The sequence below is a fragment of the Megascapheus bottae genome, chromosome 3 (assembly GCF_031878675.1).
Source record: "Megascapheus bottae isolate mThoBot1 chromosome 3, mThoBot2.hap1, whole genome shotgun sequence".
Classification (NCBI taxonomy): Eukaryota; Metazoa; Chordata; class Mammalia; order Rodentia; family Geomyidae; genus Megascapheus; species Megascapheus bottae.
Genome location: NC_143511.1, coordinates 45,226,303 through 45,370,481, shown reverse-complemented (window position 1 = coordinate 45,370,481; position 144,179 = coordinate 45,226,303). Strand labels below are relative to the sequence as shown.

Below are 144,179 nucleotides of genomic sequence, written 5' to 3'. Positions count from 1 at the left end.
TGGCTCATGCCTATAACTCTAGCTACTCAGGAAGCTGACCACCTAAGATAGTCAAAGCAAGCCTAGGCACGAAAGTCTGTGAGATTCTTTTATTATTTTTGCCAGTCCTGGGGCTTGAACTCAGGGTCTGAGCACTGTCCTTGGGCTTACACAAGGCACCACTTGAGCTATACCACCACTTCCAGCTATTTCTATGTATGTGGTACCAAGGAACCAAACCCAGGTTTTCGTGCATGCTAGGAAAGCACTCTACCACTAGGCCAAACTCCCAGCCCCTTAAGGTAAGTCTTTTCTTTTCCTCTTTCTTTGTTTCTTTGTTTCTTTTTTTTTTTTTGCCAGTCCTGGGCCTAGAACTCAGAGCCTGAATACTGTCCTTGGGCTTTCTCAAGGCTAGAGCTCTACCACTTAAGCTACAGCATCACTTCTGGCTTTTTTTCTATGTATATGGTACCAAGGAATCAAACCCGGGTATTTGTGCATGCTAGGCACGCACTCTACCACTAGGCCAAACTCCTGGCCCTATTTATTTATTTTTTATTGTAATGTATTGAGGGGTTACAGTTACATTCACCAGATAGCAGGTGCATTACTTCTCACACATTGATACTCCTCATGTTTTTGTCCCCATTTCCCTCTCCTCACCCCCTCCCAATCATCTTGTTTTCCCACTTTCCCTTTCCCATTTCAAATAAACAAATAAATATATATCTATAATATACCAGGTAACAAAGTCAGATACAGTAACAATATGAGATTAACCAAAGGGCAATAAAAGAGAAGAGAAATAACATAAGCCTGTAAGATTCTTATCTTCAAAAAACTACCACAAAAAAATGGAGCTGAGGCTTCAAGTGGTAGAATACTAACCTTGAGCATAAAAGGCTTAGGGACAACATCCAGACCTGGAGTTAAACCCTAAGACTCTTGGGTGGGGCGAGGGGGAAGAGGCACTGGCCAAGGAATAGCTTTTTTTATTTTTTATTTTACCAGTCCTGGGCTTGAACGCAGGGCCTGTCCTGGACTGTCCTGGGACTTTCTCAAGGCTACAGCTCTACCACTTGGGCCTCAGCACCACTTCCAGCTTTTTTCTATGTATGTGGTACCAAGGAATTGAACCTGGGTCTTCGTGCATGTTAGGCAAGCACTCTACCACTAGGCCAAACTCCCGACCCTATAGCTTTCTTTTTTTTTTTTTTTTTTTGCCAGTTGTGGGGCTTGAACTCAGTGCCTGGGCACTGTCCTTGGACTTTTGTCAAGGCTAGAGCTCTACCACTTGAGCCACAACACCACTTCCAGCTTTTTTCTATGTATGTCGTACTGAGGAATGGAACCCGGGTCTTTGTGCATGCTAGGCAAGCACTCTAGCACTAGGCCAAACTTCCAGCCCAGCTTTAGGGTTTTTTTTTTTTAATCTTTTTCTTTTAAATAGTAGGTAGCAAGCTTGGATTTTCTGCCCTGGCCTGGAAAAAAAAAATGCTGAAATCTGTGTCAGGGCAGTGATATGTATTCTGTATTTGAGTAGTTATCTCCAGCTGTTTGTCTCTTTATGTTAAATTACTCAAATCTCAACTGGCCTGTGGCCAGGGAGTCTAATTACCTCAGCATGAAATCATTAATAATTGAATCAGTAATAAATTTTCTATTCATTGCTAATCTACATGTTCAGACTTTCCTGTAATGTGGAATATTGTTTGAGTAGGAAGAAAATTTTGAAAAAACAAACCAGTAAGAAAGAACAGCACCACTGAATTCACTTGACTCTGACATTTAAAGGTGTTAAACCAGAGAATGGCTTCAACGAAAGGAGCTACCATGGAGTCCTCATTCCTGAGCTCAAGACAGTAGTGACATTTGTACCAGGAAGTGCTGTTCCCATAATAGCAGTGTGGACGGACTGATAGCAGGTGGGTTTGCTTTTCTTTCTTATAAATAAAGTTCAAGGGTCCAGGAATTTGACCTAGTGGTAGCGTGCTTTCCTAGCATGCACGAAAACTGGGTTTGATACCTTGGTACCACATACATAGAAATAGCCGGAAGTGGTGCTGTGGCTCAAGTGGTAGAGCTCCAGCCTTGAAAAAGCCCAAGGACAGTGCTCATGCCCTGAGCTCAAGGCCCAGGACTGGCAAAATAAATAAATAAATAAATAAATAAATAAATAAAAGGGCAAGCCCCATTTAGCCAATGAGATCAATAACAGAAAATTTAGATCAAAGTGGACAGTGTCCCAAGAACATTTATCCAATCAAAAGAAACTTTTAGAAGTTAAAAATTCCTTCTGCAGGCTTTAGGTATTGCTCAGCGTTAGAGTATAGGCCTTGGGTTCTACCTCCAGCACCACAAAAGTAAAGACAAAAAACAAAACAAAACAAAACAAAATTTAAAAATCCCACTACCCCAAGGGTGGCTTTCAAATCCAGAAGTTGTCACCTTTTTTTTTTTTTTGCCAGTCCTGGGCTTGAGCTCAGAGCCTGAGCACTGTTCTTGGACTTTCTCAAGGCTAGAGCTCTACCACTTGAGCCTCAGCACCACTTCCAGTTGTTTTTTCTGTGTATGTGGTACTGAGGAATTGAACCCAGGTCTTTGTGCATGCTAGGCAAGCACTCTACCACTAAGCCAAACTCCTGGCCCCAGAATTTGTCACCTTCTTGCTGTTACCACACCGCTTTGATTTCCAAAAATTAAATGATTATATAATAAGCTCTCAAATTTGTACAAGTAAGCAATGAAATGTGTTTTTGTAGATGGCATTTCAGCAGTTCTCCAAAGGGACAGTACTATTCCATCTTGCTCTTTATTAGTGCATGTAAATGAGAGTGTAATCCACTAAAACCTTGGTGCTTTACTGTTAAAATATAAATGACTCTTTAAGGATTAAAAAAAGTTCTTAACATGAGTCATTTCATGCTTGTAATCTTAACTAATTAGAATTGAATTTCAAAGCTAGCCTGGGCCAGAAAGTCCTTGAGCTCTTATCTCCAATTTACCAGGGAAAGGCTGAAAGAGGAGGTTTGACTTCGTGGTAGAGCTGCCAGCCTTGAGTGGAACAAACACATGAGAATGTGAGTGAGGCCTTGAATGCAAGCCTCGGTACTGGCACGCATATACAAAAAAAGTTCATCAAACACTGATTCATTCTCGGCCTTTAGAGGTGATAATGAGAGATGTAGGCATGTGGAGTGGATTAAAAGTCTAATTTGAAAATATTTTTTTTCCTGCCATTAGTGTATATATCCCCAAGACAAGTTGAAAGTACTTTTAAAAAATTCATTGAACAATGATTAACCAGGGCCTCCTTTATTATTTTTATTTTTTGACTTTAGATTCTTTTTTTTAAAGATTTTATTAACATTGATTTTTTTGCATCATATTTCAACTGTCAAGTTTAACAAATAAGTATTCAAGAATGGGATTTCTATATGCAATCGCTGGCACAAAAATTAGGAATAAAATTAAAATTAAGCTGAGATTTTGAATGTCACAGATACATATCAATCTATATTTCATTATGTTTACAGAGTATATTTCTCATCATAGATTTGTATCTCTATATAGTTATATCTCCAAGATCATGTCAATAACCTTGAGTACCCCAGCATTGAATCATCCCTCTTGTACTGTTTGGATTTAATATCCACATATCAAGGAGACCGTGTGCCTTTTGTTCCTTTGGTCTTGACTAATCTTACTCAGCATGATTTGCTCTAGTTTCATTCACGTCTAGATTCTTTTCTTAAGTAGAATTTCTTATAATTACTATACCATATGTCCTATTCATCCATTATCTCAAAAATGTATTCAGAAATTGACTTTTACTCTATTTTTTAGCATTTAAAAATTTTTATTTTTATCAAAAAGTTGATGAGCAGTTACATAGTTAAGGAAAGGAGTACATCTGCTTTTGTTCGATGTTACCCCATCCCTTATTTTCTCCCGCTTACCCCTGCTGTTCCCCTCTCCCCCAAGTTGTATGGTTCATATTCAATATAGTGACTCTAGATTCTTTAAATTCAGGGCCAGGAGTCTGGCGTCGGGGTAGAGTGCTTGCCTAGCATGCACAAAGACCCAGGTTCAATTCCTTGGTACCAAAAACATAGAAAAATCCGGAAGTGGTGTTGAGGCTCAAGTGGTTGAGCTCTAGCCTTGAGAAAGCCCAAGGACAGTGCTCAGGCCCTGAGTCCAAGCCAAGACTGTCAAAAAAATAAATAAATAAAAAATTCAGTTTTCCTTCTTTCTTTCTTTCCTTCTTTTTTTTTTTTTTTTTTTTTGTGGGTCATGGGGCTTGAACTCAGTCTGGGCTCTTTTTCAGCTCAAGGCTACCGCCCTACCAAAAATTCAGTTTTCTAAATGTTGGGATTATAGGTGTGACCCTCCTCCTCCTCCTCCTCCTCCTCCTCCTCCTCCTCCTCCTCCTCCTCCTCCTCCTCCTCTTCTTCTTCTTCTTCTTCTTCTTCTTCTTCTTCTTCTTCTTCTTCTTCTTCTTCTTCTTTCTTCCATGCCCAACATAGAAACCAAAGCCTCATGTACGCTGGGCAAGCTACCACTGAGCTATGCTCTTTGCTGCTGAGTTTAAATGGGAGATTAAATATCAATTCATCTTTAGTAATATTTTGAGCTCTGTACTTCCAGCTCATTCTTTTTTTTTTTTTTTTTTGCCAGTCCTGGGCTTGAGCTCAGGGCCTGAGCACTGTCCTTGGGCTTTCCTCAAGGTTAGTGTTCTACCCTGAGCCACCACACCATTTCTGGCTTTTTCTATGTATGTGGTACTGAGGAATCGAACCTGGGTTTTCGTGCATGCTAGGCAGCACTCTACCACTAGGCCAAACTCCCAGCCCCTCATTCTTTTTTTTTTTTTTTCTTTTCTGTTTTTGCCAGTCCTGGACCTTGAATTCAGGACCTGAGCACTGTCCTTGAACTTTTCTCAAGGCTAGTGCTCTACCACTTGAGCAACAGAAGCATTTCCAGCTTTTTTCTATGTATGTGGTACTGAGGAATTGAACCCAGGTGTTGGTGCATGCTAGACAAGCACTCTACCACTGGGCCAAACTCTTGGCCCCATGTACTTGTGTTCTTATAAACCTGAAACAGGTCAGAAGGATTTGACTCAGCATTATAAATGAATCTTACCACCTGCAGACTTTTCCTAGTGAAGTGAATGAATCAAAAGCTTTTAGCCTCATAGAAGAGAGAGTGGAAAATGATACCAGTTTTCTTAGAACAACTTCAAAATCCATCTTTCCAGAGTATGGGTGGTATGTAACTCAAAAGATAATGTTAACCTCTAGTATCACCAAAATTACCTTCCATGGAAAAGTGTCCTTTCATTTCTTGTTCAAACTGTGTCTCTTACAGAAACCAATTATATTAGTTTTCTCAAGAAATAAAATACATATAAATAGAATATATGTATATATACACACATATGTATGTATATAGCCTATGGAGTCACATGTAATATATAATAATTTCTGTATAGGTTTATATTAAGATAATATAATTTGGGGACTAGGAGTTTGGCCTAGTGGTAGAGTGCTTGCCAGGCATGCACAAAGACCCAAGTTCAATTCCTTGGTACCATATACATAGAAAGAGCCAAAAGTGGTGCTGTGGCTCAGGTGGTAGAGCTCTAACCTTGAGAAAACCCAAGGACAGTGCTCAGGCACTGAGTTCAAGCTCCAAGACTGGCAAAAAAAGATAGTATGATTTTAAAATTAATAATACATTAAATTATATAATAAAAGTATAAATTATAATACACAATGACGTGTAATAATTTATAATATTATATTATGATATTTTATTTAGATCTAAAATACATAATTTTTTGCTGTTGCATTGTGGTGGTGGTGGTGGTGGTAGTGGTAGTGGTAATGGTTGTCGTGGGGCTTGAACTCTGGGCCTGGGCTCTGTCCCTGAGCATTTCGGCTCAAGGCTACGGCTCTACCCCTTAAGCTACAGCACTACTTTTAAATTTTAAATTAATAAATTAAACAATATAATTTATATGTTAAATATTAAGCACTTAAGAATATGCTCCATTATATGTATGTGTACATATGAGTATATGATCTGTACACATACATATCTGTATACATCTTCTTTATCTCTCTGCCTTCTGTCCATATGCTTATCTTTTCTTATTGTTTGCCTGATTTTTGTGCAAGTCCTGAGTCTTGAACTCAAGGCATGTGAGCTGTCCTTAAGCTTTTGTATTTAAGACTTATGCTCTATCAGTTGAGCTTTACTTCTGGCATTTTGCTGATTAATTAGAGATAAGAGTCTCATGTATTTTCCTGCCCAGGCTTGCTTTGAAGTGCAATCCTCAGATTTCAGCTTCTTGAGTAACTAGGGTTATAGGTTAGGTGTGTGCCATCAGTACCTGGCTCATTTTTTTTTTTTTTTTGTCAGTTGTGAGGCTTTGGCCAGGAGTTTGGCCTAGTGGTAGAGTGCTTGCTTAGCATGCACAAAGACTTGGGTTCAATTCCTTGGTACCACATATGTAGAAAAATCCAGAAGTGGTGCTGTGGCTCAAGTGGTAGAACTCTAGCCTTGAAAAGGCCCAAGGACAGCACTGGGAAAAAAACGTTGTGGGGCTCGAAATCTGGGCCTGGGTGCTGTCCCTGAGCTCTTCAGCTCAAGATTAGTGCTCTACCACATTGAACCACAGCACCATTTCCAGTTTTCTGGTGGTTAATTGTAAATAAGAATCTCTCGGATGGGCGGGGAGTTTGGCCTAGTGATAAGAGTGCTTGCTTAGCATGCATGAAAACCCAGGTTCGATTCCTTGGTACCACATACATAGAAAAAGCTAGAAGTGGTGCTGTGGCTCAAGTGGTAGAGCTCTAGCCTTGAGAAAGCCCAAGGACAGTGCTCAGGCCCTGAGTTCAAGCCCCAGGACTGGAAAAAAAAAAAAAAAGAAGAAGAATCTCTCAGACTTTGGTGCCTGGGCTGGCTTGGAATCTGAATCCTCAGATCTCAGTCTGATGAGTAGCTAGGATTACAGGTGTGAGCCACCTGTGCCCAGCCTGGCTCTTTTTGTTTGTTTTCTTTCTTCCATTCTTCCTTCATTCCTTTCTTTTTGCCAGTCATGGGGCTTGAACTCAGGGTCTGAGCACTGTCCTTGGGCCTTCTCAAGGGTAGAACTCTACCACAGCTCTACTTCCAGCTTTTTCTATGTTATGTTGCACCAAGGAATCGAACCTGGGTCTTTGTGCATGCAAGTCAAGCACTCTATTGCTAGGCCAAACTCCTGGACCTTGGCTTATTCTTCATAGGAATTGGCTCCTAAATTACAAGGCTGAGAAATCACATCAGTTGCTGTATACAAACTGGGCACAGTTGTATGTGCCTGGAGTTTCCCCCCCCAGCCCCCCACTTGGGTAGGCTCATATAATGACAGGAATTTCAGGCCAACCTGGGCCACATACCAAATCCTTGCATTGCATCCAAGGAAAGATAAATGCCATCTACAAATTATAAAAGCCGAAAAGCTCCAGTCTATGTATGAAGGCCTAAGTATTTGTGATGCTCTGAGGCAGGGGAAAGTGGATGGGGAAGCTATAGAGGAAAGCAACTTCACTCTTCCTTTTCCTTTTTGTTTTATCCAGTCCTTGCATTTGTTGCTTTCCACATTGGTGGGGACTCATCTTTCTTAGTGCACTGACTCATGTGCTAATCTCTTCTGGAAATGTCTTTATAGACACACCCAGAAATAATGTTTTCATATGAATCATCACTCCCACTCTGTGGATTTTTATTTATTTCTTCAGCGAGCTTACCGTCATGTATGCTTGTGTGTTCCCCATTGGCTGGCAGTGGGATGCGGAGGAGTGATCTCAGTCTCAGCCTGGAGTTGCTCACACAGTCTGATCAGTGCAACAATACAGGAAAATGGAAACGAGTGGGTGGCTCCACTGCATAGTACAACAGTATTTTAAAATAAATACATTGAAAACCAAGTTTGTTGTCCTCCTTTTCTGGGGAGCTGGCATCTTTGGCATCTTTTGTCACCTAATCATCTAAGGAAAAAACTGAAGCACCAGTGCAGACTCCCCCGCAACCTCTCTCTTTCTCTTTCTCTGCTTCTTAAGAATTTGGGGCCAGTGTGGGCACTCCACAGGTGAGTATGGCTCTGGGATAGGTGGATCTCAGGCCCATTCAAAGCAGGAAGGGTGTTTGTCCATGATTCCACAACCAGACAAAGAAGTAGGATGTCAAGTGATGAGACCTAGGTATCTAGAAAAACAGGACTGAGCACTGACATGCAAATGCTTAGGCAATGACCAATACTGGAAACAAGGAGCAAGGCTGGAAGCTGGGAATCTGTAGCCAAGAGTCTAAAATGGGAATACGTGGTTGAGGAGATGATTCAGAAGCAAGTTATTGGTATGGTAGAGTGCCTAGCATGTGTGAGGCTTTGGGCTCAACCCCTAGCATTGAAAATACATACACGTAAATTATTAGTAATGAGTTATAATCTCCTCTGAGCAGTGGTAAATTGTATCATTGGGTATGGTATGATGGCATAAAGCACACTTTACATATTTATTTGTGGCACTGAAAAGAAGTTCCGGATTGTTTGTGATTGATTGATAGATGCTGAAAAAATTAGAGTTGAGATTTTATTTTTGCCAGTGCTGGGGCTTGAACTGAGGGCCTGGGCAACAGTCCTTGGGCTTTTCTCAAGACTAGTGCTCTACCACTTGAGCCATAGTACCACTTCCCGCTTTTTTCTGTGTATGTGGTACCGAGGAATTAAACCTAGGATTTTGTGCTTGCTAGGCAAGTACTCTACCATTAGGCCACACTCCCAGCCCCAAGAATGTTGTTTTTGAAAAATTATGTATACATAGAAATATCACAGACCCATAAATATATATATATGTATATATATACATATATATATATATATATGGGGGGAGGGTCATGGGGTTTGAACTCTGGGCCTGGGGGTTATCCCTGAGCTCTTCAGCTCAAGGATACCACCCTACCCATTGAGCCACAGCACCACTTCTGGTTTTCTGGTAGTTAATTGGAGATAATAGTCTCATGGACTTTAGTGCCCAGGCTGGCTTTGAACCACGATCCTCAGATCTCAGCCTCCTGAATAGCTAGGATTACAGGCCTAAGCTACTGTGCCCGGTTCATACATTTTTTTTGTATGTATTCATTATACTTAACATTTTTCATATTATATATATTCTCCTTTACTGAGATTAGGTAATTACATGAATAATCATTTTTATATTCACACTGATAAGGATGATCATTCTGATTTACAAAGCTTATGAATAAAATAAAATACATAAAACTCAAGTTTTACATAGGAAAAAGTTTAACTTCAAACATTATTGATAAAATTATTTCTTCTTGATCAGGTGATATACACATTTTCCTCCTGTTGCTTAGCATCAGCTATTCCCTCCCTCCCTCCCAAGCCCTTCCTCCCTCACATTCCCTTCCTTCCCTTCACCACCCCTGAGTCTATGAAGGGGTGCTTGGGCATTACAATCTGGTGCCTTTCTCCCAAGACTCTCCTGCTTTGGTCTCGCTGTGAATAGGTGTCTGGAGTCCTGTTTGTCAGCTCTTGCTACTTTTTTTTTTTTTTTTTTTTTTTTTTGCCAGTCTTGGCCTTGAGCTCAGGGCCTGAGCACTGTCCTTGGACTTTCTCAAGGCTAGAGCTCTACCACTTGAACCTCAGCACCACTTCCGGCTTTTTTCTATGTATGTGGTACCGAGGAATTGAACCCGGGTCTTCATGCATGCTAGGCAAGCACTCTACCCACTAGACCAAACCCCCGGCCCCTCTTGTTACCTTTTAAATTTAACATCCGCATATCAGGGAGACCATGTATCATTTGTCTCTCTGCTCTAAACTTTTATTTTAAACCTATAAATGAAATTTTGTATTTTATCGAATTAAAAAATTAAGTATAGATTGATGTTGCAAACTTTTTTGTTTTTGGTTGTGGTGATACTAGGGTTTGAACTCAGGGCCTTGTGCTTGTTAGGCAAGTGTTGTACTGGTATACTTTGCCTTCTTTGCTTAGTGCACAATAGTCCTGCACTTTGGGCTTAGACTGAGATTCCACTATTCGACTCTTGTATAACCAGGACAACAGGCGTGAGTCATTCAACTGGCCTTTCACACTTTTTGGTGCAGCTACAAAACCTTCCCTGTTGAGCTAAGGTCTACTTTCCCATCTTCATTGTGTGGGCTACCCCCTTCATTTCCACTGTCACACAAAGTTCCACTGAACGGTGTTCACTATCATCTAAACATCATGTCAGGCAGAGGCCCAGTGTTTAACTTTCCAGTTCTGTATTTTTCAGTTCCTCATGTTTGCTCACAGCTGCAGTCATACTAATCCTAACCCTAACAGCCTCACATAGACTTAAATACAATGGCCGTTTCAAATGTCAATGCATTTTACACACACACACACACACACACACACACACACGTGCGTGCACAGAAATTATTTATAGCTATGGCTACACATTAGATCTTATGAAGTCATGTATGTTTTTTGTATGTGTGCCACAACTGGTGCTTGAACCCAAGGCCTTGAACTCTTATCTAGCTTTTGCTCATCTTTGGCACCTTACCATTTTGAGCCACACTTCCAGTTTTTTGATGATTGATTGGAGATAAGAACGTCCTGTGTTTGTCTACCTGGGCTGCCTTTCAACCTTGATCTTCAGATCTCAAATCTCTTGAGTAGCTAAGATTATAGGCTTGAGCTACCAGTGTCAGGTGAATTTAGGCATTTCTAATACCTTCTTCTCACTTCAGACCAAATTAATTAGAATACCCGACAGAAAATGAATCATCAGTATTTTCAAGAAGCTCTCCAGAGAATTCTCCTCTGTACCAGAGGAGAACTAGGAATGGTGGCACATGTCTGTGAGCCCAGTGCTAATGCTACTAGATTTTGATCATACCTCTGAGAACGGCTGGCACTGGCTGGGAATGTGTCTTAGTGATAGAGTGCTTGCCCAGCATGCATAAAGTCCTGGGTTTGATTCCTTAGTACCACACAAATGGAAAAAGCTGAAAGTGGTGCTATGGCTCAAATGGTAGGGTGCTAGTCTTTTTTTTTTTTTTGCCAGTCCTGGGCTTGAGCTCAGGGCCTGAGCACTGTCCTTGGACTTTCTCAAGGCTAGAGCTCTACCACTTGAGCCTCAGCATCACTTCCGGCTTTTTTCTATGTATGTGGTACTGAGGAATCGAACCCGGGTCTTCATGCATGCTAGGCAAGCACTTTAACCACTAGGCCAAACTCCCGGCCCAGGGTGCTAGTCTTGAGCAAAAGAATCTTAGGGACAGTGCGCAGGCCCTGTCAAGCCCCAGGATTGGAAAAAAAAGAATTATTTAGCATGTTTGATAGATAATAACAATGAATTATAGGATAATTAAGAATTATTGTAGGTTGACTATTTTCTTTGGTTACCTTATAAATATATAAGAGGGGATGAGGGAAAGGATTCTGTGATTAGGGAGGTTAAAGTCAAGGCTATGCTGACGGAGTACTAGAATCCTGTTGTAAGCTATTAACTGGGAGAATTCCTCCCCCCTCCCCCTCCTCCCCCTCTCCTTCACCTTTTCCTTTTTCTTTCCTAGTTCTGGAGCTTGAACTCAGGTCCTGGGTGCTGTCTCTGACTTTTTTGTTCAAGGCTGGTATTCTGCCCCTTGAGTCACAGCTCCCACTTCAGATTTTTTGGTGGTTAATTGGAGAAAACTGTTCCAAAGACATTTATGCCCTGGTTGGCTTCAACAATCCTCAACCTTTTGAGTGGCTAGGCTTACAGGCTTGAGCCACCAATGAGCTGCTTCATCACAAGTTCACTTGTGACCATGTTGACCTGTTTCTTCTCCTTGTCTTTAAATCCTTTGTGTTACCATTAGCATAGCTCTAACACTAGCTATTTTCAAATGATTATATTCTCTGTCTCTAGTCCTAGAAGAAGACCAGCTAGATCTTTCCCTTCCCCTTTGGCTTCTTTGGTTTTCATTAGGGCTAGAAAAGTCTTGAGAGCAGGAATGAAGCTTTTACTCTTTCCTTTGTCACACATTTGGTCCTGGAACCTGGTCCTTTCTGGACTTTGAAAGTTTCTTTGAAGGTGATTGTAATGGGGAGGGAAAGGGCTTCTGTCTACTTAATTCAAATAGAGTGCTTTGCAATTTGTGATGAGCATAGAGTCTCTGTTCACTGAGGTGACTAAGTCTGAGTCAGCAGCCAAACTCCTACTCTCACTTTGTAACGATTGCATTTTTCTTTATTCTACCTCCTGTCCCCCAAGCTGCATGGAAACCTTAAAACAACACAAGAGGTAAGTAAATAGCAAGTATGTGTGATTTGGATACATGTATAACATTCTAGATTTTTAAAAAATTTCTTTCTTTAAATTTTTAAAAAAATTTTATGTGTGTCAGTCATGTGACTTGAACTCAGGGCTTGGCTATGGTCCTTGAGCTTTTTTATTCAATGGGCCCCAGCTCCATTTCTGGCTCTTTTGGTAGTTAGTGATACGAGTCTCATAGATTTTCCTGCCTTGGCTGTTTTAGAACCATGAACCTTAAATCTCCTGAGTAGCTAGGATTACAGGCTTAAGCCATCTACTGTTGTTCTTGTTTTTTGTTTTTTTGTTGTTGTTGTTGGGTTTTTTGTTTTTAAATTGAGATTTTGCAAATGTGTTGTCAAAGTGATATTCACAATACTCGACTGAAACTATCCTCTTATATTGAAAAGCTTACTAGATAGTAATGAGTGATATTTAACATTATAAATTACAGAGGCTTGTTTTTTTAAAGTTTTTTAAAGTTAGGTTATTTCTAATTTCTTTGTTGTTGGTGGTGGTTGTGGGGTTTGACCTAGGTACCTGAGTGTTGGCCCTGAGCTTTCTCGCTCAAGGCTAACACTCTTCCATTTTGAGCCACAACACTACTTCCAGTTTTCTGGTGGTTATTTGGTGTTAAGAGTCTCACAGACTTTCCTGCTCAGGTTGACTTTGAACCATAATCCTAGGATTACAGGTGTGAGCTGCCAGGACCCAGCTTATCTCAAACACACACACACACACACACACACACACACACACACACACACACATTTTTCTATCATGGGACTTGAACTCTGGGTCTGGGTGTTGTCCCTGAGCTCTTCAGCTCAAGGCTACTACCCTACCCCTGACACACAGTGCCACATCCAGTTTTCTGGTGATTAATTGGAGATAAAAGTCTTACAGACTTTTGTAGTGCCGGGGCTGGCTTTGAACTGCAATCCTCTGATCTCAGCCTCCTGAGTAGCTAGGATTACAGGAGTGAGTCACCACACCCAGCTTTATCCCTAATGTTTTAAAGCATAGTTCCTTATAATGAACAAATACTATGTCCCTTGCTATATTATCCCTGGACATTTTTGCCATCTCTAGTTCAGTCAGTTTCTTCTTTTGTACATAAGATGAGGTTGGAAATGCATCTAGGTTGAATACAAAAATTCAAGGAATTGATTCATATGTTATAAAGAATGTTTCCATGGGGCTGGGAGTTTGGCCTAGTGGTAGCGTGCTTGCCTAGCGTGCACGAAGACCCGGATTTGATTCCTTGGTACCACATACATAGAAAAAAGCTGGAAGTGGTGCTGAGGCTTAAGTGGTAGAGCTCTAGCCTTGAGAAAGTCCAAGGACAGTGCTCAGGCCCTGAGCTTAAGCCTAGGACTGGCCAAAAAAAAAAAAAAAAAAGAATGTTTCCATGTCCAGAGAACTAAAATATATGTATGAGTTATAGTCTCTGCAGAGACTGCAGCATTGCAAAATCAGAAGTAAGCATGTTCTGGCATGTGAAGTCATTCCAGGAATGATATACAATCGAGGGCCACATGGGATAGTTAGTGATTCAGGGGCACCTTGCACCTGGATGAGGGGAGAGAAGCAGGAAGGTAAAAGGGGAACACTGGAATTGGTCAAATAATGCTAGAAGGACCAAGAGAGGGAAGTGGGAGGAGGGGGATTGCAAGTTTCAACGCTCCAAAGACAGGGAAATGGTCATGATGACTGTGAGAAGGGATGTTCGTACTGACAAGGCCTACCATAGGGATGATAAGTTTGTTCCCAGATACCTTGCCTGGCACTGACCCTTCTAAGGGACAGCAACTTATAGGTGACATCATTAGGTGATACCTTCATGTTATCAGTGGACATGTGAAGTAGCTACAGAGTGTTTAGCAATTTGAATGTACCAAGTGTATTAACATTCAGCCTTCCTAAAGTTGGATGCCTTTACATAACCGAACATTAAACTTGTTATGTGTAAAGGAACACATAGGAGTGTAGTTCATGACTTGGAACATTTGGTTTCTATAGATTTCTGGATTAGGTTTTCAATATGGAAACACTGCAAATGAAAGGCAGGTCCTAGGACTTGAAGTCAGTCTGGGGAAGGATATACAATTATGTGCCACATAATCATATTCAGCTCAACCACAGCTGCATATGGTCATTCAATAAGATTATATCACATAGAATTATTGTAGCAGTGTTCTATGATGTTTGTGCAGTAAAGAAATACCTTAACAGTACATTTTCCAGGATGTACTCTACTGCTAAGGGATATAGCATAAGATTGGACTGTCTATTTTTTTTTTTTTTGCCAGTCCTGGGCTTGAGCTCAGGGCTTGAGCACTGTCCTTGGACTTTCTCAAGGCTAGAGCTCTACCACTTGAGCCACAGCACCACTTCCGGCTTTTTTCTATGTATGTGGTACCAAGGAATCGAACCCGGGTCTTCGTGCATGCTAGGCAGGCACTTTAACCACTAGGCCAAACTCCCGGCCTGGATTGTCTATTTTTTTTAAGGGGAGAGAGGAGCAGTGCTAAGGTTTGAACTCAAGGCCTGAGCGCTGTCCCTTAACTTTGTTGATAAATGCTGGCACTCTACCATTTGAGCCACAGCTCCACTTCCAGATTTTTGCGGGTTAATTGGAGATAAGAGTCTTGTGGATTTTCCTGCCTAGGCTGGCTTTCAACCACAATCCTCAAATCTCAGCCTCTTGAGTAGCTAGAAATATAGGTTTGAGCCACTGGCACCTGGTCACTAATATTGTCTTTATGGTCAGTTAGTCAGATACTGGATTTTTTACAGTTGAGTCATATGTTAAAATTCTTGCATGCGCTTTTTATTTAAATAAATGTGAACATTTGTGTTACATGAATCTTGATTATTTGTTTGTCTTTCAGGTAATTTTAAGTGTTGAAAAACCGAGCCCAGTATCGAACTCCAAGATGACTCTTAATGATTCTTACTTTAGGTGCTAATGGATCCCCACCCATGCTAAATGAGGGTTGGCCCTATGTGATTAATGGAATAGGACAGCGATGATGGAGCATAATTTCCAAGGATAATTAGTAAAAGGTGTTGTGTCCTCTTTCTCAATCTATTGGATCAATTACTCAACAGAAAACCAGCCCACACGCAACGAGGGCATTCAAGGATTCCTGCTTAGAGGTCATTGGGGAGAGGAGCTGAGGCTCCTGAACAGCAGTTAAGTACTCACTTCCTGGTCATCTGCACTCCAGCCAAGTCCAGATTCTGCAGCTCCAGCTCTCATTTGAATATATCCTCTTGGGAGACTAAATCCTGCTCCTGAGATGACAGGAGCTAGAATGACAGCCGTGAACCTCCGGTGCCCAGCTATGTTGATTGTTTTTTTTTTTTTTTTTTTTTTTTTTGCCAGTCCTGGGCTTGAGCTCAGGGCCTGAGCACTGTCCTTGGACTTTCTCAAGGCTAGCATCTCCCACTTGAGCCTCAGCACCACTTCTGGCTTTTTGCTATGTATGTGGGGTACCGAAGAATCAAACCTGGGTCTTTGTGCATGCTAGGCAAGCACTCTACCACTAGGCCAAACTCCCGGCCCTTGATTGATTTTTATATGTTGAACCATCTTTGCATTTATGGACTAAATCTTACTGGATCACGTATATAATCCTTTTAATTTGTTATTGGCTTAGGTTTGTTATTATTTTTAAGGGATTTTGCAATTGTTGTCATGAAGGGAATAAACATATTTCTCTTAAAAATATAAGGGATTTGGGGGCAGGGATTTTGGCCTAGAGGTAGAGTGCTTGCCTAGCATGCACAAAGACCTGGGTTCAATTCCTTGGTACCACATACATAGAAAAAAGCCAGAAGTGATGCTGAGGCTCAAGTGGTAGAGCTCTAACCTTGAGAAAGTCCAAGGACAGTGCTCAGGCCCTGAGCTCAAGCCATAGGAATGGCAAAAAATAAATTAATAAATAAAAACACAGGATTTTAAAAATATTGAAAATAACTACATAGACATAAAAATCTATGATGGGCTGTATACTCTATAGACATAATGTTTTATTACATAGATTAATGCTTAATCTTAATTATGTTATAAAACCTAAGTGCCAGTGATTGTATAGAGATTCCCTTCTTAAATACTTGTTTGTTAAACATGATATTTGAAATATGATGTAAAAATCAATGTTAATAAATGCTTTAATAAAAATATTAAAGTTAAAGGATTGTCCAGTTGAAGATAACCAAGATACAAGGAAGATTTTGTCTTCTCTCTGCCTGCCTAAAAACAAGACAGAGGGACCAGAAGTTTGGCCTAATGGTGGAGTGCTTGCCAAGCATGTGCAAAAATCCAGGTTTGATTCCTTGGTACCATGTACATAGAAAAAGCTGGAAGTGGTGCTGTGGCTCAAGTGGTAGAGTACTAGCCTTGACAAAGTCCAAGGTCAGTGTTCAGACCCTGAATTCAAGCCCCAGGACTGGCAAGAAAAAAGAAACACAGAGACTGACAAAGATATAGACCTTTCTACCTTCCTCCTTCCTTTTCATGCCTGAAGATGATGTGCAAATTCTGCTTGTTTAGGAGCTCAGAGATGAAGGCACTTTCGGTATCTGCAAGCAGATTTCACTAATTACTTTCCCAGTTTTCCTACCTCCACAGCTTGGGACTACTTTTCCTTTGTCTTATCACTTCTCTAAAATGTATGGGTTTTATTGAAGTACTATTTAAGCATCTTTGTAGGCAATGCTTTGAGTGACTTTTCTACCATGCGTGGTAACATTTTGCTAGTTTTTCCTTTGTAAGTCTGTCTTTTGTCTCAGGATTCTTCATTGCAGCTTCTGGTTTGAGAACAGTTGTTCTTCTTGTTGTTCTTTTCTTCTATAGTTTCTTTTCTTGTGATCATTTTTGCCTGCGGTGTCAGGAAATTAATGTATGTCCACTTCTTTTCTTGATACTATTTTTGATTACTTAAAAATTCAACTGCCAGGTGCCGTAATCCTACCTACTCAGGAGACTTAAATCTGAGGATAATAATGGTTCAAAGCCAGCCTGGGCACAGAAGTCCATGAGACTCTTATCTCCAACTAACCACCAGAAAACTGGAAGTGGTGTTAGGCTCAAGTGCTGGAGCACTAGTCTTGATCTGAAGAGCTCAGGGCAGCATCTAGGCCCAGAGTTCAAGATCTATGACTGACAAAAAAAAAAAAAAAGAACTAAACTGGTCAGCCATAGCTCACACCTGTAATCATAACTACTCAGGAGGCTGAGACATGAGAATCCAGTCTGTTCTGTGAGGCTCTTATCTTCAATTAACCACCAAAAAGTGAGAAGTAAGAGGTGTGGCTCAAGTGGTAGAGCACTAGTCTAGAGTGAAAAAATGTTGGGGGTCGAGTAACACCATTCTAATAACTTTCTGCTGAGACCTGTAGTAGGGGTAGACAAGTGGACCTCTTTATCCTGCCCGCCTGTTGTGCTGATAGGCTCCCACACCCAATATAAGGAGGGAAGTTTTAGAGAGAAAAAGATTCCTGCCTTGATGAAGCTGCGTGGTGTTTCTGTTCGTGCTCCGGAGAAGCAAGGCTGAGTGCGGGAGGACAGTGGGCCCTCTCCTCTCGAGGCTTGGACTGGTTGGGGTGTGTTTTTCCCATCCCTCCTCAAGAGGGGACTGGGGATGAAGGACCCCGACATACTGGCGCCCAACTTGGGGCACGAAAGAGGCACGAAATGGGGCATGAAAGGGGCACGACTGTGAGTTGAGCCAAGTGAGAGATACATGGAGGAAAGACTGAAAAACCAGAGAAAACCTGAAAGGCACAAAAAGACTGAACAACCAGGGAAACCTGAAGGGAAAATGCAGGCTGAAATTGCTCACAGGGAAAGAGAAAAAAAGACAAAGAGAAAGACAAAGACAAAACTCCTCAAAGACTAAACCAGTGAATGTGTGTGTGTGTGAAAGGGATTTTAATCAGAAGAGTAAAGGATCCTGCTTAAGCTAGCATTGTGTCGCGTGTCTTCCTTGCGGGACAGGATAGCGCGTGATAAAAAAAAACTACAGGATAGAGTGAAAAAACTAAAGGATAGTGTGTGCATCTGTGTTTTCTTAGGAATCTACTAGAATCCAATTATGAAGGCCACACCCAAATGACATTATCTAATCCTCTAATTATCTCACAAATGCCCATCTCTAAATACCATAGTCAGATTAAGCTTCCAGGCTTTTAAAAGCTGATGAAGAGAATTAAATTTCAGCCTATGAAGCTTGTGTGTGGTGATGATGGTGACAGTGGTACTTAAATCATTGCCTAACCATAGCAGTCAGAAATTCAGTTTCAAGGAGCTTTGAGATGAGGTTTGTGTACTGATTATCTGGTGTCTTAGTAGGAGTAAGACTGTGATTTAAAACAGTGAGAACCTAAACTTTTTTTTTTCACATTAGTCAATGGACAAAATACAAATTTATGAGAAAAGTTTTTATTGACTTGCAGAATAAGAAAATACACACTTACTAGTTGGATTGCATTTCAGAGTATAGCAAAGGGAATATTGCCAAAACTTTTCAGTTAAAGGGAATGCCAATATTAGATTGTATGTACTAAGCAGCAACAGGTATTAGTCTGTTATGGCTGCTATGGAATGGGGTGACTGGGTCTACCCAGTGCCATCTTGGCTAGATGGTGGATAGGGAATTTGGTTTAACTGGCGCCATCTTGTCTTCATGGTGGAGGGAGGTGAAATCCTACCTCCCAGGTGATAAGCATGCGTGGGGACGTGGATGTTAGGTTATTGGACCTGTTAGTCCTGTGCCTTGAACTTGGGAGGCTCTTGAGTTTCCTGTGACCCTGCACCCTGACTCTGATACTATTTAGGCCCAGATCAGCTCAGGTACCATCATGCCATGCCTCGTGTATATCTTGCTATCTTGCGTATGTCTGTTTCCTCTGGCTCTAATCCCATCACCATGGCATCCCACTTCAGCTCTCCACTGGAGTTGATCTGATTTGTTAGTATTGGTTTGTTTATTTGTTTTGCTCTTTCTTTCCTCTCCAGCTCTCATGGCTCAGTTTTCTAACAGTATTAAATATATTCGAGGGGCTTCCAGCATGAAGTAGCTGGCTTTCTAATAAAAATTCTTAATTTGACCTCTTAAAATGTGACTTATCTGTTTTCTTACTGCTGGATTCACAACTGAGATACCTTACAACAGCTATACCAAAATAGTTTAGTTGAGTAATTTATGAATAATAGAAGTTTATCATAGTAGTAGAGGCTGTAAAGTCCACAATTAAAGTGTTGGTAGTTTTGGTGTCTGGGGAGTACGTTACACTCTGCTCTGGGGAAGGTGTCCCTTTGCTGGATCCATAAATAGCAGAAGAGCAAGGCAGCTTTCAGGAACTCTTTTTTCTGCTTCAGTATGGAGGTTGGAACTCAGTGTCTTGTACTTGCTAGATAAGGTCTTTGCTGTCTGAGCCGGGCCTCCTGTCCCTTTTGCTTTAGTTGTCCTTCAGAGAAGATCTAGTGTTTTTACCTGGGCTAGTCTTGAGCTAAGACCTCTGCCTCCCCCATAGCTTGGACTTACAGGTTGAGCCACTGTGTCTACAGTACTTATGATGGTAACTTTTTTCACCCCTTCTTTTTAATAGTACTAGGGTTGGAACTCAAGGCTTGTGCTTGCTAGGAAAGTGCTTCACCATGTTAGCCATGCCTATAGCTCTTTTTTTTTTGGCTGGTTGTGGGACTTAGACTCTGGGCCTAGGTGCTGTCTCTGAGCTCTTGAGCTCGAGGCTACCGCCCTATCCCTTGAGCCTCAGCACCACTTCCTGTTTTCTAGTGGCTAACTGGAGATAAGAGTCTCATGGTCTTTGGTGCCTGGGCTGGCTTTGAACTGTGATCCTAAGATCTCAGCCTCCTGAGTATTATAGGTGGGAGTCACTGTGCCCGGCACCCTGCTCAGCTCCTATAGCACTTTTTTTTTTTTAAAACCAGCCCTGGGACTCAAGCCTGAGTGCTGTCCCTGACCTTTTTTGCTCGAGGCTCATGTTCTGACTTTTTGGTGGCAAACTAGAGATCAGAGTTTCAGGCACTTTCCTTCCCAGGCTGGCTTTGAACTATGATCCTCAGATCTCAGTCTCCTGAGTGGCTGGAATTACAGATGTGAACCCTCAGCACCTGGCTCAAGCTCTTTTGTAAGGGCGCTAATCCAAGTCATGAGGGCTCATCCCTTAATCATTTCCTAAGGGCACACACCTCCTCAAGCTATCACACTGATCCTTAGTGTCCAGAATGTGATTTTTTGGGGGGAGGGTGGTTTGCTAACATACAGGACCATAGTACCACATGAAGTACTTTTCCAGTGTTTTTCCTGAGCTCTTATTTAGTGAATGATATCTAGAAGTCAGGTAGGTTGCCTATGCTTGAAGAGCTTGAATTGCCTGTCAGGCTTTAAAACAGCAGCAGGAACAGTAAGTGGTGCCTTCCTTAGAAACTACCTAATCAGATACCCTGGGGGTTGTGTTACAGTATTGTAAGTGTGTATTTGATAACCACTGATTACAAACATCTGGAAGTAATCATTGTCATATTGAGTCCAGATGTTAGAATACAGATGTTACTAAGCATAACATAGTCTTACAAAGAAAGTTTATATCTATCACAGAGAAGGATTATATCTGCAACCCTTGGACAACATCCCAATCAGAAATGTTGTAGATGCTAGAATGAAAGGAAGCAATAAGAATAATATTGCTCAAAATGGTCAAAGATGGCTAGGAGTGGGGGTGGTACATGCCTATAACCCCTATGGAAGCAGGAAAATCATGTGTGCTCATTGCAAGTTTGGGCTACACATAGCAAGACTTTGTCTCAAAAAAAAATCAAGGTAAAAGAATGTGGTCAAAGACAATCATTGGTTTATTGTAACTGTTCAGCAAACACAATGAGCATGTCTGTTTAAAAGATGTATATATACCGAGCATGAGGCAAGCCTCATAGGATCATAGGTTTAGGTGCACCCAGGAGAAAGTTAACAAGACTTCATTTAAAAAATAAGCTACTGTAACTCATCAATATTCCAATGTAATTCTTTAAAGAAATAGAAGAGGCAATCCAAAATTTCATATGGAATAATAAAAGACCCCATGTAGCAAAAACAATTCTCAGCAGAAAGAACAGCGCAGGAGGAATTTCAATACCAAACTTTAGACTCTATTACAGAGCTATAGTAACCAAAACAGCCTGGTACTGGCACAGGAACAGGCCTGAGGATCAATGGAATAGAACTGAGGACCCAGATTTTAATCAACAGACAAATGGCCACCTAATCTTTGATAAGGGAGCAAAAAAAAATAGAATGGAAGAAAGACAGCCTCTTCAACAAGTGGTGCTGGCAGAACAGGTTAAGCACTTGTAGAAAACTTAAGTTGGATCCTTCTTTGTCACCCTGCACTAGGATTAACTCTAAATGGATCAAAGACCTGGAGTTAAAAGCAGATACACAGAAAATTTTATGAGAAGGAATAGGAGATAATTGTATCGAAACTTCCTTAATAAGGACCCAGAAACACAACAAATCAAAGAAAGTCTGCATAAGTAGGACTGCATTAAACTGTAGAGCTTCTGTATGGCAAAGGACAAAACCAGCAAACTAACTAGAAAGCCTATTGAGTCGGAGAAAATCTTCACTAACCATACAACAGACAAAGGCCTCATATCTAAAATATATCAACAGCTCAAAAAATTGAATCACTCCAAAACTAATCTCCAAAGAAACATGCCATTCAAAGATGGGCCAAAGACTTAAAGAGAGTCTTCTCTGAAGAAGAAATAAGAATGGCTTCTAGATACATGAAGAAATGCTCCCCATCTCTGGCCATAAAAAAATGCAAATCAAAACAACTCTAAGATTCCACCTCACTTCAGTTAGAATGGCCATGATCAAGAAATCTAATAACAACAGATGCTGGTGGGGATGTGGCCAGGAGGGATCACTACTACACTGTTGGTGGGAGTGCAAACTCATTCAGCCACTATGGAAAGCAGTATGGTGGTTCCTCAAAAGTCAAAATATAGAGCTCCTCTATGGCCCAGCAATTCCACTCTTTGGCATTTACCCAAACGTCCAGAAAAAAAGTCATACTAAATCCACTAGCACAACAATGTTCATTGCAGCACTATTTACCATAGGAAAGAGATGGAACCAACCCAGATGCCCCTCAGTTGATGAGTGGATCATCAAGATGTGGTATTTACACACAATGGAATTCTATGCTGCCATCAGAAAGAATGACATCGCCCCATTTGTAAGGAAATGGAAAGACTTAGAAAAAATCATATTAAGTAAAGTAAGCCAGACTCAAAGGAACATAGATAGGCTCAATGGTTTCCCTCATTTGTCATAATCAGTAGAAACCTTGGGCTCTCTTAGCAGAGATTTACAATAGAGCAAAACTTATATACATAAGGCCATATAGGATGACACTAAATGAAAGAATCTCCAGGCTATAGAAACAAAAGCCATATAGTGACTGATTGTTGTCCTTAATGTACTATGTTATCTCTCATCTCTTTTGCTGTCCCTTAGTTATCTCATATTGTTACAGCATTTTATCTTGTTATCTGATATATTGTATATATGTTTATCTGGTTATTTGAAATAGGATAGGGAAAGGGGGAAAACAAGATGAGAGGCAGGGGTGGTGGGAGGGAAATGAGGACCAAGATATGAGAAAGGGTATCAATATTTGTGAAGTAATGCATCTTCTATCTGGCGAATATAATGTAACCTTTCTATTAATCACAATAAAAATATGAAAAAATAAGCTGCTGGGCTGGGAGTTTAGCCTAGTAGTAGAATGCTTGCATAGCATGCACAAAGACTCAGGTTTGATTCCTCTGTACCACATACATAGAAAAAGTTGGAAGTGGTGCTGTGGCTCAAATGGTAGGGTTCTAGCCTTTAGAAAATCCAGGGACAGTGCTCAGGTCCTGAGCTCAAGCCCAGGACTGGCAAAAAAAAATAAGCTTCTACCCAGCTAAGCAGGAGTCGGAGGATAATAGTCTGAGTTTAGCCTGGGCAAAAGCATGAGACCCTTTCAGAAAAACTAAGTAGGTGTAAAAGGGCTGGAGATACAGCTCAATTGGTGGAGTACTTGCTTATCAAGCATAGGTCATTGAGTTCAATAGTTGGGGAGAGAATGCATAGTCCTTCAGAATGTTGAGGATATTTAGACCTTTGGGACAATAACAGACCCTGGAAGCATGAAGGGGAGATTCAAGGAAAGAAGGCAGAGCAGGAGGAAAGGATTAAGGCTTGGGGGAGGTTTCCTTAGGAGAGAAGTTATACATAGTTGCACAATTGCTTTGATTTAGTTACTTTTTCTGTTCCTACACTCACCAGAAATTCTAAAATGTTTTCCTTGGAGTGAGTGGGAGGTTGTATGCAGCATTTACTCAGTAACAGTTTGCATTAGATACACATTGACAAATGGGATAGTAATTGGTTATCATTCATTTAATAGAAATCTTCAAAGTCTGAAGTTAAAACATTTCTGTGATACCTAGCATTTGTCTTTTGTGTTCATTTATTCTAGATGATGGCTCCCATTCTCAGGGTATTACCTCACTGTTCAATATGGTCCCAGCAGCTCCAATCATTGCATTATTATTATTATTGTTGGTCCTGGGGTTTGAACTCTGGACCTGGGTGCTCTCCCCAAGCTTCTGTGCTCAAGGCTGTCACTCTGTCACTTGAGCCACAACTTCACTTCCAGCTTTTATTCCCTAGTAAGTTATTGGAGATAAGAATCTCATGGACTTTTCTGCCAGGGCGGGCTTCAAATCACAATTCTCAGATCTCAGTCTCCTGAGGAGCTGGAATTACAGGTGTGGGCCATCTGCACCCGGCACTCTAATTTTTCTTATTGGTCTTGTTTTTAAATCATTAACAGTCTGCCTGGAGATAACATTGGCAGAGTAAGTCTTGTTCCTGCTTACTGTCTTCCATAAGCATCATCTAAAATAAAATAGGATTAATCTAAAGAGGTATGGTGCAAATAATGGAAAGATGATTGTAGTAGTGTGTGTGTTTGTGTGAATGTGTGTGTGTGTGTGTGTGTGTGTGTGTGTGAATGAACAGCAACAGTTAAGCAGGGCAAAATAAATGTTTACCTAGCTCCAAATACTTGCAACAGGGTATTCTTAAGGGAGGACTTCGCTGCACTGAACGATGAGGTTTTCTACCCTAGAATCAAAACCTCTCTCAGGGACATGAATAATCCTTCTTAGGTCATCAAGGGACCTCTAAGTGCTTAGCTCTTGCAAAATTTTGAAAAAAGAAAGAGTGGGCATTAAAAGTAGTCATCACGCTTGCCACATTACTCTAGAAAACAGTACTTACTTTTCAGACTACCCATAATTTGCATACCTCAAATCTTCTTCACTAAAATGGGTGATGCTGTAACATTGGCATGGTACAATTTAGTGTAAAATCCTTAATGTACCTTTTTCATGCAATAGCCATTTAATAGTATCCTTTAGTTGTCACTGGAATTCTTTCTTTCTCTCTCATATTTTTTTTTTCAGTCCTGGGTCTTGAACTCAGGGCTTGAGCACTGTCCTTAAGCTTTTTTAAGGCTAGAACTCTACCACTTGAGCCACAGAACCACTTCTGGCTTTTTTTTTTCTGTGTATATGGTACTGAGGAATCGAACCTTGGTCTTCATGCATGCTAGGCAAGTACTCTACCACTAGGCCAAACTCCCACCCCCTCTCCTCTTGGAATTCTTGCTGTAGGCACAAAACACAAAGTCACTTTCCTCTTGGAGTTTAGAGCAGAGGAGGGCAGTGAAAGTTGAAGATCCTAAGTAAGTAAGCCAAATGAGTGAATAATGTACGTTCGGATGATGATTAGTACCATGAAGCCAGCAGAAGGATGTGACAAAGGCTGTTTCTTTACTTATTTTTGTTCCACTACTATGCCTTGAACTCAACGCCTGGGCATTGTCTTTTTTTTTTTTTTTTTTTGCCAGTCTTGTGGCTTGAACTCAGGGCTTGAGCACTGTCATTGGGCTTTCACAAGGCTAGTATTCTATCAATTGGGCCATAGCTCCACTTTTGGCTTTTTCTGTGTATGTGGTATCCGGGAATTGAACCCAGGGCTTCCTACATGCAAGGCAAGCACTCTACCACTAAGCCATGTTCCCAGCCTTTAGTTTTTTTTTTTTTCTCAAGGCTGGCACTCTACCACTTGAGCCATACCTCCACTTCTAGCTTTTTTGGGGGGGGGCTGGTCATTTGGGGGGCTTAAACTCTGGGCCTGGGCTCTGTCCCTGAGCTCTTCAGATTAAGGCTCTACTACCTGAATCACAGCACTACTTCCAGTTTTTTTGGTGGTTAATTGAAGATACAAGTCCTGGACTTTACTGTTTGGGCTGGCTTTGAACTGAGATCCCCAGATCTCAGCCTCCCGAGTAGCTAGGATTACAGGCATGAGCCACCAGTGTCCAGCTTCACTTCTACCTTTTTTTCCCCTGCTTAATTGAAGATGAGTCTCATGGAATTTTATTCTCAGTCTGGCTGCAAACCTTGATCCTCAGATCTCAACCTCCTGAGTAGCTGGGGTTACAAACCTAAACCACCAGTGCCCAGAAGGGGCTGTTTTAGAAGATGAAATTTTCTTGAAGAATTAAGGCATAAACTAAGACGAAGTTATTAAACAACACTTGTGTGCAATGAACACTAATTGAATAGATCTGTGCTTTTCCTACTATACAAATGAAGGATGAATTGTTACTTAAATATCAACATCCCCACCCCCCCATCAGCTAAGCACAAGTTCATGAATACCAAAGATTAGACTCTACAATACTAGATTTATTTTTTTTTATTTATTTTTTTGCCAGTCCCGGGCTTGAGCTCAGGGCCTGAGCACTGTCCTTGGACTTTCTCAAGGCTAGAGCTCTACCACTTGAGCCTCAGCACCACTTCTGGCTTTTTTCTATATGTGGTGCCGAGGAATCGAACCCGGGTCTTCATGCATGCTAGGAAGCACTTTCACCTCTAGGCCAAACTCCCGGCCCCAATACTAGATTTATTTTGAAGATCTTCATTTGAAGATCTCAGTACATGTCCCTTTGGAATGAAACAATTCCAGCATTGCTCTTGCTTAATCCCTATGGTAGTTACTTCTGGGAAATGGAATATCTGAGTAATGTCACTTGACTTTTCATGCATAATGACTCCAGGACACTGGCAAGGAAAATTCTGTTAAAAGTGAACCCACTAATTGATCGTTGAAAAATAGTTTGATCATTATAATCTATGATTTTGCAGTCATGTGTACAGAAAAAGGAAGTTGACATTTGTTCAGAGTAAGGCAAGTAGATTAGATGCTGCAGTGGGTGGGACACATTTATTCATTTGGTGTTAATAACGAAAGCATGGATCATTCACGGTGCTGTGCAGTTACATCATACAGGGCTGCAGATGTCATCTCTAATATATAATTAAAAAACCAACAAAAAACCTAAGAAACTCTAAGTATGCTTTTTTAAAAAAAACAAATTAAATTTGTTTCTCATTGTAACATAATCATGTCGTTAATTAGAGCCAAGTTTGGTGTCTCTTGAAATTTGGAAGAGTTGACATTTATAGGAAAATAATTCAGCATATGGGAGAGAGGATGTCACCAACAAGATAGTCTCACATAAAGAAGTGTGACATTAATTTAGGAACCAGAGAACTTTAAAAAATGGTACCAGGCATGAGTAATACAGAGTAGAATGTAGACAGGAAATTTAGCCTTCAGGAAATGAAGCACAAATTGGGAGTAGGAGGGTGCCAGTCACACTCATGGATATTAGAGAAATGATCTCTAGCTCCCTTCTGGCCCCATGTATCTAGTACAAAGCACCTAAGAGATATGTCACCCATTGTTCAATAACAGACATACCCATTTAAGTCTATGACATACCTGTATATATATATGTACATAAACACAAACATATACCTGCATGTATGTACAAGTACAAATATACAGGCACATATAATAATAAAAATCGCCCATTGTAAAATGTATAGTTCAGTGATTTTTGGTAAATTCAGAAAGCTGTGTAACTGTCACCTCAATCAATCACATTTTTTTCCTGTTGTTTATGAGGTAGAAACCATTTAAAGACTGTAATGAGCATACAATGACTGAGCATGTGCCAGGGGTGTAGTGGTGACTCACTGAGAGTGTGTGTAATAGACCATGGGTCAGCAGGAGAGAGAGGGAAGGTGGTGGGAGGCTACTGATAGTGGTCACTAACCAGGCCTTAGTCAGAATGCTAGGCTTCTGGTTTTTAAATCTCTACTTACTTACAACTTGTCTGGCCTCTCTGAGCTGCAGTTTACTCACCTGTAAGAAGATAATCCTCTACTTCTTGGAATTATGAAGAATAAGCGAGATAATGTGTACAGGGCACCCAGCACAATGATGACAACAATATGATTAGTTTATGTGAAATCGTAGAAAACATAAACGAGCACACTAATGTTTGCCAGGAGTAAAGGAGTAAAGATAGGAAATTGACAGCAAATGTCAAATTACATACAGATTTAATTTATTGCACGTAAAACACAGCTGGCCCCTCCCAATTCTAAGAAATAATAGCTTTTGAATATTCGGTTGGATAACATGTTCAAAGCAGGAATCAATTTCCAAGCACAGACAAAAAAAAAAATACTTGTGTGCCTGTTGTGTGCAAGGCACACAAGATTTGGGCATAGTCTTGCGGTGCGTGTGTGTGTGTGTAGGTAGAGAAGTTCCGTACTATTTTTTTTCCCCCTATCCTCCACACACTCACAGAAGCAGTTCCTGTATCTGAAACGCATGTTCTGGATACAGTATATGGACAAGTGGGGTGTCAGGCATCTCTCAGTGACCTGTGGACCCAAGGTCACACGATCTAGACGAGAGACACAGACTGGCACCAAGCCACGGACCAGGTGGACGCTTCCTTGAGGAAGGAGACTAGGATCTGAGTCAGGTCTGTTCTAACCTGGGCGCGTCCCAGGCGCGTGATTGCTCAGCTCCGCATATCCTGGGAAGAGAGAACTTCCTCCTCTCGGGATCCTTCCCCAGAGGCGAGCCCCACCAGCAGCGTCTAATATGCAAAATGACTCCTCCCACTCGTGGCCGGCTGCAGGGGCGGGGCGAGCGACGAGAACTGTGATTGGCTGCTTCTGTGCCGGCCGCGTGCAGAAGGCGGGACTAAGCCTGCGGGGGCGGGGCTAGCGACGGGGGCAGCCGCCCGGCGTCCTGCTCGGGAAATGGTCGCTGTGCGGGCTCCGCGGCGCCGGGGGCGGGGACAACCTCCTCCCGCGGAGCGCGGGGCCGCCCCCTTCCTCGCTCGCTAGCTCCCCGCACAACCCCTAAGCGGAGAAGACAGAGTCGGTTCGAAGTTCCCGGGTAGGTTTTCGTTCACCTGGCAGCCGCTGGAAGAGGAGGAACATGGCGCTCGTAGGCAACCGAGTGGAACTGGAAGCGGACGAGGTACTGGCGGCGGGGCGTGCGGGGTCCCGGAGGGATGCTGAGTTCTGCGGGGACGGCGAGGTCCCGCCCCACCGCGTCCGGGGGATCCGGGACCCGGGGTCGCCGACCCCAAGGCAAGGACAGGGACTGCGGCGGGGCCACCTGGCCTTGGCAGGTCCACCGCGGGCGAGGCGAAGGGGGTCGGGTTGGCGGACGGGCAGCTCTCCGGGGTGGGGGCGCCGGAGGGACCCCGCGTGGCGGCCCGCGGGACGGGGCGGGCGGCCGGGCGTCCGTGCGTGCTTGCGGACGCGCGCGGAGGACTCGCAGCCGGACGCGGGCCCTCCAGGAATTGGTGCCATCATTCTGGACCGGGCGACCTCGCCTTCTATGGAAGTTTCCTTGTGGCGGGGCGGGAGGGGGGGATACCGGGGTGGGACAGCGGGTGGCCGCCGAGGCTGCCGTGGACTGCGCCGGGTGTCTTCCCGCCTCCTCACCCCTGGCCGGGACCCTTCCCCGACCAGGTCCGCCGCGTCGGTGCTGGAGGGAGGGCAGGGACTTGGAGGAGCGAGCGCGGCCTCGGATGAGTTCATTTTAGGAGTCATTAACCACTTCCTCCCGTGTGTGTGGAGGCCGGCCCGGGTCAGAGCCCGGCGGGGCCCGGCGCTCCGGACCTGTTGCTTTCTCTCTCTGCCGGGGAGAACGCGCCCGTCCCGACGCTTGAAGTTGAGGTTCAGGTTCCCGCGGCCGCCACCACTCCCGACGCCCGCATGCAGCCACCGCCGCTGCCATCTTACCCGACTGGAGGTTTGCAAGTCGCTGCCTGAGAATCAGGCTGGGGTTTCTAGTGATGTAATAGTTAGATGATCTAGAGGAGGCGGGTTAGGATTCCTGACTTAGCTCCTTAATGCCAGGGCACTCCTTGGCGACAGGTCAAAAGCCATGCACGGAATGGGAGCCTGGAGATAAGAACAGAACGAACACGGAGCCGCAGCTCCTGGACGCGGCTTTGCAGAGAGGCACGGTGGACCAGTGAGCTGGATGCAGCTTGCTCCCCCATGCAGATTGTGGGCAACTTCTAAACGACCCGGGAAAGCGGACGAAATAGTGTTTGTAACGACGTCTGTAGTTGACACTGCCTTTTTGGTACGACCTGTTACTGTTTTTTTTTTCTCTCTCTCTTCCATTTCTCTTTCTGTCATCGAGGTCATGACGCTTTTAGAGGGCTTTGGCCAAATCTTCACTTTTTCCCATGAAAGTTATTTTTTTTATGGGTCCATTTGTATATTATATAGACATCTAGGATTCAAGAATCTCTACATTATGTTATTAATTGCTTATTCCAAGGTTGTCCTCAGTGGCCTCCCTGTGCCTGACCATTTGGCTTAACCATATTAAAAATGAGGAAACAAGACTGGTAGTGGCCACTGAATGTGGAGTGAAATGTCAGAATCCTAGTCAGTTTGTAGGGAAAATTTTGCAGTGTCTAGGGCTATGTACTAGGTTCACTGCTGCTATTATTTACTGCGAAATAGGGCTTTACTGAGACAATACGTATAAATTGGAACTGTTCTGGCAAACTAAGACATTTGTACCCCATCTGAATCAGTGCCTAAAGATGAACCAAAGAAAGCCAGGCTCGGTGTCTCACGCCTGTAATCCTAGCTACTTAGGAGCTTGAGATATGAGGATCATTGTTCAAAGCCGGCCTGGGCACAAAAGTCTGAGACTCTTATCTCCAACTAACCACCAGAAAACCAGAAGTGGTGCTGTGGCTCAATGTGGTAGAGCTGAAGAGTTCAGGAACAATACCCAGTCCCAGCCCCACAACCCACAAAAAAACCCAAAAAACCCAAAAAACCAAACCACTCTAGCTCTATGGGGAAGTTAAATTTTAGAGTAACAGACAGTCTGGCACAAGGATTTTTGGCAAATGTATGAATGACTACAAAAGATGTTGCTTCATAACTTCTTAGCTTTTTTTTTTTGGCCAGTCCTGAGCTTGAGCTCAGGGCCTGAGCACTATCCTTGGACTTTCTCAAGGCTAGAGCTAGCAAAGACTGGATCTTGAAGAAGGAACAATTTTGCAGGTCAGAGCAAGGGGGATAAAGTGCAGCTTGGGTAGAAGTTGTGATGAGTGGGAACTGACGCAGCGCAGCTTCACCATGGAAAGGAGAGCTTTGAGGGCTGAGACTAAAAAGTCTGGCTTAGATCATATGATGTAGTGTCTGGATGTCATGCCAGGAGTCTGGGATACATCTCCTAAACATGGACATCCAGAAGGTTTTCAAGAATTATCACATTGTTTATTAATTAATTTTTGTCAGTCCTGGGGCTTGAACTCAGTGCCTGGGCACTGACCTTGGGCTTTCTCAAGGCTTTTAGTGCTTTATCACCTGAGCCACTGCACTACTTCTGGCTTTTTCTGTGTATGTGGTATTGAGGAATTGAACCCAGGGCCTCATGCATGCTAGGTAAGCAGTCTACCACTAGGCCACACTTCTGGCCCCAGATTGTTTATTTTTGTGAGATAAGTTTGGTTACTTTGATGTGGCAGATTGTGGATTGGCAGCTGGTTGCAACAGTATATGTGGGAAGTGATGAGGCTTGAAGTAGAGGGAAGTCTGGGTGGAGTTGGAGGGAAGGGGGCAGTGTTTGAAGGATTGCTTAGTTAGAACATGGAGAGAGGAAGATTTGACTTGGGGACCCATGGTGTAGGGGAGGGTGGAAGAGGTGAGACATGCAGTAGTAATTCAGGTTCTTTATGTAGCAAGGTTGAGTGGCAGTGATGGATGTTGCCTAGGGAAGAGGAGAAAGGGTGAGTCCCATCTCTCTGGGAGGGGTTACAAGCTGGAGGAGACTCTGTGGATGGCTCAGTTTTCTTACTGAAGGAATCTGCGTGGTGACTTATGAGGATATGGATTTGGGCAAAATCAAAGTATTTTTAGTTATTAGATTTCTGATACATGTAGGCTTGTGGAAGAGAAATAATATTAACTCCAGCTCAGGTTAACTTACAGGCCATTTTGCTGAAACATTCTGTCTTGAACTCCAATTCAATCTATTCTTTAAATACTACTTGAATGTTTCTCCCTGTGTTTCTCCACCTTTCCCCTGTCCCTGGGTACCCCCTTTCAAATTGTGTAGCACAGTTTCCTTCCGTAGACAGGTGTCAACTCTTCATTGTGGGAGCTGTCCATGGATCTATTACTAATTATTCACACGCAGATCTGATCTGTAATCTCTGTGAGACTCTTCATCCTTTTCATCTTGCTTTCTGTGAACTGCCTCCAGCTCCTGTCTTAGATAGTGGGCTCAGGCAGTGAAGTCTCCAGGAGTATTTTTATTCTTAGTGCCTGTAATTCTAAGACGTCCTAGGGGAGGAACATTTCTTTTTAAAAATCCCTCCTCTCCTATCCCTGGGCTTACAAGTCTCTGTTCCTGCCTGATGAACTCCATCTCTTCCCAGGTGTGAGCCAGATGTGAGCCAGTCCTGGGGCTTGAATCAGGGCTTAGGTACCATCCTTGGGCATTCTCAAGGCTAGTGCTCTACCACTTGAGCTACAGCACCACTTCTGATTTTTTTGTGTATGTGTGACTGAGGAATGGAATCTGGGTCTTCATGCATGCTACGCTTGTACTCTACCACTAGTACCACTAGGCCAAACTCCTGGGGTTTGAACTCAGGGTCTGGGCACTGCCCTTGGATACTTTTGCTCAAGGGTAGTGCTCTGCCACTTGAGCCACAGCATCACTTCCGGATTTTTCTGATTATGTGGTACCAGGGAATGTAACCTAGGGCTTCGTGCACTCTACCACTAGGCTAGGCTCCTGGCCCCATTTTTTTTTTTTTTTGATATTGCACTTGTAATATTGACATAGGGACAATGTATTTTCAGTATTTCAGTAAAGCAATACATTATATGTACTTGTTGAGTCTCTTGGTAACTAGTAAGAAGTATTTAGTCTGGAAGCAAACACAGTTTCTACCCTAGGTGATGGTCTAGCAGGTAGGAGCAGGAGTATGTTGGGAACCACAGAGGAGCAGTGACAAGATGACAAGATGTGTTTGGAGCACAGACAAGGGCACCTCACTGGGGCAAGTACAGCCAGTGATGGCTTCTTAGATGAGGCCATTTCTCAAAAATTTTGAATCATAATTACTAGATGAATGGAGGTAGCCATGTAGACATGATTAGGGGGAGGGAAACTCTAGATTGTGTGTGAACAATAGAAGAGTAAGCAGCAGGATTACAGGCGCTGCCTTTGGTGACCTATTTGCCTGAAAGGGTAGAGGTGGAGCAGAGGGAGAGAGAGGGAGCATAGATTCACCTTTCCCCTGCCTTTTCCTGCTTTAAGGGCCCTTAGCTGATTGGATGGCACTTGCCTACATGGGTGAGGGCAGGTCTTCCTTAGTCTACTGATTACAAAGTCAATCCTGCCTTCACTGGACCAGGAACAATACTTCAATCTCTAGATAATCTCTTAATCTAGTCAAATTGACACCTAAAAGTGGTCATCTCAGATAAGGAAGGACTTTCTGGAGCGGACTGTAATGTGCCTTTAAGATTGAGCTGTGGAGTTGTGTATATTTAATACTTTAGTTGGCTCTCCAAAAAGAGGATAACCAGGGGAAATAAGATTAAAAGTTGAGAGGCTGGTGGAATTTTGATGTTTTGTTTTGTTTCTTGAATGGCTGTTTTTAGCCCCCTGAAGATTATGTATATGCCAGAATAGCTATATGCTGGCTCGCACATAATGGATAAAATGGAATTTTGACCACTTATTACTAGTCAGTAATATGGACACAAATAGACAACCATGGAATATCCAGGAGAGTTTAGAGCGGTGTACATAGCCCTTTGACCTAAAGAGGAGAAAAGGCAGGTTCTTCTGGGGCAGTCAGCTGAGACTTCAGCATGCAGGTGTGTTCCTGCCAGCAAGGACATAGGAGGTCAGCTCACTTGGCTTAGAGATCAAGTCCTTAGTGATTAGATGTGACTCAGAGCAAGCCTTTAACCCTTCGGGCCTTGGTTTCCTCACAGGCAACACAAAGGTTGAAATTAATAATGTTTGTAGTATTCTTTTCTGCTTTGACACCTGTCATCTATAAGATGACATTTGATCTGTGGCTTCTAGGAGTTGAATTTCAGCGGGTAGGGAGGGAGAAAGGAAGCAGATCACCCTTCCTTTTTCAGGGAGAGGGAGACATAGGGAGGCTGGGCTTGGGCAGGAGTGTGGCAGGAACATGGCAGAGGGTGTGGGGATTTAAGACAGCAGCTAAGGAGACAGCTGACTGTCTTAACTACTGCCTGTGGTCCAGCTAGATTTTTTTTTTCTTTCTGTTTTCTCATTTGGCAGTAAGGGAATCCTCCTGTATTTATTAGAAATTTTTTTTGGTTTTGCTTTAACTTTTTTGAGAAAGGAAACTGTGCTTTTTTGAAATGAGTATCTTTGTCTTCTGCCTGGAATATTCCTGGAATCAAGCAACCCTCCTACCTCAGAGTTGTGGACTGAAGTGACTCTCCCAACTCAGTGTTCTGTCACTGTGCCTGATGGAAGCTTAAGAAAAAAAAAAAAGCAGTGAGATCCTATCCTTTTAGTTTCACTTTCTCCCTTCTCAGTCCTATTTCCCAAGAATAGTATAAAACTAATGACTATAAACCGAGATGTTTTGGGTATGGAGCCAGGCAAGGTCAGACACGTTTGAGTTGAGGAATTCTATAGGCTTATATGTAGTCACATAGACGCTCAAGCTGTGGGATACAGACCTGTGAGAAACATCAGTCAGTGCTGCTGCAATTTTCAGGACTGGTCACCACAGTCTCCCTGAGGCTGTGCTCAGCTTTCTTTCTGTCTCTCTGTCTCTGTCTCTGTCTCTGTCTGCCTCTCTCTCTCTCTCTGCCTGTCTCTGTCTCCTTAGGCCACTGTCTTGTAGTTCTGAGATTTCTGGCACTCTTCAATGCAGGAAGCAGTCAACACTAAGGGATAAAGAAAACAAATCTCAGATTCAGATCAAATGGGCCTGGTCTTTAGAAGGGGGGGCTGACAAGACAGACTGGACAGAATGCAGGAGTCCTGGAGAGAGTGAAGGCTGACTTAAGTCTTCTCTTAGGAGCTTGTGTGTCATCTGCGCCGAACCATTCATCAAGTGCTCATTGACCAAGACCTACCCCCTCCACAGAGCAGTTTTGAGCTTCTGAGGAAACTGAGCAGTCAGCTAGACATAGGGCCTGATTGCTAGCTTGCTGTCAGATCTTGGGCACATTATGTAACTTCTTTGATGCTTGTATTGGTCAAGAGTAAAATCAGATTGCATTTTATAGAGCACCTGGTATAGAAATTAAAGTGGAGTTCTCTTTTCTCTTTAAGGTATTGCCACCACAGCTCATTTTTATAGATTTAATGATGGATCTGCAGTTAATGTTTTAGTGTGGTAAAATATAGTTAATTTTCTGCAGTCCTTTGAGAAGAATAGATGAGGAGGCTGAATACTGCATTAGAGGACCACATGAGGTGCATGCCCCTCCTGCCAGGCCAGTATTATAGGTAAAATGTGATTGGATCACAGCCTTTCCCCTTTGTTTAGGTGTTGCCAGTGGCTACGTTTTCACTATAATGATTCAGTTGAGTAATTGGAACAGATTGTATGGTAGATACTATGTAAATATTTACAGGTCATCTAGAATTTGCTGACCTCTGTACTGGGTGATTTTAAAGGATGTATATGTATGTATGCATGTGTGCATGCATGTATGTATATGAATACATATATGTGTACATATGTATGTATATTATGTGTATATATACATACATAGTAAGATTGTTTATAGTGTGTTGGAAGCCTTATGAATCCAATTTACTTTCTTTTTTTTTAATTTTTTTAAATTGTAATTAGTAAAAGGGTTACATGATATTTGCCAGATAGAAGGTGCATTAATTCACATACATTGATACCCTTTCACATGTCTTGGTACCCATTTCCCTCCCCCCCTACACCCCCCACCCGTCTTGGTTTTCCCCCCTTCCCTATCAAATTTCAAATATCCAAATACAAATAAATTCAATATATCAGATAACAAAGTGAGATACTATACCAATATGAGATAACCAAGGGACAGCAAAGGAGATGAGAGACAACATAGTACATTAAGGACAACAGTCATTCATTATATGGCTTTTGTTTCAATATCCTGGAGGTCCTTTCAATTAGCTTCACATTATATGGCCTTATGTATCAAGATTTTGCTCTATTGCAAATCTCTGCTAGTAGATCCAATTTACTTTCTGTTTTATCAAAAATAAAAGTCTATTTGATACATCCCATGAAATGATATGGTACAGGTTCTGGTATGAAATGGATGTGGGTTTGAATTGCTGCTTCTTGTACAGCTTTGGATAAGTTACTTAAATCTCTCTGTTTCTTCATCTGTAAAATGGAAACAATAGAACATATTTCATAAGGTTGCTGTGAGGATTAAAGTTTAGAGTGCTGGCCATTTGGGGCTCAGTTGTTGGATGTCAGCATTTTTTCTCAACCCTGTACAGATATAGAAAGATAAATAAAGATACCCCACAGCAGGCTTCCTCCTCCAGAGATTCCTGCAGAATAAATGCCCTTTCCTTTCAGATTAATACTCAGGACTCCAGCAGGGTAAATTCTACAAATTTACAGTCTCCACACCTTTCTTTTCCTGAAGGGAGACCCACTTAACACCAAAGAGAATAGTAAACAGAAACTCAAAGGGCCATCTGTTTTGGGCCCATCTTAAAACTCAATAGGGTTAATATTTGCCAGCAAACGAAGTGGCAATGTCAATAATATATTGGAAATGGCATTTGTCCACTGACACAAACACAGTACTGTATCCTCTGATTTCTCTGTACAAGCTGTTTGGCTGGGCAGTCACTTTTCTTATTGGTCAACATCAATGTTTTGGTTTTCATGTCACACTTGTGTGTTATTAGGAGACCGTGCCTTGTAAAGGGCTGTTTTAGCTTTGGTTACTGTATTCTGTTTTATACTGCTGTAGCAGAGTACTGGAAACTGGGTACTTTATGAGGTATAATGATTTATTCCTTACAATTTTATAAGCTTAGAAATTGAAGATGGAAGGGCCACATTTGAGAAAGTCCTTGCTTTGTTCTAACATGGCAGATGGTATCTCATGGTGAGAAAGCATGCGTTGGAGGGAAGAGCTTTTATCTGGCACCTACTCTTAGAATAACTAATTTCCGAGATAACTAACGTAGTCCTATAGTAGTATTGGCATTGACCCATTCCTGAGCGTTCTGACCTCAGGAACTAAGCACCTCTCAATACTGGTGCATGGGGGATTTAGTTTTCAACACATGAACTTTGGGGAACAGCTCGTGTTTGGGGAAATTTCCCAGGATAAGAGGTAAATGTAAAGTTTAAAGGTGAAAAGTAAAGTTTTTCTAGTATAAGACGTAAAAGGAAAAGGAGGTGGCTGTGTGTAGGCACTGGAGAGACTCCTGCTCTTCTCCAAAGCAGTGTGCCACGCCAGACTACTTTTAAATTGCAACTTCATTCTCACCCTGCTTTTTAAAATATACATAGTTATTCCCTGCCCTTGAGGTAAAATATGGTGACCTTACTATGGCAGAGAGGACTTACTTATGTGCCTTCAAGCTTTCATGTGAGAGCTGGTCGCCTCTGCCTCATACCTGTAATCTTAAATACTCAGGAGACTGAGATGTGGATCATGGTTGGAAGCCAACCTGGGCAGACAAAATGAGAGATTGTTTGTCTCCAGTTAACCAGAAAAAACCCAGAACTAGAGATGTGGTTCAAGTGGTAGAGCACTGTCCTTGAACAAAACAGCTAAGCAAGAGCTCTAGGCCCTTAGTTTAAAAAAAAATGCAAAATAAAACAAACCCCTTGAATAGTGGTTTAGTGGTTTTAACCCTGTTAAGATGTGTCTGTAGGTCCTATCACCAACAAGTCTTACTCAGAATTTTGGAGTGAACTCAAAAGTTGCCTACATGGAATTTTTGTTGTTGATTGTTGGGCTTGAACTAAAAGTCTGGGTACTCTCCCTGAGCTCTTTTGCTCAAGACTGTTCTACTACTTTGAGTCACAGCTTCACTTCTGGTTTTCTAGTGGTTAGTTAGTTGTAGCTAGGAGTCTCAGGGACTTTTTTGTTCCTGCTGACTTTAAGCTGCAGTTCTCACATCTCAGCCTGCTGTGTCACTATGATTACAGGTGAGCTACTGGCATCCAGATTTCTAAGCTGCTTGTGGTTCCTGATTTCATCTCCCAGGTAAATGGGCCTTTTCCACTTCCCAGTGCTTTCATCTGCTGTTTTCTTTTTATTCTTCTGCATTCTTTCCCTGTCAGGTACTCACTAGCTGTTTAGCATCTCTGGCTGCCTCAAAGAAGAAATATTCCCCACTTGACATACATGCTGCGGCATCCAATCAGGATGGATACAAACAAGTGCCCCTGGTGTTCAGCAGGAAGCGTGGCCTTTCTTCCCCTGAGAAACAAAGCAGCAAGAAACTCACTGTAATGTTTTATTTATAGTACCATATTTTATCCTATCAGTCAGAGAGAATTTGTCTCCATAATACATTAACATTATCTCAATAGACTAAATGCCAGCTTCACTGAGTTATGATTTACTGTTTACAGTGGTACAAATCTAACCCAGGTTTTGATCCATCCTAGACAAATATTCCACCATTGACCTGTAAGATCTACGTCAGAGTTCACTCTTTTTTTTTTTTTTTTTTTTTTTTGCTGGTCAGGGCTTGGGTGCTATCTCTGAGCCTCTTCATGCTCAAAGCTAGTCTCTACCATTTTGAGCTACAGCATCTCTTCCAGCTTTTTCTGAGTGGCTTATTGGAGATAAGAATCTCATGGACTTTCCTAGCTACAGTCCTCAGATCTCAGCTTCCTGAGTTGCTAGGATTACAGGAATGAGCCAGCAGCACCTGGCCGGAGGTCACTCCTTTTACATGTTCAGTGATTGTTAGTAAATTCATAGTTACATAGCTTGTACCGCAATCGAATTTAAGACATTTTCACCCTTCTGAAAGATTATCTGAGTTGTTCCTCCTCCTCCTTCTCTTCTTCCACTTCCTCCTCCTCCTCTGCCTCTTCCTCCTCCTCTTTTTTCTGCTCCTGCTGCATCTGTTCTGGGGCTTGAACTCAGGGCTTGGGTGGTATTGCTGAGCTTTTTTACCCAAGACTAGTGTTCTATCATTTAAGCCACAGTTCTACTTCCAGCTTTTTGATGGTTGATTGGAGATGAGAATATCTTGGACTTTCAGCATTTTTAACACTTAACATAATTTAAAAATTAAAAAAAATCACCAGGAGAAAATAAAATTTTCCAAGCAAAAAGAAAGATGAGCAACTGCTATATATAGGATGAGGGTAATCGTTAGTAAGCAAGATCAGAAAGCAGAGCAGAGTGCTTTCCTCTGCTGAGACATCATTCCAAAGGTAATTTTGAAATGTTAGTAAATTAGCACTGCCCATTTCACTGGGAAGAAAGCAGGTTGTGTAATTCATATGGATGATGATGCTTTTTCCAGTTTTCTGGTTTATTCTCAGAGGCAGCTGCTATTTATCACAAACATTGCCTTCCCGCTGGAAGGATTCAGGCATTGTTGCATTTCTAAGCCATTCTCATTTACATAAAAGGGACTTTCATTTTATCCTGTTCAAGTAGGACAAAAAAGCCAAATATCAGCTTTTTAAATTTTTTTTTAAAAAAAATTTTTAACAAGCACACCTGAGTTTGAGACTTGTATCCCTTCCAAGCAAGTACTGTGAGAGACAAGAAAGAATTGGGGCAGTTTACAGCTTAGCAGACAGGGATGGGCTTTGGCTGTGAGCCCTCAGGCAAGTTACTCTCCTTAAGCAAAGTCCTTATCAGGCCAATGGAGGTTCTAAGGCTTACCTCTAGGTTGTGGGTAGTAGCCCTGACACTTCTGTCTGAATGTGATATACTGTAAGGATTTAGCTATATCCATTAATTCAGTTAGTAGGTATACATTTTGTTGTTTTAGAAGGACATTCATAGGGCAAGGAATTTGTAGAGCAGCAAAAAATCAACACAGCAAATATTGTAATTAGACAGTTGAATAAACTGGTGTTAAATACTTATCTGCTGATAGCAATTCTAAAATAAGTTGAGAAGAAAAGGTTTTTGTTTTTTATTTTAAAATACAAACAGTGGTAAATGTCCTTTGGGGAAACAGTCTTAAGTCAAGAAAACTAAGGACAGGCCACTTTGAGCCACAATTCTCTCTCTCTCTCTCTCTCTCTCTCTCTCTCTCTCTCTCTCTCTCTCTCTCTTTCTCTCTCACTTTCTCTCTTTCTCTCTCTCATTCTGTAAAAATTATTTATTTATTTATTTCTCCCCCTTTTTATTGTTGTGATAATATATAGAGAATAAGTGCATTACTTCTTGAACATTGATATCACTTCTCATGGTTTTTTTTTTTTTTTTTTTTTTTGGTGGGTCATGGGGCTTGAACTCAGCCTGGGCACTGTCTCTGAGCTCTTTAACTCAAGGCTACCACCCTACCCTTGAGCCAAGCCCCACTTCCTGTTTTCTAGAGGTTAATTGGAGATAAGGGTCTCAGGTCCTTTAGTGCCCCAGCTGGCTTTGAAACTTGATCCTCAGATCTCAGCTTCCTGAGTAGCTAGGATTACAGGTGTGAGCCACCTCGCCTGGCCCCTTCTCATGTTTTTATCCCTCCTTCCTCCCCCCACAACATCTTGTTTTCTCCCCTTCCCTTCTCTATTTCAATTTAAAAAATAATATACAATATACCAGGTAACAAAGTCAGATATAGTAACAACAGGAAATAAACCATAAGGGTAAGAAAAGAGAAGAGAATGACAGTGATTGGCTTTGAACTGTGATCATATCTGAACCTCCTGAGTAGCTAAGATTATAGGTATGATTTTTTTGATAATAGTGTATTTCAGAGATTATTATTAGTTTATTGGTTATAATAATATTTAATTGTTGATCTTTGATGCTATTGAATGAGGGTGTATGGACACTTCATATAAGATGGACAGCTAAATTAATAAATGTTAAATTTGTTCTCAAAAAAAAAAGAACAATAGTCATACAAGATAAAGCTCTTGTTTCCATATCCTAGAATTAATTTCATTTAGTCTCATCCTTTATGATGTTATGTACATAGGTTTTGAGGTATTGTAATTCTCTGCTAGGAGAATCCTGGATGTGTACTAATTATTACAAATGAGGGAAACCATTGAGCCTGTGTTCCTTTGGACCTGGTTTATTTCACTTAATATGATTTTTTCCAAGTTTTTCCATTTCCTTACAAATGGGGCGATATCATTCTTTCTGATGGCAGCATAGAATTCCATTGTGTATAAGTACCACAGCTTCATGATACAATCATCTACTGAGGGGCATCTGGGTTGGTTCCATATCTATGCTATGGTAAATAATGCTGCAGTGAACATCATTGTGCTAGTGGCTTTAGTATGTCCTTATTTCTGGACATTTGGGTAAATGCCAAGGAGTGGAATTGCTGGGTCATAGGGGAGCTCTATGTTTAGTCTTTTGAGGAGCTGCCATACTGCTTTCCAGAGTGGTTGAACGAGTTTACACTCCCACCAACAGTGTAGTAGTCATCCCTCTTGGCCACATCCCTACCATCATCTGTTGTTACTAGATTTCTTGATAATGGCCATTCTAACTGGAGTGAGGTGGAATCTCAAAGTGGTTTTGATTTTCATTTCTTTTATGGCCAGAGATGTGGAACATTTCTTCATGTGTCTATAGGCCATTCTTACTTCCTCTTCAGAGAAGTCTCTCTTTAAGTCTTTAGCCCATCTTTTAATGAGATGTTTGTTTCTTTGAAGATTGGTTTTGGAGTGATTCAATTTTTTTTAGCTGTAGATATATTTTAGATATGAGGCCCTTGTCTGTTGTATGGCTAGTGAAGATCTTCTCCCATTCTGTGGGCTTTCTATTTAACTTACTGTGAGCCACAATTTCTTGACTCATAGGTTGGAGTTGAAGGACAATATGAACACAGCTAATTTGCTACCTGGGAGAGGTGTGAAATACTCACAAAATGAAGATGATTATATTTGATTTTGTCATTGCTACAGAAGTACTGTTTGTCTAACAAATTGCTTATTTAGTATTGATAGCATATGTGCAGGTGCGAGTTTTATTTCTTCTAATACTTTAAGGTAGAAAACACTGAGATTCTTAGAATTCTTTTTTATCTAATTTGAAGCAAACCCTGATACTGCTTTTGTTTTTGTTTCGCCAGTCCTGGGACTTGAACTCAGAGTCTGGGCACTTTCCTTGGTCTTTTTCGAGGCTAACAATCTGCCACTTTAGCCACAGCACTGCTTCTGGCTTTTTCTGTGTATGTCATACTGAGGAATTGAACCCAGGGCTTCACATATGCTAGATAAGCAATCTACCACTAGGCTATCCATGTTCCCAGTCCCTAGTTTGTTAGTTTTTTTTGTTTTTGGTTTTGTTTTTTTTGTGGGTCACAGGACTTGAACTCAGCCTGGGTGCTGTCCCTGAGTTATTCAGCTCAAGGCTACCACCCTACCCTTGAGCTAAACCCCAATTCCCATTTTCTAGAGGTTAATTGGAGATAAGAGTCTCAGGTCCTTTTGAGCCTGGGTTGGCTTTGAACCTTGATCCTCAGATCTCAGCCTCCTGAGCAGCTAGGATTACTGGCATGAGCCACCGCGCCCAGCTTGTTAGTTTTAACAACCAAAGGGACTTTACTGAAGTGTGATGTTCACAAATCTTATCATGGAGCAACTTACATTTGAAATTTCAAAAGTAGGGCTACTAAGTTGTAAATACTTAGTTCTTTTTGCCATCCTTTCTAGTCTATGGATTTCATAGTCTATGAGAGTACATTTGAAGGTTTGCCAGCCTAGATGGGAATTTGTGGTCTATGTTTGGGAAGCAGTATCACAGGGCCGTAGATTGATTAGGCGTGGATATTTTAAAATGAGGAAGCTGTGGCATGTTTAAGTTTGCTAAAAATCTTGAAGTATTCCATTGTGGTAATGGGATGCACCTGCCCTCTTTGTCAGTTCTAGGAGTTTTGAAGGCCTCACAAGCTTTGGAGATTAATAAACTAGGACTCTACAACAACAATTAAAAAATTATCTTACCCTTAAATCTCCCCTTTTCTTTCCTCTTTAACTTGAACTTCCTTTGCCACTGTATCTGCTATCAGATTGTTTTGTGGAGTCTACTTACGGGACACAACACTTTTCCACTTTTCTGTGTCCACTGCCACCTCCTCAGTCCCATACCACTGACTTCTTCTGGAAGTATTGCTGTGTCCTGCCTCCTCCCTGCCCTCTGAGATCTACTCTTCCCTTTGAAGCCCAAATGCTTTTTTTCAGATGTTAATTGCATGTCACTCCCTGCCTACTACTGCTTTTTTTGTGTGACTGTCAATAGTATTTAGAAGAAAACTGGTGCTCTTTCTTGTGATCTCAAGTTTCGCTTTTTACTGAAGTTCTTTCTTTAGCTCATCTCCTCCTCTTCCCCTTCCCCATCCTTTTCTTCTTTATAGCCACTCCCATTCATTTTCCAAATCCTCCCCACACAGTGCTTTTTTTTTTTTTTTTTTTGCATGGGTGCTTCCTGGCCTGGCTGACTCAGAGTTAACTCCTAAACTTCCTGGCCTGGCTGACTCAGAGCTAACTCCTAAACTTCCGGTCCCTCCTTGAGGGTCAAGTCCCTAGGGAGTTTTTTCTTCAGTCCAATCTTTTCTCTAGTGCATGTCTGGTTTGTTTTCTCTTTGCTGTGATCACTATCATCAGTGTGATCATGCGTGTCTATGTCCTTGTCAACTGTTTCATTCTGTCAAATGGCAGTTGTAGGAAACAGTGAACCTTATGGGTAGCATAGGGAAGGGAATTAAGAAGGGAATTAAGGTGCTTTCAAAGTGCATGGAAGGACTGAGGTTCACAGGTTACTTTCAGTCTCATCCAGAGCTGGACCACTTAGGGGTGATGCTGGGATTCTGTGGCCAAGAATTCTTGGGGGCTGTTTTAGTAATCTTTCTGTTGTTGTGAAAAAATATCCGATAAACAATGAGGAACTGTTTATTTCTAATTGTAGTATGTGGTTGTTTGGTAGTGTGGCTATGAGCCTGTGGTGAACAGAATATCATGGTAGGAAGTGGAGTAGAGCTAGAAGCTCATTTATAGTAGCTGGTTGGAGTTTCAGTATTCTTTAGTGGTGTATCTCAGTGACCTAACTTCCTTTCTCAAGGTTCTACCTCCTAAAGGCTCTACCACCTCCTCATAGTGCCATTATGTAGAGATGAGGCCTTCATCATGTGAGTCTTTGGGGAACATTTAAGCTCAAACTATAACTAGGGTTAAGAGTTTAGAGCACCCTTCCTGATTGGAAGTCAGAGTCAGCAAACTTCTGACACTGCCTTTTATACCGTAACAAGCTTCTGTCCCATAACAGTGGTTATGGGACAATTACTTCTGAAACAACTTGTTTCCTTCCCTCTGCTACCCAGCAGAAAAAAAACCGTCGAGGGACAGAAAAGTGGCTCCAGCCCCTGGAATGTTCCCCCCATGTAGTGTCACAAGTGGAACTTATCACAGGCATTTACAACTATGAGTTTAAAGGTCAGCTAAGGATCAGGAATGAAGATCAGTTTCGATGGCATATTTATCAACTGAAGAATGGATAAAGGAGATGTAATATGTTTATGCAAAGGAGTTTATTCAGACATAAATAAGAATGAAATTATGTTGTATTCAGCGAAATGGATGGAACTGGAAATAGCTAGATAAATAGGGGAGACAGTGCGTTTGTCTGTATAGAAAGCCAAAGGCAGATTGTTAGAAGTGGAGGAAGGGTGACATTGGTGATTCAGTATCCAGCTGTCTTGGTTAAGACTGATTCAGCAAGGCATCATGTTAGGCGCTAAACCTAAGGCCATATTTATGTGAGGAGCGTTGTGTTTACCTGAGCTCACACAATCTCACCACAGACATCTAATTAATTGCCACACAAAAATAGTAACTGTGTGGTGGAGAAATAAGACACCTTAGTAGGTGACTGGAATTGCCATCCTGAAGGGGAGCTAGCATCTGTGCTCCAAGTGTAGTAACTGCCTGCGGAAGGAAGGACAAGGAGCTCTTCTGTAGCGTAGAAACGGCTTCCATCATAAAATATAGCAGAAACACTTTAAATGAGCAAAATTACTTTTTTTTTTTTAGGCGGTCATGGGACTTAAACTTGCGTCCTGTGCTCTTCAGCTCAAGGCTATACTCTACCACTGGAGCCACAGTACCACATCTGATTTTCTGGTGGTTAATTGGAGATGAGACTGTCATGACTTTTGTGCCCATGCTAGCTTTGAACTGCGATCCTCAGATCTCAGCCCCCTGAATAGCTAGGATTACAGGTGTGAGCCACTGGTGCCTGGTGCAGAATTACTAGTTATTATTATTTTTAAAAGAGAAGAGGGCTCTATTTCTACAAACTTGTTGATGCTATAAAAGATAAAGATGTAAAAATGCTCCAGATTAAAGGAGGCAAAAGAGATCTGACAGCTAACTGCAATAGCTGACCCTAGACCACATTCTGCACTGTAGAAGAAAAAAGGCTATGAGGGCCATTGTTGGGTCAGTTGGCAAAAGTGGACTGTGGGCAGTAAAGCAGTTTAATTTGCAGAAATGAGTAACTGTACAGTGGTAAGTAAGTGAATACCTCTATTTTTAGGAAGCACATTTTGAAGTATTTATAGAGGTCAAGGACTACATTTACCTCTAAATTATTTGCAATTTACTCTCAGTGGCTGAGGCAATATATTGTTTAGCTAGATAGGGAAAAGGAAAGGAAGATGGAGGGAGGAACAAGAGCAGATTATGAAACAAGGGAAAAATGTCAACGAGTGGTGAAACTGGATAAATAGCATACAGATGTTCGTACTGTTTTTCTAGAAACTTTCCTAAGTCTGAAATTGTTTCAAAGTAAAGTTTCATTTTTTGCTTTTTAAAAAGCTGTTTGAGTGGAGTGCCTGTGGCTCATGCCTGTAAATCTAGCTACTTAGGAGGCTGAGATATGGAATTATAGTTTGAAGCCAGCCTGGGCTGAAAAGTCCCCATGAGACTCTTATTTCAAAGTAATCACAAGAAAACTGGAAGTAGGGCTGTAGTAGAAGTAGTAGAACACTAGCCTTGAGGGGGGAAAAAAAAAAGCCCAGGCACAGCTCCTAGGCACTGAGTTCGAGGCCTGCAATCACCACCACCACCTCCAAAAAGCTGTCTGAAACTGCTGCTCACACTTGATGTGCAAAGAACTGGAATCTACAACAATTTGAGTTGAAATACCACCTTGCCATATTCTGCCTGAATTTTTCTCTAGGTGTATTGGATTTTCTTATTTTAAAATAATATTTTAATGCTTTTTAATATTGTTGACATTATTCATAGTTTTCATATTACAAAAAGAACATTTAAAAGCATTTTCTTGTAAGTTATTAAATGATTCAGAAGCCAAAACATGGTTTCCTGTTCTTTGCAGAAGAAACAAACATTAAAGAATTTTGTTGTGACCTTCAAATCATTTATTTAATTTTATTTTTCGGTTGTGGGGTTTGAACTCTGGGCTTGGGCACTGTCCTTGAGCTCTTTAGCTCAAGGCTACCCCTGTACCATGTTGAGCTAGAGTACAACTTCTGTTTTTTCTGGTGATTAATTGGAGTTAAGAATCCCACAGACTTTCATGCCTGGCTTGGCTTTGAACTGAGATCCTCATATCTCAGCCTCCTAAATAGCTATAATCATAGATGCCAGTCACTGGCACCCGGCCTAATCATTTATTTTTATACACACACACACACACACACACACACACACCCCACATGTAACCCTACTTGAGTTTCATCACTATTAATGATATTCTTTGCTATACATTGTTCTCTATGGCTAATATTCTTTGGTATAATATGTACTATCCTTTTTGTTGAGCCCTTGGCTGATGCCACGGCTTGATTGTTGTTAACAGAGCTGCAATAAACGTGGATGTATAGGTATTTCTTGGATATTGATTTATATTTTTATTTGTATATGTACCCAAGAGTGGTTGTGATAGGGTCATGAGACAGATTTATTTTTCGAGTTTTTTAAAGACACCGTCTGATTTCCATAGTGGTTGTTCTAGTGGATGTGAAGTCCGTTTTCCCAATTCCAAATTTATAAAGAACTAACCAGTAAGGTACAGTATACCTTCAATAAAATATGTTCAAATTCAGTGCACAGATTAAATGTTATAATACATAAACCTACTACTATTAAGATAAAGGAATATTTCTGTCATCCCATATATCCTGTGGTGCCCCTTTAGTCATTTCAGATTCTTTTTAGTGTATTTCATTAAATACTTTTCATTGTTAATCTTTTGGTATGTTTATAGTTTTTTTTTTGGCTAGTCCTTGAGCTTGAACTCAGGGCTTGGCACTGTCCTTGTACTTTCTCAATGCTAGTGCTCTACCATTTGAGCTGCAGAACACTTCTGGTTTTTTCTATGTTATGTGCTATCAAGGAAGTTTATAATTCTTGGTTCATTTTTAATGGATAATGTGGATGAAATTTGAGATATGGATTACATGGTCTGTAAGCTAATTGTTTTCTGGCAGTGTCTCTCCTTTCTGTCAGTTTGAGTAAGTTTCTGTATTTAATTGCTTCTTGTTAAAACATGACATGTCAGCATTTCACTTATAATGGTATTGATTCCATTAATTTGTTTTATGGTGTAGTGTAAAGTTTATTTACAACTGTGTAGGTAGGCATTTAGCTTCTTGCTGAAGATTTCTTGCTGTTGAGAGTGAATGTTGAGAGTGAATGCCAGTCCTGGGGCCTGAACTTAGTGCCTGTCCTTCGTATCTGAGCTTTCTCTGCTCAAGTCTAGTGCTTTTCCACTTGAGCCACTGCTCACTATAAAAGCTGAGTAGTTAATTGTAGATAACACTCACTGACTTTCCTGCATTTGCTGTCTTTGAACTGAGATCCTCAGGTCTCAGCCCCCTGAGCAGCTAGGATTACAGGCTTGAGCTATCAGTGAGAGTTTATTCCTTTCTTTCTTTTTGTTTCTATTTCCTGGTGTTCATTTTAGAAAACTTATTTTTGGCACAGGAAACATAGTAGTCCTTGAAGGAGGATGATGGAAGGCATGATATTAAGATGTCTTGTTTTCATAAACTAATACGTTGACTTGAGACCCCTTTGTACCACTAAAGGTAATAAAAACTAATGAAATATATGTCTTCGCACTTTTTCTATTAGACAGCTTTAAGAGACAGATAACAGCTTTAAGTATCTCTTGTTTGCTAACACCCTATGTGTTAGGAATATAGATATTATGAAAAGTGTCTCTGTAAGCACTGTGCTGGGAGCATTAAATATATTATCCTCTACCAAGGTTATAAATTAAGTCAAATTATTCCCTCTGCAGAGATGGAAAAACTGAGACTCAGCTATGGATAAGTTAACCAAATCTTTCTGAGTCTTAGTATGTTCATTTTATTGTTGCTGGTCATGGGACTTGAACTCCAGGCCTGAGTGTTGTCCCTGAGTTCTTCAGCTCAAGGCTACTGTCCTATCCCTTGAGCCAGAGCACCACTTCTGGTTTTCTGGTGGTTTATTGGAGATAAGAGTCTCATGGACTTAGTGCCCCAGCAAGCTTTTAACCGTGATCCTCAGATCTCAGCTAGGATCACAGATGTGAGCCACCGTGCCAGCAGTATGTTTATTTTAATTCTACCATAGTCTTATAAGGTCATGATGAAAATTTAATGAGATGATGATGTGTGTTAAGAATTTATACTAATGCTCAAACAGTAGATAATTTTGCTATTTATGAGAACAGATAGTTATAATGATAATTACATAAGTAAAAATCTGTCTTTTTGTTTTTTTTTTTTCCTGTGGGTCATGTGGCTTGAATCTGGCCTGGGCTCTGTCCCTGAGCTCTTCAGCTCAAGGCTACTGCCCTACCCCTGGGCCTGGGCGTTGTCCATGAACTCTTCAGCTCAAGGCTACCACCCTACCCTGGAGCCAAGCCCCACTTGACTTTGAACCTTGATCCTCAGATCTCAGCCTCCTGAGTAGCTAGGATTACAAGTGAGAGTCACCATGCATAGCTTCTATCTATTTTTGTTGGTCATGGGGTTTGACCTCTAGGCCTGGGTACTGTACCTGAACTCTCCAGCTCAAGACTTGTGCTCTATCACAATGAGCCATAGTGCCACTTTTTAGGTGTTAGTTGGAGATAAGAGTTTCAGGGGCTTTTATGCCTGGGCTGGCTTTGAACTGCGATCCTCAGATCTCAGCCCCCTGAATAGCTAGGATTACAGGTGTGAGCCACTGGTGCCTGGTGCAGAATTACTAGTTATTATTATTTTTAAAAGAGAAGAGGGCTCTATTTCTACAAACTTGTTGATGCTATAAAAGATAAAGATGTAAAAATGCTCCAGATTAAAGGAGGCAAAAGAGATCTGACAGCTAACTGCAATAGCTGACCCTAGACCACATTCTGCACTGTAGAAGAAAAAAGGCTATGAGGACCATTGTTGGGTCAGTTGGCAAAAGTGGACTGTGGGCAATAAAGCAGTTTAATTTGCAGAAATGAGTAACTGTACAGTGGTAAGTGAGTGAATACCTCTATTTTTAGGAAACACATCTTGAAGTATTTATAGAGGTCAAGGACTACATTTACCTCTAAATTATTTGCAATTTACTTTCAGTGGCTGGCTCACTTTTTATGTTTATTTGTGAATTAGAAAAAAGCGTATAAGTAATACAGTGTCTGAATGTTAATACATTGAATTTATGATTTTTTAATGGGAGGAAGCTGTATAAATTTGAAGTTTTTAAATTTTAAAGCACTGTTAGTAATAATTTAAGCTGCTATACAGTTATTCACTTTTAAAAATAGCACTCCAGCCTGGAGTTTGGTCTCGTGGTAGAGTGCTTACCTAGCATGCATGAAGACCCGGGTTTGATTCCTCAGTACCACATTCATAGATAAAAGCTGGAAGTGGTACTGTGGCCCAAGTGGTAGAGCACTAAACTTGAGGAAAGTCCAAGGACAGTGCTCAGGCCCTGATTTCAAGCCCCAGAACTGGAAAAAAAAAATAGTATTCCCTAGATATTCTCTGTTAACTATAGATGTGGTAAGTTAGGTAGGATGTGAACTAAAGAATGGAAGTGCCTTATAAACAGTGATTTATACGGTTTATTTTATAACTATATGTGTAGTGATTGAGAAGTACAATCTGAAAGTAAAATAATTTGTCTAAACAATATGTAGTTATAAAAAAACTTGTATTTTACACATGAACTCTTTGCTACATATTATATATTATAGTGCACATTTTAAATGTTCATTTTTCTTAGATGTTATGTTCAAAATTATGAATACTCTACTGTATTGTCAGTTTAAATTATTAGTTCAATATTAATAATTTTTTTTCTGGTGCTGGGGCTTGAACTCAGGACTTGGATGCTGTCCTTGAGCTTCTGTGTTCAAGGCTAGCATTATACCACTTGAGCCACAATACCACTTTTGGATTTTTTTGAGCTGTTTATTGGAGATAAGAGTCTTCTGGACTTTCCTACTGAGGCTGGCTTTGAACTATGGTCCTTCGATCTCAGTTTCCTGAGTAGCAAGGTTTGCAGGAGTAAGCTGCCAGTGTCTGGCCTCAGCATTTATTATTATTATTATTAGTCCTGGAGCTTGATCTCAGGGCCTGAGCACTATCCTTGGGTTCTCAAGCCTAGAGCTCTGCCACCTGAGCCACAGCACCACTTCTGGCTTTTTCTATGTATGTGGTACCGAGGACTCGAACAAGTAGGCCAAACTTCCGGCTTTAGCATTAATTTTGACTGTACATTTTTTTTTTTAACATACTGACCTTAGAACTTAACTCCTTCCATTACCTGCAATTTAGTTCTATATTTATGATGAAATGTACAATGGTGAACAAAAAAAGGCTCCTTCTAAAGTTAACTTGCATTGTAAAAAATGTGCTAGTTAAGCTGGGTGCCAGTGGCTCATTCCTATTTTCCTAGCTACTGGAGAGGTTAAGATCTGAGGCCTGAGGAAATTTGAAGCAGGAACGTTTATGAGAGTATCTCCAACTAACCACCCCAAAAGCAGTACATTAAGTTGCCGTTCAAGTGAAAAAAAGCTAAGGGATAGCACATAGCACCCATGCCTGGAGTTCAAGCCCCAGTACACACACACACACATACACACACCTACATACATGCACGTGCACATATACACAGCACACACAGCACACATGCACACACATACAGCACACACACAGCGTACATACAGAGCACATACAGCACACATGCACACACACATAGCACACACACAGCACACACACAGCACACACCAATGGGTAATAGAAACCAAAGCCTTGGTGGCCAATTCAAATTTTTTTTTTTTTTGGTGAGAGTGACATCTGGTGGTTCATTTATAATTGCATTCAACTAGAAGTTGGAAATTCCAGACTCAGCTTGGTATTTAATACCCGCTAGCTTTTGAGGATCAAGTTTGTACAACAGGTAGAACACAGCTTGGCAGAGCTCCATTTGGTTGTAACCTCTGCATGCTAGTCATTCCTGAGGATTTGTTTTAGTGTGTGATGGACAAACAGCTGCTTGAGGATTTGTGTAATTCAAACAGTTTAAATGTATGAATCTTTGCCAGCCTCTCTGCTTTATTGTTGATGCAAGAAGGCCCCCATAAAAAGAAAGATGATTCTAGGAAGCTGCCATTCTTAATTAATTTTAATTAGAGTGCTTGAAGACAGTGTACTTGAGGAAGTATCTGGCTGAGCTCAAAATGGAAGGATGTGAAAGGGTCAGTCATGGGAAGGGTAGAGTTAAGCCAATTCTGAGACAGAGGAAACAGTGCAGAGAGCAATTTAAGGAATAAAAGAATCATCTGTAACTGAGGGGATTCAGCTAGGCAGGTAGGTAGAGATGTGTTCAGATGCCTGTGGGATTATTGAAGGTCCTGAAGACTGTGAAGAAGATTTTTGAGGATAATGGAAAGCTGCTAAAGAGGTCTAAAGCATTGGAATAGTATATGCCTCTTTAAAGAAGAAACAAATAATTGCACTGTTGTATGAAGAATTTAATGGAGAGTGTCAGGATGGAAGTCGGGAGATGGGTAAGGTGGCCCTTACCAAGGTGTTGGCGCTTTGCACTCTGATAGTTGTGATAGAATCCTTTGAGAATTAGGCTTGGTTTTGGAGGAGGAGTTCAGATTGATATTTATAATTGTGATATTTTTTTTGCTAGTCCCAGGGCTTGAACTCAGGGCCTGAGTGCTGTCCTTGAGCTTTCTCAAGGTTAGAACTCTACCACTTGAGCCTCAGTACCACTTTTGGCTTTTTCTATGTATGTGGTACCGAGGAATCGAACCTGGATCTTTGTGCAACTAAGCAAGCACTCTAGCACTAGGCCAAACTCCTGGCCCAGATATTTATGATTGCGAAGGAGCTATTGTGTTTGTGAGAGTTCTAGGTGAGGATATGTGTGTATCATTTGGGTTTATGTATGTATTAATATGTCTGTCAGTGATGTGTGTGTATTTCTGAGTGCAAATGAGTATGTGTGTTTGTCTCCTGTTGTGGTTTTCGAACAGGCTGGTCACATAGAGAAAAAGTCTGCCCTTTGTGGCACAGATTCATTCACCTGGTGGAGTAGGAAGTCTGTCTTGGAGCTTGCAGGTGGATCTGAAATGAAGGCTCAGGAGATGCTAACTTGGCTAACTCTGATCAAGTCCTGTTAGCAGTCCTAATTACAATAAAAAATAAATGTAAATCTCACTTAAGATCAGACAGCTTTCTGTGACAGGGATTTCACTCGCCAAAGTTGAGCTGTTCTACTGCATGTTATATCCTCTTCCCTGTATTCATCTTTTATGCACATGCCCTTCTTACTTCTGGAGAAACTCATAATTTTTTCTTTTTTTATTCCTTCTCAGGACATCTTTGAAGATGCCTTGGAAACCATCTCTATGTAAGTCATATTATAATTAAAATATATTGTAGTGAAAAGTTGCTAGCTCTCATATATAAAATGTAAATATTTCATTCTAAAGTTTTTGAGAGTAGTAGTTACTGTTATAAAAAGGACAGTGTGAAACTGAAGTGTGATTGTGCTTCAGAAAGGATTTCTTTAATGTGTCTCTCAAGTGTGTTTCTGAGCATCAGTTCTTATTAAGAGCAAGTGAAGTAAAATATTTTCCAATAAGTAATTTCATTTATTGGTAACCCTTTTAAGACTTGTCTGTATCTACTTATCAGGAAAGCTGAACAGTTTTTGTGATTTTTTTTTGTCAGTGTGGGACTTGAACTCTGGGCCTGGGCATTGTCCCTGAGTTCTTCAGCTCAAGGCTACCACCCTACCCCTTTAGCCTCAGTGCCACTTCCCATTTTCTGGTTATTGATTGGAGATAAGAGTCTCACAGACTTTTTAGTACCTGGGTAGACTTTGAACTGAGATCCTCAGATCTCAGCTTCCTGAGTAGCTAGCTAGGATTACAGTCATGAACCACCTTGCCCAGCTTTTGGTGATATTTTTGTGATATGTTGGTCAGTGAGCAAGAGGTTTTGTTCTCACATAGGAACAGGTCCGTCTGAGATCATTGAGAAGACACACTATCTTCACACTCAGCACTTGTGCGGCTCCCAGATCTCCCTGCCCGTGTTAGGATCATAACAATTTACCTTTGGTACATCTGAAATCACTGAAAGGGATTTCTGATGTCTATTAATACCAATCCAGAGGCTTGAACTCAGGGTCTGCACACTGAGCCTGAGGTTTTTTGCTCAAGGCTGTTGCTCTAACACTTGAGTCTCACCTACACTTCTGAATTTTCAGTGGTTAATTGATGAGGGTCTTGTGGACTTTCCTATCTGGGCTGGGTTAGAACCATGATCTTCAGATATCAGTCTATTGAGAAGCTAGGATTATAAGCATGAGCCACTGGTGCCCTGCTTACATTATCAGTTGTATAGAATAAAAGCTTCATTAAAATAATGCTATTTCTGGGCTTTTTATTCTGCTTCTTTGATTTATACCCTTTTTTCCCTTTACAATACTCTTAAACATTTTTAATTTTTAAAATATTTTTTATTGGAGTAATGTATACAGGGGTTACAGTTGCATTCTCCAAGTAGTAGGTGCATTACTTCTCACACATTGATATCCCTTCTCATGTGTTTGTCTCCATTTCCCTCCCTCAGCCTCTCCCTTGTTTTCCCCTTTTCCTTTCCTATTCCAAATAAATAAATTATGTACAATATACCAGTAACAAAGTCAGATATTTTTATTGTTATTGTAAAGTTGATGTGCAGAGAGGTTTTAGTTACATAAAGAAGTACTCTTTTCAACTGTTTTAAATGTTTTAATATTAGTGGGACTGATCATCAGAAATGTATTATTCAGAAATAGCTGCTATTATTGTACACTTGTAATTCTAGTATTGAGGTAAGAGGGTTGTAAGTTCAAGGCTACCCTGAACTGCAGAGCAAGACTGTCACAATAAGCAAAATGAAATAAATGCCTATAAAACCAAACTGAAAGTGGAGTATAATGGCGATATTATTGGTTTGTGATTGTCAGAAACTATTCATCATTCATGTACTTTCTTTTTTTTGCCAGTCCTGGGCTTGAGCTGTGGGCCTGAGCACTATTCTTGGACTTTCTCAAGGCTAGAGCTCTACCACTTGAGCCTCAGCACCACTTCTGGCTTTTTTTTTTAATGTATGTGGTACCGAGGAATCAAACCTGAGTCTTCATGCATGCTAGGCAAGCATTCTACCACAAAGCTAAACTCCTGGTCCCCATTCATGTACTTTTTGAATCAGGAAATGTACAAGCCTCAGTGGTGGCTGTTGCTGTTGCTGCTGCTGCTGGGGCTCTTTCTGGTGTTACTGGTGTTTGAACTCATGGCTTCACACTTGATAAGGTAGACTGCCACTTTGAACCCTTTTTGTTCTAATTATTTTTGGGCCAAAGTCTCTCTTTTTGTTTGGGCCAATGTGGACCACAATTCTGTGTATATATCCTAACTTGGTTGGGATAATAGGAGCACATTCCCCATTTTTTTTGTTGGTTGAAATGGTGTCTTATGAACTTTTTTTTTTTTTTTTTGTGCGTCATGGGGCTTGAACTGGCCTGGGTGCTGTCTCTGAGCTCTTCAGCTCAAGGCTACTGCTTTGCCCCACTTCCCATTTTCTAGAGGTTAATTGAAGATAAGAGTCTCAGGTTCTTTTGTGCCTGGGCTGGCTTTGAACCTTGATCCTCAGATCTCAGCCTCCTGAGTAGCTAGGATTACAGGCGTGAGCCATCAGTGCCCGGCTTCTTTGCTTCTTACAGACTTTTTTACCCAGCTTGAGCTCATGCCCAGCTACTGATTGGGATGGGATCTTGCGGTCCTTTTTCTCTTTTCGCCTGAGTTAGTCTTAAACTACAATCCTTCCAATATCTTATCTGCCTCTAGAGTAAGATAAGATGATACACTTAAACCATTGTAAATCTTGGTACTACTTTTTCTCATTCTGCAATATTACCTCACTTCTGATTACCTAAAATCCCCTTAATTGCTCTTTAACCTCTCTGGCTGTATTTTTCTGCTGTAGTCAGCATTTCCTTCACTTTTTTCTAATTTTAACTTCCTTTTCAGTGTACAAAATTTAAATGTTTGCTGTGTTATTGAGCTTTTTATTACTGTAACAGAATACCTGGGCTAACTTATAAAGAGGAAGGTTTGTTTTGGTTCATGGTTTTGGAGATTCTAATCCATGCATTGGGCCTCTGGTGAGACAGCACATCATGGCAAGAGTAATGGAGCACATAGTGGAGTAAAACAAAAAGATCACTCCGTTGCCAGGAAGCAAAAGAGAGTTTGAGGAAGTGGAGTTTGGTGGGACATGCTTATTATCCAGCATGTGTGAAGCTGAAGCAGAAGGATCACAAATTGAGGCCAGCCTGGGACACATAGTAAGCTCTGCGCTACATAATTAGGCCCTGTTTCAGAGACCAAGTAGAGGAGAGAGGGAGAAGAGTGCGGGAGGAGGGAGTTAGGAGGAGAGAGGGGAAAGAGAATTTGAGAATAAATTTTATTATTTTATCCTGGAAATCTGTCTTTCTTGAGAATGATTCAGAATGATCTTGTTTCAACTTCATGGCTCTATATAGGGAGCATAGGGCTCACCTTCAATACAACTATACCTTACTGTTTCCTTTAAGACATATCTTCAGTGACCTGAGTTCCTTTACTGGTTCCAACCTCCCCAAATTCTCACCACCTCCCAGTAGTATCACCCTGAGGACCAAGCCTTTAGCTCATTGGCTTTTGGCAACATTTAAGATCCAAACAATTATAACTACCCGTGCCAGAGTTTATCTTACATTTTTAAGTGTCTGGTGAGCAAATTAGTTCTTTATTGGTATTGGTACTAGGGCTAGAACTCAGGGTCTTGATGCTGTCTCTTAGTTTTTTTTTTTTTTTTTGGCATTGGGGATCAAACCCAGGACGTTGCACTTGTTAGGCAAGCACTTTGCCACTGAGCAACATCCCAGCGCTCTTAGCTTTTTTGCTCAAGGTTTGCACTCTGCCACTTGAGCCTCCACTTCTAGCTTTTTGGTGGTTGACTGGAGGTAAGAGTCTCACAAACTTTCTTGTCCAGGCTGACTTTTTTTTAAGTTATTAATTAGAAAAAAATCATTTATTTCTGCTCCTTACATACATCATACTGCTCAAGAGACAGTCTTGAATTTATATCTACAGAAACACACTAGCACACTGTTTAAAGGCAAAAGCATCACCGGAGAAGCGACCCAGCTGTCAAGAGCTCTCAGCTCATAGATCTTGCCTTCCGTTGAACTTCTTAAGATCAGAGATGTCATTTCCAAAAAAGGATGTGAAGGGGACTGTAAAAAAATGACTTAATTCAATATTATAGTTTGAGAAGTGGAGTATTTTTTTTTCCCTTCAAGAAATTAACACTAAGAAAATGCCATTAACATGATTGCATATTAGAGCAGGTCACAGCAAAAAAATACCGTGATAGCGTTGTCTCTGATACCAAGAAACTCTAGTCTGAGCTTTGATGTGCTCAGGCTTCTTTTCCTGCTGTTCTTTGTTCCTTTACAGACTTTCAAACTTCATTCCCAGGAACAAGTCTGGAGGCCACTGATTTCTTCTCAAAAGACATTCTATCCTCTCAGATAGCCTGGAAGTTTCATTCTATGAATACCGGTGCCATGAAAAAGCACAGTAGGACACAAACAAATCCATTGAACAGCAGAAGAAATCTGTTGAGCTTGGGAATATTTGGTGCATTGGATCAGTCTAGGATTATGAAACCTAAACCTCCCATTGTAAACAGGAAGCTGGATACGAGGCCTTCCATAATGTACTGTCCGTTTACTCTGTAAGCCAAGAAGGCTTCTGGCCTCTGGTGTCCATGTTCGTCAGGCATTGAGCTAACACTTGGAGGTTCAACACTTACATCATCAATTATTCCTCTGGTGATGAGGAAGTAGGACACGACCACTGTCATGGCTGATGGCATGTGCATCCAGGGCGGCTTCTTCGGCTTCAGATTGGGTCATTCAAGCACCAAGAATGGGACCTAGTACAAGGACTCCATGTTGGTGTTGGCAGGCCAGCTAGTGGGCCTCCAGCTCCACCCTGCCACCTACTGTTTTCTTTTTATGGGCTGTTGGAGAAGTCAGAGAGGCTGGTTGCACTCATTCAGACTGTTAGTAGAACAGATACAAGTTAATATGTGCTTAGCAGTGGTCTTCCACATTCTGTAGTATCTTATTAAAAAGTTTGAGTTTATTCTTTCATAGTAATTTATAGGTGTTTAATGGAGTCCTGAGGTATTGTGAATATGGAAGTGATGAATGTATTCATGTGCAAGCGCTACTGTGAGTTTGTACTAACTTGTAGAAAGTAAAAGAGATATTTTTGTCTAAGTTAATTAGAAGCCTACAAAAGAAATAAAAATTTTGTTAACATAACATTTCTCATAGATACTTTTCTTTCAATATCCTGTGTTTTGTTTGATTCACATGTTATAGATTAGAAAGAACTTTTTTTCATTTTATAGTTAATATCTATTTTAAGGTTAATTATGGGTAAATATTGGTGGATGATATTTGGAAATATTTAATCAGTATTTTTCTTTATACTAACTAAATTATAAAGAGTAACTATTGACCAGAATTTTTTTTCATATATTTTTATTGTAATTAATAGAAGGGTTACATGATTTTTCCAGATAGAAGGTGCATTAATTCATATACATTGATACCCTTTCACATGTCTTGGTCCCCATTTCCCTCCCCCCCACCTCCACCCCTCATCTTGTTTTCCCCCCTTCCCTATCCAATTTCAAATAACCAAATACAAATATATGCGATATATCAGGTAACGAAGTGAGATACTGTAACAATATGAGATAACCAAGGGATAGCAAAAGAGATGAGAGATAACATAGTACCTTAAGGACAACAATCATTCATTCGTGGGGCTTGAACTCTGGGTCTGGGTGCTGTCCCTAAGCTCTTCAGCTCAAGGCTATCATCCTACCCCTACCACAACCCCACTTCCCATTTTCTAGTGATTAATTAGAGGTAAGAGTCTCACATTCTTTATTGTCCAGGCTGGCGGCTGGCTTTGAAGTGTGATCCTCAGATCTCAGCCTCCTGAGTGGCTAGAATTACAGGTATGAGCCCTGTGCCGGCTTGAATTTATTTTTAAATTCTCTGCTCTCTTTGGCTCCAACTTCTCTCTAGACAAATGATCCCTCAATTTAAATGTCCCAGACTAAAGTCTTGGTATCCACTTCCTATCCATATGGAACTTTTCCCTCCTTTAGTCTCTGTAAATTTCTGCACCTGTCATCTACCATTTGCTCAAGCAAGATGCTTGGGAGACAGCTTTCATCCCTTTCCCTCTCCTTTAACTTCCATACCCAGGTCTGATGATTTCTACCCCAAATGTATTCCCCATCTATTCTCCTAGTTTCCCCCCACATTCTCCCCCTCTATTACATTACTTTAAGTTACCATCACATTAGGGGTTGGCTAATAATAGCTGAGCTGTTTTCCTGCTTTCTTTGTTCTCTGTCTTCCATCTTTTCAACTGCATCCCTTCATTCCTTACATAGCTGACCAAGTTATTTTTTTTTAAGTTTTTTTCCCCCCAAATCCTGGAGCTTGAACTCAAGGCCTAAGTACTGTCCTTGAGCTTTCTCAAAGCTAGTGCTTTAGCCCTTGAGCCATAGCACCACTTCTAGCTTTTTCTGTGTATGTGGTACTGGGGAATGGAACCCAGGGCTTTCATGCAGGCTAGGCAAGTACTCTACCATTGGGCCACACTCCTGGCCCTTTAAAAGAATTTTACTATGAGCACAGTATTTCAAACACATACCCAAAGTAAAGGGGATAGTAAACCACTTATATGTTCATTAAAGAACTTCAGCAGTTGTCAACTCCATACCAGTCTTATTTCATCTGTAATAGATCTTTAGATTACATTATTTGCTATCGAGTCTGAGCAATCATATTTTATTTCTGCTCTGAGTCAGGTAAGGGGAAGCCTGACATGGGTTCCTATTGATGACCAGACTGCTGGTTTCTCCTCCAAGCTTTGCTTCAAATCCTGTGTGAGCAGAGACAGATTCAAGTGCAGAGACAGATTAGGGTTGAGCCAGGTGTGAACTCAGGTGCTGAGAAGAACAGACAAAATGTGTGAAGAAATCTCAGTGGCTGCTCTTGCTCAAATCTACCATTTCTATGTTCATAAGGTTCTCTGTAACTTTAGCAAACTGTCTGGGAACTCTTATCCTGGCACTGCCTCCTTTGTACACAAAGGTGTGTTTGCTTGCTTGCTTTCCCTTCCTCCCTCCGTCCCTCCTCCCTCTCTCCTCCCTCCGTCCGTCCGTCCGTCCGTCCCTCCCTCCCTCCCTCCCTCCCTCCTTCCTTGCTTCCTTTCCAGTTGTGGGGCTTGAGCTTAGGGCCCAAACACTGTCCTTGGGCTTTCTCAGGGTTAGAACTCTAGCACTTGAACCGCAGCACCACTTCTGTCTTTTTCTATGTACGTGGTACTGAGGAATTGAACCTGGGTCTTCGTGCATCCTAGGCAATCACTATACCACTAGGCTATGCTCCCAGCCTCATCTTTGTGATTTCTGTCTTGAAGTGAGCTAAAGAAGCCAAGGCAGAGCTAGCAACACTTAAGCCCTGATACCACTTACAATTTTTTTTTTGTCGGTCCTGAGGCTTGAACTCTGGGCTTGGGTGCTGTCCTTGAACTCTTCAGCTCTACTACTGAACCATAGTGTCACTTCTGGTTTTCTGGTGGTTAATTAGAGATAAGAGTTTTGAGGCACTTTCATGCCCGGGGTGGCTTTGAACCATAGTCTTCTGATCCTCTGCCTCCTAAGTAGCTACAGGTATAAGCCACTGACACCTAGCAACTTACAGATATTTTAATTTGTACTACTTGAGCCCATGCCTCTAGCCTTGCTTTATTCTTGGACCAAATCCTCCTGATCTTAGCCTCCTGAGTAGTTATGATTATAATCATGAACCACTGGTATCAGTACCCTGCAAAAAATACATTAAGCCCAGTGCCAGTGGCTCACATCTGTTTGTCTAGCTACTCAGGAGGCTGAGATCTGAGGATTGTGGTTTGAAGCCAGCCCAGGCAGGAAGGTCAGGTAAAACTCTCATACCCAATTAACTACAAGAAAACGGAGGTGTCACTGTGGCTCAAAGTGGTAGAGTGCTACCATTGAGCGAAAAAGTTCAGGGACAGCACTCAGGCCCTGAGATCAAGAGATCACGCCCCAAGATTGACCAGAAATGAAAATAAAAGTACCATTGAACCAGATACTGATGGCTCATCCTTGAATCTTAGCTACTCAGAAGGCTGACATCTGAGGATTGCAGTTTGAATCCAACTAGAACAGGTAAGTCCATGAGACACCCTAGTACTGGTACTGGTGTTCTCTTTCTCTCTCTCTCTCTCTCTCTCTCTCTCTCTCTCTCTCTCTCTCTCTCTCTCTCTCTCTCTCTCACACACACACACACACACACACACACACACACACACACAGCAGGGGGAGGAGGTTTTTTTTTTTTTGCTTGAACTCAGTGTCATGATCATTTGGCTTGCTTGCTCATGCTTGGTACTCTACCAGTATAGCCACACCTCTAGCGCAGTTTTTTGGCTGGCTAATTTGAGATGGAGTCTCAAGGACTTTTCTGCTGGGCTCGTTTGAAACATAATCCTCCAAATATTAGCCTCCTGACTAGGTAGGATTGCAAACATCAACTACGGTGCCCAGCTAAAAGTGCTATTTCTAACTACATTGATGTGACTGTAAGGTGTGTTTGATTTAATTAAATTTCACTGATTTATCTTTTGTGCATTTAACATTAGATTAAAAATTAGTGTTTAGAAGTATTTAGAAAAAAGTGTTTAGAAAAAAGTCTAACCTGAGAATAGCAGTCTGTTCTTATTTTCCTTAAAGCCAATGTAATTCATTTTATTTCTTAATCGGTCTTCTTTCAGATGGGAGATGAATCCCTAGATTAGGTGAAAAACCATTAAAAGATTTTGCAGTTTTTGTAAATCCAGTCCATTTGTATTCTCCTAGCCTGTTTCCCCAGGATAATTAAACAGTGATGGATTAGAACTATGCTGCAGCAGAGATTGGGGGGGTAGGGGGAAATCTCCCAGCATCCCTTCCTGCGGAAGCAGCAGCTACAGCAGTGTGTGTAGCTGCCACTTTAACTGACATGACTTAAATTCTACCCTGCAAAGCTCTGGGATGCTGTCAGCTGTCTTCGTAACTTCTCTGCCAGTGCCTGATAATTGAGAATCTCATTGGAGAACATGGAATAAAACAGAAATAGAAGATTTTTTTTTGTAGGTTTTTGCATTGAGGTTTATCTCTGCTTTTTGTTGGCTTAAAAAAAAATCTGGTTCGACAGTGGAAAAGACATCTTCATAGTGGAACTGTCTTCATTCCTCCAAAGTTACAGCTGCTCTAAACCTGTGAGTACGTTGTATTTATTTAGCAGTTCCTGGGAGCGTGATTACAAGGTTCTCTTTAAATCTGTGAGGTTTAAGAAAAGCTATGTACAAAATTGGAACTAGAGTTAAATTTCACTGGAGACCTGCAGGTTTTGTTAGATAACATTATCCTCATTAAATGCTTCATGTCAGCTTTGCTAAGGCTTTCCCCCATCCCCTTTTTTCTCACTCCCTTTAACTTTGTAAGGGTGAGTGCAGTAATGGGAGAAAACAGTGCCTCCTGCTGCAGCAGAGGGTCTGATCTTCCTGGGATGCCATGGCTGACTTGCTGCAGCAAGGTGTGCTGTGGGGGCTGCAGAACAATGGCAGGGGGGAGGAGGCTTCACTTTGTATTTACAGTGTTTCTTTCATATCCTCTGCTGGTTTCTTTGTAGTCTTTTATTAGGTGTTGTGAGGGCAGTTAAAATCTTAAAGATTAGCAAAGTGCTTTACCTTCAGAAATAGCCCATGCTGATTACCCTAGACCTTCACCCTGAGTGTTGAGCTAGTCCTTTTGAACTGATTATAGTAAATGTGAGCCTGGCAAAAGTGACCTTTGCATGACCATCCTTTTCTAATTGTGCAGCGGAATCAGTGCGTGTGTTTGGTGACGCAGACCTTGAAAGTCTAAGCATCTGCCCTTAGTCATCATGTCCCACTTTTCTCCTTTTGGAATTCAGTGGAGACTCAAATGGTATCTCTGCTGAATTCCGAATGAATGAATCCTGAGCATTTTATAAAGATAAGAGGTTAATTTCTGATTCCTACCATCACTCCCATATGTTGTTGATTTGCCTGTTTTTTTTTTTTTAGATGAAAGCCTGATTATTTTAGTGAATTGATTCTTACCAGTTGGTTACTGATCTCCTTTTACTTAAAACTTCCACTGAAGTGATTTTCAAAAGTTAGTATGTTCAGAGTTGAGAAGTCAAAATAGTTTTAAACATCAACTGGCAGGAGTCATCTCTGTAGATACAGAATATGTTTGAGTTAGGCTGACATATTAAATGAGCTTTTTGGGTGCCAGTGTTTTGGTTGACTTCCTGCAGTGTAAAATAAATGAAGGATTTTTAAAAATAAAATTGTTCTACCACCCAGAGATTAAACATCTGCTGTTTTTTATTTTTAACCATTTTGTCATACCTAAGTGCAGCAACTTTGAATTTAATTAGGAAGGCTTGCTAAAATTAGGAAAGTCTGCCTTAGACTGTCAGGGGTTTTGTATTCATTCATTCAAATGTTTATGTTTATTATAAAATATATAATAAAATACTATATTTGATCTCATGGGGCAGGTTAAGGAGGCAGTTGAAAGGAATTACCGAATAATTTCTTTACATTTGTGCAAACTAATTTTTTTTCAGTTGTTGAAATATAGGTACTTTGTGGCCAAGTATATAACAGACATAAATAACTTGCAACGAATTCTGACCCAGATGTGCTGTCCAGATCTTTCAGAAAGCTTGAGCTGGAAAGAGATGTTAGAAATAATCTATCAAGTGCTGAATTTAGATCAGTAAGAAATGGACCTTGTTTAGGAGGAGCTCAGTCTACTGGGAGAGGAAGGGAAACTGGGTTCTTTCATTCTGTGTCTCCATTTTTCCTGTCTTACAGAGACAGATTCTTCTAATACGTTCTGTGCCTGGCCCAGTACTTATGGTTAGTTTTCTTTTCATTTATTTGCATTTATTTTATGCTAAATTTATTCTCTTGCCATAAGTTTTTGTTTCTTCAGTTTCTTTTGGGATACCTTTTTCTTCTGTGCAACTTCCTCTTCTGGTTTAGAAACAATTTGCTCCTTCTCAGTAAGGATCATCTCAATGTGGCACGGGGAGCTTATGTATAGGTTAATCCTACCCTGGGCTCTATAAGTTCGGCAGCGCATCTTGGGTGCTTTGTTCACCTGGATGTGTTCAATGACCAGGGAGTCTGCATCTAAATCCTTCAGTTCAGCACTGCTCTCTGCATTCTTAAGCATGTGCAGCAGAAATTCAGCATTCTTTTTGGGCCACCTACCCTGTGTCCAACCCCACTGTTTGGCCTGGGCACACCTGCCAACTCCACCATTGTAACACCGAAATGGCACACGTTGCTTCTTTAATGTTACGTCTTTCAGATACTTTGTAGCTTTCCGGATATGCATACCTTTGATGGCCTGGGTTGTTTCTCTGGTGTTCTTAAAGTGAATGGGAAGATTTGAGCCTCTTGACTTGCATGATTTTGTAGGGTTTTCTGGGTCTAGAGAGTAGCGAACCATTTTCACAGGTCACCTCAGGCCGCTTACAGGAAGAGCTTATGGTTAGTTTTTTAATTTTTCTCTTTAAATCTATAATAACTGTCTTGCCACTGTGGATTTACAGATGAGGAAAATAAGGTGTACAAAGGACAGATCCATCACTCAAGGTCATTCAGAGTCTTGGTTGTAATGGCACTGTGTTGGTAGTTGATAAACCTGTGTTCCTCAATTTTATTATATGCCTTAGCTGTAGGTTGGTTGGGGAGCTTCCTACTTTTCTGCAGTACACTTCCAAAGAGCATATATCATGAAAAAAGAACGATGATTAGTTCTTTTGGCCTTATGCCCAGAGATCTTCCTAACATTTTACACTTGCTTTCCACTTGTTAACACTACATTTACATGTTTGTTTTTAGCTTGTTTTAGAAAGGGCAAGGATGAATACATATAGGCATATTATGCTTTAGGGGCAGGTCAGTTGAGGAACATGGAAAATGTATTTTCCAGAAAAAGATCAAGAATTAGGATTTCTTTTTTCTTTAATTTTTTTTTTCAGCTGGCTGTGGTGACTCATTGCCTATAATCCTAGCTACTCAGAAGGCTGAGATCTGAGGATCAGGGTTCAAAGCCAGCCAGAGCACAAAAGGACCTGAGACCCTTATCTCCAGTTAACCTCTAGAAAATGAGAAGTGGGGCTTGGCTCAAGTGTAGGGCCGTAGCTTTGAGCTGACAAGCTCAGGGACAGTGCTCAGGCCAAGTTCAAGCCCCATGATCCACAAATAAAACAAAACAAAAAAACCCCCAAAAACCAAAAAAAAAAAAAAGTGATTGTCATAGTGATGTATAGCAGTGTTACAGTTACATTTGTATGGTAGTGAGTACATTACTTCTTGAACACTGTTACCCCTTCCCATGTTTTCTTCTGCTTCCCTCCTCCAGGATGTTTGTGTGTGTGTGTGTGTGTGCGTGTGTGTGTGTGCGTGCACGCGCGTGCGTGTGCGTGCATGTGCGTGTGCCAGTCCTGGGGATTAAACTCAGGTCCTGGGGCTGTCCTTGGACACTTTTGCTTAAGGCTAGCTCTCTGCCACTTGGGTCACAGTACCACTTCTGGCTTTTTCTGTGTATATAGTACTAAAGACTCGAACCCAGGGCTTCATGCATGATAGGTGAGTACTCTACTACTAGGCTGTGCACCTGCCCTAGCATTCCTTTAATTCAGGTTGCGATCATCAGTGTCAGTAATTTCCCACAGAGCTAGAGTGTTCATAGTTACACAGAGGACTTGTCCCCCGATAGTAACTTGGAATACTTGCTGGACAGTTAGTATTGGTTATTGGCCCAGACTGTGGCTGAAATTGTTTCCCTGGGATGTTTTTCTCTGGGTGGTTGCTTGAGCTTCCTCCTAGCCTGGCAATGAGGTCCTAAGGTTTAGTATTTTCAGAGGCAGAAAATAGAAGCCACTAGTCTTTAAAGACCTTGGCTGCCAACTTAGCACAGTATTGTCTTGGTCCATGTACATGCACAGACTCCCCAGCTCAGAAAAGAGCCATACTCTTTGATGAGAAGAGTGACAAGAATTTGTGAGCATCTGTTATCTGCCATACTTCCTCAGTTATTAGTTCTCAAATCCTTAATTCCTTTCCAACTATGTTATTGCAACTTAAAATCTTCTCCCCACCTTTTACATTACATTTGCACTCTTTGTTAAGTAGGTACCCTTATTTTGTATTCAGGTGGCTCTCATTTTACATAACACTTGTTTTTCCAGAGTTCCTCCTATCAGTTCTCTCTCCCCCTTCTCCTTTCTTCTCTTTCTCCCTTGTCCTGTCTCTACCTTCTCCTTTCTCTCTCTCTCTTAATCTCTCTCTCTTCTCTTGCCAGTCATTGGGCTTGAATTTAGGGCCTGGGGATTGTCCCTTAGCTTCTATGATGAAGGCTAGCTCTGTACTACTTTGATCCACAGCCTTTTTGGTACTTTATTGGTGATAAGAGTGTCATAGACTTTCCTAAGTAATGTGACTTAGAACTGTGATCTTCAGATCTCAGCCTCCCGAGTACCTGGCACTACAGGCATGAGCTACTGGTGCCTGGCTTAACCTATCTTCCTTCCTTCCTTTTTTTTTTTTTTTTTTTTGCCAATCCTGGGGCTTGAACTCAGGGCCTGGGCACTGTCCTTGGGATTTCTCAAGGCTAGCAGCGCTCTACCACTTGAGCCACAGCACCACTTCTGTTTTTTTTTTTTCCGTGTATGTAGGAATCTAACCTAGGGCTTAGTGCATGGTAGGTGACCACTCCACCACTAGGCCCCACTCCTGGTCCCACTTTTTTTTTTAAAATTTTTTAGCGTTATTTGAAACTTGATGTGGCATACATTGTATTAACTGTTCATCCTCTTGTGTCACCCACATATTGATTAAGACTATTTATTGTGTCCTTAAGATTGCGCAGGATAGGCTTGTGTATGTTAGATTCCTCTATATTACATCAAGACATTAAGCAGGTGTGTTTTCCCATGTCAATATGTGTAGGTGCCCTAAATAAAATTCCTGTATTGTCTTTCTTCTGGAGAATATTGCTTTGCCAAAAACTCCAGTGACAACCTAATGCGGAAAGCCATTTTTTATTGTTGTTGGTTGTGAGGCTTGAACTTGGGGCCTGGGCCCTGTCCCTGAGTCTCTTTATGCACAGGGCTAGTATTCTACCACTTGAGCTACAGTACCACTTCTGGTTTTTTTGAGTGGTTAAGTTAATTGGAAATAAGAATCTCATGGGGACCATTCTACCCAGGCTAGCTTCGAATCATGATCCTCAGAGCCCAGTCTCCTGAGTAGTTAGAATTTACAGGTGTGAGCTATGGGCACCTAGCTAGAAAGCCAATTTTTTTTCCCCACTCTTACCTCCTGGTTAGTTTTTTTTTTTCCTTTGCTAGTCCCAGGGCTTGAACTCAGGGCCTGAGCACTGTCCTTGGACTTTCTTAAGGCTAAGCTCTATCACTAGAGCCTCAGCACCATTTCCAGCTTTTTTTCTATGTATGTGGTACCGAGGAGCTGAACCCGGGTCTTCATGCAGGCTAGGCAAGCACTCTACCACTAGGCTAAACTCCTGGCCTGCCCTCTTTTTTTAATGCTTTTATTTATTTTTTATTAAAGAATTTATTAACATTGATTTTTACATCATATTTCAAATGACAAGTTTAACAAACAAGTGTTCAAGAAGGGAATCTCTATATACAATCACTGGCACTTAGTTTTTAGAACTTAATCAAAATTAGGCTAAGGGTTTGTATGTCATAGATACACATTAGTTTATGAAATAAAACATTATGTCTATAGAGTCATAGGTTTTTATGTCTATATAGTTATGTTTATATTTCCATTACCATTTCCATAGCATTGGTATGCAAATATTGAGTCCTCGCTCTTGTACTGTTTGGATCTAATAGCCATATATTAAGGATACCATGTGCCTTTTGTTCCTTAGGTCTTGACTTGTCTCACTCAACATGATTCGCTCTAGATTCATCCACTTCCCTGCAAATGTCATTATTTTATCTTGTCTGTTGGCTATGTAAAATTCCATTGTGTGTGTGTGTATATATATATATATATACCACATTTTCTGTATTCATTCATCTGCAGTAGCGCATCTGGATTGTTTCCATCTCCTGGCTATTGTGAATAGAGATGAACATAGCTGAGCAGGTGTCTTTATCATATCTTGGGTTATGATGTTCAAGGTAGATGCCCAGAAGTGGTATGGCAGGATTGTAGGGAAGGTCTATTTTCAGTTCTTTAAGAAACCTCCACACTGCTTTCCAGAGTGGCTGAACTAGTTTACAATCCCACCAGTTCCTTTTTCTCTACCAACCCTGCCAAATGATTTTAATTTTTTAAATTGTATTCTATTGTTGGGATAATGTATAGAGGGATTACAGTTTTATTCATCAGGTGGTGAGGGTGGGTACATTGTTTCTTGAAACTTAATACCTCTTATCGTGTTTTTGTCCCCCCTTCCCTCTCCCCTCCTTGCCCTCTTTCCTATCAAATTTGTTTAGTAGCTTTGGATGTATCTTTTGCATCTTTCCACTCTTGTGCTGTGAACCTTAAAACAACTTTAAAAAATAGAGTCCATTGAAAGCAATAATAAAACTATGCTAGGGTTGGAGGGATAGCTCACTAGTAGAGTGATTATCTAGCATGCACAAGGCCCTGGGCTTCATTCCCAGCAATTCCTACCAATAAAAGCAAGACATTAACCAAAATTTCTGTGGCCCTGGTGATTTAATCAGGTAAGAAATTACTTAATTGTGCCGATCTACTACATTCACTGACGTATTCAGAGAGATTTAGGTATTTAGTTAAGGAAGATCAAACAGTATATGAATTGAAGTGAATCTTATGCAGTTTACTTTTCTGATATTTCATCAGTCCACAGGTGTGGAAAGTCTTTTGTGATCATTCAAGTGGCATGAATGGATTTTTTTGGTTGATCATTTTAGATTAGTGGGTTATAGAGGATCTTACTTGAAGTCATTACAGGTGACTGCATTTTAGAAAGCAGGGAATCTGGGGACCAAGACTTAAATTTCTCATTATCTTCTTAGTGAGTGCGTGGAGCCTTCCCATTATCCAGCAAACCAGGACCTAATGTCTACTAATGTCTAATGTTTTTTTTTTTGCCACCTCATTTCCTTAACGTTAGCTTAGAGGTTTTTTTTTTTGTTGTTTTAACAATAGCAAAACCATTTTGTATGTTTGCTTTCATAGCTGAATAAATATAGTATACCAACTATGAAAATGGCTACAAATTGAAGAGTTTAAGAAGATTTTACTTTGCGGCTTAATTAGTTGAATTTTATATGCTGCTTTTTCTGTTTTGGTTTGGTTTGTTTTTTTGCTAATAGATGCTTTAGAGAAAGCCCTTGTATGTACAAAAAGCTGCTTATTTGTGGCTGGGTGTCTGTTAATATATGTCTAGATATTTTCTGTTATCTACATATTTGACAGACAATGTCAAGGAGGAAGAGAATATTTGGGACAATAGCACTAACGGCATTAATAAAAATTTCACTCATTACTAAACACTCATTGAGCATCTCTGGACTAATAGTTCCTGTCTTGAAGCTCACAAGCTATTCACTGCAATCGAAAAGTAGACCAGTAATCATACTTGATGAGTCATGTTATATACTCCGTCCAGCAAAGTTCAGAGGAGAGATACTATTTATTCTGAGAAAATGACTTTTTTTTTTTGCCAGTCCTGGGTTTTGAACTCAGGGCCTGGACACTGTCCTTGGGCTTTCTCAAGGCTCTACCACTTGAGCCACAGAACCATTTCTGGCTTTTTTTGTATGCATGTGGTACTGAGGAATCAAACCTGGATCTTCATGCATTCTAGGCAAGCACTCTACCACTAGGCTAAACTCCCAGCCTCTTGAGAAAATGATATTTGAATGAGTTTTTTTTTCTCCCCAACCATAGATCACAAGCTGAATAAAAGAAACTTACTTAAAAAGTACTTGCTATTTTTTTGTTTTAGCTTGCAGTATCCTAAAAGAAATGGTGAACTACTCCCCAAAAGGGTGTCACCCTAAAAACCTGCATTTGCTCTGTGTCCTGAAAATTATCTGCATTCTTCCTTGGAGAGGCCATCTGAAGTTGGCAAAACACAGCTTTAGTAGCCCCAAACACAGTGTTAGCAGTCCAACCGCTGCCTGATGGCTGCAGGAAACATTAGGCAGAATTGTTGAGTAGCAGTACTGTCTTGGTCTGTCTAATGGGAAGTTCTTGGCTCTGGCCACTTAATACTTCCAATAACCTCAGCTCCACTTCCATTCCAGTACATTTACGTGATGTTTCAGATTAAAAGGTGATTTTACAAAATGGAATACATCTCTTTCTTTTAAAATGCCTGTGAGGCAGAGACCAGGCAATGATGGCTCTGTCTATTGCTTTTGCAGTTGGGGCCACTGAGATCCAGCGAGGTTGAAGGGGGTCCAAAGCTGGGATGCTTATAGATGACATTCTTTTTGGAGTGATTCAGGTTTTAGAGCAGCTGAGGAAGAATACATGCTCAGTGACATGGACATTTAAACTGGGTATCAGGCCTGTAGCTCTCTTCTCAAAGGTTTTGTCCCTCTTCTTCCAAGATGAGGCTGGGCTCAGGAGGGAGCTCTGGTTTGGGAAATTCTCTCTCTTTACAATGGCCGTTTCCTCTTGCTGCTTCTGGACTGTGGGTATGCCGTGCCTGAGGATTTGGCAGTCTCTTTAGTGCTGGTTGACCCACAGGAGTACTGTGTCCAACGGCCACTCCCATTTGATCCCTGTCACTAAACTATCTCAAACATTTTTTATTTTGTGCTAATTCTATACTTATAGAAAAAGTATAAGTATACAGACAACTTCTGAATAGCTCTAATCCAATGTTGATGTTTTGCCACATTTGTTTTATTGTTTAGTTTATATTAAGGTATTACTTTTTTCTGAGTCATTTGAGTATAGGATACAGTTCCAAAGATGGTCTAGAAGACTGAGAGGGTCCTAGTCTTTCTTCTTTCAAGTTAAAAAGTTTGTATTATTGAATTTTTCCTTTCATTAAACTAACTTTGAATGTATTCTCTCTTTGGTGGCTTTCCTTCCCCCCCCCCCCCCCCCCATCCTGTAACTCAGGACCTGGGTACTGCTTTGCTCAAGGTTAGTGTTCTACCATTTGAGCCGCAGCTCTACTTCTGGATTTCTTTTGGTGATTTATTAATAAGAGTCTCACAGACTTTCTGCTTGGGTGGCTTCGAATCTTGATCTGTAGATTTCAGCTTCTTGAGTAGTTAGAAATATAGGATTGAGCCACTGTTTCCCCTTCCTTATTTCCTTGGCTTTTTGTTCCTTGTTCTGTAGTTGGTGTTTGAACAGTCTATGTAATATTACATATTAGGTAGTTCTGGTCTAATCTGACCAGAGGTGGTAGTGGTATCTTCAGTTGTTCCTTTTTTTCTGTCTATTCATTCATTGTGATTGAAAGTTTCTACTTGCAGGATATCATAGAAGTGTTGTGATATAGTTTTGCCTTTAAGAAATTTGTACTTAGCTGAACACTGATGGCTCATCCCTTTTATCCTTTTAGCTATTCAGGATGCTATGATCTGAGAATCATAGTTCAAAGCAAATCTTGGGTAGACAGATCCTTGAGACTCTTATTTCCAGTTAACCAGCAAAAGTATGGAAGTGTAGGTGTGGCAAGAGAAAACACAGTTTAATAAAGAAACAGTGAGGAATTCAGAGTTCAAACCCCAGGACTGGCACACACACATAAAAGTGACCTATTTAAAACAAGATTAGGGAAGACCATCATTTTCCTTATTCTAGATAAATACTACCTTTTTGTTAACACAGGGCACAGTTGCAGTGTTGTTAACATTTTTTAATGCTTATCAATATTTCTAGGGGAGGCCTGTAATCCTAGCGACTTAGGAGACTAAGATATGGTTAGCATAGTTCAAACCAGTTCTGGTAGGAAAGTTCATAAGAATCTTATCCCTAATTAACCTCCAAAAAAGCTAGAGCACTAGACTTGAGCAAAACAGCTCAGGCTAGTGCCCAAGCTCTGAGTACTTAAGCCCCAGGATCTGCATACACACACACACACATACACACACACACACACACACACACACACACACGCAAAATGCAGAACTTTTTTTTTTTTACTATGAATTGTTATATCTTGTTCAGCTTTTTATTCAGGTGGTTTTAAAATTCCAACTCAATAATTTATAATTATTCTTAGTCATCATATTTGAGTTTACAGACTAAATGATTCATGTCTAAACCCTTGATATGGTACCTAGAATATGATACTCTTAATTGTGAGTGAAAAATAAGTTTTAGCTTACTAAATGTAATTTATATGTGTGTGTGTATGTATGTATGTATATATTTATTGATCATGGCGCTTGAACTTGGGGTTTGGACACTGTTCCTGAGCTCTTTTGGTCTAGGCTGAGCCACAGATACATTGCTTTTTTTTTTTTTATTTTTTGGTAGCAAATTGAAAACCAAAGTCTTATGTATTTTCCTGTTCAAGTTGGCAGCCCTCAGCTCTCAGCCTTCTGATTAGCCACGATTCCAGGTGTGAGCCACCAGTACCCATATAATTCATGATATTTTTTAGGTTATAGTCTATTCCAGCCACCCTTTCCAGTTTAATTGTTTTCTGCAGAATACTTTGCTTTGCTTTTTTTTTTTAATTTTAATACCCGGTCTAATAAAAATGCGAAAGGGGACAAGATGAAGGGAGGGAAGTGTCTTTTTAGCGAAGCTTTTCAAGCAGTCGACAGTAGTCTTTCCTCATCTGCAGTTTTGTTGTTCCTGTTTTCATTTATCCATGATCATCTGTGGTTTGAAAATGCTGATATTATCCAGTGAGACATTAGCTATTGAGAGAGAGAGAGAGAGAGAGAGAGAGAGAGAGAGAGAGAGAGAGAGAGAGAGAGCGCGAGCGCGCACTAGTGCAAGCATGAGAGTGTGTGTATTTGTATAGCTACACTACATTGTGGTAATTGTTCTTTGTATTATAGTTACTGTTATTCAACTATTTTACCAAATTTATAAATTAAACTTTACCATGGGTAAATAGCATATAGCCTATATAGGATTTAGTACTGTCTGTAGTTTCAGGCATCAATTGATTGTTGAAGTTTCACACTGTACATAAAGTATATTTGCATGAGTCTGTCGTTGCCCTTCCATACAGAGCTAAAGAAACGCTTGATACATGTCTTGTTGACATTCATACAGGCTACATGCCCTACATTTTCCTGGTTTCCAAATATGAGAAAGGAGGCTGGTTTAGACAATTCATGGTAGTGCCTTCTGGTTGTTGTCACTTAGGTTCCTGAGTAGGTCGATTCCTGTGGTAAGGATCAAACAGTGTTTCCATTTTCAGCAAAGGCAGGTTACTAAAGACCAGGTTAAAGTATTATAGATACAGATATATTGATGTATGTGAATACGTTTGAAAAAAATTCAGCAATGCAGTAGAGCTATTTTAGTTCAGTACTTAAAATAGCACTGAAGCATCATCAGTGTGGGAAATAAAAGAGGTAAAATTAGAAAAACCACATTTACGAAATGACTTTTTCAACACAGTGAACATTTGAAAGATATTTGAAAGATTTAAAATGATATCAGAAACACATTAGGTAGTAATGTATTTTGACTTCTTTGTGTGGAAAAGGGCTAAAAATATTAAGCTGTAATGTTGTTTTAGGAGAGCCATCTGAGCTATGTGTGATGTAAAAGGGATGATCAGAAGGTATCTTCTTAAATTAATATTTTAATATTCTTCATGAATTTGAACTTCAGTCGCTTAAAATATATGTTTAACTGCAAATTCAAACAGTTGCATGATCACTTTTTTATTTTTTAATTTTTATTTTTTATTGTTGGGGTAATGTATAGAGGGGTTACAGTTACATTCCCTAGATAGTAGGTGCATTACTTTTCACACATTGATATCCCTTCTTCATGTTTTTTACCCATTTCCCTCCCCCAACCCCCTCCCAATTATCTTGTTTGCCCCCCTTCCCTTTCCTATTTCAAATAAACAAATAAATGTATACAATATACCAGGTAACAAAGTCAGATACAGTAACAATATGAGATTAACCAAAGGGCAACAAAAAAGAAGATAAATAAGAACATCGTACATTAAGAACAACAGTCACACAAGATAAGGCTCTTGTTTCCATATCCTAGAAATCCTTTCATTTAGTCTCATTCTATATGACCTTATGTAACTAGGTTTGCATGATCACTTTTAAAAATAAAGACAATTACTGGGCCGGGAGTTTGGCCTAGTAATGTAGAGTGCTTACCTAGCAAGCACAAAGACCCAGATTTGATTCCTCGGTACCACATACATAGAAAAAGCTGGAAGTGGTGCTGTGACTCAACTGGTAGGGCTCTAGCCTTGAGAAAGCCCAAGGTCAGTGCTAAGACCCTGAGCTCAAGCCCAGGACTGGCAAAAAATAAAATAAAATAAATAAAAATAAAGACAAGTACAAAGACTAAAGACCCAAGGCCTAGAGATATTAACCATTTATAGTTTGATTGAGAAAGCTTTTGTAATAAGTACAACCTAGATTACTTAGGAGCAGATTATCTTGCTTATTTTTGTCAGTTTCTTTTTTCTTTTTTGCCAGTCCTGGGGCTTGAGCTCAGGGCCTGAGCACTGTCATTGGGCTTTCTCAAGGTTAGTGCTCTACCACTTGAGCCACAGCACCACTTCTGGCTTTTTCTAAGTATGTAGTACTGAGGAATCGAAGGTACCGAGGGTCTTCATGCATGTTAGGCAAGCACTCTTACCACTAGGCAAAACTACTGGTCCCTGCCAGTTTCTTTAATAGAACAGCTATTTCCTTATTATCTATTGACTTATTCTGCTTTTTAGTTTATTTTTCTAAAGAATGAAGGTCAAGCCTAGGACTGATGGATCACACCTGTAATCCTAGCTACTCAGAAGGCTGAGATTTTAGGATTGCAGTTTGAAGTCAGCCTGGGCAGGAAGTCCATGAGATTCTGATCTTCAGCTAGCTTCCCAAGAAGCCAGAAGTGGATCTGTGGCTCAATGGGTAGAGTGCTAGCCTTGAGCAAAAGAGCACTAGGATCAACATACATGTGAATTGCACAGAATAAGAAAAAAAGCTGAATTGTATTTCTTTTTGATTGTGAGATTACTAGTGGTAGGTGGGAATGAAAGGAGTAAGTATTCAGTTAAATCTTGTGTCAGTGCTGGGGCCTGATACTCAGGAACAAGCTTTTTTATTTATTTTTATTTTTTGCCAGTCCTGGTGCTTGAACTCAGGGCCTGAGCATTGTCCTTGAGCTTTCTCAAGGCTAGCACTCTATCACCACTTCTGGCTTTTTCTGTGTATGGGATACCAAGGAATAGGACCCAGGGCTTCATGCATGCCAGGTAAGCACTCTACCAACTAGGCTATTCTGGCCACGAGAAGTGGATTATAGACAACTTGAATATAATATAATTTCTGTATGCATTTGAAGTATTTCTTGTAAAAAGTAGAATGAGAAAATAGGGTTTTGAAATAAATGAGTCAGAAGTTAAATAAATGAGCTAATAAGCTTATGTATAGAAACGTTGTTAGAAGTGGTGCTGTGGCTCAAGTGGTAGAATGATAGCCTTGAGAAAGCCTAAAGACAGTGTCCAGGCCCTGAGTTCAAGTCCCAGGAAGAAAGAAAAAAAATGTTGTGAGCCACTGCTGAAGTTAAACAGGCCATTTGGTAATCTTTGTGCCGTAGCCATCCTGACTGTTGAGCAGAAGATGTGGATTTATGAACACCTCAATTCAGAGTTCATCTGCAAGGACGATTAACAGTGCTTAGTTGTTTGTTGGGAGCGTAGGAAAGAAAAGCAAGATTGAAGCCACCCAGTTGCTGAAGGAGCAAAAGAATGATAATGGCACAGTCAGCATTCACAGCCACACATCCTCTGTTCTGGGGGTGAGGGTACCACCTTGAAAGATGTGAATGGTGCTTAGATTACTGGTATCCTAAGAAGAAGACTGTTCATCCTGATTACTTTGCCAAGACAGAGAGAGTAGAAAAAACTCAGAAGGAAAGCTGGCAGTGGGAGGCCAAGCAGCTGTAGGAGAAAACTGTATTTGATGGTATTAAAGCTCTAGCTGGATGTGATGGTATATACCTGTAATCCCACCACCAAAGAGTCAGAGACAGGAAGGTTATAAATTCCCTACTGGCTTGGGCCGTAGTAGGTCCCAAGTCATCTAAGGTTGTATGAGACCCTGTCTCAGAAAAATAAAAAATCAAATCAACACAAAAACCAACCAACCAAACAAAAAGAATACTTTGCCCCAGTCAAGTAGGAAGATGATATCCCCCTGTAGCCTTTTTTTTTTTGGCCAGTCCTAGGGCTTGAACTAAGGGCCAAGGCACTGTCCTTGGGCTTTCCTCAAGACTAGAGCTCTACCACTTGAGCTTCAGCACCACTTCCGACTTTTCTATGTATGTGGTACTGAGGAATAGAACCCTAGTCTTTGTGCATGCTAGATAAGCACTCTACCATTAGGCCAAACTCTTAGCCCATTAGGCCAAACTCCTGACCGCCATAGTCTATTTTTTCTTGTCATAGTTGGGAAAACAGATACATGCTACCATGCCTAATTTCTTCCCATGAGAGAGACATTTGCAGACTTTTTTTTCCCATATATTTTTTATTGTAATTAATAGAAGGGTTACATTATATTCACCAGATTGAGGGTGTATTACTTCACATACATCGATAACCTTTCTCATGTCTTGGTCCCCATTTCCCTTCCCCCACCCCCACCCCTCATCTTGTTTTCCCCTCTTCCCTATCCAATTTCAAATAACCAGATACACGTATATCTAATATATCAGATAACAAGGTGAAATACTGTAACAATATGAGATAACCAAGGGACAGCAAAAGAGATGAGAGATAACATAGTACATTAAGGACAACAATCACTCATTATATGGCTTTTGTTTCTATATCCTGGAGGTCCTTTCATTTAGCATCATACTATATGGCCTTATGTATCTAAGTTTTGTTCTATTGTAAATCTCTGCTTAGGAGAGCCCAAGGTTTCTACTGATTATGACAAATGAGGGAAACCATTGAGCCTAATTTCCTTTGAGTCTGGCTTACTTCACTTAAGATGATTTTTTTTCTAAGTCTTTCCATTTTCCTACAAATGGGGTGATGTCATTCTTTCTGACAGCAGCATAGAATTCCATTGTGTATAAATACCACATCTTGTTGATCCACTCATTAACTGAGGGGCATCTGGGTTTGTTCCATATCTTTGCTATGGTAAATAGTGCTGCAATGAACATTGTTGTGCTACTGGAACTCGCAGACTTTTTTGTTCAGGTTGACCTAGAACTTCAGTCCTTCCAATTTCAGCTTCCAGTAGGATGGCAGGCATTTATCATGTGTCCAGTTATGAGTTTTTTCTTTATTAAAGAATTTATTAACATTGATTTTTATATCATATTTCAAATGACATGTTTAACAAGTATTCAAGAAAGGAATCTGTATACAATCACTGGCATTAGATTTTAGAACATAATCAAAATTAGGCTGAGGGTTTGTATGTCATAGATACATAATAATCAATGTAATAAAATATTATGTCTATAGAGTCATAAGTTTTTATGACTATGTAGTTGTGTTTATATTTCCAGAACCATGTCCATAGCACTGGCAGTTACGAGTTTTTGAAAAGGAAATCTTGTGAACTTTTTTCTGACAAGGTGGCCTTTAACTATGATCTTCCCTTTCTCATTTTCCCTAATAGCTAAGATTACTATTTTTGAGCTCCCAGCCTAAAAATAAAATAAGGGTTACATCCTGCAAAAATTCTATTGTGCCAGGTGAAGGAGAAAAGTAGCTGTAGCAATTGCTGAAAGTTAAGCAGTTCACATTTTAAAGAGTTTGAGCATTTATGACTCATGCGTCAGATAGTGCCACACCGCAGGCATTTGATTAAGAAAAAGTATCAAGAAAAATTTCTGTGTGATGTTCATAGAAGACAAGAGAATATTTGATTAAGCCTGTGGCTCAGGCCTGTAGTCCTTGCTACTCAGGAGGCTGAGATCTAAGGATCAAGGTTCAAAGTCAGTCTGGGCACAAAAGAACTTGAGACTCTTTATCTTCACTTAAGATTAACCTCTAGAAAATGGGAAGTCAGGCTTGGCTCAAGGGTAGGGCAGTAGCTTCAATCTGAAGAGCTCAGCGACAGTGCCCAGGCCGAGTTCAAGCCCCATGATGCATATTTGAGAGAGAAGTGGGGGAGGGGGAGAGAGAGAAGGAGAGGGAGAAGGAGGGAGGCGGGGAGGGAGAGAGAGAATATTTGATTAATTAAAGTGAAAACTGTAGGCATGGCTGGCAATTTCTGATTGGTAGAACCTTTAGGTGGAAATTGTGTGAGTCTGTGTGTGTATATGTGTGCGTTTTGTACTGGGGCTTGAATTTAGAGCAGCACTAGCTGCTCCTGAGCTCTTTAGCTTAAAACTGGCAACCCACCATTTGAGGCACATCTCCAGTCTGGCTTTTTGCCGGTTAATTGGAGATAAGAGTCCCATGGACTTTCTACTTAGGTTGACTTCAGACCATGTTCCTCAAATCTCAGCCTCCTGAGTAGCTAGGATTACAGGTGTGTACTTCTAGCACCCACCTTCTAGGTAACTTGTAAAAAATGAAGCTTTGTTTCCTGTTCTACTGGAGTATAATCTTACAGTAGTGGTATATTCTTCTGATCTTACCCTGAGAGTAGCTCATGCAGAGGCTGAGAGAGGAGAGAGTTGAGATGTTTCTTTTTCATTGTTGATGCTGGGTTGGGCTTTTTTTTGCTCATCCAGGAATGTGCAGGGATGATAGATTCATTTCAGCTTGATGTTTTTCTTAAATACTTGAATACGTGGGAACTTAAAATATTTCCTTGGTAAAATATGTATATATTGGTATTCAGTTTTATACATGTGGCATATCAAATTACTGGGGGAAAGATGTACTCTCTAAAAAAATGATTCTGGCACATAGTGATAACAAAGGAGGATATTCTTAGGAGAGGATCATGAGGGCTCAGTAGCTATGTGCATATAATCATGTAAAATGATGCTTATCAAAATGGACTCTAAAAGGGCCAGAGTGCTTGCCTGCATGCACCAAGCCCTGGGTTTGATTCCTTGGTACCACATACACAGAACAAGCCAGAAGTGGTGCTGTGTCTCAAGGGTAGCATGCTAGTCTTGAGAAAGCTCAAGGACAGTGTCTAGGTCCTAAGTTGAAGTCCCAGGATTGGCCAAAAAACAAAAAACAAAAAGACTGTAAGAAATGGAAATGAGTTTTTTTTTATTGTTGTGTTTGTACTTCTTTTCCCCTCCTTTGATTTATTCCTTTTTGTTGCTATTTTTGATTTTTGTACCCATTGTCTTGTACATGAGTTTATCTGACTTGAGGAAGGGAAGGGACACACAGAAATGGTAGGGCACAGGGTGAACCAATTTAGCAGTAATATTCACTAGACACTGTGTTGGAAATGAACTATACAACTTGGGGGGTAGGAGGAAATGAGGGAGAGGGTGATATTGTCAAAAATATGACCCCTCTATATATCATCTTTGCAATAAAGTTTAAACAAAGGAATAAAATATGATTTTGGGGAAAATGACAAATGGTTAAGGGAAAAATACACTGCATTATCTTTGGCCAAAAATGTCTAATTTTATAATTAAAATTAGAGGTTTAAATTGTATGTTTAAAAGAAGCACATATAAGCTGGCAGAGCAATCTTATATAATCTTTGTAGAGGGATATTTTTTCCTCATATATTCTTAAATTCAGAAATGCTGAGTGGTAGATTTAATCAAATAAATGTAAACATTGAGAAGAGTTTCCTATTTAAAACTAAAGTCGAAGAAAAAGATGACATGAATGATACATTTCAAAACCTCTGTGTTTCTAGCCCCTGTTTACCAGTGATGTTGGGAAAGGGGAGACTGCCTTTTCAACTCCTGCAAGGAATAGAGCCCAGGCCCTCCGTACAGCCTTGTTGATGGAAGTAGCTTCTCAGCTGTCCCAGGGCAGATGCTTTATGTTGGAACATTAGCCTTCCAGCTGGGCTTCCATACCTCTGGAGTGTTCCTCCCTCCCACCATACCACCCTCAGTTACCCTTAGAAGCTTTCCCTTGTAGATGTATCAAATTCATTTGATAGATACAAGATAAAATGAACGCTAAATGTAAAATATTGCAAGGTATGAGGAAGCCTGAAAAGTGCAACATGGGACATCTTAGCATTTTTTTTGTGCCAGTCCTGGGGCTTGAACTCAGGGTCTGGGCACTGTCTGTGAGCTTTCTGAAGGCTAGTGCTTTACCACTTGAGCCACAGCACCACTTCCAGCTATTTCTGTGTGTGTGGTGCTGAGGAATTGAACCCAGGGTTTCATGCCTGCTAGGCAAGCACTCTATCCATGAGCCACCTTCCCAGCCCATCTTAGAATTTTTTTTTTTTAAAGCTTCCTTGAAGGACCGACTGTAGCCTTTTGTTCTGTCTTGTTATTAATGATTGTACTTCTTTTTTTTGGAGTGAGTATTGTTAAGGTGAATGGAAGTTGAAAGAGATTGGTATAATATAGAGCAGGGCTTACTTGGTCTTTTCTTCATATTGTTATTATCCTTTTAAAAAATCACAATAAATTTTTCCACATCTTGTTTTTGTCTTTTCAAAAGATAGTTTTTGGGGCCAGGAGCACAGCCTAGTGGTAAAATGCTCACCTAGCATGCATGAAGCCCTGGGTTCGATTCCTAGGTACCACATATACAGAAGAAGCTGGAAATGGCACTTTGGCTCAAGTGGCATGGCACTAGATGAGCAAAAAGTGTCTTAGGACAGTGTCCAGGCCCTGAGTTCAAGCTTCAGGATTGGCAAAAAAATTCAAAAAATTATAGCTTTTATTATCCTTACATAGTTGTACAAAGGAGTTACCATTAACAAATTAGTTTATGAATACAATGCATTTTGGTTGATGCCACCTCTTTCATTATTCTCCCCATACCTTCCCAACCTAACCATTCCTTTCAGTTATTCTTAACTCTTTCAGAAATTTCCTTTTCTAGTGTCTGTTCCTTGTTTTGTTTTGGGACATTTCTGGCTCAAATGTAGAAGCCTAAAATTCTGCTTAGATTAGTCTTTACCCTGTTTATTCATTTACCTCTCTCAACTACCTGTAAAGTTGGAAATTAGGAAGTTGATTAAGGACAAAAATATAAAATATATGCTCTTGCCCTTATAAAACTGTATTGGATATTTGGAGCTGAGGTCACAGCCATTAAAATAATTTATCCAGATAGAGGAGTAGAAGAAGCAAAAGTTTATTAGGTTACACAAAGAGACACAATTGACAACTAGCTAGCCAAAGCGGGGGAATCAGATCGTAGAGAATGTGGGGTTAGGGTTTATGCCTTTGGTTACAATACTTTTGACTAGCTATTCCCTGTTTTGTAGAACCTCACAGCATAGTTTAACTTTCATGGGAATGGGAATGGCTTGATTTTTTTTTTTTTATATCTGGCCCATTTCCTGGCTTTGATTCACTTCCTTATTCTAGTTGGATACTGGATTTTCTCTGTCTCCCATGCCACCTTAAATAGGGCATTCTCCACTGAAACAATCAAGCATATGAGGAAAGGGGCTTATATAATGGCAGATAACAACAACAACAACAACAACAAGTCATGGTATTTATGTTCAGTAGAGTCCTGGGCAAATACTAATACTATAATAAAACAACAGTATATTTTTGAAAGATTCAGTATAAACAAGTGTTTGTTTATTTATTTTTTTGCCAGTCCTGGTGCTTGAACTCAGGGCCTGGGCACACTGTCCCTGAGCTTCTTTTGCTGAAGGCTCAAGGCACTCTCTCACTTGAGCCACAGGCCTCTTCTGTTTTTTTTTGTTTATGTGATGCTAAGGAATTGAACCCGGGGCAAATACTCTACCACTAAATCACATTCCCAGCCCAAGTGTTTTATTTTAATACAAGTATAAGTAATATTTTCAATAAAAACTTTAGTAAAATATGTGTAAGTTGCTTAGGAAAAAGGTAAAAGGATATATGTATACATAAGGTATCGTATTATCTGGAATTAAAGGTATGGATGATTTTAGTAAATTTATTTTTTTGTGTTAGAATTTATAAAAAGGCAAGTTGATTTCACTAGAGCTTTATTTCAGATGTCTAGTACATCTGGTTTGTATTATGAAAATTTTTCAAAATTGAGATGCCATGGAGGTGAGATGTAATTGAAAAGGGCTTGTATGGGAAACTTGTATTTGCATAGACATCATCTTATAAGACAAATAAAACCTTTACCTTCTTAATTAACAGATCACCCTCGGACATGGCAACAAGCAACTTTCACTTTGCATCATCACGTGATACAAAACGGGGGCCCAGACAGCTTGGAGAATCTGATATAAGCAGGTCAGTAGGTCATATAGGCATCCTCAGGGGCCCAGAGATAAATAGTTCAACTTTTGGGGTAATGTAATAGTGATAGTCATGGAGTGTGCCTGTGTTTGACAAACAAGTGAGGTTTTGCAAGTTAGAGAAAAGCATGATGTATATATATATATATATATATATATATATGTATACGTATATATGTGTGTACGTGTATATATATGTATATATATATATAAATAAAACATGCTATATAAGAAGAATAAATTCAACTTTGGGGACATGACTTCCCTTTTTTGCTGATATTGAGGCTTAAACTCAGGGACTGAGTACTGTTACTTAGCTCTACAACCTGAGTCACACTTCCATTTCCTGCTTTTTGGTGGTTAATTGGAAATAAGAGTTTCATGGACTGCCCTGCCTGGGCTAGAACTGTGATCTTTAGATCTTAGGTTCTAAATAGCTAGGTCTATAGATAGGATCCATTAGTGCCTAGTTTTGTCCTTCCTTTTTTTATCCCCACTAAATGTCTCTAGTTATGCAAATCTGAGTTTGTTTTTCCAGAAAGATGTGTTCCTGTCTTACAGTAATTGTATAATTCCTTTGGTAGTTTTTATGGTTAACTGGTGTATCAACAGTTACAATTCTAAACTTGAAAGGTGCAGTAAAATAAAACTACTGAAAACAGCAATAGGTTCATAACATTCACAGAGGCATGCAGGCAGGAGCATGAGCTAGATCTGAAGATTGGGATCTGTGGCATATATGTCCTTGTTGAATACATAAATGTTATTACCAAGAGAGAATAGCAAAAGAGAAGGGCTGAGTGGAAGAATGTTTGGGGATAGAAACAGTGAAGGATTGCTGAATGAGGAGGGAGGTGGGAAGACTGAAGTAATGGCCTCAGGACAGAATCTGGGGAGTATGGTTGAGAGAGATGAGTTCTGGAACCTCATTCACAGAGCTTTATATTACAAAGAGGTCTGTGTGCATATAGGCTGAAAGGTATCCTCTTTTGCACGTTGTAGTTAGTTCATCAGAGGAGTTTTATTCTGAGGGAACTGAGGAAGATGAAGCAGGAGCCTGAATGTGATAGCTAAAGATGTCATCTTTTTTGAAACTCTTGCAGTGAAAAGGATGAGAATGTCTTAGTCCACTTTTTTTTTTTTTGGCCAGTCCTGGGGCTTGAACTTGGGGCCTGAGCACTATCCTCAAGCTATCCTCAAGACTACTGCTCTACCATAGCACCATTTCTGGCTTTTTATGTAGGTTACTGAGGAATCGAACCTAGGGCTTCCTACATGCCAGGCAAGCACTCTACCACTAGGCCATGCTCCAGCCCCTTAGTCTACTTTTTGTTACTATAACAAGTACTTGAGATAATGACGTTAGAAAGTGAAAAGAATTATTTTGGCTTAAGATTTTGGAGTTTCTAGCCCATTGCTTTTGGTTTGTGGCAAGATAGCATATACTAGTAGGAGAACGCAGCAGAGCTAAAGCACTTAGAACAAAAGAGACAAAAGGAGAGAGCGGGGGGGGGGGGTCACAGTCCTCTTGAAGGGCACCTCTCAATCACTCCAAGGCCTCCCACTGTGTTCCATGTTTTAAAGATTTACTCCTCTCTGGATAGTACCTCCCTAAAGGTACTACAGAACCACTTGTTAAGGCACTTCGATGAACATCTCAAATCCAAAAACTATACCAGAAAAGTTAGTTGTGTGTTAGGACAACAAAGCCAGGTTGAAGAAAAATTACCTTTTTTGCTGCAATTGCTTTAAATAGAAATGTGTGGGACTCATGAATGTCTTTGAGTTGGGAAGAGATAAGAAAGGGAAGGGTTAAAGATACATCTTCAGGAAGACATGATATGAGATGTGAGAAATGACTTGGTGATTGTACTATTAATGTTTGCTGATTGCATAGATTTTCAAAAATAAACAAAAAAAATTAGGTCTTCTAATATACAAGTAAGAACAAGCACTAAGGGTACAGATCCATGGCCTAAAGAGACATGTGTCAAATGTGTGGGTGTGGCTCTTACATAGTTAGGATGTATTGAAAACAGAAGGCTTTGCCTGTTTGACTAGTCACAGTACTGTGCACTACACAAACACCTATTTACTTCTCAGAACAATGATGTGAGGCAGGCTGGGAAGTTTTGACTCTAGTTTAACAAATGAGAAACCCTAAATGTCAAGTGACATACTGAAGGTGCCACAGTCAGGTAGCCTTCTCCTTGTAACTTGATGTTAGGGCTTTTCACTTTCAAATTGCTCTCAATTTGCCTCCTTGATTATTATCCCTTTTGCTTATTTAGCCTTATGTTCTTTGACAGTCAGGGTTCCTTCAGCCTGTCAACTTAAGGAATTTTTCCATAGAAGGATGCTAATATCCAGGAAAGTACATGACTAGCTAAGATGTCTTGCAGCTCTGAAATTGATGAAGGTTGATGTAGGAGAAACAGAGTCAGCAGGGAGTTCTGGCCCTGAGGAGATTGGATAGCAGAAACTAGTAGGGATGAAATTTCTAAATGGCTAAAACATTAAGATTGGGGTAAATTTTGACAAGGGTCTAAGGAGAAGAGAGGAAGAATCTTGGATTGGTTAGTAAAGAATGCAGGCTAGAGGAAATGGCTATTTAACTAGTATAGTCTCAGTGTTTCAAGATGAGTGGAGATTGCACAACAATATAAATATCCTTAATATATTTTATCTGTACACTTAAAGATGGTTAAGATAGTAAATTTTATGAGATGTTTATTTTATTACATATATGAAAAAGAGTAAGACATATTACATATTACCCAGATCTTTATTATAGAATTTAGTCAAGCTTTTTTTTTTTTTTTGCCAGTCCTGGAGCTTGAACTCAGGGCCTGAGCACTATCCTTGGACTTTCTCAAGGGTAGAGCTCTACCAGTTGAGTCACAGCACCACTTCTGGCTTTTTTCTACATATGTAGTATTGAGGAATCAAACCCGGGTCTTCATGCATGCTAGGCAAGCATTCTACCACTAGGCCAAACTCCCAGACCATAGCTTTTTTTTTTTGTTTGTATTAGAAAGGTCCGAGGTATATTGTCCATGCAGTTAAGACATAGATACTATTTTCTATTGGAAAGAAAAATTCAGACCTCAGGAAAGTGGGGATATTTTTTGATATGCATCTTACCCTTCCTGCTGTACTTCTTCATTCTTGCTTTTTTCTTCCTGTTAACTCTGGCATTTGCCCAAGGAGCTAGCCTGGTTACTTATTGTTGTTCAGAATCTACACTAGTAGGGTGAGCCAGGGTAGTTACCAATGTTTGCAGAAAGCCATTTCAAAATAAGTTAAGTTTAATAGAGACATTTAGTGTAAGGAAGGCAGCACACAGGACCACACAGAGACTGTCCAGAAGGAGAATAATAAGGAGGTTTATTAGGGGGCCATTTTGCCCCAGGAGAGAGAGAAAGAAGGAGAGAAAGTTGGTGTCTGTGTGCCTTCAGGTAGGTAGGAGATAGTAGAGCTGGAGGTCAGGTGAGAAGAGACCAGGTGAGTGAGGAGACCAGGTGGGGGATCCAGGGCAAGGTGGAGTTATTGCCCTGGGAAATATAGTGGGAGGGGCTGAGGGTCTGATGTAGGAGAGTATTAACTAACATTCAGCAATATAAAAATAATGCCATATGAATGTATTACAGAAGAGCTTATTATAATTGAACTTATTAACAAATCAGAAGAGGAAGAATAGTCATTAGTAATTTACAAGTAAAGGAGTCCATATCATGCGCTGGCTTCTTAAGAAAAATGACCTATGAAGATCATACTCACACTCAACTTTTTTTCTTCAGAGATTACATGAGAGGACATAGCTTTGAATGTGTGGATAAATGGGATGTTTGGATGTGTGGATAAATGGGACTTCCATGTAATTGCATGGAAGTAAGTCATAAATTTCAGGTTTCCTGTGGGAGTGGGGGTGGAGTGGGGATGGTGTAGCCTGCCCTCCTTAGCTTACTACATTACATCACAGACAGGACAGACTTCTATGTATGCTTTTTCCATAAAGAGGCTCAGCAGTAGCCTTGAGCTGAAGAGCTCAGGGACAGCGCCCAGCCCCACGACCGACCAAAGAAAAAAAGAGGCTCAGTCACTTATGTCCAGTTTTTGCTTTCCCATCACCAGTCAGATGGTTCCCTCCTCACCCAGGGGAGGGAAATGAAGAGGAAAGAAAGGAGTCCAGAAATGTTAATCTAGTGAATTACCTACTCTAGTAATGAATTTCTGGTCCCCTTACTACTGGGGAGAGCTGCTTTCTTGCCCTTCCCTGCATTCATGGCTGAAACACCTGTAACATCTTGTTTTTGCTTCTGAAATCAGATCAGATGGGACACGTTCAGAGTGGTATAGCAATTGAAATCTCTTGGTACAACTACTTATAAACAACAATAAAAAATATACACATATAAAACCAATTAGATCAAAGGACAGATAAAAAAGTAGGGAATTTTAGTTAATTCACAGGTCCCAGGCAAAGCATTTTTTTAAAAAGTCGCTTCTTATCCTTGAAGGGAGCCAGTTGCTGTTTTCAATTTTTACTTCCAGATTCAAATGTCTGAGTGCGGACCTGCTAAAATTCATTAATTTAAATTTTTCTGTCTGTCATCTATCTATCTTGTCTCATAACTAGATAGAAAACTAGAGTTTGGTGGAAGGATTTTGTCAAAGTTATTGTCTGTTTTTCAGACCCATTTGTCTTTCCTAAAAATGATTTACTTTCAAAAATTCTTGTGGTCTCCATTTCCCCCTCTCTTATGAAAAAGATATACAAACTTCTAACTCCAAATAGTAGGTGATCATTTTTCATTCCTGTGATACCCCATATATGTAATAAACTGTGTATGCCTTTTTCCTTTTGTTAAGTTAGAATTCCAGCTTGTCCTTCTGTTTCTGTGTGTTCATGCATGCATGTGTGCGGGTGCGCATGTATACACACACAAATTTTGTTTGGGACACCACAATAATTGTAAAAGTTATAAAAATTCTATTTGTTTCTGATCTTTTAGTTCATCAGCAACTAAGGCGGATCTCAAGAGTGGCCTAGAAGAATGTGCAGTGGCATTGAACTTATTTCTAAGTAACAAGTTTACAGATGCCTTAGAACTGCTTCGTCCATGGTAATTAACTTTATTTTAATTTCTGTACTTGTTTAAATATTGTCATCTATGTAGTTTTGTAAAGCTTCAATTTTGTTTTCTGGAGTAAAATATTTTTATGGGTGCTTTTAAATATCACTGAAAAAAATTTGAAGTGAGGAGGAGGGCTGAAACTAAAATTTAAGGGAATTTAAGATAGGAAGAATAATAGGAATGTAATAATAATATTATTAGTATTCTGTGTTTATAGAAAAAAGGTGCTGAACAACTTAGATATTCAGTTATAATAGTACTATAACATTTAATGAGCAAGTCAGAAAAAGACATAATTTCTGATTTCTCAGCCAACACTCAAAATATGTTGCCAAAAAGTGTAAGGTAGCTAACCAACATATAGGTCCTTGTGTCTGGAAAGAGAGGAATTTAGGTAAGGTAAATGAAGATGGAAAAGTTTATTAGAAAAGAAATATGGCAGCGAATGATGGCTTGTGTGATACTGCTATACCCTGGGGAAGACAGCACTTCATCCCATGTCTGCCTTCTTGGCCATCTTCCTCATGGCAGAGTTTGGCTTTGGATTTAATAGTGAGAATTAAATGGCTTTCTGAGTGAGTTTCTGTTTCCTGTTAAGCTGTGACACCAAAAGCTCACGGTCTCATCCTTATTTCCTCATTGTTTTGTCCTTCCTACTTCCTCATTCTTTGGTAGCCTCACCTTGTTTTTTTTTTTTTCCTGGCTGGTTTTGATTTTATCAGCTTGTCCTGCCATTTCCAAGTTTTATAGGCCACAATTCCATGACAGGTTGATTTTCTAACTTGTATCTGTACTTCTTGATTTTTTTCCACCCTGATCTAGTACTTTATATGTTTATTTTGGTGGTGGTGGTTTGAACTTTGGGCCTGGGCCTGTCCCTGAGCTCTTCAGCTCTAGGCTAGTGCTCTACCACTTTGAGCCACTGCACCACTACTGTTTTTCTGGTGGTTGATTGGGAATAAGAGTCTTTTCAGATTTTTGTGTCTGGTGCTGGCTTTGAACCATAATCTTCAGATCTCAGCCTCCTGAGTAGCTAGGATTACAGGCATGAGCCACTGGCACCCACTTCTTTCTTTTTCTTCTTCCTCTCTTCCTCCCTCCCTCCCTGCTTTCTTTCTTTTCAGTCCTAGGGATTGAACTCAGGGCCTGGCCACTGTTCTTGGGCTTTCCTCAAGACTCGTGCTCTACTACTTGAGACACACCACCACTTTTGGCTTTTCTATATATGTGGTACTGAAGAATTGAACCTGGGTCTTTGTGCATGCTAGACAAGTAATCTACCACTAGGCCAAACTCCTGGCTCTTTTTTTTTTTTAAATTATTTTTGTCTTTAAGTAATTTACAAAGGAGTTATTATTCAACAAATTAGTTTATAAGTATAATGTATCTTGATCAAAGTCAACTCTTTAATCATTCTCCTCCTCTTGAAATCTGGCAACAAAGCCTGTGCTCAGCCTCCCTTTGACCACACTCAGTAATTTTCCTCAGCATGAATCTGAATCTGGTGTTTTTGACCCCAGGCCCAAACTCCAGTGACTCAATAGTAGTCTTGAACACCTTGGCAGGAAAGCTGGGCCTTCCTGAATTCCAAGATGGCTGCAAAGTCACTCTGAGAATGGCTCAGGACAAAAGACATAGGTATACTTGGAGGAACCTGGGGTACCTAGCTTTACTCTTTTCCTCCTTAGTATAGAGCCCCAAGTCAGGAGTCAGTGTTTCTCAGCCCCAAAGCAAAATGAACAAAAAACCACCAAAGGCAGTTTTTAAGCCCTTCTTACCATGCCTTCAAATGTAGTCATGTTCTTTGATGAAATTTCTATCTCATATAATAAGTTGCTAGTAGGTAATCCTTCTACCTTTCCGTAGTCAATCTGGTCCCTCAGACTTTTTCCTGTCTTTTTCTGCTTTGCACCTTTTCTTTCTTCCTGCTTATCTCTCCATCTGTTTATTTCTCTTAGTGTCTTCTGTTTCAACCTGTCCACCTGTCTCCTTTATTTAGTGTCTCCTGTTTCCTTAAAAAAAAAATTCTCCAGCTATTTTTTACAGCGGACACTTTGCTGATTATAATATATAATGAAGACAAATTATTCAGTACTATATTTAGTCCTGCTTTATATTTGCTGGTCTTTATGCGTATAACACAATTTAAAACCTTTTTTATCTTCCCCATCATTTCAAAAATAAGGTTTTACACCGCAATTAATGACCAAACTGGACTTGGTTGTTACGGCTGTGGTTGTTATGGCTGTGGTTGTTATTTCTTTTGAGCTGTCCTTGTGCTCCCTGTCTAGGACAAGCTACCAATCACCACAGGTTGTTTAGACTATTTCCAGGGAGAAAAAAAAAATAGTGTGGATTGTATTTTACATAGAAGCAGGCTGTTAAGCTGTTTTTTTTTTTAAACTTAAAAAGAAAACCAATACATTGGTATTTTAAAAATAGTAAGTAATAATTGTAAGAAATTTAAAGGAGATGGCAACACTTACATTGCTTGGGAACCTGGAAATGATGAACACTTTTACCTTTTTAAAGAAATTCTCACTGATAACTTGAGTTATCAGTAACTTTAATCAGGAATCTTAGATACTGCAATTAGATCAGCTCTAAGGTTCTGAAATCAGCTTTTACCAACCTAAGTTATTACAAAAGCCTTGCTTCCTCTTGGCTTTTGATTGGATAGGAAAAGGGTCACTTTAAATGAGTCTTTCAAAAAGCATATCAACATCTCTCTATCAAAAGATACATTTACAGAAACCTTTACTTTAGCCCTCATTTTGGATCTTAAGACAGTGCATTCACTGCCCCTTACTAAACTGGAAAAAATTGAGTTGCTCTGAAATCTTTATCCTAGAAAATGAATTTGTAGGCTGCCCCCTTGTGCTGAAAATAGGGAAACACATGCTCTCCATATAGTTTTAAATTGGAAAGTTCTTGGTATTTGAGCTTTTAATAGCATGCCTTCCATAGTACATGTGATTTTAGGATTAAGGTGAAGGAATGCAAGTTGTTGCTATGAAAGTCAGGGCATGCATCCATTAGGTTTTGGTAATATTAAAACCTGGACTGTTTTGCCTTGAATAGAAATGTACTAATTTTCTGTGTTCTCTGCAGGGCCAAGGAGAGTATGTACCATGCCTTGGGCTACAGTACCATTGTGGTGTTGCAGGCTGTCATGACGTTTGAGCAACAGGACATCCAGAATGGCATTTCGGCTATGAAGGACGCTTTACAAACCTGTCAGAAGTATGACTGAGTAGTTAACTGCTTCATATACAACTCCAAACCATTATGCTTGTGTGAGAAGATGGATGCAGTTTGCAGGACTGAGAGCTCTGTGGTTGAGGGTGGCTAAAGTGAAGGAGAATGACTTTAGCTTTGGCCTGGAGGCATGGCTCTAGTAGTAGAGTGCTAGTCTAGCAAGCATGAAGCCCTGAGTTTAAATTCCAGTACCACCCCCACACACAAAAAAAAAGAAATAAAAGAAAAGAAAAATGTAAAAGACTTCAGCTTCAAAGTTTCTTGACCTCATGCAGTTTTATTTAATACAATTAAAACATTTCTATGAGGAATCAAGTGTGTTTTCCATTTTGCTTCCTGCCTGCCTGCCTTCTCTCCTCTTTTCCCTTTTCCCTTTTCTCTCTCTCTCTCTCTCTCTCTCTCTCTCTCTCTCTCTCTCTCTCTCTCTCTCTCTCCTCTCTCTCTCCTCTCTCTCTCTCTCCCTCCCTCTCTCTTTCTTTCTTTCCTTCCGGTTTTAATATTTGATTCCGGGCTTGTGATTCCTAGGCAGGCATTTTACCATTTGAACTATGCCTCCAACTCTTTTTGCTCACATTTTTGGGATAGAGTCTTGCTTTTTTCTAGGGCCAGCCTAGACTTTGATTTTCCTTTGTATACTTTTTGTAACCAGGAGACTGGTACAGGCCACCATACCTGGCTTTTTCTGTTGAGATAGTGTTAGATATTTTGTCTAGGCTGGTCTGAAACCTCAGTCCTCCCAATTTTAGTCTCCCAATGAGCCATTGGTACTTGAGATCCATTTTTCTTTTTGCTTGGTGTCTGAGGTATAAAGAAGGTCTGAAGGGTTTTCAGTTTCAAATGACAGTGAGCTCAATCTGATGTATTGCTATTTCCCTCCCTCTATTTTCTATCTTCCCTTGTTCAATATAGATATAGGAAAAAGTTCACGGTTGTAGAATCTTTCTCAAGTCTTCTTTCTCGAGGATCACTGGAACAACTGAGTGAAGGTAAGAGTCATTAAAAGACTGAATTTTTTTCCAGTCCTGGGGCTTGAACTCAGGGCCTGAGCACTGTCTTTGGGCTTTCTCAAGGCTAGCGCTGAACCACAGTACCACTTCTGGCTTTTTCTGCAGCTGCTGATTTGATGTCTTGTGGACTTTACCTTACAAATTCAAACATACCCATAAGGGTAGAGTTTTTGTTTTCTTATTTATGTTCGTGTTTTGAAAACAGTATCACATAACGTGTATTGTTTCATAATATGATGTTTTGTCAGGTCAGTATGTAAAGATGTATTTTATTCTATTTCATACATATAGTATTGCTTAGGGTGTGTTTTCAAAATTGACTTGTTTTTTCTCTTTTGAAGGACATTTATTGCTTCATTTTTTCACTGTTAAAAGGTGGCTCATGCCTGTATTCCTAGCTACTCAGGAGGCTGAGATCTGAGAATTGTGGTTCAAAGCGAGCCCAGAGACTAAAGTCTGTGAGACTCTTATCTCCAGTTAACCACTAGAAAACTGGAAGTGGCACTGTGGCTGAAGGAGTAGGGGGGTAGCCTTGAGCTGAAGAGCTCAGGGACAGGACCCAGGCCCAGAGCTCAAGTCCCACCACTACCACCAACTGTGTGTGTGTGTGTGTGTGTGTGTGTGTGTGTGTGTGTGTGTGTGTGTATGCCAAGCTGGTGGCTCATGCCTGTAATCCTAGCTATTTAAGAGACTGAGATCAGGTAATCATGGTTCAAAGCCAGTGCTGGCAAGAAAGTACATGACACTTTTTTTTTTTTTGCCAGTCCTGGGCTTGAGCTCAGGGCCTGAGCACTGTCCTTGGAGTTTCTCAATGGTAGAGCTCTACCACTTGAGCCTCAGCACCACTTCCAGCTTTTTTTCTATGTATGTGGTACCAAGGAATTGAACCCAGGTCTTCATGCATGCTAGGCAAGCACTTTAACCACTAGGCCAAACTCCCGGCCCCATACATGACACTTTTATCTCCAATAAAATACTTAGAAAAATCTGGAAGTAGAGCACTGGCCTTGACCACAGTGAAGCTCAGGGACAGTGCGTAGGCCCTGAGTTCAAGTTCCAGGACTGGCCAAATGCACGTGCGCATGTACACACACACTCAGACATAGATAAAAAGAATGTTCTAGAATTTTTGTACATGTTTTCATGGATTTTTTTCTCAAATGTTTCATAGGAAAGATTTTTTTTTAACCAGTTCTGGGGCTTGAATTCAGGGCCTGGACACTGTCCTTGAGCTTTCTCAAGGCTAACCATGCTACCACTTCTTGCTTTTTCTATGTGTGTGGTACCAAGGAATTGAACCCAGAGTGTTTCGTGCATGCTAGATGGATACTCTACCACTAGGCCACACTCCTGGCCCCAGGAAAGAGTTTTAAAAGTGAGATTGTTGAAACTAATTTAAAATATAGCTATTACCTCTGTTTTCCTTCAAGTCAATATATGTATGTATGTATGTATGTATGTACGTACGTATGTATATGTATGTGTATATATTCACACAAACTCAGGGCCATATGAGCCACACTTCCACTTCTGGCTTTGTTTTGTAGGTTAATTAGACATAAGAATCTCCCAGTTTTGTCAACTCAAGCTGGCTTCAAACTCAATCCCTAAATCTCAACCTCCTCAGTAACTAGGATTATAGGCATGAACCACCAGTGAAGCAGAGTTTTTTGATCCTAGGTCCAAACTCCAGGAGTCCCTAGTTAGGTCCATCCACCTACTCAAGTATTGCCAAATAAAGAAACGTGGTGAAGGGCAGAGAAAAGATCTATTATGTGACAGCCACTGGAAGACAACACTGTAGTACACCCTCAGCTATCTGCCCTGGTGTAGACATTGGCCTCAGGTTAAATAGTGAGAACTCGGGGCAGGGGGTAAGAAAAGTATATATACTAAAAACAGTCTTAGCCCACAGGTGTATGGCATAGTGGACTATGAGCTTGGGCTTTGGAGGAATTCTGGAGAATGGTTTATTACTTTAGAACCTATGACTACATCCTGTTCTGAAGTGAGCAATATATATATATATATATATATATATATATATATGTGCTACTTTCATTACTTTGTGAATTTCCATCTTTTATTGGGCTAAGGAATTTATAAGAGGCATTTTCATAAAGTTTATAGTTTCTCAGTAACTAGTTTTGAGAACCACTGTAAATCAGTCTTAGTGAAGGAGTAAGACTTTTTATAAAATAAGTTGCATTTTATTCTCAGTGAGTTTGGCTGTCACTCCAACTTAAACAGATTTTGTGTTCAAGCCAGCATGTCAAAACATTGTAGCTTTAGTATGTGATTTGTTTTTCCTCTTGGTAATTTCCATTTTCATCCTTGAGTGTCTGGTTGTCTGCAGGAGTGAATATATTTCATTAAACTTTTCCTGGGCTTAATGTAGAATACACCTGCTCTTCTGCAATAGCCACAGATTGCACTGAATGGGTTCTAAATTGATTTTTAAAAATCAAATACAGTTTCAGGTGTGACATTTAATGTGAAGAATGTATAAATGTAGAATATAGAGTTCGCTTTCATGCCTTAAAAAATGATTTTTTAAATATCCTGTATCTGGGCGCTGGTGCTTATGCCTGTAATCCCAGCTACACAGGAGGCTGAGATCTCAGGATTGCAGTTCAAAGCCAGCCTGAGCACTAAAGTCTGTGAGACTCTTACTCCACTTAACCACCAGAAAACAGGAAGTAGTGCTGTGGTTCAAGTGATAGAGCATTAGCCTTGAGCTGAAGAGTTCAGGGGCAGCACCCAGGCCCAGAATTCAAGCCCTGCAATTGACAAAAACAACAACAATCCCATCTTCTTCATGCTACTTTTACACTTATCTGCCACCTGATCTGATCATCCTTCTACTCAGACCTGTGTAATGATTCTCAGTATTGCCTACTGAATGAAAGACACACAGTGATATTCAAGATTGTCCATAATTTGGCCCCAATGACTTACTTTTCTAGCCTCAATGCCTTGTCCTCCCTCCATGTACCTCCTTCCTACACTTCATACCCAAGGAGCCCTGCTGCTCATTCCCCAGGTGTTTGGGGCTTTAGTTACTCCTTGACTTTGTCCTGCTAGTCTCTGCCAGTGCTCACTTCATCCATTGTACCTCCCTGTGCCAGCAGTCGATTCCTAATCTGTTACGAAGATACCCACTTAGGAAGAGGATATATTCAGGTGACCCTGTAAAATTCCAAGTTACTGATTTGAATCTCTGTGGAGAAACTGAAAAAAGTGAAGAGGCACACTTTGCAGGGACCTTAGAGGCCTAGAATCCTTACTGTTGGTGCTGCTATATATGTGCACAGGCCCTCAAGTCCCCACCTCTAAATCTTTACTATATTAAACTTTAAGGTTACTGTTTTTTTCTTCATTTTTAAAGTGGCCTGTCCTTCCTTTCTTCCTTCCTTCCTTCCTTCCTTCCTTCCTTCCTTCCTTCCTTCCTTCCTTCCTTCGCATCCCCCTCTCCCCTGTCCCCTCCCCTCCCGTCTTTTCCACATTCCTGGCCATTGCCCTAGCCATTGCTTTTGAGACAGGATGTCTTCTGAGGAATCACACCTGGGATCACAGGTGTATATCAAACTCAGGACTCACCCCCCCACCTCTCTCCCCCTCTCTCTCTCTCTCTCTCTCTCTCTCTCTCTCTCTCTCTCTCTCTCTCTCTCTCTCTCTCCCCTCTCTCCTTCCTTCCTTCTTTTCTTTCCTTCCCTCCCTCCCTGCCTCCCTCCCCCGCCCCTCTCTCTCTCTCTCTTTCTTTCATTCATTCTTTCTTTCTTTGTCATGGGGCTTGAACTCTGGGTCTGTATGCTGTCCCTGAGCTTTTTGCACTACTACTTGAGCCACAGCTTCATTTATGGCTTTTTTTTTTTTTTTGGTAGCTTAGTGGAGATAAGAGTCTCATAGACTTTCCTGCCTGTACTGGCTTCCAACGGTGATCCTCAGATCTCAGCCTCCAAACTAGCTGGGATTACAGGTATTAGCCACTGGTGCCTAGGTTAAAATGGCTTTTAAGTTTTAGTTTCCTCTTACAAGCTGAGTTTGGTTTTTAACACTAGAGATGACTTCCTAGAACAGTTGAAGGAAATCTTGCTGTTGGACTAAGTTATCATTTCCCTGTCCGGGGAAACACCAAAATAATATAGCTTTCTGTGCTTTCCTGCCTTTCTTGGGCTCATTATCTACTAGTCCTTTCTACATCTAAAGCCATTACTGTAGTCATGAGAATTTTTATTAATATCATCTTATTTGTTTTTCAGAGGAAATGCATGCCGAAATCTGTTATGCTGAGTGTCTCCTACAGAAAGCAGCACTCACGTTTGTCCAGGTAATGAACATTTGTGTAGAGATGGTATTGGCTGGGAAGCCTGCCTATACCACATGGGAAAATGTGGTTCTTCTATATTGGTGCTCAATGAAAGGTTTTTATTATTCTAGTAAGCTTTGGCTGAAAATAAGACTCCTGAGAGCTTTAGTCATATTCAAATTCACTCAGATAAACTTTGAATTTTTCAGTCCACTGGGAACTATATCCTTTTAAAAGAAACTACCTTGGGAATGTCACCCACTAATTTTAGGTTGCTTCTTTCTGTGAAAAATGGTCAATGATTCCAGTTTGCATTTGACAGTCAGTGTCAGAGGGCTGCACATAGGAACGTGCTCAGGTAGAGGAGAACCTCTGATTCCTGCTTGCCCCATGTGCTTGTTCAGCAAAACTCACTTAAGCACGTATACATGGACACATTTTCATGGATACTTCAGATTTTAATCCCCTCCTTCCTTACCACTTTCTATTCTTAGTTCCACCCCCCTCCCACCTTTTTTTTTTTTTTTCCCTTGGTACTAGTGCTAGGGCTTGAACTCAAGGTCTGCACACTGAATCTCAGCTTTCTTGCTCAAGGCTGGCATTCTACCACTTGAGTCATATTTCTGCTTCTGGCCTTTTGGTGGTTAAATAAAGATAAGAATCTCATGGTCTTTCCTATGTTGGCTGGCTTTGAACCTGGATCCTCAGATCCTAGCCTCCTGAGTAGCTAGGATTATAGGTGTGAACCACTTGCTTGCTTTTATTTCTTCCGTTGGAAGAACAATTTTAAAATGTCCCTAAAACAAAACATTGAAACCTTTCATCGTGAGACATTCTACTTTCACACTGGTATTTTGCCTATCTCTTACCTCCTAAAACTGTAAAGCCTCAGAGATTTTTCATATTATGGTCTCATGACCATATAATAAGGGATGAGTAGAGAACATAAAGAGGCAGAAAGAAGAAAAGAGACTTAGCTATGAGATGGAAAACTAATGATTTTACTGTTTTAAATTATCTAGAAAGTTTCTGCTCTCTCTTTCTGCAAGTTGATCTGTTAGCTTGGATCGGTTCAGTACACTTGAATCAGTGTACTGCAGGACTCTGTTCCCTGAATTATAAAGTTCCCTGTACATTACAAAGCCTGGTCAAAAGTGTTGGTGTACATCACAATGGTAGTTGCTGAGGCTCCCAATTTTTTTTTTTTTTTTGTTGTTGTTGTTGTTCAGTTTGGGGCTTGAACTCTGGGCTTAGGTGTTCTCCTTGAGTTCTTAAGCTCAAAGCTATTGGCCTACCCCTTGAGCCACAGTGTCACTTCTGGTTTTCTGGTGGTTAATTGGAGATAAGAGTCTCATGGACTTTAGTGCCTAGGCTGGCCTTGAACCATGATCCTCCGATCTCAGCCTCCTGAGTACCTAGGATTATAGGCATGAACCACCGTGCCTGGCTTCCCAATTTTTTTCTGATGTTTTCTAAATGGGGATTTGATAATCAAATGTTAGATTTAAAAACTTACTTTATATTTGGACACTTGCAATTAAACATCTAGGAGATATCCATGATTTTCCCCTCTTCCCAGCCACATTGATATTCATGCTTCTTTTGTCTTAGTTTTGCTGCTCCATCCTTACCTATTTATTTTGTCTTTTTTTTTTTTTTTGCCAGTACTAGGGCTTGAACTCAGGGCCTGAGCACTGTCCTTGGGCTTTTGGGCTTTTGGATAGAGCTCTACTACTTGAGCAACACCACCAATTCTGGCTTTTTCTATGTATATGGTATAGAGGAATCAAACCTGAGTCTGTGCATGCTACCATTAGGTCAAACTCCCAGCCCCCGTTTTGTCCATTGTTCTAGCATAACTTCTCATTAACTCTTGCCTGAACTGGATGGCAACCTAGCAATTCTTAGCCTCTTCTCTGCTTCTGTGTTTAGTAGCTCTCATTGATTGTTGCCGTATTCTCCGTCAGGATATCACAAAAGGGGGAGGTATTTTCAAACTGGACTGTCGTTTTTCACCAAAGCCCCTAATTCTCCTTTTACAGATGTCCCTGGGATATGCAGTGAACTCTACACAGGTTGGGGGTAGCTCTCTTCTTCCTTGCCCATTCACCCTTCTACAGCAGATTCTTGGTCAAGCTGATACCTATACATACAGATACCACACCATGATCATTAATGCTTGCTTACAGGCATATCTAAACCTATATTTTCCTTTACTTGCATAGTTCACATCTGCTTTGCTTTCTTTCACCTGGCTGCTTTCTAATCCTTTTTCCCTCCTGCTTTAAGCACCATTGCTTTTCTGACCTCTCCATGCCTATTTTGTGCTCTCATAACATACTAAGCATTCTCCCTCCCTGACTCTTTGTGTGCTACATTCTTTAGCACAATATATGGCTTTTGTCTGTTTTTATATTCAGTAAATATTTGGTAAAACATGAAATGAAATGCTTATTTGAATCAGATTTCATTCTAACTTAAAAAAACTCCCACTCTGGCTTATTTTGGAACTTACATGATTATAAATTCCTATAAAGTAAGAAGATAGACATTTAAGTTGTTCAATGCAGTTCTGACTACTGATTCTTGTAATAATTGGAATGTTGACTGCTTAAGTAGTTAAGTAGATAATGAAAGTAGTAAACTACATTTTGTTTATTTCTTTAGAAGACTACTTTAGTAAACAGGGAAAAAATGCCTGAGAATCTTCCTGATATCAATCAATAATCTGGAAAGACTTTCCCCTTGGAAATGTGAAACACTGGACTGTCTCCATTGGCACCATGTATTAGAACTTCCTCCATGTAGTTATTTGGTGGACTCCACGAAGAGACCCTGTTAGAATAATCCTGAAAATGCCATTCATCTTGGCCAGCCACCTCAGTTTTATGGCCAACAATCATTAGGCAAAGAGAAGTAAACTGATTGGTCTCCCAAGTCAAAATGAGGCCATTTGTTTTTGTTCGGAGTGTGTGTGTGTGTGTGTGTGTGTAAGAAGAGAGAGAGAGAGAGAGAGAGAGAGAGAGAGAGAGAGAGAGAGAGAGAGAGAGAGAGAGAGAGGAAGAGAGAGGAAGAGAGAAAGAAAGAAAGAGTTACAGTGTTAAGTAGGTTCTCAAGTAAAAAAAAAAACAGTTCCATTTACAGAGTATGATGCACAGGAAAGTTTGGCTTTAGAGCAGATCTTTAAGATTAACCATTTAATTGAATCTATAACAAAAGTTCTCAGTAGATGTTTATAAAAGTAGGTTTGGGCAATGTATTGATACTAATTGATAAGGACTATTTCCTTACAAGTATCAAGTCATGTAATGCAAGGATTTTAAAAACTAGGTATTTTTTTCCCAGTCTTCTAACTGGTAAGAAAAAATGACAAAATAGCATACTTTAAATACAAAGCAAGAAAAAAAACTATCCTTAAAGAACATTTTTTTTTCTAATTGCAAATATGACTTGTCAGGGCAGTTGTTGCTAAATGATCTAATCATTTAATTGTTTTATTTGCAGGATGAAAATATGATTAACTTTATCAAAGGTGGTCTCAAAATTAGAACAAGTTACCAAATATATAAGTAAGTTAAAAAGTAAGATGTGGCTTTTTAATGAATCCTATGCTTATACTGCTCTCACCCCAATTCTCTCTCTGTCTCTCTGTCTCTGTCTCTGTCTCTGTCTCTGTCTCTGTCTCTGTCTCTCTCTCTCTCTCTCTCTCTCTCTCTCTCTCTCTCTCTCTCTCTCTCTCTCTCTCTCTTCCTCCCTCCTCTCGCTCCCCCCCTCTCTTGTCGTTGTGGGACTTGAACTCTGGGCCTGGGTGTTGTCCCTGAGCTCTTCAGCTCAAGGCTACACCTTACCCCTTGAGTCACAGTTCCACTTCGGTTTTCTGGTGGTAAATTAGAGTTAAGAGTCTCACAGATTTTTTCAGTGTCTGGGCTGGCTTTGAACCGCCATCCTCAGATCTCAGCCTCCTGAGTAGCTGAGATTACAGGCGTGAGCCACCGTGCCCAGCCCCAAATTCTCTGAAACTTAAATCTGGCTAGATTTAAAAAATTTGTTGTTGGTAAAACTGAACTCATTTTGGTTGATGCTATAAGAAAACAATTTAAATACCAACACAGTGAAATAGTGGAAAAGAAAGAGTCTGAGCTGGGTGCCAGTGGCTCATATCTGTAATCTCAGCTACACAAGAGCCTGAGATCTGAGGATCAGTTTGAAGCCAACCTAGGCATGAAATTTCAAGCCCCAGTACAGAAAAATAAACAGTAACAACAACAAAAACCTAAAATGAAAAAAAACAAAAATTTTGCCTTTCAATTGTATTAAAGCTTTAACTTATTTTATTTTAAATTGAGATAGGTCTCATTCTGTATCCAATGCTAGATTCTAATTTTGTAGTCTCTTGCCTTTGTCTCTTGTGTGCTGGGATTATAGGTTCAAGTTACCATACCTGGCCAGGCCTTCATTTGTTTGATATTGAATATACCTGTCCTCCATTCCTCCCTCCCTCCCTCTTTTTTTTCCCCCGCATGTGCGTGCGTGCATGTGCGTGCGTGTGTGTGTGTGTGTGTGTGTATGTATGTGTGTGATAGCTTGAACTCGGGGCTTAGGTGTTATTCTGACCTTTTGTGCTCAAGGCTAGTGTTCTACTACTTGAGCCATGGCTCCACTTCTAGTTCTTTTGGTGTTTAATTGGGGATAAGATTCTTACTGACTTTCTTGTTACTGCTAGCTTTGAACTGTGATCCTCAGATCTCAGCCTCATGAACAGGTAGAATTACAGTTGTGAGCCACCAATGCCTGCCTGGCTTTCTTTTGACCTTTTTGAAAAAAGTATTTTAGTGACTTTCAAGTTTCTAAAATATAGCTATGAGTAGGGTTTGAAAAATGTATGGTTAGTATTTCTTTGAATATTTCTTTCCTGTCTCATTTTCTCATCTCCTCTGATACCCCAAGTACATGTTTTCTTTATTTTGTTCAGATAGTCAATACAATGAACAATACAATAGTTGTATTGTATTATAGAACAAGACTTAATATGAGACACTGTCCTAGCATTTAGATCTTCTTACATCCATTTCTAATGATTACTTTTTTCTTTTGACTACATATCATTATTTTGTTTCTTTTCTCATTCAATAACTTTGTAAATTTTACATGAGATATTGGTATATTTTAACGGCTGTAGATTCTGTTCTCTTTCCTCTGAAAAGTGCTGTGTTTAGTTTTAGAATACCTTTGATTTGCCTAGACTTATACTCCACTCTCATGTTCTTGGAGCCAGAAGCCCGAATTAGTGCTCCATTATTTCTCCTGACTTGCTTCTGCTCTTCCTTAGACTCTCTTTCTATATATGGGTAGCCAACTATTCAAGTAGGGTTTTAACCCATATTTTTAGCTTTTCCTTCATATGCCCTCACTTCTATGGAATTTTTCTGTTACTGAACATGCACCTCAGCAATCTTGAACTCTGTCGTCTGACTTTAAGCTAGTGAGACTGTGGCTTTGCCACTAAGCTCTGTGAACTCCACATGGATGTCCAGGGACATACAGTATGTAGCCAGGTAGACCAAAACTATATTCTGAGAGTTACTCAAGTTAAGCGCTGCTCCAGATTCTGCCTGCTTTTTCTTCTTCAGTGTTCAATGTATGCCTCCCCGCACCTCTTTTTTTCCCGGTTCTAGGGTTTGAACTTATGGCTTTATGCTTGCCAGGCAGTGTGTTACCACTCAACTCACTCTGTGTAACCCCAAAGTACTTTAAATAGATATTTTAGTTTCCTTCCCAGAGTTTATAATTGTTATCTGTGGGAAGTTAGTCCAATATCAGCTGTATTCCATTACTGGAAACACATCACCATTACTAGAAGCAAACCACAATGTAGTATTTTAAGAGTTACTTTTACAAAAAAAAAAGAGTTACTTTTACCCAAAATCATTTTGTAAATTAGTATTCCATTAAATATCCTTCAGGACAGAGTAACGTGTAGGAGGCTAATGTAATTGTTTTTAAGATTTCCTTCCCAAATATATTTTTGATGATAGAAGAACAGTGATTTGATTGCTTTTCCAGTTAAAATAGTTCTATAATAGCTGACTCAGTGGAATGAATCTATGTTTTGAAACAGTTAGTTACTTTGGAATTCAAAATATGCTAAATTTCTCTGTGTACCTGGATATCTTTCAAGGCAATGGAGAAGGATAAATGGTTTAAAGATACATATTTTAAACAAATACCCTTGGGAAAACTGCTCATTTTAAGAAAAAAATAAGGGCCATATATGGAGTACACACCTACAACCCTAGTTTCATAAGAGATGGGGATGAGAGAATTGTGGTTTGATGTCAGGCAAAGGTTAGCTAGAAATGATCTCAAAAAAATAAGCTGAGTATAGTGGCACATCACACATCCTTATAATATCAGCTAGGCTGGAGGCAGAGGTAAAAGGATCATAGCCTGGGCAAAATACACCCTGCTGGAAACATAAAGCACAGAGAGCTAAAGGCATAACTTGAGTGGTAGATTGCAAGCATGAAAATTGTGAGTTCAAACCTTAGTATCCCAGAAAACAAGAACAAAACTCAAAACAAAACATAAAAACAATAACCTGTTAATTAAAAAAAATAAATTGCCGAGTTGGGTTGTGCCTCAAGACTGCCTGCCTACCAAGCAAGTGACTCTGAGTTCAGATTCCATTAATGCTGAAACAAGAGCATCAAATGCAGGCACACAGGCCCTAAATTCAAACCTTGGTACTGGCAAAGAAAGGAAAGAGGAAAGGAAGGACGAAGAATAAAGAAAAAAGAAAAGAGGAGGGAGAGCCCATATGGAAATATGACATAAATGGTTCAGGGCCTGTGACATTGTATTCAGAGGTTGGTGACAATCTAAATTAAACTGATTTTTCTCATTTTTTGTTCTGAAACTGGGATTTGAACTCCATGCCTTGCTACTTTATACTTCCAGCCCAGCTTTTTTGCTGGTTATTTTAGAGATGTGGTCAGACTTTTCTGCCAGGGCTGGCATCAGATCCTTTCCTGAGTAGTTAGGAATTACAGGTGAAGTCAACAGTGCCATCCTGTTTTATTTCTTGTAAACTGCAAGTTAAGTCTACAGGCTTGCTAGATTCAGTTTAAATGTATTTGAGTAGCATATATTTATTTATACTTGTATTTATATTTGCTTTGCATAAATACATTGTATTTGATTATAATATATTACAAGTGATATATTTATACTTGCTTTGTATAGATACATTGTATTAAGTGACAGATGTCATTGATTATAACTTGTGTGTGTGCAGTATTAGTGTGCATGTGTGTTTGCACGCAGTACTGAGAGTTGAACCTAGGGCATTAAACATGTGAGGCAAGTGTTATATCACTGAACCACACTATATATTGGTCATTTGGGTAAAGAGTTCCCAGGTAACTACTGATTTTAATGTCTTGGTCATTATTTTAGTTGGTATTCTTCTGAGTAAGGGTGTGACTTTGAAAGGTGATGTAGGACCTGGGGATGGGACACTTGTCTAGCATGCATGAGGCCCTATGTTTGATTCCCAGCATCACAGAAAGGCAGGGCAGATAAGAATGGAACAAATGAAGCACTGTCATTGGAATTTGCTTTCTTCTTTAGCTTTCCAGGATCACAAGCTGTAATTAGTCTGGTCCTCTTGAGACCATAGCATTCACTCTGAAATTGAAATCTTATGGTTAGTAACATCTATGTGGAAGGTAGAACTTGGACTGTGTGCAGCAAGATGAGGCAGTGAGCATTCTCAGGGAGTCTCTGTAAAATGTCCTAGGAAGCTGTGAGGGTCCCATTCATAGCTTCATAACAGCCATGGCGTCCCGTAGCTCCTGGGCCAAGCTTTCTGGTGGTAGAACCGCCTCCCCCCAGCCTTGGCCACCGCCCAAGCTCAGCAAGAATGATCCTACTATACGATGTAAAACCAGGAATTTTTCTTTTCCTTAATGATTATCACCCAGAAGCTTTAAGAATGGACTTAATATAGAATCATTCATTTTAAAATTCTGTGGTATTTTGGGTAAAAACATTAACAAAATCTAAGTGCAAATCTTGGTTAGGCATTTATGTTTTCGGAAGGGGAACTTACATTCTAAACTTTTGTGTTCAATTTAGAGAATGTCTTTCTATCCTTCATGTCATTCAGAAGAACAAGCATGAGCAAGAATTCTTCTATGAGTTTGAAGGAGGTGTCAAGCTTGGAACAGGGGCCTTTAATTTGGTAAGGAACAATTATACAAAACCAGATGCCTCTTCAACTGCACTTGAGCCTCAACTTGGCCACTATCACCCAACACTGAGATTGGCTGAGGTGGACTAGTCCTTTAATGTGACCCAGAGAGGTCTTTGGTTAGTACGTATTGTTATATTTCTGCTCAAAGGTAGCTTTGGTAAAAGCAAGGTAAGAGAAACATATAGTGTGTGTGTGTGTGTGTGTGTGTGTGTGTGTGTGTGTGTGTGTGTGTACATGTGTGTACATGTGTGTACATGCACAGTGGTCCTGAGGGGCTTGAAATCAAGGCCTGGGCACTTCTTTTGCTCAAAGATAGTGCTTTGCCCCTTCTGGCTTTTGCCACAGCTCAAGCCACTTCTGGCTTTTTTGGTGATTAATTGGAGGTAAAAGTCTCACAGACTTTCCTGCCCAGCCTGGCTTTCAACCATGATCCTCAGATCTCAGCCTCCTGGGTAGCTCGGATTACAGGATTACATGCAAGGCCTGTTAAGAACAAGCATGGCAAGTTTTTGGTTGGTTTGTAGTAAGGACCAACTCAGTATGCTGTTACAAGAAAGTTCCCTTATTGCTATGAATCCATGACATTTCCACTTCAGAAATGTCTTGATAGAGTCTTGGCTTTTTTTTTTTTTTTGCCCAGAGTTACCTGAAGCATAAGCCCATTTATGCTTCCTGCCATAGCTATAATGAGAGGCACATACCATCATGCCCACCCTTTTCTGTTGAGATGGAGATCTCATGAACTTTTCTAATGCACCTGGACTGGAACAGAAGTTTTTGTTTTTGTCAGTCCTGGAGCTTGAACTCGGGGCCTGAGCACTGTCCTTGGGCTTTCTCAAGACTAGAGCTCTACCACTTGAGCCATAGCAGCACCACTTCCAGGTTTTTCTATGTATGTGGTAATGACGAATGAAACTAGGACTTTGTACATGCTAGGCAAGCACTCTACCAATACGCCAAATTCCTGGCCCTGGAACAGGAGTTCTAAATGCTTGACTGGGATTGGTGAGAAAAATAAAGTAGTTAAGAGAAGCATGTACTTGAGTATGTGGGCCACCCTGACTGCCTCGTTTTATTATCTGTTGTATTATGACTGGTGGTAGGGCTGACTTATCTATACAGTGGATCATTCTATCTATGTGTTTTTTTAAATCCTCAGCATGCACATGAGGCACATCATATTTTGTTTAGAGAGATCTATCAACAAACTCTTCTCTTAGACTTCTTGTTACTAGCTTTTTAATAAATTTCCTTCTAAGCCCCTGATCATCTAACCAACCAGCCATAGCCCTCAAACCAGTAAATAATAATACAAATGGCCATTTAGATATACTAATACTTATGTATATATATATATATTATTTTTTCTTACAGATGCTGTCCCTTTTACCAGCAAGAATTATCAGATTATTAGAATTCATTGGATTTTCTGGAAACAGGGTACAAGTTTAACTTTATTTTAATTTTGATAGGGAAGACAGAACATTATTATTGGATATAAGGACAATACAACATACCTTCATTAGTCTCAGGGTACTTATCCGCCCTTTGTTTGCATGACAATATGGTTTTTGATCATGTTTTAGAGGCAGTTAGGTATAGTTTCCCCCCCACTCCCCATCCCACTGAAAGTTAAGAATCTCACTGTTTTTATCTAAATTCTGGGATTAAAAGTAATGTTTTGCTAATATTCTTGCTATTCTTGCTTGCTGTATCTTTATAGCTCCTGTTTGGCATTTAAAATATACTTTCTTACCTTTTTACTAACCCCAGAGTTATATTCTCTGTAAAATGAAGCTAGATTTCCAGTGAAATAGCTTATCATTCCAATAGATAAAATAATATGAATCAAGCCCAGTTGCTGATTTTGGATTTCCATTTGTTTCTATAAGCTTCACTATGCAAAGCAAAACTTGTTTTCATGAGTCCTGTTCATTGTATTTCTGTGTGGTGGTTGATTGTAATGAGGATAGTATTTGTTTGTACCCCCTATACTGCTTTGCACTTGCAACCTTACTATGATTCTTATTGTTGTTAATATTTGTCCCCATTTTTTGATGCTGGTGAGCAAGCCCAGAGTAAAGGCGCTGCCACTGCCACTGACCCACATTCCAGCTTCTCAGTGTCTGTCAATACGATTTTTAATAGAGAAATACACATTTCATTGAAGTGGTCATTACATTTTTTTTCTCCTGAATTACATGATGGATACAAAAAGATTTGTGAGGTTGTCTTATGCCAGTTTTATTTTTTTTATTGTAATTAGTAAAAGGGTTACATGATATTTGCCAGATAGAAGGTGCATTAATTCACATACTGATATCTTATGCCAGTTTTAAATGGAACTTTTAGGCATCACCACTGCCATAAACATGTTAAAAAAAAAAACAACCCAATTTCATGGAGTGTTGACATATGTGAATTAGCATGTGAAAAGGCTATGAGTATAATTTTCAAGTCATATTCTTCTCTTTCTAAGAAGGATTTAATTTCCACAGGAACTGGGCCTCTTGCAGTTACGGGAAGGTGCATCAGGAAAGAGCATGAGGTCTCCACTTTGCTGCCTAACCATCCTAGCCTTCCATACCTACATCTCCCTGATACTCGGTAAAGGCTAGGCAACATTATGCTTGTGACAACTGTATAAGTGAAAGTTTAGAAAAACAAGCCAGAGTGGGTTTTATCTGTTTATTTTTTATTTTTTTTTTTCCAGTAAAGATGGAAAGTGGTGACCTTTTTCTTAGAGGAGGTGGGCCGATCTTTTTCACTGAACTTTAAAAAATCTAATTCAGGGGCCGGGAGTTTGGCCTAGTGGTTAAAGTGCTTGCCTAGCATGCACGAAGACCTGGGTTCGGTTCTTCGGTACCACATACATCGAAAAAAGCTGGAAGTGGTGCTGAGGCTCAAGTGATAGAGCTTTAGCCTTGAGAAAGTCCAAGGACAGTGCTCAAGCCCACGACAGGCAAAAAAAAAAAATCTAATTCAGCTAAAATTTCTATATTAAATGATGTATTTTTTAACATATTTATATTGGATGTACTTTTTGTAGAAAATTAAAGTTTTAGCTAAATTATGTAAAGTTCTAACTGGAAAATCCAGTTAGAGATCAAAGACAACCACTTCCATTCTTAAATTTGTCTGCCCTAGAAGGGTTTTAGACAGAACTCATAGATAAGACTATTCACAGATGTTAAAAAACAGACAAATAAAATAATAGCTTTCCTCTTTTCCACAAGTAAGACTTTGCTCTATGTAATGAAATTTGGAGTCGAGCATCTTCTGTGTTCATGAAGATTGAAGCTTTTCCTGTTGAATTTCCAGGGACAGGAGAAGTGAATGTGGTGGAAGCAGAGCGTCTCCTTGCACCATTCCTCCAGCAGTTTCCAAATGTACGCAGTCTTCCAATTGTTTCCATCACAACTCCTCAGCCAGACCCGTTGAGCATTGTGTTTTCTTCTTTCCATCACAGGGCTCACTCATGTTGTTCTATCATGCTCGGATTGAGCTGCTGAAAGGGAATATTGAAAAGGTAAATTTGGGGTGGGCAGAGCTATTTGGGGTGTCTGAAGAGCACAGTTGTGTCACACATTCAACATAAGTTTAGATAAAAGTAGAGAAAAAAGCAATGTTACTGAAAAGTCTAAATTTTACTTGATGTATGTGTCCTATTATATATAGTAATATTCCTGAATATACACTTACACATAAGGCAATTCAGAATAGGTACATAAAATAATAGGTGGGCAATCCAAGTGGTTTAAAGAACTCTGTTATCCATTTCTGTGTGATATGTTGACTTTGGACTCTCATCCCTACATAAGATGTAAGTCTGTATTACATGACTCCTCATCATAAGAGATTGTTAATTAATTAGCTCATTCAACATTAAAATAACTGTGTTGGAACTAAAGGAACTAAAAAGAAAGGCTAAGATGGCTTGAAGATCACCCAACTAGTAAAATAGATTCTAAACAATAGCAACATCAGGATCTAGAATTTTTTGAATGATATTGTAGCAGGTTCTGTTCCAATCAATTTAAAGTGATTGTAATTTATTTATATTAATAGTAAACTGTAGTTTATAAAATGTTAAGCTCCCAGTTGTTTTCATATGAGAGTTAAATAGCCCAAATTCCCATAGCTATTAAGTGTGACTTCGGATAAATTTATAATCCCTGTATTTATTAGGCAAACCCATACAAGCTTACATATATAGATTTATAATAGGCAGCCTCCTGAATAGCTAGGATTACAGGCGTGAGCCACAGGCGCACAGCTTTTCAGCTGGTTTTTTTCATATATTTTTTATTGTAATTAATAGAAGGGTTACATGATATTTGCCAGATAGATGGTGCATTAATTCCCATACATTGATAGCTGTTTTTGAAATACATATTAGTTTGAAAATATTTACACAAGAAATTACTAACAATGCAGAATATCCTAGTCTTACAAACACATTATTGTGAATAATAAAGAAATTGTCATTAAAAAAAGAGAGAGATTGTTAATTAATTCCTGTGGAGCAGTTGAAGAGTAGGAGCCTTTCCTATAATCATATACTCATAATGATTTTCTTCCATACAAATGGGATCAAGATCAAGCACATGTATATTTTTGGGATTTTTTTTTTTTGCTATTTATTTCGATACCTTTTCAGGTAAGTCTAAATTTCCCTTGATCTGTTTTGATGGTCAGATTTTATTTCATGTGATGTACATTCTATACTTACTAAAGTGGTAAGAGTTCTGATATGTATTTGTTACATATGTATACATCTCTGTGTACAGGAATATTGTTACAAATCTGATTCTGATTTTTGAATATTTGGATCAGAAGATACTTTTATTTTAGTAAATCTAGCCAAATTGTCCTTCATAATTGCCTTTCAGCTTCTATAAAGAGATTATGTATTTCCAGTGTTTTAGAACTCTGGAAAATGTCTTTTTAGTATTTGTTGTTTTGTTCTGGTTTTGGGGCACTGCCCTGAGCTTATTTTGCTGAAAGCTGGTACTGTTAACACTTGAGCCACAGTGTCACTTGCCATCTTTAAAATTTTTGCCAGTTACTCAGTTTATTAATTACTTGTATATATGAACATTATGTAAATCATAAACATATATGTGTACATGTATATAATGTATATACACATATGTACATATTTATGAGGGGAAAACCTATTTGTTATTTTACATCTTGTTTATAGTTTTGCCAGTTTTCATATAGATCTTAAAGAACTTTGTAAAGTTTTTATCTAATAACAGAGGTTAATCTTTTATCATAGTGCCCAAACTTCCTACTGCCTAGGACTTTGAAGTGTGTTTTGGTTGTGGAAACTCTATAACTTTACTAGAGTCAGTCTTTTTTTTTAATTGTAATTAATAGAAGGGTTACATGATATTTGCCAGATAAATGGTACATTAATTCCCATACATTGATACCCTTTCACATGTCTTGGTCCCCATTTCCCTCCCCCCCCACCCCTCATCTTGTTTTCCCCCCTTCCCTATCCAATTTCAAATAACCAAATACAAATATATGCGATATATCAGGTAACAAAGTGAGATACTGTAACAATATGAGATAACCAAGGGACAGCAAAAGATAGAGTCAGTCTTTTCTTGAAGGATGTTGGCATTTTATATCTTGGTGCCGAGTTTGCCTCATAACGTTAAATGGAGGGGCAGAACTTAAGTGAATCATTGCATTTAAGGAAAGGACTAACATCATTTCACATGGCTTAGTGATAATGTTGTTCTTTTTGTACAAAGTGTTTTATGTATTTTTCCATTAGGTTATTGTCTCCTTATCTAATATCTGGATGATCAGCTTTATGCAATTGACTTATAGGCACAGGAGATATTTCGAAAATGCATTTCAGTTCAAGAAGAATGGAAGCAGTTTCACCATCTCTGTTACTGGGAGCTAATGTGGACTTCTATATTCCAACAAAATTGGATGCAGGCATATCACTATTCAGATCTACTTTGCAAAGAGAGTAAATGGTCAAAGGTAAAGAGGAGTGCTTTTGTTAACATCCTCTGTTAGAAGTGGTCAGGATAGTTTTTATCTAGGACTCATCATAGTGTGACATTGACATTATCTTAACTTAGAGATCCACAGATTTAGAAGTAAGTACATATTGCTTAGCATTACATGCTTTAAAAGCTACATAGTTTTTTTTCTAAAAAGGAGAATTATAGTTCATCTAAAGATGAATTATACTTACATTTAAAGTATTACATATTTATACTGTCGTCTTGATAATTTTTGTAGACTTTCTAGTGCCTGGATAACCAAGATTTTTGTGATGATTGAAATGAATTCTGGAGGGAAAAACTGGGAGAAAATGAGGGAAGAAAGGACACTGTTCAAAAAGAAATGTACTTACTACCTGATTTATGTAACTATAACCCCTCTGTATATCATCTTTACAATAACAATTTATAAAAATAAATTCTGATATATAGTGAGAGGCTGGGAGCAGATGACAGTCTCATCATGCCTACTTTCTTACCCAGAAATCTAATGTAGTCATGAAAGAGGAAAAAAAATTCCATTTATTGAAAACTGTTATTCAAAACAGACAACTACAAATTTAATTTTCTTTGATTTCTTTATCACCTCTTAATATTCAGAAAATCAATCAGCCATTCCAATTTTCAAGGTAGAAATGTACTGTACCTAAAACAAGCCCCTTTTCTCCTCCTCAAGGCAACATACGTGTTCTTGAAAGCTGCCATTTTGAGTATGCTTCCAGAGGAGGATGTGGTAACAACTAATGAGAACGTGGTAGCTTTATTTAGGTAAGCAAGACACCATTTTTGTAACAAAGCTCCTGGGTACAGAAAGGGGACACAAATGTATCTTCTTCACTTTCCTTTTTATTTAATTTCCCTGCTCATTTGATATGGAACTTTTAAAACAATACGGTTAGCTGAGAGTCAAAATGTCATCCTTTGAGCTTCCTGCATCTGTGCTTATATAAACATTTTGAGAAAGCTTTGTTTTGGTAGTAGAACATCATTATTGGGGCTCTGCTACTGGATTTCCCCCCTATTTTATCTTGCTTTTTTTTTCAGAGATGCAATATCATTTCTCAGCACCTTGATTGATGCATTAATACGATTATGCATAAGAAGTGTCCTCCGTTGATGGGCATAGTGGTGTGCAGATGCCTGTAATCCTAGTGCTAGCGAGCCCGGAGTGAAAAGATTTCAGCCACTGAGTTGCTGATTCAGTTAGGTCTGTGGTAGAAACTGCAGTTTGATTAGGTTTCCAGGTACTACTGGTGCTGTTGATCTGTATCTGTGGTCTGTGGTGTGAAAACCACGAGTGTAAATAACATATGTGCCCACTGACCTTTTATTTGGGATTTTCAGACAGGTGGATGGCTTGAAGCAGAGAATCGCTGGTAAATCTCTCCCTACTGAGAAGTTTGCTGTGCGAAAGGCACGGCGTTACTCCCCCTCCTTGCATGCTCCTGTGAAGCTCACCTTGCCAGCCCTGGTATCTGCTTTTATATTTATTATTTGCACTGTAGAAATCTGTTCTCTACTCAGAATACTAGGGAACATATATAACTTTGGGGGTGAAATTTATAGCTTAGTTAAAGTTTACAAGGTAAACATTTATAAATAAATTAGTAAATTATTATTTATGGGTTTTTGACTAGTTGGTTTGTTCCAGGAATTACCATAAAAGCTACTTTCAAAAGGAACTGTATCATTTAATTTGTGTAATAACTAAGTTTGGCCCATATTACATATAAGGAAGTTTAGGCAGGGAGAGGGGAAGTTGGCTTTACTGGAATTGAATTAAAAAATTGAAACCATATATTTAATGTTACCTTTCTTTTTCTTTTTTTTTTTTTTTTGCCAGTCCTGGGCTTGGGCTCAGGGTCTGAGCACTGTCCTTGGACTTCCTCAGGGCTAGCACTCTACCACTTGAGCCTCAGCACCACTTCCGGCTTTTTGCTATGTATGTGGTACCGAGGAATCGAACCCGAGCCTTCAGGCATGCTAAGCAAGCACTCTACCACTAGGCCAAACTCCCAGCCCTAATGTTACCTTTTCTATTAGCCACTTTAATAAGTACAGAGAAACCTGAAATGAACTTTTTTTTTTTTTTTTTTTGGTGGGTCAAGGGGCTTGAACTCTGGGCCTGGGCCTCAGCTCAAGATTACCATCCTATCTGTGGAGCCACAGCCCCACACTTTGTTTTCTAGTGGTTAATTGGAAATAAGAGTCTCAGGTTTTTTAGTCCCCTAGCTTTGAACCTCAATCCTCAGAGCCACCGCACCCGGCTCTGAAATGAACTTTTAAGAATAGTTGAACACATGCAAAATTTTGACATGCAGTGGAAAATTAGTACAAATTTATTTATGATGTTTCCCCCCCTTTTTTTTTGTCCAGTACTGTGGCTTGAACTCAGGGTAGGACGCTATCCCACAGCTTTTTCACTCAAGACTGGTGCCCTACCATTTGAGTTACAGCTTCACTTCTGGCTTTTTAGTGGTTAACTGGACATTAGAATCCCATGAACTTTTCTGCCCAGACTGGCTTTGAACTGAGATCCTCAGTCCTCAGCCTCTTCCATAGTTAGAATTGCAAGCTTGAGCCATTAGTGCCTGCCTCATTTGTTTTTTTTTTTAAGTGATTTACATTGGGAATGTTTTTCTGTGTTATAGAACTTTCCAGAAATGTTGTTAATCCTTCATAGTTCTTTCTCTGCAGTAATATTTAGTGGCTACATGCCTGTCCTGCTTTAGGAGTTAAGAATCTTAGAAAGGTTTAGTCATTGTCCATTCTTTGTGTCTATGGATGTACAATGAGTAGAGAGTTGGCTTGAATTACTGTAATTTTACTACAAGCACCTGATTTTTTTTTTTTGCCAGTCCTGAGATTGAACTCAGGGTCTGAGCACTGTCCTTGGACTTTCTCAAGGCTAGAGCTCTACCACTTGAACCTCAGCACCACTTCCAGCTTTTTTCTATGTATGTAGTACAGAGGAATTGAACCTGGGTCTTCGTGCATGCTAGGCAAGCACTCTACAACTAGGCCAAACTCCAGGCCCCTACAAGCACTTGTTTTTCATTAATTCTCAGACATGAACTTGTCTTTTTCTGATATAATATTCCATCCATAAAAAATTTAAAGCAACTATTTAAGAATAATTAGTATTGACTCAAGCTCTTTTACTTGGTTAAACAGTAAGAAATTATCTTATATGAAATGTAAGGCAGAGTGTTATGATATTAGTTTTTCATGCCATGAAGTTAACTGACTGCCATTCTGCCTGAATGTCATTTCTACCACTTCCTTGCTATGAAGCTTTTCAAACAACATTCATCATATTTTACAATTCATTTATTTCTAAGAAGATACTAATTAGTCTGCTTATTGTATACTCTTCAAAATACAAACTGCACTATCAGGATCATTAGAAAAATATTTTCAAGCAAAAGCACATTTGCCTTTGGTCCAAAAAAATTTCTCATCTGTTAGCCCATTAAATATAATCTGCCATGAGAAATCATTACTTTACATTTTCTGGAGCTGTCATTCAGCCATATGGCCCTTAAACAAAATGTGTTTTCTGCTTATTGGATTGCATTGCTGGACTGACACATGTTTTTAATGGTATAAGAGAACTTGAGCCCAGTATTCCAATGTTCATTTTTAGTGATATGCTTGGAAACATTTTTATGTAAACAACTGGCAGACATTTTAAAATATTTCCCTTTACTTAAGAGTAACAACAAAATTTATATTAAACAGAATTGTTCATAGTGTCAATTTAAATCATTGTTATTACTTCTATGATATAAAAGGAAAAAGTCATGTTCAGAATAAGAGAATTGTATCACTAATTGTACTACATGAAGTAAGCTAAGGAAAATGATCTCTAAGTATTATCTTGAGCAACCAAAACAAAACACACGGATGTGCTTTGGTGGCGATGAAAGATGAATATCTGAATATCATTTCATTCTTCTTCATCAGGAAATGATGTACGTCTGGAATGGTTTCCCAATAGTGAGCAAAAGAAAAGACCTTTCTGAAAATCTCTTGATAACTATTGAAAAGGCTGAGGTAGCTTTACAAAATGAAAGTAAGTATGAAAAAAATGTGTAGTAATCTTTGTGTCTCCAGTTTCAATAGCCTGTTCTTTCCCATTTCCTCCTATGCACATATGTCCATATCACTTTGAGTGCATCTGGAGGGCAAAAGAGTTTGAGTTGTGGGTGTTGGAGTAGCTGCAATAAACTGAAGGAAAGGACATGTGCTATAACATGGATGAATTGGAAACCCTGGACTAAGAGATAGAAGCCAGTCAGTCACAAAGACTGACATGTTTGTGACATATCTAGCAGCAGCCAGTGTTTAAAGACAGAAAAGAGATTAGTAGTTGTTTAGGGATGAATGAACTGTAGGGATGTGGTCACTAAAGGGCATAATATTTTATTGGGAGGGGATAAAAACATTCTAAAATTGATGGTGATAAAATGGCTGTTTAACTCCATAAACATAAAATGATTGAATTGTATACTTTAAATAAATGAATTAGTTTGTGAGTTTCTAAAACATAAATAGAGTTGGGGTTTGGCCTCTCAGTGGTTAACTGGAGATAAGAATCTCATAGACTTTTCGTGCCCAAGATGCCTTCAGACCAGGATCCTTAGATCTTAGCCTGAGTAGGATCACAAGTCGATGATACTTTATTATTTTATTTTTTGCCAGTCCTGGGGCTAGAACTCAGCCTGGGCACTGTTCTTGTGCTTTCTCAAGGCTAGGACTCTACCACTTGAGCCATAGCACTGTTTCCAGTTTCTTCCTGTGTATGTGGTACCGAGGAATTGAACCCAGAGCTTCATGTATGCTAGGCAAGCACTCTTAACACTCTGCTATGCTCCTGGCCCCTGTTTCTGATTCTCGTTTTTTTAAATAGAAACTTTGGATAGGAGGAATATCAACCCAAACCAGGGCTTCACTTTTTTATTTATTTTTGGCCAGTCATGGGCCTTGAACTCCAGGCCTGAGCACAGTCCTTGGACTTTCTCAAGGCTAGAGCCCCACCACTTGAGCCACAGCACCATTTCCAGCTTTTTTCTGTATATGTAGTACCGAGGAATCAAACCTGGGTCTTCGTGCATGCTAAGCTAGCATTCTTACCACTAGGCCAAACTCCCAGCCCCTCTGTCTTTTAAGTAGACACTTTGAATTTGATCAGCAGTGTCATCAACCATCCCATTTCCTTTGCCTGATGAGAGACAATCTCCCCTTCTTCCTATGACTTCTCTAGATACTTCTTTCCTATGAAATGCTATCATACAGCATTTGTTCTTTGTTTAACATTCTATTTATTTTTTAATAATACACATTAATTGTATGGGGAGGGTGGGGGTAATGTCATTGTGACATTTCCACACATCCATACAATACATCCCAATCAACCAGTCAACCCTAACTCATCCTCAATTCTTGAAACAATTTCAACGAGTTCTATTTTGATACTTGGAAACAAACTACTTTAACTATATTCATCCCCTGTATATGTCCTTTTGAGATTGGTTATTTCACTGAGTATATTTTCCAGGTTTGTTGGTATTATATGTCAAACTTTCCTTCTTTTATAAGGAAATATGATATTCCTACTGTGTGTACATACCACATTTTGCTTCACTTGTTGATGGACATTTGGGCTGTTTCACCCTCTTCCTATTAGGAATATAGCTGTTAAGAATGTGGATGTACAAGTCTGTCTTCAAAAGCCAGCTTAATTTTCTTCAGATATATTTAGCTAGAAGTAAAATTGCATGATCAATTATCATTTCTATTTTAGTTTGCTTTAAGGAATGGTTTGTCATCATCTGGTTCAGAATATCATAGGCACAGTAATTTATAAAGAAATTTGTTTCCTACTTCTGCCAACGAAGAAGAAACACTGAGAAATTTGTTTTTCACAGAACTGGAAGCTTGGAAGTTCAATATCAACCTTCTCCTGTCTGGTGGATCTTAACATAGAAAGAAAAAAAATTTAGTTAAATGATAACAGTTGGGCTAATAGTTTAAATGATAACAGTAAAATATTTTCCCCCCCAGAAAAGTATGCCAGCTTCCTTTGTTTTTCTACAATGCTTGGGGTTTGGGTTCAGTAGAATACACCACAAAGGGAGCCTTTGCAATTCATGAAGTCTTGAATTCAAAAAAATGGTCACTGTTTTTCCTTGTTTGAGCAATATTCAAACAGAATTGCTTCAAATTAATATTTACCTCCATTGATTGGAGAAAAAAATGGTAAAGGAGTAATATTATGTATCATATTATGCTTGGGAAACACATTAGTGGCTTAGAAAATCTGTTTCTTTCTTTCTTTTTTTTTCTAATGATATCCTGAGGTACACTGAAGTATTTAAGCTACATCCAAAGTGTTTAAACTTAAATACTTAGGGTAAGGGAGAACCTGAGACAGACGGTAGGATATGCGTAAGCACAGTCTTATTTTGACCCTTTGGGGTCAAAAAATTGATTTATTTTCTGAAGACCATCATTGCCAAATGCTGCTTATGCAGATTATGAATATTTCTTCTGAGACTCTTGCTTTATGCACAAAGAAAGTCTTTCTTCTTCCTGTGCCTAAACTTTTGGTAGGACCTTTTGTTAGTAAAGCTCCTAACCACCCTTCAGGATGGAGAAAAACCAATAGGTAGAAGGAGCGAAGTTGTAAATGTGAGGTTGCATCAGTTTCCATCCCATCTCTGAGTTTCATTACTGAAATTAGGATGTGTTCTTGTAGATAGTTTTGGCATATGTGATTGCAGAAAAGAGGGAAGAGGATATGATTGATCTCTTCTGGCATGTTCTAGCTTAGTTTTTAATTCCAAGGATACCAAGTCTAGAGCTTCGAAAAACACAAGCTTGGAGTCGTTTGATGTTAATTCCATTAGTCTTTTCTTTGAAATCTTAACTAAATTCATTATGCAGCCAGAATTTGGATTTGGTACAGCAGATCTACTTTGTTCATTCTTTTTTTTTTTGGCCAGTCCCGGGGCTTGATCTCGGGCCTGGGTTCTGTCCTTGGGCTTTCTGTAGGCTAGTACTCTACCACTTGAGCCACAGCACCACTTCTGGCTTTTTCTGTGTATGTGGTACTGGGAAATTTAACCCAGCATTCGTGCATGCTAGGCAAGCACTCTACCTCTAGGCTATGCTCCCAGCCCCTACTTTGTCTATTTTGTATTACTGCTTGGATGGCGTTTTTACATTTTCTATTGTTATTTTTCTCTTAGGGAATCAAAGATGTTCAACCCAGATATTTTTGTAGTTTTGCTTTTAAATCTCCCCAGCTCCTCAGCCTCTCCTCAGAGAGGTCTTAACTGATTATATGCAGTAGATTTTTTGTGATGGAAATGTGCCTAAGTGTAATTACCATGTAGTTTCTTCTAATGTAAAATGGAAATTGTATGTTGATACCTTTATCCATGTGCTCATTCATAAGATTGAGAATAGTGACAGAACACTCATGATAATTATCTGACAGACAGTGCTCTATGCTTTTGTGCTCTAAGGAAAAATGGTTTTGCTTCAAAGGTTTTTCAAGGGATTTGGTCTTTCTGAATCCATTTGTCATAGCTTTAAGGCAAGATTGACATGAAGGTTGCTTGTGTTTTTGTTGCTATTTTACAGAATGTTATATCTGTTCCTCATTAAAAAAAATCACCATTGACTGGGCAATAAGATATTGTCATAACACAAGCTGTAAAAAAATCAAAACTGCTATATAAAACTCAAGAGAATGCACAAAATGATCTATCCAATTTGGGCCCTAGGACTTTAACTTCAGGCTTTGAAAGATACTACTTCTTGACTATTAAACAAACATCTATGATTTCACGCATGGATTGCATGTAGAAAAAAATGTTTCCACCTAAGTAATAGGAAACACAATGTGGTGTTGTGTTGGTATCTGTGCCCTATCAGCACTTGAAAGTTAAAAAGTGATTCCCCTCACATGCAAATAGTTTCCCAGTTGAAACACTCCACGTATCACTAGTTGTATTGAAAACATTAGAATTTCAACATGAGGGACTCGGGGCCTGAACAGTTCTCTTTATGTTCCTGCCACTCTCTCCCTCCCTCCCCCAACTCCACCTGGCCTGAAATGTGTAAATTAGCAGTCTGTCTTGGTATGAATTGTTAGTTGCCTATAACTTGCATTTAAAAAATACAGGAACTAAAAAATAATAAAAAAATCAACAAAAAGCCTTCAGAACTGGTAAGTGTGGAGAGGCTACCTCTGTCAGATACATGTCACACATATTATGGTTTGAACTGTACAATATGACTTCAGGTAGAGAAGACAAAGGGGGGAAAAAGTGTTGAAAGAAAATCCTTGTCACTATCCTTAAGCATTTAGAAGTTTGTAGGGATTTTTTAAAGATACTTTTCATGTATTTCAGAACCATTTTGTCTAATTTTACAGCATAATTTCCCCCCAAAAGAACATAACCTGGGAGAATTGATAAGTTGTAAACATAATGATCTGGAGAGGGTGTTCTACTTCCTGAATTTTTAATGGGTGTAAAGCCATCTGCTTCTCCATATGGAAGTGTTACCCTCCCTGCATTGAAGCCAACATAGTTAGAAGCCAAAACAACAGGAGGCAGCAGCCTTCTTGTTCCTCCTGGCTTTACCTTCTACAGAATTAATAAAGCTCTTACTTTATTTAGAGTTCATATTTCCTGTTGTGTCTAAGGTCACAAAACTCAGTGTGAGACCACCTGAAAAAAAAAATTGTGAGTAGGTAAGTGAACCCAGTTTAATTAAAAGGTTTGCCACTAAGAGTAAATTCCACATTCTTTTGATGGGAAATATTGTCATTGTGTTTCATGTAGTGAGGCATACCAAACAGTAAAAACATTTTCCTTATTTAAATGGTCCCTCTGCAAGCTGATTGATGTAAGTCCTTCTTAATTAGGATGTTTATAAAGTACCCTCAGGCTGGGTAGAATGTTTTTCTAGAGATAGGAGGTCCTGAGTTCTATCCCCAGAACCATCACAACAATGCAGATAAACAAAAGGTTTTCTTCTTCTTTTGCTGTCTCCTTTTGTGTATGTTTCTTGTTTGTTTCAAGACTGCAATGATTATTCTGTGGATGACGAGTGCTTAGTAAAGTTGCTTAAAGGATGCTGCCTCAAGAATCTGCAGCGGCCATTGCAGGCTGAGCTGTGTTTCAACCATGTGCTGGAAAGGTAAGAACAAACCCAGCTTCAGCCCAGGTAGTGCTTTTGGGGTGCTGTGATCTTAGGCTGCTAAACTTTTACTTGGTGTTCCCAAGGGGAAACATCCACTAGTGTTTTCTTTGTTCCTCCTGAATGAAGCTGCAGTCCAAATAGACCACGGGCTTTATGCATTTCTACTTGGTGTTTAAAACTGACCTGTAAAAATGAGATTTATGGTCTGGGAAACCAGTGTCTATCCAGCTTCTGGCCATCTCCTATCAAGCCTCTAATGCTCTTAATTCATGTGTTTGGGGGTTTGACCATTCACCTGCTCCATAGATGTTTTAACACCCACTTATGTGCATATACTGTACTAGATCCTAGAGACGGAGAGAAATAGACAAATCATTGCAATCACTTGACAGGGAAGAAAGACAAATACCAGGCTTTCTTCCTCCTCCTCTCCTCCTCCCTTCCCCTCCTCCCCTCTTCTTCCTCCTGGTCCTCCTCCTGCTCCTTCTCCTTCTCTTCCTCCTGCTGCTGCTGCTGCTGCTGTTCCTCCTCCTCCTTCTCCTCCTCCTTCTCCTCCTCCTCCTTTTTCTTTTCTTTTTCCTGGAAGGGGACATTTTTTTTTTAATTGAAAGTAAGTCTTTTTTTCTTTTTTTTCCTTTTTTTATTGTAATTAGTAAAAGGGTTACATGATATTTCCCAGATAGAAGGTGCATTAATTCACATACATTGATACCCTTTCACATGTCTTGGTACCCATAAGGGACATTTTTTTTAGGTGTGTAATACTTGTTTTCAAAAGCAATGACAAGGGCTGGGAGTTTGACCTAGTGGTAGAGTGCTTGCCTACCATGCACAAAGACCCGGGTTCAATTCCTCAATACCACATACATTGAAGAAAAAGCTGTGGCCTAAGTGGTGGAGTACACACTTTGAAGAAAGCCCAAGGACAGTGCTCAGGCCCTGAGTTCAAGCCCCAGGACTGGAAAAAAGAAAGAAAGAAAAAGTAGTGATGATAACACCCTAGTCTTTTACTAATGACAGAACTGAACCACGACCGGGATTCCTGCCACTCTTTCCTTAGTGCAAACACAAATGTCAATATCTGCAGAGAGACCTTACTGAGTGAAGCAGGGTGAATTATGGCTGGAACAGGGGAACTGTTCTCTCTGAAGAGTGTACCCACTCCTCAGCTCTTAATTGGTTATTGCTCTGCAAAATGTGGGTCAATACCTTTATTCCTGAAAAGCCTAGAAGGTGGATTTTATAGACAATCTTCCTCCCCCTTCCTTCCTTCCTTCCTTCCTTCCTTCCTTCCTTCCTTCCTTCCTTCCTTCCTTCCTTCCTTCCTCCCTCCCTCCCTCCCTCCCTCCCTCCCTCCCTTCCTCCCTCTTCCTTCCTTCCTTTCTTTCTTCCTTCTTTCCTTCCTTCCCTTCCCTTCCCTTCCCTTCCCTTCCCTTCCCTCCCCTCCCCTCCCCTCCTTCCTTCCTTCCTTTCTTCCTTCCTTCCTTCTTTCTTTCCTTCTTTCTTTCTTTCTTTCTTTCTTTCTTTCTTTCTTTCTTTCTTTCTTTCTTTCTTTCTTCTCTTTCTCTCTCTCCTTTCTTTTCCTTCCTTCCTTCCTTCCTTCCTTCCTTCCTTCCTTCCTTCCTTCCGTCCGTCCTTCCTTCCGTCCTTCCTTCCGTCCTTGCTTGCTTGCTTTCCTTTCCCTTTCCCTTTCCCTTTCCCTTTCCCTTTCCCTTTCCCTTTCCTTTTGCTTTCCTTCTTTTTCCTGGGGCTTGAACTAAGGGTCTGGACTTTGTCCCTGAGCCTCTCTGTGCCATAGCTTCACTTTTAGCTTTTTGCTAGTTCAGTAGAGCTAGTCTAATGGTCGTTCCTGCCCAGAGTTTGATCCTCAGATTTCAGCCTTTGAGTGGCTAGGTTATAGGCATGAGCCAGTAATGCTTGGCTTCTGCATGCTTTTATCCCATTTATTGAATCTCATAATGAATTGTTTACTTCTTGTTTTATAATTTTATATTATTTAGTCACTTTTACCATAGGCAGAGTTTTCAGATTCAGGCTTTATTTTTTGGCATCTAAGAGTTTTTCTTACCATCTTGTGAGCTAAGCTCTGCCATGCATCTGAACAGGTATTATTCTTATTTTTGCAGAGTCTCATTCTTTTTCAGAGCATCTAGGGTTTATCTTTAACAGTCTTCATGCTTTCATCTACCTAGAAGATAGTAAACATTGGTGCTAGGTTTACCACTAAGGAATAAGAGATGAATGTATTGAAAGTATACTGCTTATATCATTTATTAAGTTCTATAGCTATACTATAACATGCATACATATGGAATATGGAGTAAGTGTTGAAAAAATGATGTTTCCTGTTTTGTTAAGGCTTACTTGATTTTCATTTGCCCTTTCAGTGAAAAGCTACTGAAGTATGACCACTACCTAGTGCCATTTACTTTATTTGAGCTTGCATTTTTGTATAAAAGCCAAGGGGAAATTGACAAGGCCATAAAAGTCCTAGAAACTGCAAGGTAAGTGGTAAAGGCAGATTTCCCTGGATTGTAACAACAACAGTAATGCACACTTAAAATTATAAATATTACCTCTGCATGTATACTATATATATGACTTGTCTATATTATGGCTTTTGATCTTAACCATGCCATTTCCAACTCTCTAAAACCCTGTGGTTGCTTACAGATGTGATCATGAATTATCTGACTTATTACATTCAGTATCAGGAGTCAACAGAACTTTTTCTTTAAATAGCCTAATAATATTCTGCCCAAAATAAATATTGGTGATAGAGAATAAGGTCTCCATTGCAGCTACTGATTTATAGCAAAAGTAGCCATACAAATAATATGTAGATGAATGGGTGTGTTCAGAGTTGGTTTTTGAGTCACAGTTTGCTGATTAGAGCATAAGGTCATATAAGTCAGTTCCATTATTTCCTTTAAGAGCCACTGCAGTTAGCTACAGTTTTTTGTCTGTAAAGTTGGCAAAATTGGCTTTGTAAAACTAGGAAAGTTGATGGCTAGTGTTTAGGAAAATTTTCAGTTTTATCTTTTGGTTTGCCTTAGTGTAAGGTTAACTTTCATTTGTAACCAACACATTTTAGTAACCTTCATCAAAACAATAGGGAGCTCTTACACCTGTGTAAAGTGGAAGCTATCAAAGTAAATGCTACTTCAAAGAAAGGGGCTCCATGGGCTGGGAGTTTGGTCTAGTGGTAGAGTGCTTGCCTAGCGTGCACAAAGACCTGGATTTGATTCTTTGATACCATAAATATATTTACTGGAAGTGGTGCTGTGGCTCAAGTGGTAGAGCTCTAACCTTGAGACAGCCCAAGTACAGTGCTCAGGCCCTGAGCACAAGACAGGGACTGGCAAGGTAAATAAACAAACAAAGAGAAAAGGAAAGGGACTCCATGCCTTTTATCAGTCAAGATGGAAGGAAAGCAGGAAACCAATGCCAAAATGACTTAGTTTTGCTGATTTTTAGATAATTCTGGCAAGGGCAACAACCTGAAATATCTAAGAGGCTTTCTGATTTGTCTGCCTGGGCTAGCTCGAAATGAAGATTCTCAGGATGTCAGCCTCCTGAATTTTTTTTAGGATTATAGGCATAAACCACCAATGCACAGCCCTAAGTCAGTATTTTACATAATACCCATCTGCCCATGACTTTTTAGAGTATAATGTTATTATTAGGGTGTTGTATAGAGGAGATACACAAGTCCAGTAATGCGTACATTCTCCCCCCCCCGCCATGATTTTTGTAGTGTGGGGATTTTTGTAGTGGGAGATTTGTGACAAGTAGCTTTACAAAACTGAGTCTATTGCTTTACTCTGGAGTTCTATCCTCAGGCTTCTAGAGCTTCTTCTGGCTTTGACTTAATTATTTTATAACTATTGGCTAAATCATTGATATTTGCAGAATATCAATAATTTTGGTGCAACTGAGAAATCCTGCTATTTAAAAATATTTTTATTATCTTTATGTAGTTGTATAAAGGAGTTGCTGTTCAACAGAGCAGTTTATAAATACAGTGTGTCTTGATCAGTGTTACCCCTTTCAACATTCTCATACATCCCTCCCAATCTACCCCTTCCCTAGCTTTTCTGAAATTAATCCTGCTGTAATTTATTTATTTAATTTTGGTCGGTCATGGGACTTGACCTCTTGAGCTCTTCAGTTCAAAGCTAGCACTTTACCACTTGAGCCACAGCACTATTTCTTGTTTTCTGGTGGTTAATTGGAAATACGAGTCTCAGGGACTTTAGGTTCTGGGCTGGCTTTGAACCAGTCACTATCCTCAGATCTCAGCCTCCTGAGTAGCTAGGATTACAGGTATGACCCATCAGCACTTGGCTAATCCTGCCATTTTTTGTCGCATTTATTTCATGAGGGTTGAGGATAATTTTCTTCCTTGGGATGACTGATTGGGTCTAATGAATCTTTTTTTAAACAATTTCCATTTTTAAAAAGGAAATCATGGCCAGGAGTTTGGCCTAGTAATAGAGTTCCTGCCTAGCATACATGAAGGCCTGGGTTCAATTCCTTGGTACCACATACATTGAAAAGCCAGACGTGGTGCTGTGACTCAAACGATAGAGCTCTAGCCTTGAGGAAAGCCCAAGGACAGTGGTCAGGCCATGAGTTCAGTCCCCAGGACTGGCAAAAAAAAAAAAAAAAAAAAAAAAAAGATTAGACTATTTAGGAATAGTTTACCTAAGTTGTTATGTGCTCCTCCTAAGTTGTTATAGCCTTCTTGCTGTGGTGAATGGTTCCATAATGAAGTAGAATGTTAGTTCTTAAAGTCTCATCATACTGTATGATCATACTTGCTGTCCTTCCCTCATTGTTATTAAAATTCACTCTTATTCATAGTGGTGGCTCACGCCTGTTATCCTAGGTATTCAGGAGGCTTAAATCTGAGGATTTCGGGTCAAAGCCAGCCCAGGAACTGAAGAACATGAGACTTTTTTTTTGTTTTCTTCCCCCACTCCTGTTGTTTGGGCTTAGGGCCTGAGCAATGTCCTTGCGCTTTGGCAAGGCTAGTGCTCTACCACTTGAGCCACAGCACCACTTCTGGCTTTCTCTGTGTATGTGGTACCTGGGAATTGAACCCAGGGTTTTATGCATGCTAGCCAGTCACTCTACCACTAGGCCATGCTCCTAGCCCTATTCATAGTAAAGTTTGAAGTGAATGCAGAGGTTAGAGAATCAGGATGGTTGGTGGTGCTGTGGTATGCAAAAACAATTTTTGACTGTTTATTTTTATTGTCTTCAGAAATAATTACAAAGATTATTCCTTGGAGTCCAGACTACATTTCCGAATTCAAGCAGCTCTTCACCTCTGGAAAAAAACATCCTCAGATTGATCAGAACATGAAGGATGGAATTTTTCTTGATTAGCATCGGCATCTGCTATAGATTAAACCTTGTATTAAAATGGAAAAGTGATCTTGTGAATAGCAGACAGCAGAACAGTTTGTCAATATTTTCTATCATCTGAGTGCTTTACTGTTGGTTTACATAATTTCTGCCACCCTTGACCCCCACTGTGGAATGACATTCAATACTGTCTAGAAAATTCTCATACTTTGCTTCTCAGGGGGTGGAAAAGTCTTTTAAAAGACTCACAGGTACAATAAAGTCTAATTAGATTATTTATTTTTTAATGTGGAAATTAATATTATTTAAGTAGCAGATGGTTTTACAAATTGAGCCATTTTTATGTTGGTCATGTATCTTGGGAGATATCTTGTTGTCTAGTATTTTTAAATCCTCAAAGGGGAAGTAACGCATTCAAAATAATTTAATAGATTTCTCATGAGTCTGAAAAAGACAAGAAGAGGTCTTGAGCTAGGCTAAGGTAGATTGAAATTGATAGGTTGAATAGAACTTTATCTGTAAAAGATGATACAAATCTAGGTTATTGGATTTTTATGCCTTATGTTTGTTAATGTTGTTGGTATTTTACGAGTATCCTGGTTTTGAATGTACTTAAATCTATTTTAACAACACTCAACAATATTATACATAGTCTCTGTATATCTATTTAACAGGAGAAAAAGTCATATTTTAGACATTATCCTTAACTTTAACAGTGAAGCCTAAAATATATACATTATTTTTCTTATAGGAAGCAAAGCTCCAGCTGCTTTAAATGATAATATAAAATACTAATAATTTTTACACTTCCAATATTGGCATGCTCTCATTTTCTATTCTCTCTAGCACTGTGATGGTTCCTTATAAATGTCTGGACTGTTCTTTTCCCCCGGGGAAACAGATTCAGGACATGGAGCTGGAAAGAACCCAGTTCTGTGTGATCCTGGCTCCGCTACTGGTGAGCAATTAACAGAGTGACCTTTTGGAGAGCCCCTGCTCCTTATGCATTACCATATGACTTTCAAGGTCTGTTGTAGTTTTATCACTGTGAGCCTGTGTGTTAGGCATTTATTTTCAACAAACAGTGCTCAGTGTTTAATTGAAACCATTCCACTTAATGTGTTGTAGTTTCCAATCACTTCGTTTTCAGAAACTTCTCAGCAGGTATGTGTTAATGGTGAAAAACTAGATTCCATCTAGTGAGAAGAAACAATTTATGAGTCAATGAGATTGGGTTTTGTCCTATTTTTGTTTCTGTTTTAGAAGTGTAACTTGCCCTGGAAGTTCTGTATTCTCACAGATTGAGAGTCAGGAGTTCCTCTCTGATAGTAGTCCCATGACACAGAGCAAGTGACTTAACCATTCTGGGGTGAGGTTTCCCTAGTGAGGGTAGCAAGACATATTTGTGCCAGTGAGTGCTCTACTAGATCATATAGATAGTAGCTTTCTGGAAACTGGGAGAGTCTATATGAACATGATTATGGATGTATACCTCTAACAGTTTCTATATAAAATACTGCCTGAGTCTGTGGGCTCTGCTATATGGTGAAAGAAATAGAAATTGAAAATCCTTTATAAATTTGTTCACTTACTGTAAATTGGATTCTGTGTTTGGCACCAGTAATAGTCCACATTATGAATTTGCTCTTCACCATCCTCGGATACAGGACCTGTGCCCAGCAGGTTTCTGATGTCATTTTATTTATGTAGTGGGTCTAAGTCAACACTGAGGAAGTATTTCCAGAAGGAGATTAATACAATTTGAGTCAGAGTACCATCTTTTCAGATAATTGAGGGGCAGATATTAGTATGTCCTATTGATAGAAATTAAATAACTTGCTACATATAGGAGAAATAAATCCATTAATATACTTATTAATGGAAAATATATTCAATAATTATTGTGTATATAACTTTGGGGAAAAGTTTATAAATTCGCTGGTAGCATTATTTTTGAAAACTTTTTTATTGTTAAAACATATATGCCCATTTTATCTAAGAAGTGATCAAAGCTGAAAGTCCAAGAAAACTCTTATTCTGATAGAAAACATAAAACCAATAGTGATCATTTTAATTTTAGCTGATTATCAAACAAATATAAAGGATACTTAAGATTTTTTTGTGTGTGTGCATTGCTCATTTTTATAGTTTGCTGGCTGGCAATATGGACAATCTATTCATAGATTTTAAATTAATTTTTAAAAAAATCTACTGTTTTTAATCTATTACAGTATATTATATTGTAATAGTATTAATACAATGAATATTTCCTATCATGTTCAAGGTGTTGTGCTGGCACTAATTTCTTGTGACTTCAGAAAACATTGCCATTTTGGAGCCTTGTTTGTGTATATGTGATTTTTGGATTGTTTTGTGAATAATGAGTACCTAAGTGACAATGGTTTATATAATGTTTTGGGGGCATCTGTGATGGGACTGGATTGCCAATGTGTCTAACACTGCAGTTTATGTCATTGCTGGAATAATTGCCTTTATATATTTGTTTTTAAATGAAGAGGCAGTGTTCTGTCTGGTGCATTATAAATTTCAGTCATAGCTATGTTTCATGGCTTTGGTAAACAAGGAAGACATGATTTCTGCTTGACAATGGATGTTTCACTACAGCAGCTCTAGATGTATATTTTGATGCTTTCTATGCCCACGGATGCAAGAAGTTACCAAGTTATATAGTAATTGAGAAAAGAGGATAGCAACAGGGAGGTGGTTCTAGATTAATCATTGTCAAGGAAGATTTTTTAATCATTATAACAATCCATTAGTATAAAAGAATCTAACTAGCCCTTTGACAAAGGCCTGAGTGTACAGTATTACATGACTTTCATTCTTATCTGGCCTGTGTGTGTAGACCAATTGTATTTGAGGTTGCTCTGTGTTTCTTTGCTCAGGGCCTAGAAGTGTTGTGAAGGCCAGGTAAAGGATGTTTGTTTTTTTCAAAGGTGATCTCTGCTATTGATACTCATTATGATTCCACCTATTATCTGCCCTTGTAAAGTGAACTATTGATCTTTATGAATAGAAATTTCCTTCACCTTAGACAATAAAAAACAGCAATTCAAAAAATGGTGTTCGTGCCCAACAGGAAAAATTCCTGGAATTGCTCTAATTCTCCATTGATTTTCCCTCCCAATCTCTGTATTGTCCTAGTTGTACTCTCTATAGTTATAAATCTTTAACTCAAATGTACTGTGTTAAAATGTTAACATAGATTCAGTCATCATTGTGAAATCCTAAGATTTTGTTATTCATCAGGCCTCAACTGAATCTTTTCAGCCTCAAGACAGTTTTGCTTATTCCATCCTGTGTACTTGCCGCCTTATGTTAGCTGAGCCCCTGATGTGGCTGTGGGGGAGTCTCAAGGGAGCCTTCCTTAGGGTGTGCTGCAGTTTGGCTCACAGACATCCCAGGATCCTGCCCCTGGCATTCTGGCATTCACTTGCTATATCACCTGCCATGACCATCCCCTCCCTACAGGGGCTTCCTCAGGTGTGCTTTAAATACCTGCCAAGTTTGCCTTTTTTTTAAAATGCCGTTGAGCTCGCATTGTGTTTATTCTACAGCTGATGAGGTCATTGGCATATTTGAGCATTGTCTTACCCCCTTCCTCCAGTGAACACCTGCATACCAGAGCAGATACTGATTTTCTTCACATTATTATTTGAATCTGCACTCTAGGCATTCCTTAGTGTTTCACCAAGTACAAACTTAGAATTTTAGATGAGAGACTGTCCCTTGTAATAGTTTCATAACTAAAATAATAATTTCTGAGAAAATACTCTAAAAATTTTAGTAAGCTCTTTTTAATCTCCTTAAGATTAATGTTTTAACACTCAAAGCTAGCTCAGTATGACTAAGTTTTTAAATACTGCTATCCACTTAGAGAATAATGTCAGATAGTGTATTTGATGTATTTAGCTGCTTAGTAATAATTTTGAATACCTAAGTGATATCTAAATATAATAAAGATATTATTTTAATATCTTTAGACACTATTTCTTGATTAGATACATCTATTGCTCAATAGATAAATATATACAAAACTATACCCATATTAAATAGACATTGTTTTATACCATTCTTTGGGGAGTGAATGATTTTCTAAATTATTCTCTCTTCCAGAGCTCTCAATAACTTAAGTATTTTTCTTTCAGTGGTTGATTGCTGGAATCTTATTCCTGCTTCCCTTTTTAGTAATACTGTATTTTGTAGATTTACAATTAGGTTCTGTTACTGTAGAATATGGAACTTGAGCAGTAATGACAAGGAAACATCAGAATTTATCGTTAGGGATGGTATGTTTTTGATTTAGCGGTTCTAGCTGATCTTGATAGGCCTTCTTAAGAGGAGCTGTTGAAGCAATTCCAGTCTGTTTATAAAACTTCATTGCCAGAGAAACAAATAAAAAACAAGCAAACAAACTATCCCATGTATGGAGATGGCCGAGCAGGTTCTTGGCTGGAACCAGATAGAGGGGAAACGTAGATTTTGTACCAGGGGACGTCTAATAACTACTGATTCCTTATTGACAATATACTCATAATATAACCCCTGCCCACTAGTGCTGGGACAGGACTTTGCATGGAGAAATTAAAAGAGCTGCCTCACTGCAACTTATAAAGAATGCCTTTAGAATCCTACAAGTTATATTTATTTAAAAAAGAGTTTTCATGGTGATAGGATCCAGCCCAGGACCTGGTATATTTTAGGTAAATGCTCTACTGCTGTGCCACATCCTTGGCCCTAGGTTGAATATTTAATAGGAAAAGTCAAAGTATGATAATATCAAACTTCATTAAAATAACACTTGTTGAATATTAACATACAACATACTTGGTATGCAATCAATACTTAGATGTGTATAATTAAGTGATGAGTTTAGGAGTTTTTGTTTTATTATACATAATATATTTTTTAAATAAATTGGTTTTAATTATTGGTGGTCTTTTGGACACCATTTGGGGAAAAAAAGAAAAGTTTATCTCAATGTAACCAGAGAAATTGAACAAATGAGCACATTAAATAATATGACTTATCCTTCAATTTTTAAGGGTATTATATTATCTTGAAATTTGAAGATATACTGAATTTTCAGGTATGGTACTCTGCTTTGGAAATCATACAGGTATTTTAATTCATTCTTATCAGTAACAAGAGTTGAATGTTGAACTAGCAATTTTGGAAATAGCAAATAAGAATAAATACATTGTCATCAGTGCACTTTTTTTTTTCCCTGAAGTAATTTATTCTTCAGAGTAGATAATTGCTTTCTGTAGTGATTTGTTTTTGCTTTAAGGAAAACAATTTACATGAAAAGAGAGATTACAATAGATGTTTTAAATCTTAGGCTGTTGGTTAGAATTCCTGGCTTAAGAAAGCAGCACTATTGGATTTGGTTTGAGATTTGCAGAGGGAGAAAATGTGTGCTTCTCTGATATGTGCTGTCCAGAAAAGGTTCTTAATTCTCAATAATGTGTTCCATTTTCATATTGGGAAAATTTTATAAGTTGGCTTGTTATTTTTTCCTTTTTTCCTATGCTGACTGTTGACATCTAAACATCTGAAAGAAGACCAACAGATTCATTTGATATGTTAATATTTAAAAATGTTTATTTGAAAATGTTTGTAGCACAGTTAATTTTTTTGATACAGTTGCTAAATTATGTATAAAGATATATATATATTTAATAAGTGAAAAGTATTATTTTATTACTGAAATTTATTTCCAAAACAAATTTATTTTATGGGTGTTTCATTTGGGAAGTTTTGCTTTGCCTTAAAACACAGAAAATAACCTTGTTTTGTGTTATGATGACCTAAAAGCCCCTGTTAGGTCACATTAATTTGATATGTAGAAGGATTTTAGAATTCTTTGTTAACATTTGTTTTCCACTGTTGTTTGAGTTAAACAAAAAATAAAGTTGGAAGCCATTAAGTTTCCTGTCAACTCACCAGGGCCACCTATATGTACTTGATAGTCCAGTGTTTTTATTATAAAAAAAATGTCGGCATCTATCTTCTCCTTTCTTCCTCACTACATTTGGACTTAGTCTTTTCCATTCTCAGCAGCCACAGCTTGACAGAGCAAAGCAGTTTTAGAAATTGAAGATGAGGGAGTTTTGTATAAAATGAATGTGTTAGTAACACCCATCTGCCTGTCAAGTATCCGTGGTTCTGGTCTCAGAAAGTGAAATAGATTGTAGCGATGAAAGCATTTTAATCAATACAAGTCAAGAAGAAAGAAGAGAACTGTGAACTGATGCTTCTAATATAGAAACCATGTTCTCAATGAGTATTCTCTTGGCTGATTTTGTGGTAATGTTATCATCTGTTAATGCTGTTATGAGATCTAAATTTTCAACATGAAGACAGCAGTTCCTGTAGCCTATTTTTACCATTTAGATGTTTTTGGAAACTGTTATCTTAGAAATTGTATTTTTAAGTGCAAATAAATCATCCCATCTTGAAAGTCAACATGTTTCTTAGTAGTGCTGGATCCTGTGTTATTAGATCCATGTTTAACTTGCCACACTTTGTTTTTTCAGAATTCTCTATTTTCATATTGCTACAGCCAGTTTACCTACAACATGCTTTTAGATTGTTATTTAAATAAATGGTACTTGCTGGAATTAGTCTTGTTCTGGTTATTCTATATGTGAAAGCTGTACACATCTCTTTTGTGGGTCTTCATCATGTGGTTTAGACTTAAATTTTCCTTAATTTTTTTTTTTTTTTTTTTGCCAGTTCTAGGGTTTGAGCTCAGGGCCTGAGCACTGTCCTTGGGCTTTCTCAAGGGTAGAGCTCAACCACTTGCGCCACAGCACCACTTCCAGATTTTTCCGTGTATATGGTACGAAGGAATTGAACCCGCATCTTTGTGCATGCTAGGCAAGCACTGTACCACTAGACCAAACTCCTGGCCCTCATTTTTTTAGAATCTTTTTTGCCCCGCATAACATGTAAGTAAAAAGACTTTTCTCTGTGCCATGTTCTTGGGTGACTCCTGGGCATGAAGAGGTAAATGGATGGTATAATTGTCTTAAAGGAAAATGACCTTTTCTTTCATCTTTTATATTTTTAAAAATTGCCCTGAGATTTAAATTAGCTACTGACATGTCCTGTTGAAAGAGGAATCTTAGCTTCTCCTGTAGCAAAGTGGACTTAAAGCAAAACCCTGGGAATCAAAAAGTCTGTATTTAAGACCAGAGTCGGATAGACTCTGGCATGTGACCTTATACCCACACCATTTAACTAACCCTTAAGCACAGTGTGTGCAAATGTACTGTATTACTGAGCTCTAAAATTTGGGAGAAGAGGAATGTTTCACAAACCAGTTTCCTCATATAGAACTTAGTCACCCTTGTTTACCTAATGACAGAGGGCTGTGCCGGCTCTGAATGGCCAGTTTCTGCCGTGTTCTCCATTCCTCATTCCCTCAGCCATTGATGCGTGCATCCTCTCCTCTCCTGCTTATCCTTCTTTCATTTTCTTTTGTATGGAGAACTTGATAGATTTGCAAATACTTAGTTACCCTCTTTGGTTTGAAAGCAACTTGAGCTAGTTTAAAATAAAGCTTTCAAGGCACACATTGAATACCTAATGGTTGTCTTGCGTAGTTGAATTATCTTTAGTTGAACAAAGGAGTTTCACTTCAACCTATCAGTTTGTGAGCACAATGTATCTTTTTCCCATCCATCCATCCATCCATCAGTTGTGGGGCTTGAACTCAACCTGGGCACTGTCCCTGAGCATTTCAGCTCAAGGCTGATGCTCTACCACTTGGGCCACAGTGCCACTTCCATAATGCATCTTGATGTGAAGTTTAAGAGCAAGACTATATTATAGGAGATGATAAAGAAGTATCTAAATTTGCAATGGAAGAACATTTTTCCCCCTTTCTCCACCTCTCCACATGAGCTTCTGCATGTGATTCACAGAAACATTGATTTATTTTTTCTACTATATGCCAACTCTTCAGCCTGTGAAGGACCAAATCCATGTTGTCTTTGTCCAGGTTGTAGACTGCCAATGTGCACTGTGCAGAGGAGGTAGGAAATACCCTGTGCATGATTTGAGTACTTCCTGCCTAGTCATCTCACACAGCTTTTCCTAACTGCAGCTGGGCAGTATGTTAGGGACCCCATGTGTCTGGCAGGAGAACGAGCAGAAAGAGATGGAGGACAGCATGATGACTGCCTTTCAGCTTCCCAGATATGCAGTAGCTCTTTCTTGAATAAGGGCCATTCCCTTCTTAGTCGTGGCTGGCATTTCCTTTAGTTTTATTTCAAATCCAAAAGTTTCTCCACATTGAGGACCTAAAGAGTTTACTTACATGAAACAAGTACAACTTGTGCTGAACAGAGGTGGATAACAGCATACTCAGAAGGTAAGTGAAAGAGACACAGCAAATTGTGGTCCATGGAAGTTCCTAAAATCCTGTTTTGAGGGTGCCTTCCACCTTTGGAAATAAGGAATATTTCTTGGTTAGTTCTTGACCTATAACCTGAGAAACAGTGAATGTCCTTACACATTGCTCTCAGTAGCATCTAGTTTAACCTTCTGGAGTAATTCTTGTTTTATTCTCTTAATCTCTTTGGCCACATCTGAACTGGCTGTGAGGGAGATGGAGCTGAATAGCTTTCTCAGTTTCCTGCCTCACGCTGGGGCCACAGGAACATTTAAGATCTGAAAAAAATTCACCATCTTTGGCAGTGCAGTTTAATTCAGCAAAAATAATTCAGCAATATAATTCTCTTGCCTGAACTGGTGCTGTGGCTCAAGTGGTATGGCAAAGTGCTAAGCCTTGAGCAGAAGGAGCCCAGGGACAGCACCCAGGCCTCAGGACAATGTGCCCCCCCAAACAAAACAAAACAAAACCAGACTGCTGATTTTGGAGGTATATTCAGAAGCCAGCTTTCCACATAATATTTTTAATAAATACTTTAATGCCATGAGGACAGTAAATGACTCTACAATTTAGGATAGAGGTTTGGATTAAAGTGTTGGCGGTCCTAAATATAGGATATGGAACATTGTGAATGACTGGAGACAACCCCAGGAAGTGTGGTTATGTTTTGTCAGTAACTGGTTTGGGTTTCATTGTATTGTTTGCCCTTAAAGCTGAGTTGACCTGGTTAGTATTCAAACTGGATACAGTATAATATATATGAACAACACTAATTTAACACGAGATCTTCAGATGAAACACGGCCTTTGGCTTTTTGAAAACTTCCATATATCTGAAAGAGGCAGGGTCATTTGAGCTTTGAGTGGGGGAGGATAAGAGGGAAACTAAGCATAAAAGCACACTTTTAATTAAGAAAATTTGACAATGTTAAATAAGAAGCAGCTGCAAGAGGGGAGATTGCTGCGTGTTTTTTAGCTCTGCTTTGAAAGTCTCAGATTGTCTTTGGAGCAGAATGGAGCAACTTGTCACAAATCTTATTTTCTGAGAAACCAGTTATATCAACATTACAACATGCCACTGCCACAGCCAGTATGCCAAAAATAACATGAAAAGAAATGACTGCAAATCTATTTAGAATTAAGCCAGCAATTATTGCATTTGTATTCATTTCCAAGAGTTGTTCTTACCCAAATATTAAATGGAAAACACAAAGAGCTCATTCTGGCCTTGAAAATTTCCATTTATTTTTTTCCTTCCTTATGACAAATGTTAATAAGTTATAAATGGGTTTTAAAGAGAAAGTTTATTTAAATATTAAAAACAAAAATCATTTAAATAATATGGAGAATATATTTTGCTTTGGGTTCATTTAAAGTCCTGGAACACCAACTATTTTCTGATCTGTCGTCCATTGTCAAATAAGCAAATCTTAATTTTTCAAAACAAAATCTACTTAAAACTTTAGGTGTGCCTAGGATAAAGGTATGGACAATGGAACATTAGTAGCAGTGGGGCTAAAACCTTCCATATGTCCAGAACATAATTTGTTTTGAAGTAGAATTCTGTCGAAAAAAACGTTTTCAAATGATACAGTACAAGCCAGACACTGATGGCTCACACCTGTAATCCTAGTTACTCAGGAGGCTGAGATCTGAGGATTGCAGTTCAAAGCCAGCCTGGGAACTAAAATCTATGAGTCTCCTATCTCCAATTAGCTACCAGAAAACCAGAAGTGGTGCTGTGGCTTAAGTGTCAAAGCACTAACTTTAAGCTAAGAGAACAGGGACAGAGCTTGGGTTCAGAGTTCAAGCCCCAGGACTGACCAAAAAAAAAAAAAAAAAGATACACGGCAATTATTTAATAACCCCTGTTTTATTTGTCTGGCTCTTTCTTTTGTTCCCATATTCTTTTTACAAGTTGGGTGTATCAGGAGACCTTGTGAAAACTAAGGATAATGTGTGTCATTTAATAGGAAATATGTATACTTATTTTGACATATGAGCGCCTTGGAGATTTGGGGTGCCTCACCCCATTCCTTGTCTCAGATTGATGCACCATTTTCATTCAGTATGACCTAGAACACATTCACCCTGTACCCTTTCTCACTGACGTGGGCTTCTGAAAACCAATTCACACCAAGTTTGACCAGAATAGGTGAATTACTGACTACTAATGAATGTTTCTTTAAAGAGTAACTGCATGGTATTTCCTGCTAGCAAACTGCAGCTCTTAGGAAAGATACAGAAGGTCTTACTTTCAGAAGTATCTGGAAGATTGATTTTTTTGTTTTTATATATATAACCCAAAGATGGAATCTAGATGTTGTTTTAGCCATTTAGATTTCTTCTTAACCAGGACCACATATTGACATTCAAAAATTAGTAATTGGTATATAAGGTCCTAGCTCCCTCATGTTCCCATTCAAATAAAAGTATTTAACCAGAGACAGGAAGGATGCACCAGAGCAATCATTAAATTTTTTTTTTTCCTAAGCAGAACTTGAGCTGGTGAGGGGAGGGTTAGATTTTTCACATTAATGTTCCACTCTGTACCTTCAGGATACCTTCCTCCTTGCCTTTCTAGAACAGTCTGTGTCTCTAGACTTAGTTTATACAAACTCATATAAAACAACAAAAAAAGGGAGGGTGGAGCTGGGCACAGGTCGATCACGCCTTTCATCCTCGCTAAACAGGAGGCTGAGATCTGAGGACCCCAGTTCCAAACTAGTTTGGGCAGGAAAGTCCATGAGACTCTGACCAACTACCAAAAAAGTGGGAAGTAGAGCTGTGGCTCAAGTGCTAAAATGCTAGCCTTGAGCAAAAAAGCTCAGTGACAGTGTCCAGGCTCTGAGTTCAAGCCCCAGGACTAACATGCAAAGTAGGGGGTGGAGGTAAGTGTCCAAGGTTCCTAGTGACAAAATCTATGTGTGTATGTTTATTGTGTGAAGCGTGAAGACAAAAGAAGCACAGATTCTCATTAATTGTTATTAAATCCTGAGTTTCTCATTTGATTACAAGCAACAAAATCAATGCCAGGTTAACAGAATGTCTTGTGCTTAACATCCATTTTTTTGTACTTAATAAATGTGCAAGCCACAGGAAAGCACTGACTCAACAATTATTCCATTTCCCCTTCCAGATTAACTTTCCTTTTCCATATCCCCATAGTAATTGTTTTTCTAGTAATGTTCAAGGTTCAATTTTCATTTCCCTAAAATAGTCCTTGAAAGTCTTCCAAAATTTTTGGAAGTATGATAGATTTGATTTAACCTGTTTTCCTCTTGCTTATTTTTTTCATAATGTTCATGTATTGATTTATTTCAGCAATCTTTTTCCCTACAAAAAGAAGTCAGAAAGACTATTCTAAAGGAAAACATCTCCTGTTCCCAGGCCAGCAAATTTTCTCCTCCAGATGGCCCCTAGCAACAAGCCAGCTCCCAGCCACCCTCTCATTTTTGCTCTTGGTTGGCATTCTCAACTACAATGCTAGCAATCCTGGCTCTCTGGCATGCAGCTTTTCTGGTAGTAGCTCCTTCCTTGGTGGTGATGTGGAGGTGAAGCTAAGGCTGTTTCCTTTCCTATCTTGGTTGGGCATGTTGCCTCAGAATGACATTGGTAGTTCACATGTAAGCTGCAATGACATGGAAGTTGGGCATCCAAGCTGTTGTCTGGAAAAGCAGTGGCTGTCCTACTTGTTTGGGGATTGTGGCTTGCTCATTTATTTGTGCTCTGCCACTGACATTTACAAAGGTAAGTTTTGCTTCAGTGTTTGTGGATCAAGAGTAATGGCGGGGAGCTTTCTAAGGCCTGTCTGCCTGCCCTCAACTTCCTGAGTTCAGACACTTCATTTGTGTCTAATGTTGGTTGTTGGTGAGTTTTCTTGCATTTCTACTATATATATCCAGCTGGGAGTTTGGCCTAGTGGTAGAGTGCTTGCCTAGCATGCATGAAGACGTGGGTTCAATTCCTTGGTACTGCATAAATAGAAAAAGCAGCCGGAAGTGGTGTGGTGGCTCAAGTGGTAGAGCTCTAGCCTTGAGAAAGCTCAATTGTTGAAATATGCTAAGTATAAAGGACCAGGTTCTACTAAAATTATTTATAATACCAGAGTCTGAACCCAGGGCCTTGTGCTTGCTTGGCTGGCTTGTTCTGCTGGCACTTTATCCCTTGAGCCATGCCTCCAGACTTACTTTTTGCTTGTTATTTTGAAGATGGAGTTTGTAAGTCATTATAACTGATAGCAGCTAATTGCAGCCACCCCATTTTCCTCTTGGCTCTCCTCTTTCTCTGTTCTAAGCCTCTGGACTTCATTGCTTTGGACAAACTTACCTCACACCCAGGAAAACGTGAAGGTGGTTGTACACTGTCTTAAGAGTGCCTCAGGTAGAAATGGAGGGAAAAGAGTAAACAAATGCAGCAGTGGTACTCACGAAATACTATGTCCAAAATGAACTATGTAATTTATGGGTGAGAAAAACTGGGAGAGAGCAAGGGAAGGAGTGACGTTGTTCCAAAACAAATGAACTCGACTTACATCACTGTAATCCCTCTGTACATAACTTTTATAATAACAATTTAAAAAAGAATAAAGAAAGAGTGCCTCTGGAAAATACCATTCCTTTCTTAGATAAGAGACACTAAATTGGGCATATACATTTATGATTTGTCTCATCATGGCTGGTGTGTGTGTGTGTTTTGTTGGAAAAAAAATTCTCTGCTACAAAGTTCTAAAATCTTATTGCACCTGCCTGGTTGTGAGCAGGTGGTTCCAGGGTGATGTCTTTCTGTTTATGTGTGAAGATCTACACTGCATTCTTGAAAGGCAAAAAGTGGCCTTTGTCTCTTCTTGTCCTTGCCATCCAGCTCAGGCTAAATAACAGGGATAATAAGCCTGTTCTATCAGAAAATGGTGCTAATTAGTCACAATTTCTCAACATCTTTGGACTGCTTCTGAAAACTAATTACTGGGAACCAGAGAGTGGAAGAGAATACATACCCTGCGGATATGTACTTAATACGCACACCTTTCACCAGCATGGATGGGACAGGCCCCTTAATTTCCCCAAAGAGAATCCTCTGGCTTTTCCCCTCCCCATCTTTTAGGGTTTTCTTTTCTAACAGCTTTGTTAATTTAGGTTAAGTGGTTTGGTTGTCATGGAAACCAGTATTCCTCTCAGGCTGATTGTGTCAAAGGCATCATTAATCTGTTTTCTCAACTGCCTCTTGCTCATCCATCTAATTGCAGCCCCTCCCTCCTTTGGATGACATCATTTTGGACATTTTTAGGACACCATATGTGAGATTCAGCACAATTTATTTTCTGTTGAAGCTCCAAATCATTATGTTAATTGTATTCCCACCTCAAAGGAATGAGGTGGCTTTCCCAGGTGAGGAGCACAACTCTCCTGGCGAAGTTGAAGGTCTTTTGGTTTAGTACTGCTCAGGTGTCATACAGAAACCCAACCAAGGAAGGCTTTGAAAGTTTCACCTCTTCCTTCTCATCTCCTGAGTCTTCTTTGTTGAAAACAGATTGCAAATAACTGACTGTGATGTTGTTCTGGGAGCCACGAGCTCTGAAAGGATAAAGAACCTGTCAGGATGGGAGTGTGGAGGAAGGTTATTTCAGGGAACAGAATGGCCGTTCTCATATTGAGATGTTCTCTATCCTACTGGGACAAAATGGAGCTCAGTGCCTTCGTTAGTCTTTTTAGAATCATTCTTGGAACAAAGTTCTGAATCCTTTGTGTTCTTTTGCCTTGGTGTCTATTATCACAATTTGCTCAGTATGACCCTGGCAATTTGTCCCTTGCAAGTCTGATCAATGGAGAAATGTTCGATGGATTCATATTGGTCAGTGGATGACATCTTTCCTGCACATAGCCAATCCTGCTCAAAATGTGCAGGTTTCTAGAGTCCCTGATCTCCCTGTGATCTGTGGCCAGGCTGGCTGTGGTGGCAAAAGATCTAGCCTCTCTCTGTGCCTCTGGGTTCATGCTGTGAGGAAAAAAAATAGCAAACTGTCCATCTTCTCGCCTTCTTTGGGAAAGCCCAGTCCTTTTCTGATCTGACTGTTGTTTTTATGGGGTGATCCTGGAAAGCTTGACAATACTGTTTACTTAGATTTGGTTTCACATCATTTGCATAAAATTATGTACTAGGTTGAATTCTTCATTTCATACAGTGAGCACATGTTCTTTATCTTTTTTTGTGATGGGTACTTGATTCTGAACATTTGTATCCCTTTCTCATCTCTACTTCTGAGACATGTATTGTTTCTTACTTTGTTAGGATCAGTTTTATCTAGGTAGTTAATCTATATGAATAGGTGTATAAATATATTTAGATAGAAGCATTAACTTGGCTTAGAGCTTTCTAGGCAGACCTTCCACCTCTGAACAGCTCCACAAGTTGGCCACATTCCACACATCCTTTTGTCTTTATCTTTACTTTGTTTTTCAGATAGGTTCTTGCACATTGGCTGAGGCTGTCTTGGACTTCTATTCTTTCCTCTGCTTCCATAGTAGCTGGTACTACAATGTAAATCGTTTGTTGAGATGGAGTCTTTCTAATTTTTGGCTGGGCTAGCCTTGCATCACAATCCTCCACCTCTGCCTCCTGAGATAACACATTCAGCATGAGGTATTTGAATCATTTTGTCCAGCAGAGTAGCTGACACATAACATTTAGTCAGAGTTTTGTTAGTTGGAGAAGTAATTTTTTTTTGTCAGTCATTGGGTTTGAACTCTGGGTCTGGGTGCTGTCCCTGAGCTCTTCAGCTCAAGGCTAGTGCTTTACTACTTGAGCCACAACACCACTTCTAGTTTTCTGGTGAAAAGAAGATAAGAATCTCACAGAATTTCATGCTTGGGCTGGCTTTGAATCGTGATCCTCAGAGCTCAGCATCTTGAATAGTTAGGATTACAGATATGAGCCACCAGTGCCTGGCTGGATAAGTAAATTTTAACTAAGAGCAAAAATAATCCTGGCGTATACCACTTTACAATAGGGACAGTGCCCTTTGGTCTTCATCATCCACAATGTTAGGACTGATAAATTAACTTGTTAATTCTCTAAGAAGCATTTCTACTTTAAGCTAAAGGAATGAAACATATATATGTACATGTATATATATACATATATATATAGAGAGAAAGACAGACAGAGAGAGAGAGAGAGAGAGAGAGAGAGAGAGAGAGAGAGAGAGAGAGAGAGAGAGAGAGAGAGAGAGAGAGAGAGAGAGAGGGAGAGTGCAAGATGTGGCTAAGCTTTCTGGTTCTAAAATGTTAAGTTGAACAGATTAAGCACTGACAAACTCAAGGTGAGTTATGAGAGAGGCCCTGAAAGACTCTTGGGCTAAAGCTAGGTTTCTGTCTTAGTTTCCTAGAAGGAGTTGGCAACACAGATGTTAGATGCTTGTTAGGATGGGTAGATGAGTGAACTGACTTGAACTTGACAAATTTAAATTGGCACTAGTGTGGTTTATTGGGACTTTCTGAGTAAAACACAAAGAATCTTTGTCTGCTTTTCCTTGATGGCTGAATCTGAGAATAAAGTGCATGAAAGTGAAGTGTCCAGTATCTTTCATTTTAAGCGAGAAGCCTTTTCTGTCAAGGACATTGCAGATAAATAAGGAAAACAGGACAGCAGAGAACTTAGGAAGCAATGCAGTGTGGAAAATAATATTTAGATTTAATTAGGAAAATGTCTTAATTAGGAGAAACAAAGACTTTTTGTATCTAGGAAACCTTTCCTCTGTGATGTTTTTTAAGTTAAAGCCCAAAGAAAGGCAGAAATCAAGATGGCACCAAGCCATTGGGGTCTGCCTCTCTTTCTACTCATTTCCTATTCTTCTTTGTTTCTGGGCCTCTCCCCACATCTCTCTTATTCCTCTCTTGGCCAATCTGATACCTTCATTACCCTCTTCACATCTTTATGCTGGAGAGAAGCCCCTGTTGGCTGCCTTTATACTCATAGGTGTTCTTTTTCTTTGATTCCTCAGGCTGATCACATGATGTTTGGTCTTCCTGGTTCCCAAGTTATCAGCCAAGTTTGTGAATGGTTTACATCATTCAAAAAGTCATGATGAACTTCTTGAACAGAGTCCCAGGGTCACAACAGATTGGAGAGAGATTTGACAAATGGGACTACCTAAAAATAAAAAGTTTCTCCACAGACAAAGACATAGCTACTAAAGTAGCAAGACAGCCAACCAACTGGGAGAAGATATTTACCAATAATACATCAGATAAATGCTTAATATCCAGTATCTACAGGGAACTCAAGAAACTCAAGCCCCCCAAAGCCAATAAACCAATCACTAAATGGGCAAGGGAACTAAAGAGAGACTTATCAAAAGAAGAGGTTAAAATGGCAGAAAAGCATATGAGAAAATGCTCATCATCTGTGGTCATAAAGGAAATGCAAATAAAAACAACCCTAAGATACCACCTTACCCCAACATTCTGAACTTAGATAATGACAAATGCTGGCGGGGATGTGGAGAAAGGAACCCTACTGTGCTGCTGGTGGGATTGTAAATTAGTTCAGCCACTCTGGAAGGCAGTTTCGAGGTTCCTCAAAAAACTAAAAATAGACCTTCTCCACCACCCAGCCATACCACTTCTGGTCACCTACCCTGAGCATCATAATCCAGGATATGATGAAGACACCTGCTCAGCCATGTTCATCTCTGCACTATTCACAATAGCCAAGTGATGGAAACAACCCAGATGCCCCACTACAGATGGATGAATACAAAAAATGTGGTATATATCTACAATGGAATTCTACATAGCCAAGAGACAAGATAAAATAATGGCATTCGCTGGGAAGCAAATCACGTTGAGTGAGATAAGCCAAGATCAAAGGAACAAAAGGTGTGGATATTAGATTTGAACAGTACAAGAGCAATGACTCAATATTCTGGTACTCAAAGTCATTGACATGATCTTAGAGATATAAATATAACTACATAGCCATAAAATCTATGATGGGATATATACTCTATAGATATAATGCTATATAGATCAATATGTATCTATGACATACAAACTCTCAGCTTAATTTTAATTTTTTTCTTAAATTTATGTGCCGGTGATCCCATATAGAGATTCCCATTCTTGAATACTTATTTGTTAATGTTGACATGTGAAATATGATGTAAAAAAATCAATGTTAACAAAAATCTTTAAAATAAAAACGGTCACGACGCAGGGGATCTGAGCAGGGTTGCCTGGCCCAATATACATTTATCAAGCTGTGTGGGTGAGGAACGCCCACGGGCGAGCAGTCGGTAGGAAACACATCTAACTAACACTCACCTGGTAAGGTGCCACACTCTTGGTAATCAGAACCATCAGCATTTCCCTGGCTGCTTCCCCGGTAGAAGCAAAGAATCAGATCTCAATCGTTCTCTTGCTATGATTGATGGCGTAGTGAGCACAATAAACATGGGCATGGAGATGGCTAAATCTTCAAATTTCTGTGTCCTTTTCCCAGCGCTCATGGAACACTGTTGTGTTTCTGCCAATTTATATTGCTTCGAATTCAGCCTTTATGCTTTAAGAAGGCGCAGTAGTACGTAGGGACCACCAGATGTCGCTATTACAGGTATTGACAGGAATTGACAGGCTGACAGGAAGCCATAGTGACCAGATGGACTGAGTGGGGTTGCTTTTAATAATCTTCAGATAAAAGAACAGGGTTGACCGTGCATCTACAGTCACCCCAAAAAGCTGTTTCCAAGGGCTCTCAAACTCTGAACATCTATGAAGTCTGAAGAGTTCGGATCCTGTGAGTCCACTCTGAACAGATACAGCTTTTGCCACGCTGCAATAATTGTGCATTTTTGATTTTTGTCAACATGGAATCATTTTTAGTAAATGTTCAAGTAGATGGCTTCCAGTTTGCAGCAAGTCTTCCTTTTGAATGTGCCACATTGAGCCCCAAGCTCTAGGAAGTGCTAGGAATCACCCCTCCATCCCCTGCTCTCCCCTCACTAGCTCAGTGGGAGATCATGAAGGTCACCCCATTTGCCAGGCATGGAGCAGAAAGGGTGATCTGGTTTTATGGCTGGACTGTGGGTGGGGGGTTGACTCAGGCAGGTCACAAACTCCCTTCACATCTTCACTTGGACTTGCATCTCTGCATGCCTTTGGTGGTATTTTCTCAGATTTTGCCTCGGTTCAGTGCCCAGGTCATGCTTGGCAGTTGTATGCATAGTGACGCAAGGTTCCCTTGCTTGGATGTAAGGGGACACTAAAATAACATCACCCCTCCCCCCTCTCATGGCTGGCCCTTACATTGCAGATGCAACAGGTGTGGAAATGAGAGCTGTCAAAGACTGTCTCTAGGTGGTCTTGGATCAAAGGTCCCGGTCATGCTGTTAAATAAACATTGCGTGCAATAAGACTCAAAATCTCTCCAGGAGATAACTAGCCCTAGTAGCCTTTATTGGAATCCATCAAAGACAACCGTGATTTTGTTATTGCTATGTGGCCTATAGTCACGGACCTAACAAATGCTTCTTGGCGGCACTGGGGTTTAACTCAGGGCTTTATGCTTGCTAGGCAGGCACTCTACTCTGGAGCTGTGCCTCGAGCTCAAGTTTTCTTGAGCAGATTTTATTCACATTAACCTTTGAGAGTTCATAAGTCATTCCTTGAAATGGTTTATTTTTTGAGATGGAATTTTGGAGGACAGTGACAACTTTGTAGACTGATTTTACTAAAATGGCATATTCCCACTTGGGACAAAATCTAATTTTCAGTATCAGTGAAAAGTTAACTCAACAGGCTGGATAAATAAATTCTTTTTGGAACTTTCTTATTGATTTATGGACCTTATAAATATAACTCCTGGAAGATAGCATGTAGGATTATGAGA

General features: G+C 39.7%; 1 protein-coding gene and 1 pseudogene across 2 annotated transcripts; one reads left to right on the top strand and one right to left on the bottom strand.

Moving 5' to 3' along the window:
* The first annotated feature begins 28,584 nt into the window (after window positions 1–28,584).
* Ttc39b (tetratricopeptide repeat domain 39B) lies at window positions 28,585–125,153 on the top strand. Of its 2 annotated transcripts, XM_090330015.1 has the most exons (20): window positions 28,585–28,847; window positions 52,871–52,905; window positions 82,178–82,273; window positions 87,294–87,404; window positions 90,528–90,659; window positions 91,584–91,660; window positions 95,944–96,011; window positions 99,495–99,559; window positions 104,127–104,232; window positions 105,619–105,684; window positions 106,743–106,851; window positions 107,566–107,633; window positions 107,714–107,773; window positions 110,095–110,256; window positions 110,959–111,050; window positions 111,627–111,753; window positions 114,249–114,357; window positions 119,381–119,498; window positions 121,889–122,005; window positions 124,771–125,153. In XM_090330015.1, the coding sequence occupies exons 1-20, from the start codon at window positions 28,806–28,808 to the stop codon at window positions 124,859–124,861; spliced, it is 1,851 nt and encodes a 616-aa protein (XP_090186141.1). In that variant the 5' UTR covers window positions 28,585–28,805; the 3' UTR covers window positions 124,862–125,153. The 2 variants fall into 2 exon arrangements, with proteins under 2 accessions (XP_090186141.1, XP_090186142.1); XM_090330016.1 differs by lacking the exons at window positions 28,585–28,847; window positions 52,871–52,905 and adding an exon at window positions 61,746–61,972.
* On the bottom strand, window positions 57,112–57,548 carry LOC150065421 (oligosaccharyltransferase complex subunit OSTC pseudogene; annotated as a pseudogene).
* Window positions 125,154–144,179: the final 19,026 nt, after the last annotated feature.

Bases quoted from the DNA above. Each gene is read 5' to 3' on its own strand.
- Ttc39b (XM_090330015.1), top strand. From the start codon at position 28,806: ATGGCGCTCGTAGGCAACCGAGTGGAACTGGAAGCGGACGAG. The intron at 52,906-82,177 runs GTAAGTCATATT...CTTAATTAACAG, and splicing joins GCCTTGGAAACCATCTCTAT to ATCACCCTCGGACATGGCAA. The intron at 82,274-87,293 runs GTCAGTAGGTCA...CTGATCTTTTAG, and splicing joins GGAGAATCTGATATAAGCAG to TTCATCAGCAACTAAGGCGG.